Source organism: Cnephaeus nilssonii (assembly GCF_951640355.1).
Source record: "Cnephaeus nilssonii genome assembly, chromosome: 10".
NCBI lineage: Eukaryota > Metazoa > Chordata > Mammalia > Chiroptera > Vespertilionidae > Cnephaeus > Cnephaeus nilssonii.
In genome coordinates this window covers 38,337,473-38,481,651 of record NC_137081.1, presented here as the reverse complement: position 1 = coordinate 38,481,651, position 144,179 = coordinate 38,337,473, and the positions used below count along the sequence as shown (strand labels likewise).

General features: G+C 40.5%; 1 protein-coding gene and 1 pseudogene across 4 annotated transcripts; one reads left to right on the top strand and one right to left on the bottom strand.

The window, feature by feature from the left end:
- Positions 1–34,823: 34,823 nt before the first annotated feature.
- On the top strand, positions 34,824–123,920 carry UBE2E3 (ubiquitin conjugating enzyme E2 E3). 3 transcript variants are annotated; one of them, XM_079782581.1, is made up of 6 exons: positions 34,824–35,022; positions 36,536–36,751; positions 38,555–38,605; positions 117,357–117,489; positions 120,564–120,711; positions 123,284–123,920. In XM_079782581.1, the coding sequence occupies exons 2-6, from the start codon at positions 36,561–36,563 to the stop codon at positions 123,379–123,381; spliced, it is 621 nt and encodes a 206-aa protein (XP_079638707.1). In that variant the 5' UTR covers positions 34,824–35,022; positions 36,536–36,560; the 3' UTR covers positions 123,382–123,920. The 3 variants fall into 3 exon arrangements, with proteins under 3 accessions (XP_079638707.1, XP_079638705.1, XP_079638706.1); XM_079782579.1 differs by lacking the exon at positions 34,824–35,022 and adding an exon at positions 35,046–35,439; XM_079782580.1 differs by lacking the exon at positions 34,824–35,022 and adding an exon at positions 35,627–35,875.
- Positions 57,305–60,329, bottom strand: LOC307106502 (neurofilament light polypeptide-like; annotated as a pseudogene). The gene is made up of 2 exons: positions 60,227–60,329; positions 57,305–59,512 (listed from the first exon to the last, which is right to left on the bottom strand). The product of its transcript is annotated as a neurofilament light polypeptide-like (transcript).
- Positions 123,921–144,179: the final 20,259 nt, after the last annotated feature.

Below are 144,179 nucleotides of genomic sequence, written 5' to 3'. Positions count from 1 at the left end.
TCATATCATGTTTGTAAAATCTTACAAAATGTTTTTCTTTTTCTGGAACTTTCATTGCTTTATTATTTAACATTTTAATCCCTCCAAGCCATTTTTCTTTCTAGATAATTATTAAAATCCACTTTGGTGGAGGATAAACTGAGTCTATATAAGACATTTTTTTAGTTTTTTATTGATAGGAGGGAAATTAATAATAATCTGTAAACCAAGTACTCCACGTGCTTTTTGTTTAAAACAATTGTGTCACAGACTAGTTCAACTTCCCTCACTTGCTAAAGATTCATGACTGGTTTGGATCCCAAGGACAGGTTTAGTAGATTCTTCCCCCCCATTCCTGTCCTACGCTAACACATGACAAGAGGTGAAGGGAAAATGCCGTCATCCCTCCCACATAGGCTCTCTTTTCCCAGAAATGCTCTCGTAGAGTAAACACCCGCCTGAAGAGAACTTGGTTGTCTTCTGCTTAGATGGGGCTGGCAGGCAGTGTAAGTCCCTTTGATCCCTTGAAAGAGCATGGGCCTGTGGGCTGCCAGCCTCCTGAAGGATCCCGTCACTGCCTGTCAATCCGTATTAGACAGGGATGGTGTTTTGTAACAATTCATCTCCTTCAAGGTGATTTAGTTATTTTCTGCCGAGATTATGCTAGAGGATGTCATTACTTTTGTCCTGTCTGTCTCGTTATTTTTATTGCCAGAGAATGTTGTCATTTACTTTCCCTGATAATCCATCTCTCTGGGAAAAGATTCTATTAGTACTTTTATGCTGGGTAATAGCTTCATTTTTACACCGAAGAACATAGAAATGAGATTGCTGTCCCTATTCTTTGAAGATGCTGTCAGAAACAAACAATAAACAACCCTAAGAAAAAAAGGGCTTTAAAAGTAGCAAAAATGTTATGAGTAGAATATTTTAAAAGGAAAATAGCAGCTATATAAGCATTCAATTACACGCAAATTGACATCTTTGACTCATGGCGTGTTGGTGGAGAGAAAAGCTTTGGACTTAGCCATTGCTAGCTAAATAAAACTGAACGTAGCTCACTTGCCTTATCTGCAAAATAGAAATAATAACAGTACTGTGTCCTAGTATTGTTGTGATGGTTTATCGAGACAAATCCATGGAAAATATTTTAATACTACTTGGTACATACTAGGAACTCAAGAAGCATTAGCTATCTTATCATCATCATTATAAGCAATCCTGTATATTGCAGTAATAACTTTCTAAAATGATTAGATTTTAACATAACATTTAGTCCTTAATAGTATTAGCTATAATGCACAAATGCCCTTGAACTAGATATTGACAGATATTGATGGAATCAAAAGCTTCTCATTAACTCATGAACTATAGCAGTTACAGAGTGGAATACTTTTAGTAATATCTTTAGTTGAGTAAGGCCTCTACAAAAATATTTTTAATTTTTAGATAGCAATATTTTACCGTAATTGCCTCTGCAACTGAAGAGGTTTGTAATGCATGCTGTATTTAAATGAAGGCTTCTTTCCCATGCTTTCTGCCATTTTTTGGACCATTCTGAAAAATGTGGCTACATGACATCTCTTTGATTCAGACCTCGGACAGCTCCAAGCACAGCTCCTAAATTTCTCATCCAATCACTCCCTAACTCCTCTCATATTCTCTCTTGTTCAATGTCCTGCTTCAATCCTCCTCACCCCAGCGCCCCTCCCAACCATTCAATTTAGAAGGGTTTTATGTTTATCCTATCCTGTTCGTCTTTTTTTTTTTATAGTGTACATTTCGGAACAAAATCCAAGTTGCCAGGAAATAGATGCTATATGATTTATTAAAGGAGTTAAATACTATAGTAAGTTGAGCACAATATATAAGAAACAAGAGAAAACAAGTATAAAAATGAACACTTAATGAATTGTGAAACTTAATATTGACTTCTGTGTCTAATTTCATCAATAGTTAGAATTACTGGGCCTATTAATATATTGAGGATCGTCGCAAACATAGCATATCTTTATTTAACATGAAACTCTGATATCCTTGGAAACAATGGGCAAACTTTGGCTGCATAAAGATTCAGATAGATTGATTCATCGGCAATTGAATTGCACTACCCAACGTGTGCTAATTCATGGATTGATGAGAGGAGGCGCCAATGGAGAGCAGCATTAAAATGTTGTATGCTATTTTAAAATTATTGATATATGATTAAGATGTCATGAATGCACAGATTTTAAGGGTACCTTTCCGTCTTAACAAATGCAGGCACCCATGTGACCCACACCCATCTTAATATAGAGGACATTTCTCTCATCAGGAAGTTCTCTGTGTCCCTTTTCCTGGTTAGTCCCTTCCACCTAGAAAGCAACACTGTTCTTTTTTTTTTTTTTTTAATATATTTTATTGATTTTTTACAGAGAGGAAGAGAGAGGGATAGAGAGTTAGAAACATCGATGAGAGAGAAACATCGATCAGCTGCCTCTTGCACACCCCCCACTGGGGATGTGCCCGCAACCAAGGTACGTGCCCTTGACCGGAATCGAACCTGGGACCCTTGAGTCCGCAGGCCGACGCTCTATCCACTGAGCCAAACCGGTTTCGGCGCAACACTGTTCTGATTTCTATCACAAAAGGTTAATTTTGTCTGGTCTGGAACTTCACATAGGTGCATGCAATATGCATTTTTTGGACGCTGGCTTGTTTCACGTAGCATAATAGTTTTTGAGATACAGAGTGCACCACTAATGTAATCCTTTTTTTCTGAATAGTGTTCTGTTGTACGAATATACTAGTTTGTTTGCCCATTCTCCTACTGATGAACACACATCTGAGCAGTTTCCAGTTTTTACTATTATGAACAGAATTGCTTTAAGCAGTCTTCTACTAGGCTTTCTCTTGATGCATATCTTCATTTCTCTTAGATAAACATCAGGAAATACAATGCTGTGTAAATGTATGTTTATAAGAAACTGACACCCTATTTCCCAAAGTGGCTTACCATTTTTATTCCCACTAACATTATGAGAATATTCTGAAAGTTCTGTATCCTTGACAGCATTTGGTGTTGCAAATTTTTTAACCCTACTAACGGGGTATCTCATTGTGGTTTCAATTTGCTTTCCTGTGCTGAATGATGCTGAGCTATGAGTCCTTTGTCAGATATATATATGATGGAAATATTTTCTCCCAGTCTGTGATTTGACTGTTCTTTTTCTCTTTTATGATTAGTGCTTTCTGTGTCATTGCTAAGAAATTTTCATTTTACCAAAGGTTGCAAAGCTATTTTATTATGAATTTTTCTAGAAGCTTTATAAATTTAGCCTTTATGTTTAAGTCTATGAGTCCTCCTGAATTAATTTTGGCATATAATATGGAGTAGGTGTGTTCATTTTTTTTCCCCATATGGATATCCAAATGTTCCCATATCATTGTTTGGCAAAAACTTTCTTTTGCCACAGAACTATAATACAGTACGGTACCTTGATACTTTTGATACTTTTGTATCAAATATGTTTACTATATTTATATATGTCTATTGGGGACTCATTATTCTGTGCCATTGATCTATTTGTCTATATTTTGACCAACACAACACTACGTTGTATAAAGTCTTGAAATCAAGTAATATAAGCTCCAACTTTTAAAAAATAATTTTTAAAAATTTTCAGTTATAGTTGGTGTACAATATTATATTAGTTTCAGGTGTATAACTCAGTGATTAGACATTTATATAACTTAAGAAGTGATCACCCCAATAAATCTAACACTTATCTGACACCATACATTGTTATTACAACATTATTAACTATATTCCCTATGCTGTACTTTACATTCCCATGATATACTGTAACTACCAATTTGTACTTTTAATCCCTTCATCTTTTTCATCCAGCCCCACAACCCTCATCCCATCTGGCAACTGTCAAAATGAGTCTGTTTATGTTCTGCTTGGTTTACTTTGTTGGTTTATTTTGTTTTGTGCGTTCCACATATAAGTGAAATGATATGGCATTTCTCTTTCTCTGTCTGACTTATTTCACTTGACACAATACCCTCTAGGACTATCATGTTGTTGCAGATTATGTCCCCCAACTTTTAAGATTATTTTGACAATTGTAGGTTCTTTACATTTTACCTATAAGTTTTAGAATCAGCTCATCAATTTCTCAAAAAGTCTTGTAGTTATTTTATTAAAATTTCATTGAATATACAGATCAAATTAGGAAGAATTTACATCTTTCAAATATTGTCTTCCCATCCAAGAACATAGAAATCTTTTTATTTATGTAAGTCTGCGTTACTTGCTCTCAACAGCATCTTGCAGTTTTCAATGTAGGGATCCTACACGTTTTTTTGTTATACTTCTAAGTATTTTCTGTTTTTAGATGCTACTGCAAATGTGAAATTTTTAAGAAATTCTTCAATTATAGAGAGAAATAATTATTCTGTATACTTATTTTGGATTCTCAACATGTTAAGTATACTTACATTTAATAAGTATTTAGAGACTTTTAAGGATTTCCTGTACACAATCATATTATCTGAAGATAGTTTTATGTTTCCTTCATATGTTAAGCCTTTTTTCTCACTGCATTGCCTAAAGTGTCTACCTAGTTATATGTTGAACAGTAGTGGGGATAAGTTTTAATGTTTCAACACTGAACAGTAGGCTTTTCATAAGTGCATTCTACCAGATGGTTGAAATTTCCATCTATCTCTAGTTTGTTGTGAATTTTTATTATGAACTAGAGGCCCGGTGCACAGGGTCCCTCAGCCCGACTTGCACCCTCTCCAATCCAGGAGCCTTCAGGGGATGTCCTACTGACAGCTTAGGCCCGCTCCTCATGGTTCTCTGCTCTCTGTGGGGCCTGTCTGCTCCACACCGTGGCTGGACAAGCAGGCCTGCTGGGTGCTGCCTGCGGGCGGTGCTTGCCTGCTCCTGGGTCGCCGCGACAACGGCCAAGCAGGCCCTGCTGTCTGCTGTCAAGCTGCGTGGCCGGACCCGCCTAGGGGCGGGTCCAGCTGCGCTGCCCACCCTGGAGTCACCTGTCCGGCCTGGCCTGGCTCCCCGACCCCTCAGCAGCCGCGGCCGCTGTGGGTCCGGCCCTGCCTTCCTCTCCAGCCCTTGAATCAGCCTCAGTGGCTGCTGACCAGGCCCTCCCCCAGGGCAGGTGTGCGGAGGCCCCTGCCACCCTGTCCCCGACTCTGCGTGTGCAACCTCTTCCTGTCTGGTTGACCGTTACGGCATCCCGGTTAATTAGCATATTTCTCTATTTTTTTATATATAGATAAGTGCTAAATTTTGCCAAATACTGCATTTCTTGCCATGATTGTGGCTTTTTCCCCTACTTTAAACTGTTACAATGTAAACTGAATGATGGTCATTTTTAACATTAAAAGAATCTTAACTTTATGTCTCAACCCTACATGGTCATGATGTACTAGAGTTTTAATATATATTAGTTAATTTGATGTGCTAACATTTTGTTAATGGTTCCTGCATCCATGATTATGAAAAATATTAGTCTATATTTTTATCTGATTTTAGTAATAGCATCATGCTGTCCTTATAAAATGAACTGAGAATTGTCTCCTGGTCTATTTTTTGAAAGAGTTTGTGTACGTTTAATATTGTTCAAACTCTTTAACTGTATAGAGTCTATTGGCTTTTTATTTCTGTGTAAGAAATTGTCCCTAACACTTGTCAGCTTAAAAGATCTGTCTTCATAAGACATCCAAATCTGTAAAGAATGTTTATGAGATTTTATATGAGCCAAACTGATGACAATGCCTGGGAGGAATATCTCAAATGCTCCAGAGAATGACACTTTTGCAGTTTCTTTTATACCTTTGGAATTAAGGAGGGAACATAAGGAAGAAAGGTGGGAGAAAGCAAGGTGGGGATTGGATTACAAGGTAGTTAATAAGATTGTGTTCTCTTTGTGGTGGTTTACATTCTGAGGGGACTAAAAAGAAGCATTTCAAAGGCATGTTAACCTAGATCCACAAAAACAATGGACAAAGCTAACCTTTTATTAGGGAAGTTACGGGCCTGAGGCGAGACTACCTACATGCATGACCTGCCCAGGTAGGAATTTTGACCTGTAATGTCACCCTATAATGTCAGCTTTGATTAGGTTTACTACAGCGCCCCTTTCTTGTCCACAGAACAAGCATTTATTATCTCACAGTTTCTGTGGGTTGGGAATCAGGGAACACCTTATACTCTTTCTATCTCAGGCTCTCCATCGAGATTTCAGTCAAGCTGTCAGCCTAAGCTGATTATCTCAAGACTCAGCTGGAGCCCAGCCGGTGTGTCTCAGTGATTTGGCGTTGACCTATGAACCAGGAGGTCACGTTTGATTCCCAGTCAGGGCACATGCACTGGTTGTGGGCTCAATCCCTACTAGGGGGTGTTCAGAAGGCAGCCAATCAGTGATTCTCTGTCATCATTGATGTTTCTATCTCTTGCTCTCCCTCGCTCTTCCTCTCTCTGAAGTCAATAAAAAACATTATATATATATATATATATATTAGAGGCCCAGTGCATGATTGAATCATGCATGTGTAGGGTCCCCTACACGCTTTCGCTTTCGATCACGGGGGAGCTAGGTGCCTGTCCGCTGGTGCACCAGGCCTTTCAGAAGCCTCCAGCGCGGCGAAGGCTTCTGAAAGGCCTGGTGCCTGAGTGGACAGGCACCCAGCTCCCACGCTTTTGCTTTCGATCGCGGGGGAGCTGGGTGCCTGTCCGCTGGTGCACCAGACCTTTCAGAAGCCTCCGCCCTGCCTGAGGCTTCTGAAAGGCCTGGTGCCTGAGTGGACAGGCACCCAGCTCCCCCGCTTTTGATGGTCCGCGGTGGGACGTGAGCTCGCTGCCCCAGAGGCCCCTTCTGTGCCACAGCACAGCCATGGCGCAGATGCTGAGCTCGAGCCGCCACTGGCGACGCGAGCTCAGCATCCCGCCAGCCCAATCAGCCACCCCGGCCACCTCAAGTCCTGCCCCCCCGCACCTCCTGGCCAATCTCAGCCATAGCGAAGGTATGGTCAATTTGCATATTTGTCTATTATTAGGTAGGATATATATATATATATATATATATATATATATATATATACACACACATATATATATGTGTGTGTGTGTGTGTGTGTGTGTGTGTGTGTGTGTGTGTATTGAACTTACCCATTGCTTTTTATCTCCACCATGTTTTTCTTTTAGCAACCAACCCCCTCCTTGACTACACTACATAATAGCCTCCACTTGGTCTGCCAATTTTAACGCTTGCCACCAGATGATCCATTATCCACACATCAGCTAGAGTGACCTTTTTAGACCTGAAATCAAGTGATATCACCTTTCTAATTAAAACTCTTTAATGGTTTTCCATCACTTAAATAAAATCCAAACTCCTTACTATGGTCCACAGAGCATTTTTGGTTTGGGTTCTTGTATCTCTTCTACCTCCTATTATATAAATCTCTGCCTCCGTCCTTATTCTCTAACCAAACGGGTCTCCATTTTGTCCCTCAGACAAGTCAAACCCTTTCCCATAGCTGGACTTTGCACTTACTGTTCTTTTGTCTGTAATGCCACCTCACCAAGAATGTTTTTCTGACTATACTATTGAAAACTGCATGCTCCATTTACTTGTTAACTCACCACCCTAATTTTCCTTCATAGAACGTACAATAATTATTATTTTTATATTTTAATGTATTCTATATCATTATATAATATAGTATGTCCTATATATTTTTTATTATTGTAAATTTTATTATTTTTTTTACCCCCATGAAAATAGAGACTTTGCCTATAACATTTATGCTGGTTTGTACAACATGGCACATAGTAAAGGTTTAATAAATATTTGTCAAATCCTATATAATAAAAGCCTAATATGCAAATCAACCAAATGGCAGAACAACCCTGGTCTCTATGACGCGCACTGACCACCATGGTGTAGACACTCAATGCAGGAGCTGCCCCCAGCCTGCAGGCCCCAGGCCAGCCAAGGTGGGTGCCAGCGAGGGCCCCCCGATCACCCCACCAGTCGCCCCACAGAGGGAGGCAACCGGCGGCGGCAGCAGGGGGGCAGGACCAGCCGGCGAGTGGGACAGTGCCACCCCCCAATCGCCCTACCCCCCGATTGCCCCACTGGTCACCTCCCACAGAAGGAGGTCACCTGCGGTGTTGGCGGGGGGTGAGGCAGGCAAGTGGGTGGCTCCAGGCCCCACCGGTCACCCCACAGATCGGCCCTGATCACCGGCCAGGCCTAGGAACCTACCTGTGCTCAAATTTTGTGCACTGGGCCTCTAGTAAATGAATATCTAAGTCACTGGGAGCAGGGTGGAGGGGAGTCAATGGGAGAAAAAAGGGCGCAACTATAATACTTTCAACAATAAGATAAATTTTTAAAAAGTCTCTAAATATCTACATTTTAAAAATGGCTATATAAGAAGTTAGGGAAATTTATTTTAGATAAATGAAAACGGTTAGAAAGGGGGAACTATGACCATTGTCTTCAAATAAGTTAAGGATCCACATATAGAATAAGAAACACAAAAAGAACTATTTTGAATTAAGTGGTATATGTTAGAGGGAGGCATATTTGCTTCAATATAAACAACATAGTGTTTTAACAATGTGAGCTGTCTAAAGGCAAAATGGGATGCCCTGTAAAGTTATAAACCCCTTGTAACGGAAGCATCCAAACAGAGACTAGATGACAATCATCGGAGTACAGGGACCCACTCCTCCTTGAAAAGAAGGGCAGGACTAAATGACAACTGTACAGTTAACCCGAGTAGGTAACTAACTTGGAAACTCTGGACTTTTATTTCATCTTTTTATTTCCTAATATGAAAAATTAGTCCTTGCACAGCACACTTTTTAACATAATTCAAAAAATGTCTGAAACAGGATATTTGGAGAAAGTTCTACTTACAATTTTCTAGTAGCAAAAATAATTAGGTTCTGATATTTTTGTGACTCAGAAAAATCAGTAGTCAGTGCATCAAATACAAAGAAGCTACCAGTACCCACAGTTCCCTGTTGAAAAATAGAACTATTCTGAATTACACAGAAGAGAAATTTTCCTTGGATAAAATTTAAAACATTACCTACCAAGGAAAGAAAAACATTATCTTTTTATCAGCATAGAACTCCAGTGATTTTTATGAAAATGTGACTATGACAAAGTGAAAAAAAGAAAGTTGATGAATTTCTATACTGTCAGCTTTTAGCTAATGGAGTAAAACCTCAGGTCCTTGTGGAATAAATTTTACACATGAGTGTTTATTCCTTTAAACAATGAAAGTTTTGTTTTGATATAAATCTTTTCACAAATGTATAGGCACATTTGCCACTTTCCTGCCTTATTAAACAGAGACTACAAAAAATATTTTCAAATGACTAATGACCCATACAATTATCGCTGTATATTCCACTTAAACTGGTACCTTCAGAGTCTACTGAAACATTATATATAAACTAGAGGCCCAATGCATGAAAATTCGTGCAAGAGTAGGCCTTCCTTCCCCAGCTGCCGGCACCAACTTCCCTCCGGCACCCGGGACCCAGGCTTCCTTCGTCCGGCCGCCGGCAGGCACCTGGGACCCAGGCCAGCTTCCCTCGGGCCACCCACAGGCACCCGGGACCCTGGCTGGCTTCCCTCTGGTCCTGGCTTTGTCAGGAAGGATGTCCGGAATGACATCCAGAAGACATCTGGTCTAATTAGCATATTACCCTTTTATTATTATAGATATATCATCCCATTGATGTGTGTTTTGACTAGTAGTATCTCCTTTTTAAAGGTTTTCCGTTATCCTTATGATGACACTCCAGTCTATCATTCTTCAATGCTGTTAAAACCTTTTTCCTGATGTTGAATTTGCTGCTTTTTATCTGCCGCTGTTTCAAAAAACAAATAACTTAAGCAGAATAAGAGTGCATAAGAAAGATTAGATCAAAACGGTAGACTCATCTTTCTTTCCCAAATCCTTAGAAACAAAAGACATAATATGCTGTATGTGTGTACCACAAGCATGTTGGGTATTTTTATAATGAATTTATCTGAAGTGTAAAATTTTTTGGAGAGAAAAACTAGAGCATCTTGGTTCATATGTCCCCCTTCCTGTACTAGAGCTGGGATTGAGAATTTGTTATGAAGAGACACTCAAAATCATGTGGTTATGGGAGGGTAACTTCCTAAAAAAAAGGGAGGCTTGACAGACAATAAGCAAAGCATGTTCAACATGTGACACTTGCTACAGGAGGCCTTCGGCACAATCATCCTGGCCACCAGTTTAACTTGAACAGAATTCATACTTTCTTCTAGTCTTATAAGGTTGGCAAACTTTTATATATATATATATATATATATATATATATATATATATATATATATATATATATATGTGTGTGTGTGTGTGTGTGTGTGTGTGTGTGTGTGTGTGTGTGTGTGTACTTCATTTCATTATTAAACCCACAAAGTATACCTTAATAGTTTTGGAGATAGAGACTCATGACTTTCTTCAGTTCTAGAAAATTCCAAGTTATCATTGCTCCAGATATTACCTCTCCTCCAGTCCCTCTAATCTCTCCTTCTAGAACTCCTCTTAGAAGGATGTTAGAATCTGCCTGTCAAGCCTCTATCCACATTGCCTTTTCATATTTTAATCTCTTTTGTCTCTCTGTGCTATTTTAGGTGAATTCCTCAGACAGTCTTCTCATTCCCTAATTCTCTTTTTTACTGAGCCAGTGTATGAATTCTCTATTGCTGCCGAATAAATCACTTCAAAATTTAGTAGTTTGAAATAAGAACAGTTTTTTATTTCCCATAATTTTGTGGGTTGGCTATGTGGTTTTTCGCGAGTCTTGCTTGGACTTTCTTACATAATTACATTTACGATGCAGATCAGCTAAGCAAGGTCTGGGCTTCCCTGGGCTGCGATGGCTGAACCCCTCTCTCCATATGCATCTCTCACTACCCAGGAGGTAACCCAGGCTTCTTTCATGGTGGCCTCAGCTTTCCCAGCAGCAAGATTGTATAAGACCCAATACTCAAGTGTTTTCAAAGCCTCTACTTACATCATTTTTTTCTAGTGATCCATTGGCTAAAACAAAGTTACATTGCCTAACCCAGATTCAAGGGGTGGAGAAATAAACTACGTTTTGATGAAAGTAGCTACAAACAATGTATACTTGTTTGAGAATCATGATTTTATCCTTTAAAAACGTATCTTTTAATGCATACATTATAGTATAATGTATAAAAAATTTAAAAATATGTCATCTAACAGAGCATCTCCCTGAATTTAGCAATCTCTTCCTAACGCTATCCAACCATTAAATTCCCTTCTGTATGTATTTTTTCTTTTTTTTTTCAATAGCTATAATAATGTTAGTTCTAATGTAAGACAATGATGAGCCGCTCACATTGCATCTAACTAGAAAAAGTAAGATTGAGAGAGGAAAATAGAAACTGGAGATAAAATAAAGGTGAAGAAGTAAAAGGTGGCTTTTCTCCCCCTATAAAGGGATGTAAAGTTTAAAAAGGAGGAAAGTAAATGCAGACCTTAGGACTGCCTTCTTGTGACATCTGTAAAAAGAAAGGAAGGAAGCCAAGTAAATGTTCTTTGGCTTGAAGTGATTACAGAAAGAGCTGAGATCTTATAAAACTGAGCATTTGGAAAGAGAGTAAGAAATACCTGCTTTATGATGAGGAGTGTGTTAAATACAGATGACTCATGGTTTATTCTGGTTCAAATATTCAGGCTCTTCTCTGTGCCTTACTTCAGGCAGGAAGGAGGTAAGAGGAGCTGAGGATGCCTGACCAAGATGTAGGCTCCTGCAGCAAGCTTAAGATTAAATATCCTTGACCACAGAAATTCAGAAGAGTGTTGATCCCTTCAAATTGAACAAAAGACTATTATTATCCAGATTATTTGCCATAAAGGAAAATCAATTAATGGATATCTTTTTAAAACTGAGAAGGAAATTCTGAAAGTTTTCTATAAGAAAAAGAAGTAGCCTGGCCACATGGTTCAGTGGTTGAGTGTCAACCTATGAACGAGAAGGTCATGGTTCAATTCCCGGTCAGGGCACATGCCTGGATTGCAGGCTAGATCCCTGGTGTGGGGCATGCAGGAGGCAGCTGATCGATGATTCTCTCTCTCCCTCTCCCCACTCCCTTACTCTCTGAAATCAATTTAAAAAACAGATTTTGAAAAAAAGAGAAAAGTAAATGGGCAATAAACATATAGTATATTATCACCTTTTATAGTATACTAGGGGCCTGGTGCACGGATTTGTGCACCAGTGAGGTCCCTCGGCCTGGCCTGTACCCTCTTGCAATCCGGGACCCCTCAGGGGATGTTGGAGAGCCAGTTTCAGCCCGATCCCCACAGGCCAGGCTGAGGGACCCCACCAGTGCACGAATCCGTGCACCGGGCCTCTAGTATGCATAAAAGATCTTCGGTTAATCTCTTCCCGCCCTACCCCCGCCCCCTTTCCCTCTGAAATTTATCAGTCTGTTCCATGTTTCCATGCCTGTGCATTGAGCATCTGCCCCCTGGTGGTCATTGTGCATCATAGCTACTGGCCAGTCAGACAGTCGACCAGTCGCTTAGGCTTTTATATATATAGATGAACTATCATTGAAACTGTTCTTATGAATAAATGATGATTTATCTGAGATGACATTCCAAGTATTTAACAACCTTAAGACATGAAAAAGGCCTACCTGGGAGAATGCAGGGCCCAGCTACAGCAAGGTTCTGGAGGCTCCTCGCTGCACCTGACATTGATCTGGGATCCATGCTGGATTGTGGAAAGTCTAATGGGCCTCAAGCAGTGACCAAGACCACTGGGTCAAGAGTCTGGCTCTTGGAAAGCTTGGAGCAGTGGCTATTTATAAATTGTATGGAAGTATTTCACTATTTTAAATAAAGCGCTTTCTCTCTCTCCTTCCTTCTCTCCTCTCTCCTTCCTTCTCTCTCTCCCCCAACCTCTCTCTCAGCTACTCAGCTAAGCTTAACAGAAAAGAGCAAAGAATGTGTGAGAGAATTGGTTACTGTGTGAGTTAGCATTGTGCATTGCTACAAATAATAGAAAACTCTGCCATCGTGGCTTAATCAGAAGAGATTTTTCATGTTATAAAAAACCAGACTAGATATGAGCCATCTAGGGCTTGGACATAGTGAGGCATAGTGACATCATTAGGGATCCAGGCTCCTTCCATCTTTGTCTTCCATCATCCTCACCATCCTCCCTATGCTTGTTGCCTCGTGGCTGCCAGTTGTTCCTTGCACCCTCACACACCACCTCTAAGCTTCAGGAAAGAATGAGCTGGAAGAGTGAAGGAGTAGCACCTGTCGTAGGAGGGCTGAACCTCCTAATCCACGCCCAGCGGACTGCTGCGTGTCTGTGGCCAGAAGGGAATCACATTGCCTACCCTGGATGCCAGGCAGCATCAGCAGGTGAGAATTTTTTGTGGTGCTCTTTGTTGCCTTGAACAAAATGAGAATTTTTAGTAAGGATTGGTTGGGCCAAAGGAAGTGCTCATCTAAAAACTACATCAGAAATTGGACAGAATTAACTCTTCCAGTGGATTCTTAACATTTACGAAAAAGTCTTAAAATAGCAGAGTACAGTTCACTTTGCTATGGGTGGTTAAATAATATATTGGGTCACTCAGTAAATGTTGTTATATTTAAATTTCACATCTGCAAAGATGTACATAATCATAACCTCATGTTTAAGTGGAAACGGGTGTATTACGTATAAGCTATTTCCAAACATGTATAACTAATCCAATTTCTAAGCCAAATTTCTTCATCCATGCAGAAAAAATGACTCCTCACTGATGTTCACATGAAAGCTTTTAGTGAATGCATGATTAATTGTTGCAGTATTTGAGCAGAGAGAAGGGGCATAATTTAAAAATTATAAAAGTATCTTAGTTGAGGGTCAAATATAAGGAAATTTTCAACTTAAAAAACATTTTCATTTCAGAGTTCTCTGCAACTTTGAGGTAGTTACATTTTGCTCTCCCTGGTTCTGCTTCTTTTCTAAGATGATCTTCAGTTTCCTTTCTGTCTTTTCCTATTTTTGTTTGACTTTCAATTTTTAGTCTCCATTTCAGAACAGAATTTTTACAAGACCAGTAAAGACATTTTCTCCAAATTGCCCAACATTATATATCTCTGTTCTAGGAAAAGGGGTCCTCATCTGTTCCTGCAAAGAGGCTTTGCATAGCGTCTACTGCAGCAAATGCAATGGAATAAGTTATGCTCCCAGTTTAAAAGCCTCTATGATGAAACAATATGTAAGCTCATTGGAGAGTAACCCTGCACGCAACATTTGAACACTGGCTTCTTTCATCTGAATCCCAGTTTTGGAAGAAAAATGTTCTCAGACTAGGTCCTTTGGTAACTGTTATTACTGCCAAATCCTCCCCCACTACCTGCAGCAGAGAGTAGAGGGGAATCAGGTAGAGACCAACGTATAAGGTGCTGATATCTCATATACAGCAATAGTGCTTCCAGTTAAAACTGAACGGGGCCCTGGCTGGATAACTTAGTCGGTTAAAATATCATTCCAATAAACCAAGGTTGTGTGTTTAATCTCTCCCGCCTCTCCGTCAGAGCTAAACAAGAATTACTCAATGAATGCACAAATAAGTAGAACAACAAATAGACGTTTCTCTCTCCCTCCTCTTGCTCTCTCAAATCAGTAATTTTAAAAACCCTGAATTTTTCTCTGAAAAATAAAAATGAAGAGTAAGAAGTCATATCCAGGATAGCTGTAAATACTTACATGCAATTCAAACAAACCAAAATGCTTAATACATTGGTTTAAGTCAATTTATTCTAAATTTATGTCACTAGTGTCCAAAGTGTGGTCGTGACCTCCTTTTTTCCTTCCTTTCTCAAAGCCCAGACAAGTGCCTATTTGACATAATAGACCCAGTGAGTCGCCTAGAACTAATCAGAGATCGATTTAAACTTTGCCAGAATGTATTGTCAGTTTGAAATGCCATATCCTGCTAGTGAGGATATATGTTGGTTCAACTTTTAAGAAGATCATTTGGTAATAAATCAAGAGTATTAAAAATGCATAGCAATTTTACTTTGTGCTTACATCTGCTCACCTCCTTTGGATAAAGTAGATTTATGTACATAGATGTTTATACATTTTGATACAAGGAAAAATGGAAATAACCTAATTTTAGATTATTAGGACATAACCTAATATGTGATTATGACCTAAGATAGAGTGAAGAAAGTAAACCTTGAAATAGTATATATAGTATAACCTGAATTTTAAAAATTATTATTCATACAATAAGGCCCAACATAGAAAAATGACTAAAAATAAATTCAAACATTTAATGGTCCTATCCAGGTAAAGAGATTTTATACTTCTATGCAAACCTTATATACAGAACTGATTATTTCCTTTGAGTAAATTCCTAAGCTCAGAAATGATACAGTATGAGGTGTTTTATTTTTAATCATTTATGTCACATTTAGCAATGACCTTCTGAGAGTATTATACTAATTTATGTATTTTTGTTGTAAACAAGCCAACTTCTACTTGTGCACCAAACTTAACTTTATATATTTTCTTTATTGTCATAATTATCTATATGAAACATGAATATTTTAATAATTTAAAAAATACATATGAAAAATGGCTGTGAAGCTATAGCATTAGAAATGCAATCAAATAAGATGGAGCTTCCTGTCCCTCAACAATTATTGCCCATACAGCAACCTCAAATATTTGTCTATCTTCCTTTCGTTAACTAAGTGGTAGATGTTTCTACTTACGTGTCCCATCATCCATCTGACACAAAAAGTGCCCAAAACAGGACACCAAAACTGGCTGCCATGAGCCTCATTTCTAGCAGTGGTGCCGTCCGCTCACGCTTGAAATCTTTGAACTACCTTTGACCTCTCCTTTCCCTATCACATCCAGTTACCAAATCATAAACTTTTCTGAACCTATTTCTGTTCTTTATTATTCATTCCCAAGCTCAGGTTTTTTATTCCTCATTTATGCAACAACTACACATTGAGCATCTACTCTGCACAAAGCATTCGTACAATAGCCATGATATTTGGGCAGATGCTGTTCCTGCCCTCAAGGAATTCATAGTCTGGCAGTGCAGACAGACAGTAAAGGGCAAATGCTACAATTAATCCTGTAACTACAATTGTGGTAATGCTTCACAGAAGGACTAAGATTGTAAACGTAAGTAACTAGAGAGAGATCTAGTTGGAGAGCTCAAGTGAAGATTTCTTGAGAAAGTGCCACTTGCCTTGATCTCAGAAGTGGTGGCATTAACAGTGAAGCAGGGAGAGAGCAATCTAGGCATAAAGAACAATGTGTCAAAGACACTGAGGAGGAAAGGACCTGGGGCACTCAGAATACAGGAGCCCTCCCAGCCCCCGGCAAAGCCTGTTTGGTTGGAGAACAAAGAGGGGAGGAGAGTGATTTGCCCTGAGGCCCGCAAGGGAGGGTGCACAGATCATGCAGCCCCTGTAGGCGATGTACTAGATTGTAGCCCTTAAACAGTCTAAAATTAGCTCTCTTCCTCCAGGGTATAGCCCTTTAATTATTATTGCCCTCGACAACTAGGTACATCTTTTCTACTAGTAAAGATCTGCTGGAATATCTCAGGTTCCTGACACAAAGGAAAAATATCATTACTTAGTAGCTCACCCCTCCTGCCGACTCACAAAGACTCATTGGGCTTTGCTATGGGTTGAATTGTGTCTCCCCCAAAGGTCGTTTGTTGAAGTCTCTACATCTAGTATCTCAGAATGTGACCAGATTTGGAAATAGGGTCATCGCAGAGGTAATAGTTAAGATGGCATCATTCTGGGTGGGCTGCTAATACCATGTGACTGGTATCCTTAGAAAAAGGGGGAAATTTGGACACAGACATAGGCATCCAGAGAGAATGCCATATGAAGATGGAGTGATGCTGCCACAGAAGCTAGAGAGAGCCTAGAACAGAGCCTCCCCTAGGACCACACATGGGAGCATGGCTCTGCCAGCATCTTGAGTTCAGACTTCTGGACTCCATGTGGGGCAATACATTTCTGTTTAGGCCACTCAACTTGTGATGCTTTGTTACAGCAGCCCTAGCAAACTAATAAGGTCTTTTAACCTTAATTTTTCATTTTAGATAAACTGAACTGTTGTCCCTAGACACATAAGGGGACTATCACCCTTCTAGTTTTCCTTATTTCCTGACTCAAATGCTCTCCACTTCTCTCTGCTTATCTACATCAGTTCTCGTTTTAAAACTGATGCATGGTGCCCTAGCTCATGTGACTCAGCTGGTTGGAGCGTCATCCCATACACTGAAGGGTCACAGGTTCAATTCCTGGTCAGGGCACATACCTAGGTTTCAGGTTCAATACACAATCAGTTGGAGCAACCAATCAATGTTCCTCTCTTTCTCAAGTCAGTTTTTTAAAAAAATGCATGGAAGCCTCATTCTCTTTTGAAGCCTTATATAATTACTAGTAGCCCGTTTGCACGAAGATTCGTGCAATAGACCTTCATTCACCTGGCTGCCTGCACCAGTTTTCTGCCGGCACCAGGGACCCAGGCCTTGGCTGTGGCCACCGCATTCTGCCTTTTTCAGGGTCGGGGCTTGGCCCCGAGCGGTGGCCTTGGGCTCGGTGGCACCCAACATCCTTGCTAAGGATCGCAGGAGCCGACCCCCAGTGGTTTCCTGCGATCCGTGCAGGCTGCCCACTGGTGCCCAAGGCCGGGAAAGCCTCCGCCCCAGACTTTCCCGGCCTTGGGCTTGCCGCACCCAGCGTCCCTGCTACCAATCACAGGAGCCGACCCCCAGTGGTTTCCTGCGATCCGTGCAGGCTGCCCACTGGTGCCCAAGGCCGGGAAAGCCTCCGCCCCAGACTTTCCCGGCCTTGGGCTCGCCGCACCCAGCGTCCCTGCTACCAATCACAGGAGCCGACCCCCAGTGGTTTCCTGCGATCGGTGCAGGCTCCCCGCTGGTGCCCAAGGCCCGGAAAGCCTCGGCCCCTGGGACCCCCGGGAGCGGCGGGAGGGGCGGGGCCACGCCCCCCCAGGTGGCCGATCCACCCCGGGAACCCCGGGAGGGGCGACATGGGCCCAGCCACGTCCCCCGGGGTGCCGATCGCCCGAGGCACCCCCGGGAGCGGCGGCATGGGTCTGGCCACGCCCCCCCGGGGTGCCGATGGGCCCGGCCACGCCCCCCCCGGGGTGCCAATCGCCCCAGGCACCCCAGGGAGTGGCGGCATGGGCCCGGCCACGCCCCCCCGGGGTTCCCATCGCCCCAGGCACCCCCGGGAGTGGCGGCATGGGCCCAGCCACTGGGCACCGCCATCTCGATCTTCTCAACGGCGGATATGCCACCTGGAGTCCCGCCCCCAGCCTCCTGCCGGCCCAATCGTGGGCATAGCGGTGGTGCGGTCAATTTGCATGTTTCTCTATTATAAGGTAAGACTAGAGGCCTGGTGCACGAAATTCATGCACAGGAGGGGGTTACCTCAGCCGGCCTGCACCCTCGCACAATCCAGGACCTCCCAGGGGATGTCTGACTGCCAGTTTAGGCGATCCCACAGGGATCCCTACGGGATCGGGCCTAAACCAGCAGTCAGACATCCCTCTCACAATCCGGAACCACTGGCTCCTAACCGCTTGCCTGGCTGCCTGCCTGCCTGATGCCCCTAACCACTCGCCTGCTTTCCTGATCACTCCTAACCACTCTGCCTGCCTGCCTGATCGCTCCTAACCACTCTGCCTGCCTGCCTGATCACCCCTAACCACTTGCCTGCCTGCCTGATCACCCCTAACCACTTGCCTGCCTTCCTGATCACCCCTAACTGCTCTCTTGCCTGCCTGATCACCCCTAACTGCCTTTGCCTGCCTGCCACATAGCCCCTAACCGTTCGCTTGCCTGCCTGATCACCCCTAATCACTCTGCCTGCCTGCCTTATTACCCCTAACCACTCGCCTGTCTGCCTGATCGCCCCTAACTACTCTACCTGCCTGCCTAATCACCCCTAACTGCTTGCCTGCCTGCCTGATTGCCCCTAACCACCTCTGCCTCGGCCCCTGCCACTGTGGCTTTGTCGGGAAGGAAGTCCAGAATGACATCCAGAAGGTCATTTGGCTGTCCGGTCTAATTAGCATATTATGCTTTTATTATTATAGTTTGTTAATGTTTCCCTTAAATAATTTTGGAACATGGTGAAGCAAAATATATTTTTAAAAAAGATAGTGTGGTGCCTAGTTGAATTATTCTTAAACAAAAACACCCAGAACCCCCAATAAGTAAAACAGACCAAAGTGAGATTGCTCTGAGTAAACCTAGGGTGAATGAGCCCAAGCTGAATTTCTGTCTCTCCCTCTACCATGGCTGCCCGCTTTGAAGTACTTGTGAAATCCTGTAGTACGTAGAACTGAATCTGAAACCACTGATTTGGAGTCTCTCTCCCTATACCCATGTTCTTCCTTGGTGATTAGTTGGGCATTAGGTGGGTCAGAATCACTCAGATACTGTTTCCTGAACCTCAGCCGCAATAGCTGGAACAGGACTGAGATTGCCAGCTTGTTCCTGTGTAATTTTCCCTGACAGCACAACCGATCCTCCAGTTGTCTGCTAGCGATTCAGTAGAAGGGAAGAAGGGGCCCTCAGAGCTCTCTTAAATTCCATTTTATACGCCTGAGCACCAGCGGATCCCAGGAATGCACTGCTGAAACGTGGGGTGCCTGAGCATCTGTTGAGAAAGGCTGGGTACACTGCTCTGCACCAGCAGTCTGTCATTTTTGCACCAGGAGTTTCAGAGAACGTTGCAAAATCAATGTGGAATATTCACAAGTAGTTTATACTTTTCTACCTAGGAGAGGGCTTTCTGCAGAGGTTATTAAACACAAGGAATAGGCTATCAGTCAAAACTGCTAGCTTGTGTTATGACCCTCTTTTCTTTGGTAGTCATGGATTTCTAGGGTTTAGACACCCTAGACTCTGTAGCAACTTTAATAGGTGACTTAATATATTCTTACAAAAAATTTTCTCACTTAAAACAAATATAATGGCTATGCACTGTGTGCATAAACCAAGCATATGCAGTAGGTGGAATAATGGCACCCAAATGCATCCTGTTTCTAATCCTTGGAACCTGTGAATGTTGCTAATATGGCAAAAGAGACTTTGGAGATTTGATTAAATTAAGGCTCTTGCTCTGGGAAGATTATCCTGGATCTCTGGGTGGGAGCTAAAATGTAATCTTAAATATCCTTATAAGAGGTGGGGAGAGGGAAAATTGACACAAATGGAAGAAGGCCAGCTGATAACCTCAGCAGAGAGTGGAGATTTTGATGTGCAATACTGTTGGCTTTGAAGAAGGAGAAAGGGGCCATGAGCCAAGGAGGATTGCTCTAGAAGCTGGAAAAGGCAAGGAGACAGATTCTCCCCATGTCCCAGAGCCTCTGAAGGGAGCATGTTCCTGCCAACAACACCTTGTATTCAGCCAGTGAAACTGATTTCAGACTTCTGACCTCCAGAAACGTCAAAGAACAACTGTTTGTGGTTTTAAAATACCAAGTTTGTGGTAATTTGTTACCGCAGCTATGGGAACCTAATACAACCTGTTCTGGCTAGATGGCAAGAAAAGATGGGGAAGGAATCAAAAAGAAATCACAGCAAAAGTATTCATAAGATGTCTAACTCCAAACCTCTGACAATTCTGAATCAATAACTTAGGATCTAAGGATTTTTGTTGTTGTTGTTTTTATCCCAATGCCCCTCTTTTTAGAGAATTCTAAAGTCCACACGCTGAAATCAAGGCAATGCTGCTAATACAGAGGTTCCAAATGCTTGGTCATATAATAGTGCTGTATAGGATATTTTTATTGGTCCTTAGATGAGTGAGGAAAATAAAGACAATTTAATGAGTTTTTTCTAATTTAAATTCATTTAAACATTTGCTCTTATATATATTACTTTCCCTTTGTAAAACGACATTATAATATGCTGATGTTATCGTTTTAAGCAGTAACTTTACAATAAAGCGGCAAAATCAAAAGCTGGCAATTGGCCCTAACATTTTTAAAACTTGTACTGGTCTATTAAATTCAACAGTCTAGTGATGATTTACCTAATGTACACAATCAATCGTAAAAGTTTTTCTACCTTATCAACTATATTAGTTACTTATTGCTGATATAGCAAATTCCTACAAAGTTAGTGGCTTACCACAACAAAAACGTATTATCTTGCTCTTCTATAGGTTAGAAATCTGACGTAGCTCTCCCTCTCATCAAGGTGATGCGAGGGCTGCGTTCCCTGCTGGAGGGCCTAGGGGAGACATGTCTCCTTGCCTTTTCCGTTGCCTTGCTTCTTCAAGCCTCCTGCCTTCCTGGGTTTGTAGCTCTTTCTTCCCTCTGCAGGGTCATCAACAGCAGATTGAGTGCTTCTCACTCTACATCATATTACTGCAACCTCTTGCTTCCTTTTAGCTCCTTTTCTGACCCTTTTCTTTTTTTAAAATTTTTAATTGATTTCAGAGAGGCAGGGAGAGGGAGTAAGAGATAGAAACATTAATGATGAGAGAGAATCATCGATCAGCTGCCTCCTGCACACCCCACACTGGGGATTGAGCCTGCAACCCAGGCATGTGCCCTGACCGGGAATCAAACTGTGACCTCCTGGTTCATAGGTCGACACTCAACCACTGAGCCACACTTGCAGGGCTCTGACCCTTTTCTTCAGTCTTTCACTTTTTTTTTTTTTTAGATTTTTTTTTTATTAAGGTATTATATGTGTACATATCTTACCATTGCAGTCTTTCACTTTTAATGATCCTTATCACCCACCTGGATAATCCAAGATAGTCATTCTGAAATCATCTTATAAATTACCTTAATTCATCTGCAACTTTCATTTCCCTTTGCCATGTAACCTTGCATATTCATAGGTTCCAGGGATTGGGGGACATAGGCATCTATTTCTTGGTGGGGGCATTATTCTGCCTATCTACCACATTAATAAAAGTAGACTAAACAGCAATGGAGATAGAAGAATTAAGGTGGATTAATTTTGATTCTTTCTTTAGGATGAATTAGAAGCATTGAAATGGCTGGATAGATCCACATTGTAGAAGTTTTTGAAGCATCCTGTCAAGTTGCTTTGCAAAAAAATTGCAAAGTATTACATTAAGTTAAAGATTAGATTCTAAGATGCATTATAATTTTGTGTGCCATTAAGGAAGAAAAATCATTGCCAATTAAACTATGACACTATTTTTCATCACTTAGAATTTTTTATTTTACAGTTATTATTTGAGTAATTTTCTTAAACTTACTTGGCCTTGTATTTTTATCATGCATCACAGCAATACGAAAAGCTATGGCCAAGTTCATATAGTCATAGGCAATGCCAACCACCTCTGAAGTACTGCTTGGCTGAGAGTGATTTAAGATATTATCGATCGGATGGTACATTTTGATTTTAGAGATATTAAAATGTGCAAGTTAGAATCAATGAAATGCAATATATGTAGAATGGGAGACCCTCAGAATAAGATGATTTAATATTCTTTTTTTTAAAATATATTTTTATTGATTTCAGAGAGGAAGGGAGAAGGAAAGAGAGATAGAAACATCAATGATGAGAGAGAATCATTGATTGGCTGCCTCTTGCAATCTCCCCACTGGGGACCGATCCCACAGCCCAGGCATGTGCCCTTAACTGGAATTGAACCCAGGACCCTTCAGTCCACAGGCTGATGCTCTATCCACTGAGCCAAGCGGGCTAGGGCTGATTTAATATTCTTGATTCCCTCTCTTCAGGTGGTCTGTGATAGGAGGTGATTTCAGCTTTGCTGAGGCACACATTGCACGTTACCCATCTGTTCACAGAATGAGTTCCCTCAGTTCATGAATGAGCATGGCAGGTTACACACTGAACTCACATGGCCACACATGTACCTGTGCAGCCACTAACGCTCTCCTGCGGCTCTTTGCTTGCATTTAAGAATATGCAAAGATTTCCTATAACCCCCTTGAATGTTAAGTCTGTAGTAAGCAGTTATAAAAAAAACAGTATATATTACCCAGTGAGGAAAATAGGCTTTCAAAAAATAGCTTGAATGACTACCATTTATTCAGGGGTTACTATGTGCCAGGCACTATGCTGAAAGCTCTGTCAACATTTCCACATTTAGTCTCCCACAACTAACAACTTTGCACAGAAGATATAAATATGCTCCTTTTAAATATAAAAAAAGTGAGTCCTGGGCTAGTAAATATGTTCTAGGAAACATGGTGAGGAGGGGCATAACTAGGTTTTGAACCCTGGTTTGTTTGAATCTAAGCATTATATATACCATGATGCCTTCTATATTGATTATATTAATTATATCTGAGCAAATAAATCACTGCTTCCAACTTACTGAAATTATAGTAAAGTTAGGGGGAATGTTTCCGCCTCTTCTATAATTCATATTTCTTACTAGATAATGCTTATGAGATACCTCAGGAAAACATACTTTATGAAAACGAACAAACTTCAGGGAGTAAAAGCACAAAATATAGATCTATCATTTTACCCTAAACTGAGAATAGCTAAAATCCACTTCTCAAGGACATCCCTCCTACCTCCAAATGCCATTAAAAATGATTCATTCTACATCATGACTATGCAATTATATATATGTATATATAATTATATATATATATATATTATAGTTTTAGAATAAATATTTTTGCTAAGTATCTATTAGAAACCACTTCTCTGAAAAAATAACTCCACAAATTAAGAAAATAATGATTACATATTAAAGTATAGGGGTAACATATCACTGGTGTCTTTCAATATTAGTAAGTAGGTAAATACTTCTATAATCTGAAAATTTACCCTCTCATATAATAGATGGAACTGAAGTTACGATTTTTGAATAAATCAGGGAAAAAGTAGCCAAAATATGTCTTTCTACATACCATTGGTCTATAGCAATTTGAACAATTTGAACAATCACTGACATTTACTCTTTAATTTAGTAAACAGACATTTTTTTCTTATTGTTTCTCCTCGTCACTGATACTCAGCATCCTTACCACTAAGTAGCTCTTGACCTTAACTATACTCAGCATCCTTACCTAAGTAGCTCTTGACCTTAACTATATTGGACTCACCAGGGAAGATTTAAAAACTACTAATGTCTGGGTCTCATCCCCACAGCTTATGATTTAGTTAATTGGGAGTGTGACCTGTATATTTTAAAATATATTTTTATTGATTTCAGAGAGGGAAAGAGAGAGAGAAACATCAGTGATGAAATAAAATCATTGACCAGCTGCCTCCTACACACCCAACACTGGGGCTCGAGCCCACAACCTGGGCAGGTGTCCTGACTGGGACTCAAACCCTGACCTCCTTCCTGGTTCATAGGTCAATGCTCAACTGCTGAGCCATGCTGATCGGGCTGACATATATATTTTTAAGTTATCCATCACCCATGTGCAGCTCAATTTGAGAACAACTAATATGAAGGGTTAGAGAATAGAAAACACATCTGTGAGTTTGAGAAAAAAGGCTAATTATAATGGCTTAACAGTGATACTTTTGGAATAGCTACAGATTTCAATGTATATGTTATACTGTTCCTAACACCACAGATAATGGAGACTTAGTTATCTTACTAAATACTTCAGGCATTTCATGAACCAAAAAATATAACAAGATTATTGTCTCATTGTAACTCTGCTTCTAAAGTTATCTTATTTGTTTCTGGAATTCTGTAACAAATTTGCATTTGGATCATAGCACCAGAAAATTCAATAGTACTACTGTCTTAGGGGAAGGCAGTTGGAGTGTGTAGTAATAAGGTTTAAAATTTATAAGTTACCATCTTGGGCAGTGATCCTGGCCAAGTTTCTTAAAGACAATTTGACACACTAGTAAAACTTCTGCCAAAATAATCTTTTGCAGAGCCAAAGTAACCTTAGGTATGATAAACTGGTCCCAATGCATGAATTCATGAAACAAGCAATTGTAACAGGTTATCTCTACTTCTGATATTGCTGTTTTCTCTAAAAACACACATAGAAGAAAGCAAGGTTCTGTATAGCAGGTGACAGAGATGCAGCTAGGCTCCAAATAATAATAATTCCTATTCATACAAAATGTTATAATTATTTTAAAGCTTCACAATAACATTTTTTATTTGGTTTCTTTGACGCTTTAAAGCCACCTCACTTGTTGGTAATGTTCTATCTTAAATAAATGTTTTTACAACTCGAGCAGTGTAGTAAGAAGGTAATTTGAAAGGAAATTCATGATTGGTTTGTGTGAGGAGAAGCTATCATGATTCTGTCAAGAAGGATAAGGTAAGTCACTCTGATGTTTATATCTGGCATTATTGCTGTTTCTAATTAGCATATTACCTCTGGTTCAGCCTCTACATCATTATACATCAATACTCCACTTTACATAGCTCCTTCGTAAAGGAGCTTGTAAATAGACAATTGGCAACCGCAGTAGCAAACACTCTTTAAGAGGAAAATATGACCTCTTAAGAGGAAAGTGTCATCTACTGGGACTTGATGTCAGCCAATGAATATTCATTCAAATAAACATCTGTTACTTCCACAAGCCACTGTGGTAAATCAGTTTTAAGAAGCTACACAGAGATGAATATCACATCACCTTCCCTCTCCCCAGATCAATCTCTTTAAAACGGGTCCCTTTTGTTTGGGTTGTCCATCACACATACCATACTAAAACACACAGTAGCGACGAAGCTTAGGCAAAACAGAGCCCATGTGTATGCTCCTGATGTCAGTCCCTGATATGGGTTTTATTTATTCCATATTTACACACCTGAGTTATGTGGTTTATCAACTTTTGTGGTTGTAAATGCTGCAATGTTGATCCTTATTTTCAGTCTTTAACAAACAAGTGCTTGTTCTTCTAGCAAACAGATTGTGTGCGCACGCAATGTATATCTATTTGCATTGTTTTACTAATTAGACTAAGTATACCCAGATTAACTCATTAATCCAGACATTGTACCAGACTAAGCACAACTTGCCTGATGGTGCTGAGAATTTACTCCAGACAACTCCTCTTATTTTTATATACTCACATAGTTAAATGCACAAATATAACTTATCAGTGTTTTAATGTTCTTCTGAGGAACCCAGAAATTTCAGCATTCTATCAACTGTTCCTTAGCTGACATTAGGCAAAATGGATTCTTGCTGTTATTATAAAGTGAAGAGTGTAATCAATGCTAAAATGTTCTTAAATATAAATTTGGAGATATTTTTAAAATGTTAAAGAAAACGTTGAATTTTAACATGAAATGCTTTGTGTTTACGATTTGACCATCTCTTCTAATAATGAAGTGGTGGAGTACCAGGATTTATTTTCGCAATCTTTCACTTTTTAAGGCTTAGTCCACTTTTGGAGATTTTTCTTCTGTTAAGCGCCACGACCTGCTTGTACCACACTAATAAGGAACAAGTTTGAAATAACCCCAGTTATTTCCTTCTCATGGAAGTGCAGAGAGAGATTATGTATACATTTGATTTAATAAATACAATAATTTAAAATGTGGGTCAACAGGATAACAGGCTAAACGGGAAAGTGGAGGAAAGGGACAAAGGAAGAGAATGGCATAAAGAGGGAGAGAGATTGGCAGAACTAAAAATGCCCCAAAGGGCCAGAAACCATTTCTGATTCTTACAGGGGCTTCCTTACATGTTTCTTTCTCATTGGACAGTCTCTGTCAATCTCACCATCTGAAAATTGTCCAAAAGCAACTCCCTTGGGAATGGCTGAAACCTCAGCACTCCCTCATTCTTCACCGGCAGGCAACACCTCCAGGCTGCCCCCGAGGTCCCAATTCTTTCCTTTCTGACTGTGGGGCCCAAAACGCTATCAGTTCCTTCTCCTTCCCATCCCCTTGCTTGGAGTGCTGTTTATTTACAATAGCATAGCAGTGAAGAGCATGGGTTTCCTGGCCAGAGTCCATCATTTACTAGTCACGTGACCTTGGGCAAGTTGCTTTATCTTTCTGTGCCTCCGTTTTCTCATCTGTAACATCCTATATAATAAAAGGCTAATATTCAAATGGACCAAACGGCAGAACGACCAGTCACTATGACGCACACTGACCACCAGGGGGCAGACGCTCAACGCAGGAGCTGCCCCCTGGTGGTAATTACACTCCCACAGGGGGAACGCCGTTCAGCCAGAAGCCGGACTCGCTGCTGGCGAGCGCAGTGGCAGTAGTGGGAGCCTTTCCAACCTCTGCGGCAGCGCTAAGGATGTCTGACATCCCCGAGGGCTCCCAGACTGTGAGAGGGCGCAGGCCGGGCTGAGGGACCCCCTCCCCCCAAATGCATGAATTTCGTGCACTGGGCCTCTAGTTAATATATAATAACAGTACCTGCCTCATTGGGGCTATTGAGAGTATTAAATGAGTCAGTGTATACAAAAGTCAATATGTGTTACAGAAGTGTTTGCTGTTATTCAACAAATAGTTATTGAGCTCCAACACAGTGCCAGGCACTGGGAATACAGCTTTGATGGCAGGGAGTGAGTGAAAGAAACCAATATCTGAAAGACTGGAAAATTGAACTTTGAACTCTATTTTACACATAAACTCTATTTTGCTACAATGCAAAAAAATAACTGTTGCTTTTTTATACCATAGAATTATCCTAAGATAGAACTTGTTTCTCCATCTACTCAACCCGTGTCTACTTCTTGAGAGCCTGCTCCCTGTGTATTTTGAAGGGCAAGCCATCTACATTGAAAAATAAGTTTTTTCATTTGTTGAATTAGGTACTCAATGTGTGTTTGTTGAATAAGCATATAAATACCTCTTTTCATCCTCTGGCTTCTCCTTTAATGTATTTGTAGGCAGTAAAACCATAAGTCTAAGGGGCTGCTTATTCCATGAAGAACAGGTGAATGAAAATCTGCCATTGTTTTTTAGGCAGGAAAGTCCTGTTCTTGGACCTGAAGCTCTCGCTCTTAAACCATCCTGCTAGATTATAAACGCTTTAGAGCAGGTTTCATATCTCGTTTGGCACATATCTTCTAGCACTGTGCTTTGTCATTTAAAAGGTATTTTTTACAAGATTAAATAAAGTCTCAGATATGCAAATAGTTGTATTTCCTAAATTCTATTTCTGGTGTGTGTGTGTGGGGGGGGGGAGTTTGTGGGGGGCAAGAGGGAGGTGGAGGTGTGTGTGGCAAAAATGGCCATAGGTAAGTTGTAGACTTAAAAACATTTTTCTCCCTAGGGATAAGGAAAACAAATAAATTTAGAATTAATCTGCCCAGAAAGTAGAACTCTCACCTGATGCAAACAACCTTATTAAAAAAGTATACTGATTTAATACATCTGCCAGTGTGGCTCAGTGGTTGAGCATCAACCCATGAACCAAGAGGTCACCGGTTTGATTCTCGGTCAGGGCACATGCCCAGATAGGGGTTGATCTTCAGTGGGGGGCATGCAGGAGACAGCCAACTAATGTCTCTGTCTCTCTATCCCTCTCCCTTCCCTCCCTCTCTAAAAATAGTCAGTAAAAATATATTTTAAAATAGTCTGCCAATAAATCTGAGATTAATCAAGGTTGATTGATTTTAATCTTAGTTGCTAGCATTTACCTTTATCTTTTTAAAAATATATATTTTTATTGATTTTCAGAGAGGAAGGGAGAATCATTGATTGGCTGCCTCCTGCACACCCCCTACTGGGGATTGAGCCAAAACCCAGGACCGTTCAGTCCACAGGCCAACTCTCTATCCACTGAGCCAAACCAGCTAGGATGCTAGCATTTAGCTTTATAGAACACATAACTTGATTTCGTCTATGTAGACATTTTATAAAGCAGGTTAGAAAAATTTTGCTGCCCTCCTGTATTTTACAAAATAACATAAGCCAATATTCATTTTCTGACGAGGGTTCTGTAAGTAGTTGGGTGAGAAAATGAGGTCATTGTTCTTCTGATATGTATTTCAGAGGTTAGGGTCACATACCAAACACCATTAATTTATTTGTCCTTTAATCCATTATCCTTTAATTAACCTATTGTTCTTTAATTTCTCTAAATACTTTTAGACTCCTGTATATTTGGCCTGTGCTACTTTTCATGAAAATCAGATCCATAAATAATTAGGCAGTGTAAAAAATCGTGTTTCATGTTTTTGTTATTCTTTGTTTAAATATATTTTGATTCATTTCAGAGAGGAAGGGAGAGGGAGATAGAAACATCAACGATGGGAGAGAATCATTGATCAGCTGCCTCCTGCACATGCCCTACTGGGGATAGGGCCCTCAACCCGGGCATGTGCCTTTGATCGGAATCGAACCTGGAACCCTTCAGTCCACAGGATGCTCTATCCACTGAACCAAACCAGCTAGGGCTGTTTTTATTCTTTAATATTCCCTTCAATTGACTTTGAATGTGAAAATAACTTGGCCATCCACTTATTCATTCAGAAATCATTTACTAAATATTATATGCCAAGCATTGTATTAGGCACAAAAAAACCAGATATGGTCCCTGCTCTTATTCTAGTAGTGGGAGAAAATATTAAAGACATATCACACGAATATTTATGTACTTACAAACTATGATAAGTACTGCGCAATATATAGTGTATTATGAGTGATTATAACAGGATTGCCAAATTTTTATCACTGTGTCAGAGATCTTTCTCATGCTGATGAACAAGGGTGAAAAAAGAAGATTGTTACACTTATGAGAAAAGAACTTTCTGATGACATCTCTGCAGGAGCTGATGTCCTGGGAAACTGGACTATATGCCCTGGTGAATACGATAATATAGTGGAATGGGAACAGAATTTCAAAATTCTGTCTCTAGTTCTGTCAAGAGCTATCTTTAAGACTTTAGGGAAGTCAGTTCATGTCTCAGACTCAATTTCCTTGGTCAAAAGAAGTCTAGTATTTGAATATCCTTTTCTTGGAACAGAAGTACTGGTACTAAGCGGTCACTACTTTATGAATCCAAGTTGGGTGTGCTACTTACACCCACCACACACTGCATGTATATTCTTATTGAAAATTATTTCTCATTTCTTAAACCCACTTGAATCACTCTGTGATGTTACTTAATTTGAGTTATTTTGGGACATTATAATCCAGAAAAGTTAAAATCTTATGCACCAGGCATACATTTGAGATGTTTTATAAATTATGATAAACCTCTAGAATTTGGACCTGAAAAAACTGAAGTATAACTCTCAAAAACTTAGTTAATATCCCCATTTAAAAAATACTGCTTTACTTCTTTAGTTATAAAAACATTCAACTAAAATGTAACTTCTTCATTATGTCAAATTGAACTACTTCCTTTGTAATCCCTAATTAAAGCATATTATTTCTTATTGAATTCTTCCCAATTAAATAACCACTTGCGCAATACAGAAAAGGTGGCTAGATTCACAAGTAAGCAGACCCTTAAACCAAAGAGATTGCCTTTTACTTCCAAATCTCTTTTATACATTTTCTCATCATAGTATGCATATGACTTTTGCTTTCTGAAGCAGAAAGAATACACTTAATCTGATTTCACACATGAAGTACTCTAAAGTATCTCAGAAAAATTTAAGTGACATAATATTAAGTAAAAATGCCAGTAATCAAGATTATGCACAACATCTCTTGTTAGTTTTATTAACTAAGGAAAACATTAGCTGATCTCATAGGAAAGGATTTCAACCATGAGGTGAAACTGATAGTAAAAATGATAGTTATAATACACACCATTTTATATTCATGTATATTCCATTGAGTGAATGGAACATAATTTATTAAAGCCTTGATGTTACATAATTTGAGTGGTTTCCATTTTTATATAGTAAGAACTACACTGGGATAAACATTGTCAGGCATAGGGCATTTTTTAGTATTTTGGATTATTTCCTTAGGAAAGATTCCCAAAAGTAGAATTACTAGGTTAAAGGGTATGAACATTTTATGACTCTTGGAACACATTGTCAAATTGCTTTCCAGAAAAAGTTATAGCAATTTACATTGCCACCATCAATATACACAAGTGCCCTTTTCATAATGTTCTCACAGGTATTTGGCGTCATACAGTTTACATTTTTTTCACATAGTTTTAGATTTGCAAATTTTATGTACAAGAATGTAGTACCTCCTTTAAGGAGTATATAGTTTAATCATCTCAAATTTCTAACATGTCCTTTAACCGTCTCTGATGATTTGATATTTTTGTAAGTCTGCACAGAATTATATCTGTATATATAAAAGGCCAGTGACCGAAACACCAGCTCAGAGTCTGGCAGGTGGCCCGTTTTCCATACATGACACGAGTATGGAAAACACTGATGTCAAGCAGTGCATTGGACTCAGGAGGTCCAGAGACACTGCCACTAACAATGGCAAACATGGCTTCTTAGATTAAGCCTGGACCAAGAACTAACTTCCTAGTAAACGAATCCCATTTTCATGGGTAGAAAGAGAAAATTTTATCGCCAGAGAACAAAAGGACAACAAGCAACTGGGTAGCATCTGAAACAGCCTGAAAAAAGAAAAGGGTAAAACGAAGAGATATTGAGAAAAGTTACTGAGTGAGGGAAACAAACAAAAGCACTCTGAAATCAACAAATCAAATTAGTAAGTGTTTATTCTACATCTATTATGTGTGAATTATGTTGCTGGCCATGTGGTGGGTGATGGAAAAGTTCTGTAGCCTCACTGTAGCTTATATAATCACTGAATTCAGAAGCTTTTAGGTAACTCAGATGACAGGATCCTGCAGAATTCTTGGTTATACAGACATACGTATGTACATAAATATCACTGAGGCCCAATGAAGGCTCAGTGAAAGCACCTCCCAAATTAGGGAGGTCTAAAGGATTCTGGAACCTTCCTTGTCTGTCCTTAAGACAGGTGCCTGTTGGTCACCTTTGGGGGTGCGGGAGGAGAAAGGAGGTAATTGTGGCAGTATCTGTTGCAGTTGGATATAGTATCTTTCCCCTTACCTTTGACTCTCTCAGAGTTGTGAGTTAGAAGCTGGCAGGACCCATAGCACTAGGAAAAGTAGGAGACTGAGAGGGAACAATCTTCTTGTGGTCGCTGGTGTGGTACTGCTTTGTGCTAGTGTTTTGAGGAGTCATATGGGAAATTTTTTTATTACACACTTTATGGAATAATTTGCATCAGGTCAAATTTGTACACCCTCAGAAGTGCTTATAAAACATGATCCTGCTCGGCCAGAGTGGCTCAGTTGGTTGCGTGTCGTCCTCTGCACCGCAAGGTTGTGGGTTTGATTCCCGGTCAGGGCACATGCCTGGGTTGTGGGTTCGATCCCTGGTCAGGGCACATGCCTGGGTTGTGGGTTCGATCCTTGGTCAGGGCACATATGGAAGTCAGCTAATTGATGTTCCTCTCTTTCTCCCTTTCTCTAAGCATGTCCTCGGGAGATGATTAAAAAAACCAAACATGATCCCTAATTTCAAGGGTAGACATGGCAAAAAAAAAGAAAGAAAATTATTACAAAACAGGGTGTCCTGTGAGGAAGAACTTCATGTTAGAAACAATTTATAACGTATAAGTTGCTTCTGGTCAAGATGGTGATGTCAGGTTACCTTAGAGCGAGCTGTGCGCTGGATGACCCTTTTAGTCAGGTGAATAAAGATAGTTGGGCAGCTAATATTGTGGGGGGTAGGCCACTACTTTCCCTAACCTTATGGAGCCATTTATTCTCTTTATGGTGACTGTAACTATATGGTAAGTACTGTTGAACAACTATTATGTCCCAAGTACTTTGCCAAGAGCATTATCTATAGTATCACCTATTGATCCCTCTGGCCTAGTTCATTGTTAGTTTTCTTGACCCACACCCCATGGCCTTAAGCTGAATTAATAATTCCATTACTAATTATTAATTAATAATAATGCTCCACAAATTCTGTTCACTCCTTTAATAGAGCACTTCTCATTCTATAGCCTACATTTCTAGCTGTCGCCCTCCCGTTGAGCTGGGAGGGAGCTGCACCCATATCTCACTTCAATTTCCCAGCATTTGGTAGTTCCTAAGTACTCTGTTGAGTGAATGTTAAGTAGAAGTCTTCGATTTCAAGCTCATTGAAGAATCATGGAACTTTTGAGCAAGAGAGGATTTAGAACCTTTGCTACAATCTTTTTACACACGTGAAAAATTAAGTTGGAACAAGTAACTTCCTCGAGGTCACATAAACTTGATAGGATGCGATTAGAATCCAGTTTCATAGCTTTTCAGCTCAATCCAGTTTCTTCTATAGAAGATGCTATCAAAACACAGCTAAATCTCTTTATTTCCCAATCTCCTGGCCCCACCCAAATCCTGTCAGCAACTGGCCTTTGGGTCTTCAGGCTCTTTCTGTGATACAAAATTTCCTAAAAGAATCCGCTTTTACATATAGCTTTTCTTGCACAGTGCCCCATTCCAAAGTCCCAACTCAAAATTGGCTGGCTGGTACTGTAGCATCACCGTGTAAAAGTTGGGGTTGGAGGGGGGGGGGGGGACATTTCTGTCTATATTTTCACTAACAAGTTCTTTCCACAAGCTCCCTTTGATTCAGCCAAATCCAATGCTAGTTAACAGGCACACCATACTCCTTCTTCACCATTTCTTGAGATATGCTGTTCCTTCTGACTGGAGGAGCCTTTTTCCTGATCAACCTTAAGAAGTTGCCCCCTTTCCGGACTGGGGACTCCTAGCACAGAATGGAGACCTGGCTTTAGTCACACAGTGGTGGAGTGAGTGCATTTTGTGTGTCTACCTAGCAGCATAGCCCTCCACCAAGTTCACTGAATGACTGGATCTTTGGAAAATTACAGAAATGTAGCTTACTCTTCAGAATTGTAAGCAACCCTCTACCAACAATTTTGTTTGGAGGAAAAATAAGTAAGTATGTTGGCTCACTGTTTTTTTTTTTTCTTTTCTTTAACTCCAGCTCATCTGTTATGACTGCCAGTCTCACTCCCTCTGTGAACTCCACATTCTCCCAGCACCTCTGCCCCTGGACACTTGTGGGAAGAGGAATCCACAAATTCCTTTGGGGCTCCATCACTGGAGCAAGTTCTCAGTAGTTGGGGAAGTCTGGGCTGCAAACAGGAAGTTTCCGTACTTCTGACTAGTATGTGCCTGGGGGCAAAAACGGCAGTCAACCTGTGTGGACGTCCTGACCAAGTGTCCGTGGGGCTTCTCTTTCCAGAACTGGCACCTAGGGTGCATGTCAGAATAGCCCCGCAGCAAAATGTCAGGTCTGGTGCCCCTAACTCCTCTCCTTCACTTTAAACAATCTTGAACGGGGCATTTTAAAAAAAAAATTGTTTTGGAATTTTAAGTTTGCAAACCATCCGAACGACTGTCCCCTTTTTTACAGACTGTGAGGGCCAAAGAGAAGCAGAGGCAGGTCCCATCCTCTGGAACCCTTTTTTCCTCCCTCAATGCCCAAGACCTCAGCTGGCCCCTTTAGCTCGCACGAGGGGCACGAGGCAGCTTTCCTCCACCTGCACGCCCCCTCCAGGACGCCTTAGCCTCCAGCCTTCCAGGGGGGGCTGCAGACTCCCCACCAGGCGCCCGGGGCCCTCGCCCAGGAGTGGGGGGTCCTCGGGTCCACGCCGGGGATGTGGCCCATCCTGGGGAGGACTTCGGCCCGCCCGCCCGCCCCGAAGGCACCCGGGCCCCGGCTGCGGGGCGGGTAGCCCAATGGGCAGCCTCGCCTTGGAGGCGGGCTCAGGCCGGAAGCCACCCCGCGGCACAGCAGCCCCGCGAGACGGCGCCCGCGCCCCCGCCCTCCCAGGCACCGGCTCCGCGGCCGAGGGCGGCAGGGGCCACCGCGCCGGGTCCCCGCCGCGCTCTTTGTCCCGGCCGCGCGCGGGCGGACGCGTGCACCCCCCCGAGGGAAGGGAGGCGCGGAGAGCGCGCGCGGGAGCAGCTCGCGCCCGCCGAGCGCCGGCGGCGCGCGCCCCTCCGCCAGGCAAGCAGCGAGCACGCGCGCCGCGCCCGCCCCTCCCCCGCGCTCCTCGGAACTTGCTGACTGCGCGGCCGGGAGGAGCCGGAGCCGAGCCGGGCGGCGGCGGGAGGCCACAGCGCGCGGGGGTCTCCCGCGTCCTCTCCGCCTCGCCGGGAGCTCGCGCCCTCGCCCCGCCGAGCTCCCCCCCCTCCTCTTCCGAAGGCGCCGGGCGGCGCCACCCTCCGGCCGGAGCCCGGCACTGCACAGCCCCCTCCGACTTTCAATGTTCCACACTCCCCGGCCAGAGCCTCCTCGGCTTCTTTTTTTCCCTCCCCCCCCTTTCCCCCCCCCGGCTGCCTCCATTTCCTTAAGGAAGGGTTTTTTTCTCGCTCCCTCCCCCACACCGTAGCGGCGCGCGAGCGGGCCGGGCGGGCGGCCGAGGTAAGGCGGCGGGGCCGGGGGGCCGCGTGGGGGCGGCCGGGGCGGCGGCGGTGGGGGAGGGGGCGGGGGCGGGCAGCTTTGTTCGCGCCGGGCGCCCGCGCCGCCGGCTGTCCGTCCGCGAGCCGAGCCGCGGCGGGGCCGGCCGGGCGGCTCGCATCCCTGGGCGCCCGGCGCGGCGAGCGCTGCCCCGGCCCCCGCGCGGCCCTCCCCACAAAGGGCCGCGGGGCTGCGGGGCCGCCGCCGCCGGCCGCGGCTCGCCTCCGCGGGCGCGGAAATTTGTTGCACTCTTCTTGGGGAGGGGGGGCTTTGTTTGTTTGTTTGTTTTTCCTCTGATGTTTGTGTCCCCCCCCGCCCCCCCGTGATTTTGGACAAAATGTCGGTCCGTGATGTAAAAATTGAGCGAGGAACCTGGATGGCATTGGGAGCTTTGCCGAAGGTGCAGTTGGGATCCTGCTTTTCCCGGGGAGGCAGCTCGGGGTTGGCCGGGTGAACCCCCGCTGCCGGCCGCGGGGACGGCTCGGGCAGCTCGTTAGTTGTTTTTTTTTTAAAAAAAAATTCGTGAAGTGTTGTGTTTAAAGGCTTACGTGCAGCGAGGAGGAATCGCCACCTTAAATAAGCCTATGGGCGAGGAACGGGGTCTGTTTTCCTCTCGGAGAGGGAATTCGGTAGCGTTGACCCATGTCAGTGTGTAAATATTGAGACGTTATTAGTGACTTTCTAACATTTTTTTCCCCCAGCGAGATCTGTTATTTACAGCGTGTCGTATGTTAGGAATGCTCGTTGCCCAAGTTCCCTGGCCAATCTGTTTCGTGCCTTCTGAGAAAGTAGACAATTGATTAGATTGTCCGAGGGATGGGAAAGAAAAAAAAAATGTGAGTGGGTTTGCTTAACTTGAGTTCGGTAAACCCCTGAACGCTGCAGGCGCGAGGCTCACCCCCTCCCCTGTCACCTTGCAGGGCGAGGTTGGTAGTGTGAACACTTTGGAAGCGATTCCATTAAAAGACGATTTGGGGTGACGGTTAAGGGGAAGAAAAGGCTATGGGCTTATTTCTTGAGACTGAACATTTCATCCCCCCCCCCTTTTTCTTTTAAAAAGTTTTCCAAGTACTAACTTCATCAAGATGTCCAGTGATAGGCAGAGGTCCGACGATGAGAGCCCCAGCACCAGCAGTGGAAGTTCAGATGCAGACCAGCGCGACCCCGCCGCTCCAGAGCCTGAAGAGCCAGAAGAAAGAAAACCTGCCACCCAGCAGAAGAAGAACACCAAACTCTCCAGCAAAACCACCGCCAAGTTGTCCACTAGTGCTAAAAGGTAATGTGCCAAGCAGGGATTTTAGCACCTTGTCAGCTTGTCTTCCCAATGGCGCGGCGACGCTTTGCTGGGTTTTTACATCAGTAGCAAGCAGTTCCAAAATGTTTGCTCCGGTGTTATTGGTGCTAGGGTGAGTTGTCATTCTTTAGGTGGCCTACAAGCCACCTCCCTGGAATTACACTTTTAGGCAAACTTGTTCTGTGCTCTGGTAACTTCTCTAACAGCGTCCTGGAGTAGAGATTGGGCTGACATCCCGGCAGATTGTTGAAGGGGTTGGCAAGGAAAATTGGGTGAACCCGGATGAGCTGGGTACATGGAGGATGTTCCTTTCTAGGAGTCATACTCTTCTTCATTGAAATGGACACTTGTATAGATCAGCAGTGCCTGGCCATGAAACTTAGTGATCAGAAACCATCCTGTTGGCTAGAAATGGGCAAATTCAAGGCCTCAGCTCTATTTGAAAGCAGATTTAGAAACTGTGCTTCAAACCTGCTTTCAGTTTTCCAAACATGACGTTAAGTCATGCATCCCAGGTATTACTTTTTGTAGTTAATTATGGTTATGCCTCCGAATTCCTGTGAGGGCAAATAAAACTGGTAAGTGCTACTTACAGTTTTAGGTGGCACTTGGTGATTGAAAACTTTCACTGTCCTTGTGCCTTTTCCCTGTAAAACTTATGGATATGCTTGACACTTTAATACTCAACAGCAGGACAAACATATTTTGTTGGGTATAAGTGAAAGATCATTTGTCTCCTGTTGATTTTTATTACCTGTGATGGTGAAAATAATGTTCTGCCAAGTGGGACTCCATCAGTGGTAGTAGTGGAATATCCATGAATTGTAGTAATTATACATCAAATGTACCTACAGTATTAGTCGGTGTTGACATTTTGTTGATTTTTATTGATCACAACCAAAGGAACAAGAAAATATAAAAATGATCATATATTGGCGTTTTGTAATGATTCAGAAGTACTCTTATTTTTCTATGGATTTTCGTCTCTTGTATCAACAATTGTTAATAACTTGAGAATATTTTATTAAATAACAGCAGTCTTTGGAGTAATTTACAGTTATTGTCAATTTATTGTAATCTTCTTGAGGAACATTTTAAACATTTAAAGCTTTGAGAGCATTTTAAATTGGAATAATATCAATAATTGCCCCCCCCCCCCCCTTTTTCTCAAAGCAATATAGTATATCTTATCTCCTTTCCCCCAAATTTATTAAATTTAAGTGCTGTACTTAAGATCAGGGAAAACAGATAAGGTTAAATGATGCCAAAGTCCTTTGGAAGTTTTTCACTGGTAAAGACAATTGTAAATTTTAAACTTCTTTTTTTACAGATAAAATACTGTCAGAACTATTAATGTGCAAGAGCAGCAGCTTATTAATTTTTACCTTGGCAAAAGTGACTTGAAGTCATTGTCAAATATTCTAATGCTTTCCCTCCTCCCTTCTTGTCTCATTTGCATATAAGCTTGAAAAGAGAATTTCTTTGGTAAAAAGTGTTTTAAAACAGATTTTATATCCTTTACTGAGTGCTAGTGGAGGACTATTTCTCAAAACAGGTGTAAATGTCTTACTTATTTACAGTAGCAAGTGAGGAAAAAAGCTGCAAAGTTTCTGTTAAGGGATTTGGGTTATGCCTCTGAGAACAAAGAGGAAGCAGCCATGTTAGCATTACTGAAGGCAAAGCCAGCCTTGCATTTAACTGCATGGTGGTAGAGGGCAGTGTAATTCCCCGGTTATTCTGCAGACTATCTCAGATCCTTTTTGTCTCTTCTCATTTCCCTAACAGAATTCAGAAGGAGCTAGCTGAAATAACCCTTGATCCTCCTCCTAACTGCAGGTAAGAAACAAATTTTGTTGATTTAATTTCAAATTGTGGAAAAATATCAAGAGATGGATGTATCGTCCTTGGATGTGAGTGCTGCTGAAGAGGCTGCATTTGCTTCTTTCCAGCTTTGCAAGTGGATTAAACAAACCTTTTCTAGGGTGAATTAAATACATTTGGGAGGAAAAATACGTTTTAGCATGTAAAACACATTTTGGACTTGTGAACGTACTGATTTTGTGCTTTTTACTGAGATTGAGTTGGACGGTGCTGATTTTTTCCTGCTGTAGTATTTCTGTAGTGTGTTTATTCAGAAGTATATTGCAGAAACTTCTACAGTTTTTGCTGAGCTTTAAAGTTACCGCTTGTGTGCAATCTGAACTGACCTTCCAAATTTAGAAATCACCGAATGTGTTATAAAATGTAAATGCAGTAAACAAGAGTATAAGTTGTTTCTGTTTGATTTATTCATTAACTTGCCTTAAGGACAAATTTCGTGTGCTAAGCTAATGGTTTTAGTTGTTTTCGAGAGAGTATATTGTTGGAATTATTTACATTTTAATCAAATGTCCTATTTACTTGGAAGAATTCTTAGTAATTTAGGTACTTGAAATATGTGTATGAGAAGCAGTAGATGAATTGGAATTTGTGGGAAGAATTTATATCAGTGAAACTCATGTAGAATAATTTAAGATTCTTGGTTGGTATAAGGTGCATTAAGATAACTGGTTGATAATTTTTTCCTTGAAACATTTCTTTCAATTCCTCTTACTTAGTGCTTTGTTTTTCAACAGTGACTTTATGGTTTCCAAAATTCATCAAACTTAGAAAACACAGTCTTGTAGATAACTTGCATAGAGATATGTGCTCAAGAATGAGAGTGGCTGCTAGAAATAAGGCAGTGTTATGGTTTGATATGAGAATGTTTTCTTGTCTTACCTATATTTTTGCTACAAGTTGTGTTCACTTGTGATGATGAGCACTATCTCTGAAGTATGTTTGAGATATAATAGGGTACAATCCAATTGCTTCCTTATATGTGTATTAACCGGATCCTTTGATAAGGTGATCGGATCCAGATTTATCCAGTGAGTTAACAGTTTTGCTTATATTTGTAATCAGCTATTTCAGTTCCAAAAGGAAACAAGAATGCAAAATAATTTTAAACAGTTAGTGGTATGTCAGATCTGAAAGTATTACTTACGACCTATGCTGTCCAGTAATGTAGCCACTAGCTACTTGTGGCTGTTGACCACTTCAATTTAGTCCAAAATAAGATATGCTGTAAGTGTGAAACACACATCGGATTTTGCAAACTTAGTACAAAGGAAAGTATGTAGAATGATCTTGTCAATTTAAAAACATTTTTTATTACATGTTGAAATGATAATATTTTGTATATATTGGGTTATATAAAATATGATTTAAAATTAATTTCACTTATTTTTGCCATTTTAATGTGGTTATTTAGAAATTTTAATATTACATATGTGGCTTGCATTGTATTTCTATTGAACAGCACTGCTTTAGTGGATAAATAAATCAAAATATTTTTAGGCGTCTAAATGGTATGACAGTCAAATCTGTAGCCATTTAGGGCGGGGGGTCAAGTTAAATTTGCTCTTGCTCTCTGAAGAATCACTTAAATTGCAGTGTGTTTTGGTATTTCCTATTATAAAAGATGTAAAGCGCTGTCCATTCAAAACTCTTTAATGTTTTAAAATTGCACATAAGGTCAAACATTTTGAAAGGTTTCTGTTTATTTTTTGCATATGACCCAAACTAGTGTACTCGCATAAATCTAGAGAGCCCAGTAGACATGTGTTGAAAGTCTTTAGAGCAGTAGTGCAGCATTGCAGTTGCTGAAGGAATAGCGCTGTACAGTTTAACGCAGAAATGGTTCCACGTGGTCACTGAGTATTTTTTAGAGGAAGTAGAATCTTTCTAGGAGATAGAAAGTTAACTTGTTTTTATTTTTCTCTTTTATTTTTCTGTTTTCATTGCAGTTTGTGAACGCTTCACATTTAATGATCAGACTAGTGAAGTAGCAAACCTTTGGGCTTGCTTGTGAGCAATAACATGGAATACATCATCTTTGATTTCCCTTGTCATAACTTATGTTTACCATTAACTATTGCAATTGACATCTTTCAGTTCTTTAGTTCTTTAGTATATGGGTGTTGGCAAAAGTAGGTTTACAGTTGTGAGTATGTGAAATACAGTTTATTGTATTATTTAACTATTATTTATTTGTATTATAGCTGTAAAACTACTTTTGCCCACCCCTGTATGCATTTCTTTGTGACTGACTGATTAAAGCAAAAACAGACAGGACATAAGAGTCTGGGTAGGGGACTGGTAGTTTGGGGACAGTCTTCCATATGCCTGACAAAGATATCCAGATACTTTTGTGTGTTTTATTATATGTCTTAAGATTCTTTGGGTGGAATATCCAGTCGTTGTCCAGGAATTGAGTGTTTAGTGGAGACATTTTAGGATTTTTGACAGCTAAGTCCAAATTTGTATTATATTTTTACTCATGTCAGATATGTGACACATTGCTAGTGTTCTTGTAATTCACAAGGTCATCAGTAAGAATTTTAGCTTTATAATGATTATATAGTTTAAATTTCTTCATTTATGTTATTAAAAATGGGATTCTATATTTATAAATTCTAGCACATGTGAATTCATATTGATTGAAATCAATGGAACCTAATTCTTTTGACTTTCATGTGTAGTTAATCAGAATTCCATTATGGTTTTGAATATGATTTTACAAGTTTGTCAAAGTATGTGACAGATTTAATTGTTCCTCAGGGAAGAAAAAGTATATCTGTGTACATTTAGGAAAATATTGAATGAAATAAAGAAAACTCGGCAAAATCAAAATTACTCAGACTAAAATTTCTCTTAAATCATTTTCTATGTTGAATTAGTAAAAGATTCTTTAATTATTATATAGCCATGTCTATATTGTATACACTCAGGGTGATCTTAAGATAGACTTAATTGTTGAATTATGTGTGTGGCTTTAAACTTGTTTGAATATATTTTGAGAGTATTAATATTTCTTTTCCTGATAGTATAAAAGTTTGCTAAACTGTTTATTTCCAGTGATTAGATGGCATCTTGGTTTTTAGGTATTGAAGTGCCTAAGGCCAAAGCATCCTCAACAAAGGCATACTATTTTATGGCTTCAGTTTATACTCTTTACATACTGTAATCTAGATTAGGGTATAAATAGTTGATGAGAATGAAGGGAAATTGTATTTTGGGCATTTCCGTATGTTTTTAGAGAAAGTTAATGACTAGAATTGTTGAGTGAGGTGCTATTCAGACATTTAGGTTCCACCTGTTTCCCAAAGTGTGTTCTTGTCCCCTCAGTTATCACTTGCACAAGTGACAAAAATACAGAAAGATGCTGGATTTTTAAACTCAAACTCTAATTTTTCCCATGTATATGAGACAAATATACATTCTTAGAATATTCTTTAAGGTGTTCAGATTGAATTTATGTTAAAGTAGATATTCAGGGACATTTGTAAATAGTTTTTGGGTGTGGAAAAGGTTTATTGGAAGGAGGTGTTACAGTATCAAGTTAGAGTATTAATATGTTCATAGAGCAAAACCTGAAACAGGTACTATAATACTTGCACATTTTGCTAAATAACTTCCTTCTTTTTAAAAATAATTAATAAAAGGAGCAATTAAGTACTAAACCAGAAGTTAGAAATCCTTGATTTAGTCATAAGCCTCTGTCTGTGGATGAACTCTACCTCTGTTTGAGGATTATTACCACTTACCATCATTTTTTAACATAGACTAATACTTTGCTGCTCTAAGACTGATCTTCAGACAAGCAGCATCTGCATCATAGGTGAGATTGTTAGAATCTTGCCTTCCCCCACTGCAGAAGCACTGAATCCTAATCTGAATTTCAACACGATTCCCAGGTGAATTGTATGTACATTAAGGTTTGAAAAGCACTGGGCTGTCTGAGTTTATAGCCCTGCTCTGGCACTTATTCACTATGTTACCTTAGATAAGTTATCAAATAGCTCTCTCTTTCAGTTTCCTTGGCTGTAAAATGGAGAGTAAAATGACACCCCCATTTAGGTTTGTTGGAAGGAGCAGATGAGTTAATATGTTTTAGTTTTGTAACAGTTGTAAATCGGTTCCATAAAGTGGCCACAGCATGATTAAAGTGGGAGAGATGGCTTTGCAGCTTTCCCTCATACTTGCTTGCATTTTCTCCAGTATATCAGTGTCCTACCTTAGGAATAACTTCATTCAGTCAGTTCAGCACCTGTTTATTAAGGACATATCAAGAAGTTGTTTGATGTTAGTAAAAGCAGTGGCTTAGCACTTGAATAAAAAAGAAAACATAAGAAAATTGAGCAAAAATAAACAAATAGTATATCCCTTTTAAAGGAATATGCATAAGGTTAATGATACTTACAGTTCAGTAGAGAATGCTTTGACTGTCCAGGAAATTATAATGAAAAATCTTAAAATAAGGATGATGGCTGTTTTCCCTTTTAAATATTTCATTGTAAGAATTTGCAGTTTTACGGAGAATGAGATTATATCAATATTTGTAAAATTTAGATTCTGAATTGATATAGTTTAGTTATCTAAACATAGTATTCTTTCCTTATCTGTGATCTAAGGAGATATTTGGAAGGTTTTTCTAATTGGGGGATGGAGGCAAGTCATGATCAAAACAGCATGTGATATTGACATAGCTTTGTTGCTTGTTTATTCAGTACTACTGGATTGTAAACTCAGATATAGTTTTTCCTTTTTTACTTATACTTAATTGTTGTATTGTTTATATTAGAAAGTGTGAGCTATGTGAATGCACTCTATTTTATAAAACAAAATTCTATCTCATGAATTCATCTAGTCATTTTATTTTCAACTCTTCAGAAAAATATCCTGGACCTGCCTTTTTATAAAAATTAAATTGTAATTGGAAGCTTGATTTGTAAAACAGATAAATACAGAACTACTCTTAGGGAAGGTATTTTCCATTCCACCCGACTGTGGTCATATACCAATGGTGAATTTTTATTATTTTATTATTAATTAATTAACTTTGGCATCAATATAGACCTCAAAAATCATGAGGATTTTTCTTGGCACTTGGACATTACTGATAAATTTAAATATTGTATTTCTTAGTAAACTAATTGTTGCTTCAACACAGTTGCAAATTCTTAATATGCTATGTTAATGCTATATGCTATAATTATTTACTTGTTTACCTTCTGTAGGAGTTAGTCTTCTTTTGAAAAAGGACTCTCATATATTTTTATGTCTTGCTTCACACAGTGCTTTTGCATGTGAAAATTTGTTAATAAATAAATTGAAGTCTGTCAAATTAACAGAAATAGAAATTTAAGGCAAAATAATGACTTTGGAGTGAAGAAAATCTTAAATATCCCATATATTTTTTACTTTTTTCTTAATTATAATTTTAATATTATTCAGCTACCTTTTTTAATAAAAGAAAATTGAAAATCACAGTAGTATAATTATTTCCATCATATATGCCAGTGTAGCAGAAGGACTCAGTACTGCTGTGACTAAATACTTTTTCCAAAAGAATGATACGATTGGAAACTATTCTTTTCTCTCAAAAAACTTATTTTTATTAGGGATCTATTAAGTTTAATGAAGATAATGTTATTAGAAAGGGGGGGGGGAACAGTGTGTGCATTTTCAAAAGTTATATGGTTACTTTGCAGCTAGCTACATGTAATTCTCCCAGATTGTTTTGTTCCTTTCTATAGGAAGCCGATTGGTACCTCATTCCCTCCTTGAATGAGTTGCTTTAACAACAGATGGGTATGTTTACTCCTAAGAAAATCAACAAATCATTTTTGCTTGTAGAGTGCAAGAATGAGAATGGAGAACTTGATCTGCTAGTCTCATCTTCCCTACAAAATTGAGATTAAAAACATGTAATAAAATCACTTGTAGATCTAGAGAAATAGAAAATGGTTTTTTTCTCTTCCCATACTGCTTTTGACAGGGAAGTATACTTGACATTTTGTTAAAATCTGTAAGAAGAAACATCTTTAAACTTTTGATCTTTCTTTTACCTATGGATGAGTGGTTCTAGAATGGGGGCCATTTTTTGCCGCCCTACTTCCCTACTCCCAACCCATCCACAGTTGGCAATGCCTAGGTGACTTTTTTGCTTTTCACAACTGGGGATAGAAAGGGGCTGCTACTGACCTTTAGTGAGTAGAGGTCAGGGATGCTGCTAAATACCCTATAGTGCCTAGGACAACCCCTCACAACAAAGAATTCGCTGCACTAAAATGTTGGTAGTGCCGAGGTTGAGAAATCCTGTTGTAGGTATTTATTCGATTCTCTTGCCTCTTGAATTTGCATAGTTTGCTTTTTACCATTTCCTACCTTATTAGTGATGCCTGCTTAATATGTTCTCCTACACCTTCCTCAGAGCCGGTGTGCCCACCTCCCACTACTCTTGTGCTGTAGTTTATATTATATTATCTAATGTATGTATATGGTATTTTTTATGTGAACTCACAGGAATGGCTATCTTGAATACCTGCTGAATTATGGTCTATTGAGGCCAGAAATGCTTACAACAGTATTTTTATATCTTTTATGTTTTCTTCTAACTTTAGGCGGGTTGTGTTTGTGTTGTACTAGGAATATTGAAGTACCATCAAGGAGAAGTGCCATTAGAAAATCATCAAAATTCTGTTTTACATTTCATTTGGTTTTTATTTTTATCATTAAGACAGTACAGAGATTTTTTTGTTTCTATTGTTATAAATTCACTTTATCTCAAACCTTTGTGCCAGATGTGTTTCAGAATGCAGACATTTTCAGGTTTTAGAAGGAATATGCTGTGCCTTTTGTATTTTATGCAACACCCTTCCTGGGATCTGGGACAGCACTCCATAATCAAACATATTCATATTTCTACACCAAAAATGTATGAGCACTCATACTAAGTGAGATAGAAACTTCAGATAGTTTCAGGTTAGTTCATGTTTGGTGTTATTGCCAAATTATTTTGCTTCAAACTTATTTTTAAAAAACCTTTGATTTTTTTACAGAGCTTTTGGGGTTCCAGAATTGTGTATAAGCAGTACTACTTCTATTACAATGATAAATTACTACAGCTATTTTACTCATGGGGAAAGGGTGTTTTAAAGTCTTGCTCTATACTTTTCTTTCTTTTACCTGTTTCTAATAGCTGTTTTCAATTTCTCAGTTATTTTTAGATTATTGCTTTTTGTTGTTGTTGTACAATTTGTACTCTTAACTAGAAAAAAATTTAGATACTTTATTTTAGAATTTTTTTTCCCCTTAAGGTGAAACTATAAGTATCGATTTCTTTTTAAGTTATGTTCTGTGTATATTGGATAACTTTTCCACTTTGTGATCAAATATTGTCTTTTAATCATTCCATTTTTTTCTAGATATACAGAAAGGAAGATATCCTTTAATACTTAAACACAGGACTTGCCATTTTTATGTATGCATTTTGTCTTGCAGCATTTGAGGCAATTTGGCTGTAAAAGGGTACACTAAATTTTGCTAGCTGTATTGCATTTAACAAACAAACTTAGAAGGTTTATAATATAAAGCTTTATTTTTCTTGGTCATATGAAATCCACTGTAGGTCCAGGAACTCTTCAGGGTAGCTCTTGGATGTGTTGACTTGGATATATGCTGCTTGCATCTTACAACTCTGCTATTTTGAACATGTGTCCAGGCAAGAGAGCTGGAGGGTCATGTGCCAACTTTTAAGTGCTTTGGTCTGGAAGTAGGACATGAATTAATCACATGGCCTCCACTAACTGTAGGGTGGCTGGAAAATGTGGGGGAACTTATGGGAACTCAGTGAGAAATCAATTTCTCTGCCACACAGGATATATACTAGTACTTCCATGAATAGATGACTTTCACTGTCACTGCAAAGTGGAAAGAGGAAATAATTGAGCACCAGCCTGACCCTGTTCTGAATTCCATAGTATAGTACCTATTAATAAACTATCTTGTTTAATTTTCAGAACAATCCTACTAGTATGAAATAGGTGTCTTGTTTAGAATTCAAAACTGAATGTGAGAGTTGAGAAAATTGCCAGATGTCACATATGTAGTTCATACAACAGATCAGGGCAAAAATCGAGGCTTGCTTTTGACATGAAAGTAAACACTCTTGCTTTAGTACAGTGCTGCTTGAGAAATCTGGTAAGAGGATTCAAAGTTGATTATGGGTCTGGAGGTGCATGCTTAGTGTAAATAAATATATCTCATTTGTTTGCTTACAGTCTCTTGAAGGTTCCAAAATACTATTTCTTTAGGGGTTTTAGAACTTGGCAGGTATGGTAAGTTGGAGAAAAGTAAGCTTCCTTCTTGGTCTTGGGGGTGCTAGGCTCTTTTTCTTCTTTTTTAAAAAAAATTATTTAGAAGCATTATCTTTTCAGGGGAGCATTCCCCAACTCACCAGCTTTCTTGCCCTGTTCACTTTGCTTGTAAGGAAGAAGGTAAGGGATTGAATATGATCATAATGGAAAAGGCAAATCTTTGTTCTCTGCCTTGTAGTTCTTTGTGTATGGCGTTCCTGTTGGCTAAGGAATAACTTTTAATCTACCTCTACCTTTTTCTTTGGGGTATTGTGAAGCAGTTGATGTTTATGAAATTGCTTTGAAGTTGGAAAAAAATCTTTCTGCAGATAAGAATTTTTAGCTTTATGGAGAGAAGCCCCAATCACATAGGATTTTATGAGAATTTTTTTACTGATTTCTTAGCAACATGTACACTTACTATTTTTTTAATACCAGTACCAGATCTACATTTTTACAGAAATTTGGTATTATATGACATTCCTTAATTTTGTCTTGTTTTACATAGGTTCATAGTTTACGTAAGTACTGTTTTTTCTAAGCTTGTAAATATGTACAGAAATTATTCCTAGATATTAATATGGGGATTTGCTTTTTTTCTTAATTAAGTCTCTTTGGAAGTGGAGCTGAGGAAAATGTTTTTCTGGGTGACCTGCAAGGTTTATATGGTTCATTTTAGATTGATGAAAGTAATGAGTTTTACAGTTCACTCTGTGCCTTGCATCTTGTCTAAATGCAATATAAAGTTAAGTTTGAAAGCTTTGAGATTTTTCTCTCTGTTAACATTTCATGCGTTTTATAAGGGTGTTTAGGTAAATAGCATAAGCTTGTTTTCAGTGCCTGTTTTAGATGGTCAGTAGAAAGTGATTAACCTTATGAATAGTAACTATAGGGTCAGATTTCTAGGATCATTTAAATTTTTTAAAATGCCAGTTCCCTCTGTTTGGTCTCTGGTGTATATAATAATTGTTTTAATTTTATGGCTATTTGCAACAAATAAAACTCTGAAAGGAATTGCAATAGTGCTGTGTTCCTTCATTGTCCGAGGTTTAGTTTGCCTGTTTGGGAGGGATTTGGGTCATTTGTGCCATTCCAAAGTTTCTTTGCTGCTTCACTGTCCCAGAGCAAATATACTTTGTCATTCTGTTTAACTTCTTGCTTGTCTGGGGAAAAATAAAGACATCTCTAGTCTGAAATTGCTTTTGGGAGTATAGCTCCACATGTTTTGGTCTGAATGAAAGGCCTAGGGAAACATGAATTTTGTTACCTTTTTATTTTATTTTCCTTTACTTATAAATCACCATGATGATCCTCCCGTTACATCTATGGTCTCACTTTTTGTAAACACCATTCATCCCCTTTCTGAGGGTGGTTATTTGTAGTTTGCTTTGCCATTTACGATCTTATAGGTCCTTTACAAATGGATCATTTTTTCACATTAAATTTTAGTAGGTCAAGAATCCATTTATTCAGGGTCCCCTTAGAGAATTGATCATAGAAGATTGTGACTACATATTGTTTATAGCTTCCTGTGGCTTTCTGTAGTCTTCTCAATTTAAACAAGCAACAACAAAATATAGAGGGCACCATAAGGCCTTAGCTTTATGGTTTTATTTTTATTTCACACTTGTTTCTAAGGGTATTGGTAATATTTGTTGGATTTGAGATGTATATGCTTGTAGTAAATTTATTTGCTATAATAATGAGGGAAAATCTGGCATTTTGAAGGGTTCAAACACAAACTTAGATGCTTGTGATCTATGTGGAATTCAGTGGCAGTTTTAACTAGTGTACCTTTAGATTTTCTTTATTTTATTTACACCAGTGTCTGTTTAAAAATTTAAAATACGTTTCTGTTATATCCTCCCAGATGCCTAATATCTTCACATCCATTAGAGGACTGTGCCGAGTATTCATTTTGTTTTTAAACCCTAAAATAAATATGCTGCAAATGATCTCTTTTCCCTCCTGCTGAGGTTTCTTAATTTTTGAAAATTAACTTTTTATTATGGAGAACTTGAAACATACAAAAATAAACAGACTTGTATGATGAATCCCCATGGAGCCTTCACCCAGTTTGAATAGTTACTAACCCTGACCAACCTTGTTTCATTTATAAACTCCTCCCATTTCACCTTCCGTATTATAATGAGGCAAATCGCAGACATCATTTAATCTGCATTTTTAAGAACAGATATTTCAAGTGTGCATTTTCAAAAACTAAGGACTCCATTTTACTTAACCACAATGTCATTAACACATCTAAAATTTTTTGTTGTTCTTAATCCTCACCTGAGGATATTTTTTCCTTTGATTTTTAGAGAGTTGAAAAGGAGGGATGGAGGGGGGAGGGAGAGAGAGAGAGATAGAGACATTGTGAGAAAGAGACATTGATTGGTTGCCTCCTGCACTCGGCTCAACCTAGGCAGGGATGGAACTTGCAACCAAGGTACCTGCCCTTGATTTGGGATTAGAACCCTTAACCCTTCGGTGCACAGGACAATGCTCTAACCATTGGGAACACCGGCCCGGACAACACATATACAATTTTATCAAAGTTCCTTGGTCAGTCACTGTTCAGATTTACAAGTATTTCATGGATGTCCTAGAAAATCCCTACCTTCCTCCTCCTCAACTTATTTGAATCCGTTTTCAAATAAAGTAGACACATTGTGATTGGTTGATGTCTTTTATATTCTAATCTTTACATTCCCTCTTTTTTTTTCATTTTTGAAATTTATTTAATGAAGAAATGAGGCTGTTTCTCAGACTATGGATATGGCTTAGTGCATTCCTATAGTGTAGTTTAATGTCTTTCTTTGTGTTCAGTGTTTCCAGTAAATTTGGGAGTTGGGTCAAGAGGCTTGATCAAGCCCGGCCAGTGTGGCTCAGTTAGTTGAACATCATCCCATGCACCAATAAAAGAGGTCACCGATTGGACTCCCAGTCAGGGCACATGCCCACGTTGCAGGCTCGATCCCCAGGAGGGGGGTGTGCAGGAGGCAGCTGATTACTGTTTCTCATCAATGTTTTTATCTCTCCCTTTCCCTGCCTCTCTCTCTAAAACCAATAAAAACATATTAAAAGTAATAAAAAAAAAGGCTTGCTTAAATTCAGGTGTGACATTATTATTATTATTATTATTTTTTGGACAAAGCTGCTTCAACGGTAGCAATGTGCTTTTCTGTCAGGAGACACATAAGTTCTGGTGGTCTTTGGGATACTGGCAGTCATTGGAATATATCTCTAAAGAGAAACTTACCTACAAGTATTTGGTTACTCAGTTGGGTAAGTTACATAAATGAAGGCAGAATAAGTGCTTAATTTTTTGCTTGTTTACCAATTTTGTTTTTATTTTTCTTTCACAATAAGTTGTTTCCCTAGTATCCTTTTCAGAATCATTGTGAACTTATATTTACTGTGTTTCAATCCATTGCAGTATTTCAGTATAGTGCCATTATAATTTGTGCACCGATGGGGTCCCTTGGTGTGGCCTACAGGGATTGGGCCACAGCAGGCAGCCAGGGAGGAGCCTGAGGCCAGGCCAGGCACTGTGCCTCTGCTCGTGCTCGGTAGGCTCACTAGCCATGAGCCCGGCATCTGGTGCCCGTTGGTCAGCTGAGTGGCGCTCCTGCTGTGCGAGTGCAGTGACCACCAGGGTGCAGCTCCTGTGTTGAGTGTCTGCCCCCTGGTGGTCAGTGAGTGTCATAGCTACCGGTCAAACAGTCAACGACCGGCCGCTTAGGCTTTTATATATATACTAGAGGCCCAGTGCATGATTGAATCATGCACGTGTAGGCTGTCGGTCCGCTGGTCGGGACCCGGTGTGGCCGGCAGCTCCGAAGTCCCTGGGCCCCTAGGGCGAGGCGGGGCGGGGGCATGGTCCTCCTGCGGCCGGAGCCCAGGCAGGGGTCTTGCCTTCGCCTCCCGCCCAGGAAGGCTGGGCCGCTGGCGCCTGCTCTGCCTTCGTGCAAACCCGCGTCCTCTGTGGACACCGGGACACCGCCACGCGCTCCTGCGGCCCAACTGCCGCCAGACTCCTCCCCCGGGAGCCACACCGCCCGCCCACCGGCGCCGCCTCCAAACCTCCAAAACGCCGGCTCGCTGCCCCAGAGGCCCGTCTGTGCTGCAGCACAGGCATGGCGCAGACGCTGAGCTCGCGTCGCCGCTGGCAACGCGAGTTCAGTGTCCTGCCGGCCCAATCACCACCCCAGCCACCCCGAGTCCCGCCCCCTGTGTCTCCCGCTGGCCCAATCGTGGGCGTAGCGGAGTGATGGTAATTTACATACTACCTTTTTATTATGTAGGACTAGAGGCCCAGTGCATGATTGAATCATGCACGTGTAGGGTCCCCTACACGCTTTCGCTTTTCACGGTGGAGCTGGGTGCCTGTCCGCTGGTGCACCAGGCCTTTCAGAAGCCTCCGGCTTGGCGGAGGCTTCTGAAAGGCCTGGTGCCGGAGCGGACAGGCACCCAGCTCCCCCGCTTTTGATGGTCCGCGGCCGCTGAGGGGGGCTACCCTGCGCCTCTCAATGGCTGCTGAGGGGGGCTGCCGCGCCTCTCAACAGCAGGGTAGCTCCCCTCAGTGGCAGCGGATCCGTGCCTCTCAATGGCCGGATAGGCCACCCCGAGTCCCGCCCCCCAGCCTCCCGCCGCCCAATCGTGGGCGTAGCGGAGTGATGGTAATTTACCTGTTACTCTATTATTAGATAGGATAGACTAGAGCCCCGATGCATGAAATTTGTGCAAGAGTTGGCCTTCGCAGCCGCAGCTGCCTGGATCCCGTGGCTGCAGCCCCGGCTTCGTCCCAGAAGGACATCTGGTCTAATTAGCATATTATGCTTTTATTATTATAGATGTAGACTAGAGGCCTGGTGCATGAAATTCGTGCACGGGTAGGGTCCCTAGGCCTGGCCGGTGATTGGGGCCGATCGGGGCCTACCTTCTGGCTGCCGGCAGGGGCCTTCCTTCATTCTGTGCCGCCCCCTGGTGGTCAGCGCACGTCATAGTGAATGATTGAACTCCCAGTCTCCCAGTCGAACTCCTGTGGGGACACTTTGCATATTAGCCTTCTATATATATAGATAGACCTTCTTAATTTTAAGTAAGCTTCAACTTAAATTGCTTTGCCTTAGGAAACTTTGGGTATATAAAAATTGCGTGGATATATTTGGTGGTAAAATAATGCAAATAATGCATTCAACTTAACATTTGCCCTAGTTATTATTTTGAAAACGGAATACTTACTGAAGCTACTGTTTTAAAAAAATGGCATTCTCCTAGCCACCTCTTCATCATTTGTCAAGGGCCAATCAATATCTTAGCATTAAAATAACTGAAATACCTTTATTAGAACTAGAGTTCTGTTTTTAAGTTTTGAAATAAGATAGATCAAGGTAGAATGCAAAGACCTTTATTAGAGTCAACTTAATTTATCACAAGAATTGAGTTTTAAAAATTAATGTTATTGTCCTATCTAATAAAGAAGGATATGCAAATTGCTCATCACTCCCATCACAAACATGGCTGCACCCACAGCTGAGGCCAGGTTCCCATAAGGAGCCTTAACGAGCAATCAGCAGGGACCTAAGGCTACGCCCTCCCCTGCCCCCAAGGGGCTTGACAGGGGACCTCAGACTGTGTCCCCCACCCGGCAGGGCTTGACAGGGGACCTCAGGCTGTGTCCCCCTCCCGTCAGGGCTTGACAGAGGACCTCAGGCTGTGCCCCCCACCCGGCGGGGCTTGACGGGGGACCTCATGGTGCACTTCCCATCTTGGTGCTGGGCTAGGGGACCTCAGGCTGCTACCCCCACCCAGCACCAGGCCAAGGGACCTCAGGCCGCGCCCCCCATCCGGCAGGGCTTGATGGGGGACCTCAAGGCACGTTTCCCGTCCTGGTGCTGAGCTAGGGGACCTCAGGCTTGACGGAGGACCTCAAGGCACGGCCCCCCGCCCCTGTCTGGGCTAGGGGACCTGAGGCTACGCCCTCTGCCCAGCAGGGCTTGACAAGGGTGGGATTGGCCGGGTCTGGATCTAGCCCAATGGGGGCGGGGGGTGGCCGGGTCTGGGTCTCACGCGATTTTGATTTTGAGGTGCATGTGGGTGGGTGGGGACTTGACTCGGTCCCGTGGTGAGCCCCAGGCGGGTCGCTAGTCTAAATATACAAGGCAAGTAACCTTCTTTGTCTACTTACACTGTTTCTCATCAGGGCCTCCCTTGCCATTTGGACTGGATTGTGCTTTGACTTGGAAATAATTGAGTATCCCTGGACTCTGCTGACCAAATTTGAGTAGAGCCCCTCCCAGTATTGTGGCTGTCAGAAATTACCCCTTCCTCTCATTCCAAATGTCTTGGGGGATAAAGGGTTATTACTGGTCTAGATTCCAATTGTAATGAGAGCAAATCATAATGTTGTTAACAAAAATATTTTTATAGAGTGTTGCTTCAAGTAATGTATAATAATTTGTCATAGATTTCTTATGTAAAGTCTATCATGACCAAATATGTATGATTTTACTGCATATGTAATTATCTTCTATGCAAAAAATGGTATTTTCTTCCTCTAGCAGTTAACTCTTTACACCTTCCGCAAACTTTGAAGTCTTATACTAAATATGAACTTTATGCATGAGCTTAACATGTACATATACCCATGTTCTTGCAAATATGTATCTTTGTATATTCCTCTGATCTTTTCATTATTAGTGAATTTAATTTTATTAATTGGAAAACCTGTGTTATTAGCAGGAGGTTTCTGCTAAGGCCATTGGCTCAAACTGAACTTTTTCTTTTCTTTTGCCTCTAGCTCCTCCCTCTTCCCCTCCCTCCCTCCATCCCTGCCTCCTTCCTATCACCCCTTCTCAATCCTCACCTGAGGATTGAGTATTAATTTTATAGAGAGAGGAAGAGGGGGAGAAAGAGAGAGAGACAGAGAGAGAGAGAGAGACATACATACAGACAGACAGACACACAGATATAGAGGTATGGAAGTAAAGAAACATCGATTGGTTGCCTCCTGTATGACCGGGAATCAAACCTGCAACCTTTTTGGTATACAGGACACTTGAGCTAGCAGGCCGGGGCCAGCCTCTTTCTAATTGTTAACCTCTTCCTGTTTATAAAAGATTTATTATTAAAGCCCATTTAATTGTCATTTCTCTCCTTATCCCCTATCTAGCTTCCCATTTATCTTTAATTTATTGATATCTATCAATCTGTCTATCTATCTATTGATAGATAGATATAGCCTCCTCTACTTTTCTGTCTTGTATGTCTTTCATCTTTTTCATTTGTTTTTTCCTTTTCTATTTTAATAATGCCATTTGGTAATCTAGCTGGTAATATTTTCTTCATGACTTATTTTAATTTCTTTTTGTTTTAGGTTCCCACATTTTCATGTCTCTTTACTTTCAACTTACTTTTTGCCATACCTGAAATCTCTATCTCCTATTTCCTTTTCTTTAGTATTTATTATTTCCTCCTCTGTGTGATATGTATCCTTTTTTCACCCTTGTATCTTCTATCCTTTTTTTTATCTCCCCTGGGCACTCATGCTGTATTTGTCAACTCTGCTGTTTGATTCTGGAATTCCCTCCGAAATCTCAGTGGTTGTCCATCAAAATTTTCGCATCTGGCTCCTAACTTACCTTTATTTTTATTTTCCATTACTTATAAAAGCCCTATGTTCTAGCAAAAGTGGTTTGTTTCCCACCTCCCAGGGATAGCATGGGTTTTCTAGGCTCTGCATCTTTATCATCTCTCATTGTCTAGAATGGCTGTCATCCTCCAAATAGTGATGATCCTTTAAGGCCTATTTCAAAACTTGCTTCTTTCTTTTGAGAGACTCACACATTATTTCTGCTACTTATTGCCTCTTGTCATGTGATCTTTCTTTCCATCTGGACTGAGCACCAGAACTGGATATGGATCTTAACGTTTTTTGTGTTTTTTTTTAATGTTTTTAGACTTAGTATAATGCTCTTGCACTACATTTTAGAATAATTTTAATAAACTTACTAGTTGAAAGTAATCCTAAAACTAGCCAAATTCTCAGAGTGTAAGCACCACAGGAACCCTGCTTGGACCATATATCCTGGTTTATATCTATTGTCTTGGTGTAATTATTAATAGCATTTCCTTTCACTTTCAGAAATGCCCTAGGTTGTATGGTAAATTACAGGGTTACCTTACCCTGATGCTATGTATTCGGGCAGTATTGGTTGGGCTTAGTGAATCAAGAGATTCTTGTAATCAACAATTATCCAAAGCAGAGATTCTGATTCAGTTGTCCAAAGGAGGCCTGAGTGTGCATTTTAGGAAGCATGTCTCTTAGGATTCAGGTACTATCAGCCTTCCAGTCATAATTTGAAAAGGAGCACTCTGAGGGTTAAGGACTTAGTTGGGATGTGGAGAGTGGGGAAGGGGCAGGGGAGATAATGAAATACCATTTATTCTCTGTGAAGCTAGAGATCAGTTAAGACCATGTTTCTTACTTGATTGTAATGGCTCACTATTTCTTAAACACCCCCTACTTTGATTGCCTGTCATAATAAAAAAGTATGGGTAAAAGTGTGTGGAAGGAGTCTACTAAACATTAAGGCTTGTGTACACATGTCTGCATAGCTAATGAGTTAATGAAGGCATGAAATTTTGGTGCAAACAGCTGAAAATAGAAGTAAATAACTTAATAAGTTACAACTTTGGAAGTTGATGATGTGAGCTGAAAGCACCAGAGAGACCCCTAAATCTCCCTAATACAGGTTTTTAATTATAAAAATAAGAAAAAAAAATAACGAACAGCCATCTCTTCAGATAATCAACAGAGGATGATTCATTTGAAAATATAAATTAGACTTATAAAATAACTTTAAAAATTTATAATTTTGTTAAATATGTTTATAGATTTACCAGTAAGATGTTTTAAATTTCTAAGTGGTAGGTATTTCCCATGTTATTTTTTATTCTAGAGCATAGGAAAAGATGGAAAAGTACCTTAAACATATTTTGAGGCAAATATCTAAATCTCCAAGCATGATAACCATTACTACCAAAATGGCAGTTATCTAATCTCATAGATGAACTGGAGTATTAAATGTACAAACAAAGTAGAATTCATTTAGTAAAAGAGAATACTACCCCTTAACAAAGGAAGTTTGTTATAGGACTGTGAAGAATAGCATGGCAGTTCCCAATCCTTTGACTGCAATAATAGGCTAAAGAAGAAAAAGTATTTCAAGAAATACACAATATGAAATAAAAGTATTTGCGCTCTCTTTCTCTCTCTCTCTATATATATATCTATATCTATAATAATAAAAGCATAATATGCTAATTAGACCAGACGTCCTTCTGGATGAACTTCCAGACGAAGCCGGGGCTGCGAGGGAAGCCTGGGTTCCGGGTGCCTGCTGGTGGCCAGAAGGAAGCCCGGGTCCCGGGTGCTGGAGGGAAGTCGGCAGCCAGGGGAAGGAAGGTCTACTCATACACGAATTTCATGCATCGGACCTCTAGTATATATTTTGTTGTTGTTGTTGTTGTTAATCCTCACCCGAGGATATTTTTTCCATTGATTTTTTAGAGAGAGTGGAAGGGAGGCAATTGGTTGCCTCCTGCATGTGCCCCAACCACGGCCTGTGATGGAATCTGCAATCCAGCTATTTCCCCTTGACTGGAAATCAAACCCAAGACCCTTCGGTGTGCAGGCCGATGCTCTACCCACTGAACACACCAGCCAGGGCTAGTATTTGGTATATTTTTATTCATTCATTAGTTATGGGCTTTTGGGTTGTTTTTACCTATTGGCTACCATGAATAGTGCCACTATGAACTATTCATGCATATTTCATGCATGTGTTTGCATACTGCTTTTAGAATTAGGAATTGCTGTGTCATATGGTAATTCTCTGTATACGTTTTTAAGAACCCCCAAACTGTTTTTCACAAAGGCTATACTATTTTGCTTTCCCCACCAACAATGTATGAGGGTTCCAATTTCTCCACGTGCTTGCCGCACTTATTTTTTGCTCTTTTTAAAAAAAATTATCATAGCCATCCTAGTGGGTGTAAAGTGGCATCTCGTTGTGGTTTGGATTTGCATTTGCATTTCTCTAATCACTTGTGATGTTGAGCATCATTTGATATATTTAGATGGAATCCCAACTTAAACATTGAAGTAGAAGATAATTCTTTTTTAGAATAATAAAATAGGCTTTCCTTTAACAAAAAGCCAATATTGTGTTTATTAAAAATACTTGTGAACCGGGGGGGGGGGGGGGGGGGACGGGGGGGGGGGAGTCAGTTGTTACATTGTAGTTATGTAACAACTGTGATTATAATATAACTAGTGGCCCGGTGCACGAAATTCGTGCATGGGGGGAGGGGTGGTCCCTCAGCCTGGCCTGCATCCTCTCCAATCTGGGACCCCTGTGGGATCGGGCCTAAACCTGCAGTTGGATAAACCCCTCGCAATGTGGGACTACTGGCTCCTAACTACTCACCTGCCTGCCTGCTTGATCTCCCCTAACCACTCTGCCTGCTGGCCTGCTTGCCCCCAACTGTCCCCCCACCCCCCACCAGCCTGATCACCCCTAACTGCCCTCCCCTCCTGGCCTGATCACCCATAACCGCTTCTGCCTCAGCCCCGCCACCATGGCTTTGTCCAGAAGGACATCTGGAAGGTCTCATGGTCTAATTAGTATATTACCCTTTTATTAATATAGATAGGATATGACATACTGCCATAACTATAACATATCTACCAGTATTACTCTATGAGAATACATACTTCATCCAATAGAAAGGCATCTAATACATTACATTGTATATGTTGTAAGTAGTAGGAAATACTGTATTCATAGCAATAATATATACCCTGTGACTTCCCTTCCTGATCTGGGGATGGTTCCCCAGTTCTTTTGACGTTTCCTGGCCCCTAATGTATTTTTTTTGTCATTCAGTGTAACTTTATTTACTGTTTATTGCACATGATTTGAGGTCTTTAATTTCTAACCACCAAAGATTCAAAGGACTATTTTTTCCATGAAGTTTAACATTAACATTGGTGAATTCGTGTATTCATGTGTTTTTATTGTAAACATCTGAATTATTCACATTGTCATAGATCCTGAACTCATAAGCGTGGACCATGCACAGGCTGGCAGCAAGCCAGGAAGCCACTCTGCAAGCAAACAGATACTCTGCATAAAGAGAAAAGTCATAGCATAACATTTAATGTCCAACCTGAGTCACCTCAGAATGTTATATATATTGACTTCTTAATTCATATAGTATTGGGAACTCAACTGCTTGGTTGGTGGCGGGGTTGACCTGGTTTTGGGACGATTATTCCTGAAATAATTAAGGAAAGGAGGGCTCAATCTTTCTTCTTGGTTGCTTGCTCCTCCCCAGCACCTTCATCTTTCTTCTCATCCTCAGCTTCTTGGGCATCTTCTCCTTCACCTTCACCTTCACCTCCTTCTTCCTCCTTTGCGTCCTCAAATTCTTCCTTGGCACCTTCTTCCTCTTCCTCTCCTTCCTCTTCCTCAGCCTCTTTCTTCTCCTTTTCCTCCTCTTCAGCTTCTCCTTCAGAAGGGGGTTCATCCTTAGCTTCCTCGGCTTTTGCAGCTTCAATGGTCTCCTCCACCTCGACCTGCTCCTCCTGGACGTGGCTGGTGTATTAAGAAGGGAAGGAGTGAGCAGACATCAAGTAGGAGCTAGTCTGTAAACCACCGTAGGCAGATCACCAAAGACCTGGGAACTCTGGTAGTGGCCGCTGGCTATTCTTCCCACGCTGGTGAAACTGAGCCGGGTCTCCTCACCTTCCAAGAGTTTCCTGTGAGCTACAATGTCAATATCCAAAACTATCTTCACATTGAAGAGGTCCTGGTATTCTTTTAAATATCCTGCCATTTCACTCTTTGTGGTTCTCAACTCATTTTCTAATTTGTTGATTGTGTCCTGCATAGCACTAACGTCGGCGTTCTGCTTATCCTCCAGCTCTTGCAGCTGCTTTCCCAGCGCTTTTTTCATGCCTCAGCTTGCTTCCATCTCCAGGGTTTTGGCCTTGAGTAGTGGCTGGCCCGCATCACGTAGGTGCTCTTGGCAGTGCTCTCTGTCAGCATGGTGAAGCGGCTCTTGTACCATTCTTCGGCATTCTGCATGTTCTTGGCAGCCAGCTTCTCATACTGGGTGTGGATGTCCTTGAGCATAGTGGAGAGGTCGGACTTGGAGAACACGTCCATTTCCACGGAGATCTGAGCATACTGGACATGCACCTTCTTCAGAAAGGCGATTTTGTCCATCAGACTTTCGATGCACTTTTCCAGCTCAGTGCTGGCAAGAGCCGCCTCATCTGCACCTTTGCTCACCTCCATCAGCCAGCCCTCTGCATCCTCATGGTTCAGCACCTCTTCCTGGTAGCTCACCTGCAGGTTGTTCCCAGCCACTTCAGAGCCCCGGTGCCTCCTAACTGCCCACTTCCCTCTCCTCTCCAGGGACAGGGCGTGGTGGGGCAGGGCACAGTGTCCTCAGGTGGCCCAGGGGCAGACAGTGATCCCGGAGACCCTGGCCACCCCAGCCTACGGAGCCTGCAGGCAAAGTCAGGCACTGACCACGCTACCTGCCCAGTCCCGATTGCACCCTGGACCCCGCGGGTGACATCAGGTGCTATCCATGCCGTCTGCCCGGTCCTGATCGCTTCCTGGACCCCCCGGGCAGTGTCAGGCGCTGTCCATGCCATCTGCCTGGTACCGATAGCTCCCTGGATCCCACAGACAGCATCAGGCGCTGCCTGCTAGAACTGCCCAGTCCTGATCGCCACCTGCACCCCGCATGTGACGTCAGGCGCTATCCATGCCGCCTGCCAGGTCCCGATCGTCTCCTGGACCCCACAGACAGCGTCAGGCGGTGTCCATGCCGCCAGCCAGGTCCCGATTGCCGCAGGGACCCCACGGGCAGCGTCAGGCGGTATCCATGCCACCTGCCCGGTCCCGATCGCTGCCTGGACCCCGTGGGTAGTATCAGCCGCTGTCCATGCCGCCTGCCCGGTCCCGATCTCCCCCTGGACCCCGCGGGTAGCGTCAGACGCTGTCAATGCTGCCTGCCCAGTCCCGGTTGCCCCCTCGGCCCCACAGGCAGCGTCAGGCACTGTCCATGCCACTTGCCAGGTCCCGATCGCCCCCTGGACCCTCTGAGCAGCGTCAGGCGATGCCTGCTCGAACTGCCCGGTCCCGATCGCCACCTGGACTCCGCCAGATGACGTCAGGTGCTATTTGCCGGGCCAGCCCAGTCCCGATCACCCCCTGGACCCCGCGGGTAGAGTCAGGTGCTGTCCATGCCGCCATGCTTGGTCCCGATGGCTTCCTGGTCCCGCGGGTGATGTCAGGCGCTGTCCGCTGGGCCTGCCCAGTCCCGATTACCGCCTGGACCCCGCGGACAGCGTCAGGTGCTGCCTGCCAAGCCTGCCCGGTCACTATCATGGCCTGGACCTTGTGGGTGACATCAGGCGCTGCCCACCAGGCCTGCCGGGTCCATGGCGGCCTGGACCGTGTGGGCTAAGTCAGGCAGCGCCGGCTTGCCTCCCTTCTCCGCCGGCCCTGCCGGCTTGCTTCTCTGAAGCTTCGCTCCCTTCTGCAGCACTTGGCTTCTTTCTACGCTGTCTTGATATGCAAATTAACCACCATCTTGGTTGAGTTAATTTGCATATTCACACTGATTGGCTGATGGGCGTGGCTTGGGCGTAGCAAGGGTGCGGTCGATTTGCATATTACTCTTTCATTAGGTAAGAAGTTTGAAAAAGAAAAGGTATAAATATTTTGAAGGCAAAGACAGAGTAATCCTTTCCCCCACCAAAAGAATTGTTCTTTCTGTGCATCCAGGAAGGCCAGCTGACTCAGATAAAGGGCTTTGGAATTAGACAAATTCAAGTTCAAGTCCCAGCTCCACAAAGAACTGAGATTTTGAGCAAGTTATTTAACGCCTCTCTCAGAGTAATTCTTTCATCTGCTTTTAGTGGATTAGGTATTAAATACATGATATGTGTTGCACATAATGGTAAGTAGTAGTTGTTATGTGGAAGATAAATAGGCATGTTTATGAAAAGAGCATTTTGAAAAGCGACATATTAGATCCAATTCTAATACAAAGATTTAAAAAATAGTTCTAGTCCACAAATAACAACGATGAGTGGGACAGAATAAAAAATAGTATGCAGTATAGTAATTGATTATTTCCCTGATAAGACTAAGACTTTTGTTTTCAGCAACCATCTTTTGCCTTTTTCATTATCAGCATTTAGCCCAGTTTCTAGCACATAGAAGATACATACATATTTTTAAAGTTTTGTTGAATAGAAGTTCAGATTGAGACTAAGTATATTGAACAAACACCTTTAAAAAATAATCTGTTAAAGTAACTTTTCAAAGCTAGAGTTAAGATGTTTTACTAAGTGAAATTGGAATAAATGAATCATGATTTAAAAAATTGTTAATCACAATTTTTACAACATAAGCTCCAGATGAATGACAATCTTAAATATATTCTAAAGAGTCAAATCATTGGAAAACTTTGCAAAATGGACATACGTATTGTTGGTTGGTCCAGAACATCCACATTGTGCAACTCCAGGGGTGTCATTCTGCACTCTGTGTTGAGTTGAACACAGAATTCTGTGTGAATGACACCCCCTGGAGTTGTGCAGTCTGGTGGCCATGATTAGACCCTGAAGGTTAACTTTAATTTTGAATCCATAAACAAAATTATAAAGGAGATTATTGAAATTCCAATGTGTAAAGTAAGTGTTGTGAAAGGAACAAAAACTTTAAACACAGAAAAAATGTTTGTAGTGGTATTACAGAGAGTATGTATTATTCATAAAGTGTTAACTCATATTAATGATATATCAAGATTCATGATTGTGGATGAAGGATATGAATTCACACAGGCTCTTAGAGGCAGAAATTAGAAATGACATTAGAGGGGTAGCACTCCTTGGACTGTTTAAAAAACCTATTGAAAGCTTGCATCAACTCTTCAGAAAAAATACTTAGGCATAATATTTCAGGAGGTTAGGGGACTGGAAAGTTCATTCTAAGCTCTAGAGTTTTATAAATGAACTAGAGGCCCGGTGCACGAAATTTGTATTGGGGGGGTCCTCTCAGCCCCTCCTGCACCCTCACCAATCTGGGACCCCTCAGGGGATGTCCGACTGACAGTTTAGGCCCGATCCCTGTCGGACATCCCTCTCACAATCTGGGACCATTGGCTCCTAATTGCTCATCTGCCTGATCACCCCTAACTGCCTCCCCCTCCCCCCCAATGGCCTGGTCACCCCCAACTGCCCCCCCCCCCCGCCAGCCTGGTCGCCTCTAACTCCCCCACCACCGCCAGCCTAGTCGCCCTTACTGCCCCACCTGCCGGCCTGGTCGCCCCCAACTGTCCCCACGCCACCAGCCTGGTTGCCCCACACAGCCTGCTGTTTGGTCGTTTGGTCGTCCCTCACTAAATCCCCTGCTGGCCTGGTTGCCCCACGCAGCCTGCTACTCGGTCGTTTAGTCAGCCCTCATTAAACCCCCTGCCCGCCTGGTCGCCCCACACAGCCTGTTCGGTTGTCCGTTCTGTTGTTTTGGTTGCGATGGTCGCTAAGGCTTTTATATATATAGATTATTACCTTCAATGTAAATCAGTGTGAAGAAACAAGGTCAAAGATGTCACTTATTCAGGAAAGATAGGTGGGAGAGATATAACTATAGCCTCCAGAAAGTTGAAAGCTTGTATGTTAAAAGTAGAATTTAAAGGGCTTCTTAAATTACTGGGGAAAATAAAATTGTTTTGCCTGGAGTCCTGGAAGTCCCCCTTCTTGCTATGATGTGTAGGGGAGCAAGAAGTGGAAATATAACAAAACAGGTGACTTGGAGAAGTGATGGGTTAATGGAGCACCAGGTAAGTAAGTGTGCTCAAGCACAATGGAAGGAATAGACAGAAAAGAAAAAAAATTACAGATTAGGCCTGAAGTAGCATCAGACCTCTTAAAACTGGTGGTCAGGACCCTGACATCTAAGGGCAATAGGAAATCTCTGTAGGATATTGAAGGAGGAGTTTGGATTTAGAAGTAACAGGTTAGCCTATAACTTGAGTTGTGGTGGTTAGAGGCTTGGGTAACCAATTAAGAAATGGATGGTTCTGGGGAAAATGGTCTGCATGCACTTCACCTTGCTAATCTGATAATATATTACTTTCAAATATGGGTAAGGAGATTTTACAATTTATTTTTTTAATCCTCTGGTAAGATGATACTGTCTTCACTATTAAATATTTGGTCATAAAAATGTGATGTTTGTCCATGTCTTAGTGTTTTAATAATGTAAGTTTAGAAGGAAGGTGGACTTTTCTAGCTGTTGCACATGGGGATTCAAGGGCTTGAAGCCCAGTTGGCATTAGCTGGAAGTACGTGGGGCCTTCTACACTTAGCTGGCTAATGAAGTTCTAGGAATTAGGTTGACTTTAAGGTTGGCCTACTAGTCACCTCTTGGAATGGATTTTCTTAATGGTTGCTGCTTTAGTAACAATGTGTGTCAGTTGTTGGCTGTGTGATAAAAGCACTAGTAATGTCTTCTGATCTATTTTCAGTTATAATCTATATTATATATTAATGTTTATTTAGTAGCCACATTGAAAGTTAAAATAAAATATGTGAAATTAATTTTAATGTATTTTTAGTAACTCATCTAAATTTATTTTAACATGTAAACAATATAAAATTATTAATGAGCTATTGTACCTTTCTTTTGTATAATACCTTTGAAATCTGGTATGTGTTTTACAATTAACAACATATTAAGCACTAATGACTTTGTAAGTGCTTCATAGCCACAGGTACTGTTTTGGACAAGTCTGGATTTAGAATATTTGCCCCGTGTCCTCTTACCTGTCATGGATCAACTTATATTTTATTCCCTCTTGCCTCTTTCTATTGTGCATAGATTTCAAGAACTGGGGCATACTTCCGTTTGTAAAACAAAGATTAACCCTTTGCACTCGCTTGCTTTTTTCTCGATTCCTTTATTCTAATGCTAACCATGTCGAGTCACACTCAACATCCGAGTGCAAAAGGTTAATGATAAGCCTTTTTAGTGGTGATTCTCTGTGAAAGGTCTGAAAGAGAGCTTTAATACCCAAATACAGAAATGCAGGCTATTTTCCAAAGGATTTTTTTTTGAAACACATATCTTTCTGCCCATGATTTTTCATTATTGGGATCTTATGGTAGCACATGCATACTTTTTGTTTGAGAGGAAATCTCTTTTTGTTTTTGGAAAGTGGACAGTATATCATGAACTTCACTTTTGTGACGGGAAGTGTATTCAGCTTAAGTAGGATTCCTAGATGGAGTTTATTTAGTAAGGAGCTTATATTGGACTTAAATATATTTTCATTGGTTTTCTAAGCTGAAATATTATTTGTTAGGAGTTTAGTTTTTTATATTAATACCTTTCAAGCAAATGTGAACTAATATATTTGCTTTACCTTTTTATAGATAATCTTGCCATTAGCAATAGTTATGTTTCTAATGAGCAAAAATGGTGTTTTCTCTCTGGACTTTTATATAAATACTTTGTAAATAACATTCATTAAAATTATGTCTTTTGAAGAACTTAATTCCAGGAGGAATAATATTGTCTCAAGATGTAAAATTAACTTAATCTAATTATGGTTGGACTTCATTTGATGTAAACTTTCAGTAAGATATGGCTAGTTCCCTGTGTGTTTTTTTTATTGTGATTTATTTTTACTACTGTAATTCCATAAGTCAATTTTCTGTTTTTGAACACTAAATTTGATTATTAAAATGTTCCATGCCACAAAATTTATTTGTTCTCACATAGTATGTACGTGTTAGAATTAGACTATGTTTTCCAAGACTTCTAGTCTTATACATCTTGATTGCCATTTACCTTTTTTGTGTGTTAAGACAAGTGTTACTTAATTGCAGGTATGCATGCCCATTCGAAACAATAACTATTACTTAACTATGCTAGGTACTTTGTAGGTAATTTACATGTGTTACTTACTTCTCAGTTCTCTCAAGCAGATATTATTTTTTTAGAAATTAGAAGAATAAATCTTGGAGAGGTTATGTAATTAGTCTAAAGACGTACTAACCAATGATGGAAACAAGATTCAAACTCAAGTCTGTCTGATCCCAAAAGTCTTGCTGTTCATCATACTGGCTAATAGATGTTCTGGTGGCAGGAGGTGTCTGCTTGTGTGAGAGTGTGTATATGGAATGGGGGTGAAAAATAAGGATAATCAGTTTAGCACAGTAATCTATGACAAAGAATATATTTTAATTTATTTGTGTTGTATGCATATGGTTAGGGCTTATTTCTTTTTAAAGAGGCCAAGGCATTATAGTATGCTATATAGTGAAAAAAAGTAACATATATTGTAAGTGACAACCAAGGTCACCGTTGCTTTTTGGACTTTGGTCAAATGTAGTTTTGAAGGCTAGTATTTTTAAAATTTCGGTAGCCTATATTTTAGAAGGAAAATGTTTTGAAAGAATTTTAAATAAAACCCAAGAGTTTATATTTGCATATACTTGCATACTGGCTGAACCTGTCAGCCAAACTCAGCACTGTATTTGTGTGTGAGTTATTTTTTAAAATTGACTTTGAATGCCTGAATCAGGACTCATTTTGTTGAGTAGTAGAAAACTCAAACCACACTGGCTTAAGAAAAATATGAATTTGTTGGCATCCTATATAATAAAAGCCTAATATGCTAAGTGTCCTGCTGTCCGGTCAGCCGTTGAACCAATCAAAGTGTAATATGCTATTGATATGTTAAGGCCACTCAACCGCTCGCTATGATGTGCACTGACCACCAGGGGGAAGATAGTCAACCAGTCGCTATGATGTGCACTAACCACCAGGGGTCAGATTCTCCGACTGGTAGGTTAGCTTGCTGCTGGGTCCAGCTGATCAGGACTGAATGAGATGGCTGGATATGCCCTGGAGCCCTCCCGCAGTTTCTCCCCGGCTGGCCAACCTCCTGTGTCCCTCCCCGGCCCCGATCGTACACTGGTGGGTCACTCAGCCTGGCCTGCACCCTCTCGCAATCTGGGTCCCCTCGGGGGATGTCGGAGAGCTGGTTTAGGCCCAATCCTGCAGGCCAGGCTGAGGGACCCCACTGGTACACGAATTTGTGCACCAGGCCTCTAGTAACTAAATAATGGTACAACCAAATAAGTTGTTTCACATAATCAAAACGTTCGGGGTAGAGTTGGCCTCAGCCATACCATCAACACCTGACTTCTCCATTTGCTAACTCTGCTTCCTCTTGGTTGGCTCATTATTAGACAGCTTTTCTCATTGTGGTCCTAAGATAACTGCTAGTACCTCCCAGCTACATCCTTCAGGTTCCGATATAGTGTGAAATAGTGTGAAAGTCCTGGCCCCAGTATTTTCGTCAGAATTCTAATTGCATCCCATTAGCTCTAATTGGGTTCATCCTTGTGTCAGTGACAATGGGAGAGGGGAGGTGAGTGAAGTGTTATGTACTTATGCTTCATGCCTAGGTGATTGCTCTATCACTGAGACTTGGGTAGCATTAACTCACTGGAAGTATGTAGGTATGAGAAGGGCTGCAAATGTGAAATGGGTTGCCACAAGTCAAGTGAGAATGGAACTCAGTAACAAAATCAGTTAGCAGGCACTCTCCATAGTCCTGATTGTTCCTAGTATGCTGGCTTACTTAACTAATTCACATTACCTGCTTGGCATTTGAGAGCATTTGGGGTTGATTCCCCTGGTTTATAGCATCTTGTTACAGAACTATTGAATTTGTTGTGGTTATATAAATGTATATTTTTCTCTGCTCCATTTAACAGATCTATTTTTATAGCCTTAATCTTTTAGAAATTTGTGTCTTAAATATTTTTGTGAATATGAAATTACATTTATTTGAATTGTGGAATGGCAAAGTTGTTTACAGAGAGTTAGGTTAATTAGTTTTTTTGCGTGACTTTTCCAAAGCAAGTTTTGTTGTTGTATTGCCCTTCGCAGATGTGTTTTCATCAACATCAAGGTGCAAGACCCTCCAGCAGCAGAAAGATTAGAACTTGCTGAGGCTCAGATGATAGTTAGAAATTTTTAGCAATAAAGTATTTTTTAATTAAGGTATGTACATTTTTTAGACATAATGCTATTGCATACTTGAAAGACTACAGTATAGTATACACCTAACTTTTACTAGTATATGCATCGGGAAGCCAGAATATTCGTGGGACTTGCTTTATTGAGATATTCACTTTATTTCTGGTGGTCTGGAATGGAACCCACAATATCTCTAAGGTATTTCTGTACTTTTTGGTTAAACCTCAGCTAGATGTCTTGAATTGCTTATGTTAGTTTTTTTAGAGTCTATAGCCAGGATTTTGGCTTGTATGTATGGTTACATCTAAACCAAGATACTGATCTAACTACCAGAGGTTGGGCTGAGGGTTGTTAGGTGGCTGCCATAACTGGAAGGGAGAGGGTCCAATCCCAGTCCTTCTGTAGGGACAGAATCAGGAGGCATTTCTAAAGAACCCTACTCTGGGAGCAAGCCAGAACGGGATGGGTGGAGTGGCACAGTTTTGTGGTACTATTTGGGATTTGTATCAACAGTGTGGCTGGAATGCAGCACAATGTATACAGAAAAAATTCCTCCAACAAGATTCTCTTGCATTGGATTTGTATTCAGAAGCTTAAGTTTTGCTCTCTAAGGCTCACTTCACTTGTTTTAAAGGCTCACCTTCCTGTCTATTGTACACTGTCCATGTTGATTGTGATTTCAGATTTTGTCAGCTTCCATTTGTTGCCTTTTCAGATTCCATGAAGGCTAAAATTTTGAGGTATAGAGTTAGTTGCCAGATAAAATACAGGACACCTAATTAAATTGAATTTGTTTATATGCTCCAAATATATATATAGGATATACTTATGCTAAATTTCCATGTTTATCTGAAATTCAAATTTAACTGGATATCATATGTTCTTTAATTAAATTTTTATTTTAGATAATTATAATTTATATGCAGTTGTAAGAAATAATTCAGAGAGATCATCATGTATTTTTATTTGCTAAATCTGACAACCCTTGTTAGATATTTTCATTATAAGTAAATCCAACCTGAAAACATTTGTGTTTTGCAAATAATAAATATTAGTTAGAAACCCTTTGGGAGCTCTCTGATACTTCAGATAAGACTGATTTTTGAAAGAATAATCTTTGAGCTAAGGTACTACTAGTAAGTACGTCAACACTTTGAAAAGTTGAAAATAAAATAACTTTAAAAGTAATGCAAAATTTAGAATATTTAGTACTTAATCTCCTTTCTGCAAGATACTGCCCTGGAAATGTTATGAAACAATGAACTAATTTAGCTTGAGGCATCTCTGAGCTGGTAATATTTTGAGCCATGTAGTCTCAGATCTTTTTTATTCCCCAGTCCTCCAAAGTCATACCAACTCCCTTGACCCAGATTTGGCAAGAGGGTTATATAATCCTATTCTAGCAGTTTGTGGTGATTTCATAACTGTGGAATTATAATTTGCATAAATCAGAGCCTATATGTCCACCACCCCTTGGAACAGTTTGCTAATTCTGTTCCCTCATCTGGACTGTAGTTGGTATGGCATGGGGAGAAACGTGGCCAGCATGTTTCCCACACAACTGCTTAGTCAATCCCAGTTGTTGCTCTCCATTGGTAAACAAATCTTACAACACTTTTATAAACAGAATACACTAAACTGGGGGAAAGGGGAGGAAATTGAATAAAACTGTGAACTAAGTAAAAATTGATTATCTCTTTTTTCCTTTATCTTGGGCACATAGCTCTAGAACATTGTTGTTCTCTAATGAGGAGATGGAAATTGTAGCTGAAATTAATTAGGCCATTGGTCCTTCCATGGGATCTGCTTTGGTCTCCAGCTTGACCTCCTCTGGAGGAGCACAGCATCCACACGTGTTGTCTGCCACTGCTCACTGAGAGGCAAGACCATGGTGCGTGGAGGCCAGTGGAGCAGATGGTGCTACTGCAGGACTGTACTCCATTGTTGTCCAACAGGACTTCCTACAGTGGTAGCAAGGTCTGATATCTGCTACACATGGACACTCAGCTCTTCAGATGCACCTAGTATGAATGAGGAACTGAAGTTTTAATTTAATTTTGCTAGCCACATGTGGCTAATGGCTGCCATATTGAATGGAGCCTTGAACCTTTATCCAAGCTTCTATAGGAATGAGTCAGTTTGCTTTTTCACCAAGCATACACTGAAAATAAAACCAAATAAATGCAGTATTTTATATTCAGAATAGTCTTTAGTCTGCCTTTTTATAGTAGGTCTTGACAAGTGTCAAGATTTAATCAGTTTAAACTTTGGCCTTAGTGATAAATTATTCCATATGACATCATGGGTTCTCTACAGTATAAACAAATATGATGGCTATCAGTTAGGCAACTATGTTGTTAAGGGTTTTGTTTTTCTTTTTTTAAGTCTTACTTGAGGATATTTTTATTTTTTTTTTTAAATATATTTTATTGATTTTTACAGGGAGGAAGGGAAGAGGGATAGAGAGAGAAACATCGACAAGCTGCCTCCCACACACCCCCTACTGGGGATGTGCCCGCAACCAAGGTATATGCCCTTAACCGGAATCGAACCTGGGACCTTCCAGTCCACAGGCCGACGCTCTATCCACTGAGCCAAACCGGTTTCGGCGAGGATATTTTTAAATTGTTTTTAGAAAGCGAGGGTAAGGGAGAGAGAGAAAGAGAAAAAAAAATTAATGAAAGAGAAAAACATCGATGTGAGAGAGACCATCGATCAGTTGCTTCCCATCTGTGCCCTGACCAGGGATTGAACCCACAATCTAGGTATGTGCCCTGACCAGGAATCGAACTCGCAACCTTTTGGTGTACTGGATAATGCTCTAACCAACTGTGCTACCCTGACAGGGCAGGGTTTTGTTTTTCTACACAAGGTTTGGCTGGACACTGCAAATAATTCTGCTTATATTTATTGAACAACTAGAGGCCGGATGCATGAAAATTCATGCACTGGAGGGGGGGTCCCTCACCCCGGCCTGCCCCCTCTCACAGTCCGGGAGCCCTCAGAGGCGGTAGGCGACCTGGCAATCAGGGTGAAGCGATGCCCCCATCACACCTCTGCTGCTGCCACTGCTGGCAGCGCAAGCCTCGGCCGGCTCTGGTTACCTGAGCCTTGGGTGGCCCTGGGTGCCTGGGCAGCTGCCATCTGAGGCTTGCCTGCGCCTCGGGCTGGCCCTAGGGGGCTGAGGGCAGGTCTGGCCGCACCGTGTGCCTGCCGCCCCCCTGGCTGGGCTGAAAGGACTGTGGGACTCTGGCAGCAGGCGCAAGGAGTGGCCGGACTCGCCTGAGGGTGGGTCCGGCAGCCTGCCACCCCCTCCCTCTGTCAGGGCTGAAAGGACTAGGGGACTCTGGCGGAGCTGAGGGGACTGAGTGCTGCCATCTTTGTGATGGCATGATGGTCAATTTGCATATTCCCTCTTTATTAGATAGGATTACTTTTTGCCAGGCATTATTTCAAGTCTCATAACAGCTTGATGAATGTTATTCTCACTTTGAGATGAGAAAGCTGAGGCACAGAGAGATAAATTAATTGCCTAGGATTACATAGTTGGTAAAAGGTGGAACCACAATTAGAACTCAGGCAGACTGGCTCCAGACTTTATGCCCTGAACTACTATACTGCACTGGTCTTGTATGTTGTTAAAGTGGCCGTCGCATTTTGTTTGCATGCATAGAAGCTGACTGTTGGTGGAAAATCCACTTAGTTCTAGGGATATATATATATGTACACTGCAGCCCTGATGGTATAAGGAAACGTTTCTCAGTTCCAAGACATTTAGGGCAGTGCTGAGGGCAGGCAGCTCAAGGATCTAGCAGAGCAAGAGATTGGGCCTGGCTGTCACAGTGTCTGGTGGTGAGAATAGTGGAGGGTCTTTGGTTTGGGAAAAGGGTATAATTAAAGTGGGCCAGTGTTCTGAGCATGCTTAAGGCAGGCCAGCTTCTTACAAGCAGACATTAAACAGTTACTGAGAAATTGTGGTTTTATTTCTTGAGAGCTAAGTTTGAAAAATTATTTGATTTATTATGACCATTCTTCTGCCTTATAGTCTTTGAAAAAAGTCATTGAGTCTCACATCACACTTGAACAAGGGGGAGTTAGAAACATTGCTACCCTCATGCCCCCCACACACAGTTCATTGAAAATCCATGTATAACTTTGGACTCCCCCCAAATTTAATATACTACTGTTAATCAAAAGCCTTACAGATAAGTCAACACATTTTGTATGTTATATCTATTATATACTGTATTTTTACAATAAAGTAACCTGGAGAAAATAAAATGTGAAGAAAATTATAAGGAAGAGAAAACACATTTATAGTACTATATACTGTATTTACTGAGACCATAAGTTTATATTGTCTGTCAGTATATATATCAGTATTGTTTTATATGATATAAAACACTGTAAATGTTATATGTATTACTAACACTAAACATAAAAAATGAAAACGTAACATGAAAAATAAATTCATATATATTTACAGGTGTAACAATTCATGCATCAGTAACAAACAAACAGCAATATGATTGCTTTATGGTAGCCTAGTGTAATCTATACAATTGCTTCATGGTAGCCTAGCCTACAGTTAATGAGTCGTCATAAAATGTTTATGGCATGTAGTATCACAGCCATATTAATAATACAGTATTGGAAACATTGTTACATTTAAAATGATGCACAGTTTTTCCACTTGAGAGAGTGGGGGGATGTAGGGGCAGAGAGGCACATATGGTAAGATAACGTGATTCTTTGAAAGCAGAGTTATAAAACAGTAAGAAAACTAACATTGTTGATTTTATATTAAACTAGAGGCCTGGTGCACGAAATTCAGCCCAGCCTGCACCCTCTCCAATCTGGGACGCCTCGGGGGATGTCCAACTGCTGGTTGGACCGGCAGTTGGACATCCCTCTTACAATCTGGGACTGCGGGCTCCTAACTGCTCACCTGCCTGCCGGCCTGGTCACCCCCAACTGCCCCCCTTGCCGGCCTGGTCGCCCCACACAGCCTGCTGTTTGGTCATCCGTCTAGTTGTTTAGGTCGTGGTGGCCCCTGGCTTTTTATATATTAGGATATCACTCACCATACACTGTGTAAGGATAGGCCATCCACTTCCATACAAGTCTTGCACTTGAATACTTAGTAATGATGGTGCTGGTGACACAAAAACATCGCATATTTCTTGCCAGATAGTTATTAGATGTGCATGTGAAGACACACATACACAACAGATAAGTTTATTAACTGTACGGCGTGATGTTTACTTACTGCTCATTAAGTGGATGTGGATCATCATAAAGGCCTTCCTTGACGTCTTCATGTTGTGTAGCTGAGGAGGCCGAGGAGGCCTTGCTCTTCCTGTCCCAGAGGTGCAGAGGCGGAGCAGGTGGAAGGGGAGGCAGGAGAGGCAGGCACACACAGTGTAACTTCATGGAAATACATCATTTCTGTCTGACATCTTTGCTTTTTCATTTCTCTAAAAATGTTTCTGTACAGATCCTTCCTACACCATTAGCTTTAGTTTCAGTGCCTCTATCATGAAAATTCTATGTCGTAAAGTAAGTCACAAGCAGTCTTGAATAATTGGAACCTTTCTGCCAGATTAGCTAATGTCAATTTGCTTCCTGGCACTGCTTCTTCTACATCTTCTTCCTCATCACGTGGCACTGATTTGGAAGCACTCATCTCCATCAAGTCATCTTCTTTTAATTCCTCTGGCGTGGTGTCTATCAGCTCTTGAATTTCTCCAAGATTCAGACCTTGAAACTCTTTACCCCCAACCTTTTTTGCAATATCCACAATTTCATGACTTCCTAGATTGGCTCTGTCATAAATCCTGTGAAGTCATTCACCACATCTGGACACAGTTTCCTCCAGCAGGAAATAATTGTTTTGGGTTTGATAGCTTTCACAGCTTTTTCTATAACACAGTGGCACCTTCAATAGTGTAATCCTTCCAGACTTTCATGATATTCTCTATATCCAAGTTCTCTTTCATAGTGTTGACAATCCTTCCCAGAGGGTACTATGTGTAATGAGCTTTAAAGGTCCTAATGACTCCCTGGTATAGAGGCTGAATTAGAGATGTTGTTTTTGGGGGCAAGTAGACCACTTCCACACCCTCGGTGTTGAACTCATGGAGTTCTGGGTGGCCAGGGGCATTGTCCAATATCAAAAGAACTTTAAAAAGCAGTCCCTTACCAGCAAGGTACTTCCTGAATTCAGGGTCAAAGCATCAATGGAACCAATTCAGAAAAAGGGTTCTCATTGTCCAGGCCTTCTTATTGTCATTCAACCAAAACACTGGCAGCTGGTGTTTCTCTTCCTTTCAAGATTCTGGTATTAGCAGCTTTATGGATAAGGGCAGTCTAATCATACTGCATTTGCAAAAGAACAGTAGAGTTAGACTCTTCCTCTTGCCTTGAATCTTGGTGCTCGCTTCTCTTTCTTACTAATAAATATCGTCCCCCCCCCCCCCCCCACACACACACACACATACAGCCTCCCAGAATAGGGCACTTTTGCCTGCATTAAAAACCTGTTCAGGCAGATACCCTTTCTCCTCAATCATTTTCTTAATAGTGTCTGAGAACTCATCTGCTGCCTCTTGGTTGGCAGAAGCTGCTTCTGCTGTTATTTTGATTTTTTTTTAAAGCCAAACCTCTTTCTAAAATTATCATATCATCCATTGCTGGCATAAATTGTCCAGCTTTAGATCCTTCACCTTCCTTTTGCTTTAATTGGTAATACAATGACTTTGATTTTTCTTGAATCATATTAGAGTCTCCAGTTATGCCTTTCTTATAGCTATCCTGCACTCATATAAAAGCTGCATTTCAGTACAAGATAAAAAGCTATTGTGCGAAAAGCTGCAGCAATGTCTTCAGGAATTTCCTTTTCTTCCCCCCTCTTCCCCCCACCCCACTCCCACCGCAGTGGTTCTTAGGCTGGATTCATTTATTTTGAAATGGCGGGCACCCACAGAAGCAGACCTCAATCTACCTACATATCAAGCAATCCAACTTTTTCTTGTAATGTCGTGACTTTCTTCTGCTTCTTGGGAGTACTTCCAGCATCACTAGTGGCAATTTGTATGGATCCCAGGGTGTTATTCAAGGTTTATGGTATTGCATTTAAACATGATGAAAACTGTGCAAGAGCCACAAGAGATCCCTTTTTACTAAGATGTGTAATTCACTGGGGATATGAATTGCTCACTGGGAGATGATTAGCATCACACGGCATTTTAAGCAGATACTCAAACACTTGAGCTCGCCACAATAGCAACAGGAGGTGGAAGCAAAATTATTACAGTAGTACAGTATATAGTACAGTTAATTTTATGCAGTTATGATTTAATACTGCATCTTTACGTTTGTTTACATTTCTCTCCTCTGCAAATGGCACCATGCATGATCTGTAAGTATGTGTGTAAATTTGGATAAAATTTAACCTTTTGTAATAGATTTGTATATATTTTATGGTAGTGAATGATAAAATGGACTAGTATCCAGTATATTTTATACATTCATAATATACCTTTCTCTTAACCTTTTCAATATTCCTAGGCTACAAAGTTAGTATATGAGTTTTTTTTCATATTGTTGTGAATCTTTAAGAAAGAATGATCTATCTAATCCTTTATGTTCCTCAGTAATAGTTAATTTAATGGTAGTGTGATGATTTTCCTAGGCATATATTATTTTTGGTGTTGAGAGATTGGGCACATTATGAAACAAGTAGCTGAAAAGTAAATGATTTTTTTCACCACCTATAAAGTCCCTTATGAATTATTAAATTGTCATGTTGCTTTTGCTTATTGTAGTGTGTTCACTTGCTTCAATCAGTGAAAAATTGTAATTTTCTTTTTTTCCCTGTATTTATTTTTTTAATCCTTAACCAAGGACATGCTAATTTTTTTTTTTTTTTTGAGAGACAGTGGCAGGGAGGGGTTGAGGAGAAAAGAGAGAGAGAGAGAGAGAGAGATCCATTGCCTCCCACACTCTCCTGTCTGGGGCAGGGAATTGAACCTGCAACACCAGTATGTGCCTTTGATTGGGAATAAAACCCTTGGGTGCATGGACCAATGCTCCAACCATTGACCCCATCAGCCAGGGGTATTTTTCTTTTATTAAAGAAATTTTCTTCTGACTCCTGTATATGCTGACACTAATTCCACTGGAAAATGTAAGAAGCATTTTAAGGATTTATTGATATTAGGAATTGTAGTGCCTGGCTGATGGTGCTCAGTGGTTGAGCACTGACCCATGAACCAGGAGATCAAGGTCAATTCCTGGACAGGGCACATGCCCAGGTTGCTGGCTCAATTCCTAGTAGGAGGCATGCAAGAGGCAGCTGATCGATGATTCTCTCTTATCATTGATGTTTCTACCTCTCTCTCTCTCTCTTCCTTTGTCTCTCTGAAAACCAATAAAAACATTTAAAAAAAAGAATTGTAAGGTTGTATTAATAAAGCATATTGGTGCTTAGCTATTATATAAATGCTTTTTTATCATAAAAGTACAATCTATTATTTTTCTTGGTAAACTTTTCCACACTTTTCCCCTTCATTAATTGTTCTCTAATGTATTCATAGCTTGATTTTGTAAACACTATTTCTATTTCTAGCCAGAAACATCCTATCTAATAAAGAAGGAATATGCTAATTGACCCTCACGCCGTTGCAAAGATGGCAACGCCCACAGCCAATAAGGAGGGAATATGCTAATTGACTGTCACACCCTCAAAGATGGCGGTACCCACAGCCAATAAGGAGGGAATATGCTAATTGACTGCTCTGCCCTCAAAGATGGTGGCACCCATAGCCACAAGATGACGGCGCCCAGTCCCCTCAGCCCAGCCGGGACGGCAGGCCTTGCCGTGCGCCTGCCTCAGGAGTCCCCCAGGCCCCTCAGCCCCCCAACCGCCCAGGGCCAGCCCGAGGCACAGGCAAGCCTCAGATGGCAGCTGCTCATCTGATGCCTGAGGCGCAGGCAAGCCTCCAATGTTGGCTGCCCAGCCGCCCAGGGCCACCCGAGGCTCAGGTAACCAGGGCCGGCCGAGGCTTGCGCTGCCGGCAGTGGCAGCAGCAGAGATGTGATGGAGGCGTCGCCTTCCCCTGATTGCTAGGTCTCTCCCGCCCCTGAGGGCTCCTGCACTGTGAGAGGGGGCAGGCCGGGCTGAGGGACCCCCCCCCCCTCCCCAGTGCATGAATTTTCATGCACCAGGCTTCTAGTGGTTATAATAAGAATTCAGCAATATCCACGTTTTTACCCTTTTTGGATCATCGTAATATTTAACCAACTAGAAACAGTAAGATTAAAGTTTACCAAAGTATTCTCGTATATATAATACTAGTATAATAATTAGAAAATATATATTTGTCGTGTCCCTCCTTATTGGCTATGGGTGCCGCCATCTTTTGTATTTTAGCTAGAGGCCCAGTGCACGAATTTGTGCACCAGTGGGATCCCTTGGCCTGGCCTGAGGGATCAGGCCGAAACTGGCTCTTCGACATCCCTCGAGGGGTCCCGGATTGCGAGAGGGCGCAGGCCGGTATGAGGGATCACACTGGTGCATGATCAGGTCTGGGGAGGGACACGGGAGGTTGGCCAGCCAGGGAGGGACCGTGACATGGCTCCAGGGTGTGTCTGGCTCGTCTCGCTCAGTATTGATCAGCCGGACCCAGCAGCAAGCTAACTTACCAGTCGGAGCATCTGCCCCCTGCTGGTCAGTGCACGTCATAGTGACTGGTCGACCAGTTGACTGTCTGCCCCCGGGTGGTCAGTGCATGTCATAGTGAGCGGTTGAGTGGCCTTAGCATATCATTAGCATATTACACGTTGGTTGAATGGACAGCAGGAACTTAGCATATTAGGCTTTTATTATATAGGATTGTGTTTCTCTATGTAGATCTCATTTTCATTCAGTGAAATCAGTAGTAGGCTCAATTTCACGTGTGTTAGAACTGGCTATTAACATGTCATTGTCCTATTTCTTGGTTGTACTATCGTTCCTATATAATAAAAGGCTAATATGCAAATCGACCCAATGGCTGAACAACCAGTCGCTATGATGCTCACTGACCACCAGGGGGCAGATGCTCATCTCAGGATCTGCCCCCTGATGGTCAGTGCACTCTCCCAGGGGTAGCGCTGCTCAGCCAGAAGCCCTGAGCCAGGCTTCTGGCTGGTGAGCGCAGCGGCGGGAGCCTCTCCGGCCTCCGCAGCAACACTAAGGATGTCCTACTGCCAGAGCGGGCCTAAGCTGTCAGTCGGACATTTCCTGAGGGCTCCCAGACTGCGAGAGGGCACAGACTGGGCTGAGGGACACCCCTCCCCCCCCCAAGTGCATGAATTTCATGCACCGGGCCTCTAGTTCTTTACAGTATTGAAGCATTATTTTGGAGATGGTTGCTTTTATTTGATTTATTTTCTAAATAAGAGTAGTGTTTGATATTTTTAACCTTAGAAGAAATCAAAGGGGTATTTGTGTTTCTAGGTTTGCCTAACTGCCCTAATGTTTGTGTGCTATAAGGGAAATTATCTACAGAAGCAATGTAGGTTTTTAATACTGTCAGGTTAAAAATTCTCCTATGTAGGAGTAAATATTCTGGCAGGATTGGCACTGTTTTAGTTAGTAATTGTTTTATAGCTGCCAAAAAGGATTGAGTACTTATGTGAACTTTGTTTTATAGTTGGATAGAAGTGTTCTCAGTATCATATTATACTTTCTCTTTTTTTCACTGTTTGGATAAACAGTGTTTTTGGTGGGATTTTAGAGTAACTAAAACAGCCTTTGCCTGAAAAAAACAATTTAGGGGAAAATGCTTTTTGATAAAAAGAAGTATATTGTTTTGGAATATTGAAGATATATACCTATTGCTGGTAGTTTTTGTTATATTCTCTTTATTTTTATTTTTTGCATTTTACTCTTACATGGATGTGCTTATAAGCAGTATTCAAATTTTTCTCAGACTTTTATTTGTGCTTACTTTTCCAAAAATGAACATACTGATATCTTTCTTAGTGAATGCCCTGAGTTAAAAACTTTCTACTGAAGACTTAATCAGCTCCAATCGCACATCATACAACAGGCAGGACCCTTGTGGACTTATCTATTATCAGCCCCTCACTTTTTTAGTAAAATCAAGGATGGGTCGACCTTAGGGTCTTGACTCATTTTGTACCAAACCAAAGCAAAAGTCTGTCTTCAGGCTCCAGTTCAGTGTTCTTTTCAGCCAGAAGCTCAAACAAAATTTTCTTCTTGAAAGATAACCCAGTTGCTACAAAGGAACCATGATATAGAAATGAAAATTTCTAACTATATTATTGCCAGGTAATGTTCTTCAGCTTTCACACAGCATTCTGTGAGCTATAACAGTTTAATCACTGAGATCCTCTGGCAACTAGTGTTATAAAATTTGATCATACCATTATTTATTATTTTCATTTTAGGTGTCTTTTTGTTTTGCTTTTTTTTTAGTAACGCAAAACTTATTTAGAAAGTCATAGAGGTAGAAAAGGTGAGCCAGCAGGGCTGTATGGGCTCAGGAAACAAGTTACAGATATTAAAAAAAGGGCCCGTGTGGTTCACTTGGTTGAGCGTTGTTCTGTGCACCAAAAGGTTGCTGGTTTGATTCCTGGTCAGGGCACATGCCCGGGTTGCTGGCTCAATCCCCAGTAGTGGGGCATGCAGGAGGCACCTGATTGATATTTCTCTCCCTTCCCTTTCTCTTTCTCCTTCTCCAAACTAAAATAAAATCATTATGTATTTATTTATTTACTAGTGGCGCAGTGCACAAAATTCGTGCACGGGGAGGGGGGAGGGGCGTTGTCCCTCAGCCCAGCCTGCATTGTCTCCAATTTGGGACTCTTCAGGGGATGTCCAACTGCCGATAACTGGCAGTTGGACATCCCTCTCGCAATCTGGGACCGCTGGCCCCTAACCGCTCATCTGCCTGCCTGCCTGATCGCCCCTAACCACTCTGTCTGCCGGCCTGCTCGCCCTCAACTGCCCCCACTGCCGGCCTGCTTGCCCTCAACTGCTCCCCCCACTGGCCTGCTCGCCCCCCCAACTGCCCCTCCCCGCTGGCCCACAACTGCCACCCCTGCTGGCCTGCTTGCCCAACTGGCCCACCCCCCCCACAGGCCTGCTCACCCCAACTGCCCCCGCCCCTGCCGGCCTGCTCGCCCCCAACTGCACCCTCCCCTCCTGGCCTGATCGCCTCTAACCACCTCTGCCTTGGCCCCGTCACCATGGCTTTGTCCGGAAGGACATCTGAAAGGTCTCTCGGAAGGTCTCCCGGTCTAATTAGCATATTACCCTTTTATTAGTATAGATTTCAAAAAGGCCCTTGGAGCTTAGGAGAGAGAAAGACAAAGGTAATGCCTGCGGGAAAGATGGGAAGCTGGGGAGGGGCGGGGGAGGGACAGACTCAGACATGGCTCCAGAGGAGGAGCACTCCCATTTTAACTTTTGAAATGAGTGAGCCATATGTTCTCTTTTTAACTGCTTTTAGTAAGAAGAAATGATAAAGATGGACTATAATGACCTTCCTCAATTATTTAATTTTACATTATAGACAATTATTTTATTTACTAGAAGCTTGGTGCATGAAAATTGTGCACGGGTAGGGTCCCTAGACCTGGCCAGCGATCAGGGCTGATTGGGGCCTTCCTTCCGGCTGCTGGCCAGGTCCTCCCTTTCCTGGCTGCCAGCTGCCAGCTGGGGCCTTCCTTTGTTCCACGCCGTCCCTGGTGGTCAGCACACATCATAGCGAGTGATCAAACTCCCTGTTGAACTCCTGAGGGGATAATTTGCATATTTGGCTTTTACATATATACTAGAGGCCCGGTGCACAAAATTCGTGCACTGGAGGGGGGTGCCCCTCAGCCCAGCCTGCACCCTCTCCAATCTGGGACCCCTCGGACATTCCTCTCACAATCTGGGACTGCTGGCTCCCAACCGCTCGCCAGCCTGTGAGCCTGATCATCCCCTAACCACTCCCCTGCCAGCCTGATTGACACCTAACTGCTCCCCTGCCGGCCCAATTGCCCCCAACTGCCCTCCCCTGCAGGCCCGATCGCCCCCAACTGCCCTCCCCTGCCGGCCTGGTCGCCCCCAATCGCCCTCCCCTGTTGGCTTGGTTGCCCCCAACTACCCTCCCCTGCCGGCCCGGTTGCCCGCAACTGCCCTCCTCTGCTGGCCCAGTTGCCCCCAACTGCCCTCGCCTGCAGGCCTGGTCCCCCCCAACTGCCCTCCCCTGCCGGCCTGGTCACCCCTAACTGCCCTCCCCTGCCAGCCTGGTCGCCCCAAACTTCCCTCCCCTGCCGGCCCGGTCAGCCCGGTCACCCCTAACTGCCCTCCCCTGCAGGCCTGGTTGCCCCCAACTGCCCTCCACTGCCGGCCTAGTCGCCCCCAACTGCTCTCCCCTGCCAGCCTGGTCGCCCCCAACTGCCCTCTGCTGCTGGCCCGGTCACCCCTAACTGCCCTCCCCTGTAAGCCTGGTCACCCCCACTGCCCTCCCCTGTAAGCCTGGTCACCCCCACTGCCCTCCCCTGCCGGCTTGGTCGCCCCCAACTGCCCTCCCCTGCTGGCCTGATTGCCCACAACTACCCTCCCTTCAGGCGTGGTCACCCCAACTGCCCTCCCCTGCCGGCCATCTTGTGGCGGCCATCTTTGACCACGTGGGGGCGGTCATCTTTGACCACATGTGCGTGGCAATCTTGTGGGAGGGTCAATTTGATTATTACCTCTTTATTATATAGGATATAGATTTGCTTTAAACTTCTCTGACTGAGGTTTATTGGGCAAAGTGAACTCCATAGAATGCATCATTTTTTCCTGTCACTTTAGTGTTTTCTTAACTAAACTGTCATTTTATGTGGTAGTGTTGTGCTATTTTCTCTACTGCAAGTTGGAGGACTCGGTTACTGGATGGGAGGGGGAAGTTAATTACTATCTTCTTTTGAGAGAAATCAATGTGATTGATCACTAGCTTCTAATTTGTTTTGCCCCTTGCTAACAATGACATTTTGGAATAGTATTATCTATTCCTTTCTAGTGTAGCAATACTACACTGATTAGATTAGTCTTAACAGATCCATTACATAAATATTGTAAATAGTAAATTTTCAAACATAATTCAGGCAAATATTTTATTTTTTCTTATTCAGTTGATGGAGGATCAAAGTGTTTGCCAGTGAAATTGTCCTTTGAATCAGAATTGTCTTAGGATTTATATTATTTCCTTGGTAATTTGCTGTATATTTTAGGTACTTTACCAGCTTTTCAAAAACAAACATAGTCAAAGGATGTATCTGAGTGTCTACATACAGACTGGTGCACATGTACATGCGCTCTCATGAATTCATATTTGCGTGTTTATGATTGATTTTCAGTCATTTATCTGAATGACTGATAAGCACATAGAGGCTTAACATTTAATGGCACAAAGTAATCTCTTTGTTATGGCTGAAGCCAGTTTGGAAGATCTGACTAGTAAAATAAGTACGATATACTTTGCTGTATACTAATGGTTTAATACACACACACACACACACACACACACACACACACATACGAATACATATTTGTAATTAATATTTACTTTCTGAATTAAGATGGTAAGCCATTTGATGGCATCATACTTTAGACTAAAGTTTTATTGTTGTAGCACATATGTAGTCATGAATTTAGGGATATTGATAAATATTAACATTTGTCATACTGCATATTTCTGAAGTCCCTTCTACGTGTTAGACATTTTTTGGTGTCGATAATGTAATAGTGAATAAATCAGGCTTATTTTCTGCATATATACTCATTCCTTTTTAGTCAGGAGAACATATACATTAATTTTTGAAAATTGCAAATATGTTAAGTTTTAAAAAGGAAAGATACTAAGTGTTATGTTGTGCCATAGAGATTGTGTTAATTATCTATTGGTATGTAATAAACTACCCCACAGGTTAGTGGCTAAAATAGCAAACATTATTATTTCATATTTTCTATGAATCAAAATTTGAGAGAGCATTAGCTGAGTGTTTCTGGTTCAAGATGGTCCATGAAGTTGCAGTGAAGGTATCAGCGGCTGTAGTGATCTGCAGACTTGATTAGATTGGAGAATCCATTTTCAAAATGGCTCAGTCACATAGCTCTTGGCAGGAGATCTCAGTTCCTCACTGGCTGTTGGCAGGAGGCCTTAGTTCCTTACAGTATAAGGCCTCTCAATAGGCTGTTAAATGTTCTTATAACATGGCAGCTAACTGCCTCCAGAATAAGCAGTGAGAAAGAGAGAAGGGGGAGGGGGAACATGGCTTCTCCATCTGGCCTGAGGTTAGAGCATCAGTAGGCACACTGAAGGCTTGCAGGTTCAATTTCTGGTCAAGGGCATGTGTCTGGGGTGCAGATTTGATCCCCCACCCTGGTTGGGGCTCCTGCAGGAGGCAATGGGTCAATGTGTCTCTCTCACATTGCTGTTTCTCTCTCCCCCCACTCCCCTCCCTTCCACTCTCTCTAAAAATCAATGGGGAAAATATCCTCAGGTGAGCATTAATAAACAAAAAACAACAAACATGATAGCTGGGCTTCAAGGGCAGAACATTCTGAGAGAGAGAGAGAGAGAGAGAGAGAGAGAGAGAGAGAGAGAAACAAGAAGGAGAAGGAAGGGGAGGGGAGGGGAAGGGAATGGGGAGGGGAAGGAGGGAACCAGGTGGAAGCTGCATTGCCTTTTCTGACATAGCCATAGAAGTCATACAGCATCACTTCTGCTACATTCTGCTCATGAAGGTAGTCTTAGAGTCCCACCCAAATTCAAGAAAGGAGAAAGAGACCATGCCTCTTAATGGGGAATGGCAAGGTTCTAGAAAAGCATTTGGACCACAAGTATTGATGTGGTCATTTTTGGAAAATACAATTCATTGCAGAAGGGAAAACGGGAGGGGATGCTGGCAGATCAGCATGCTTCTAGTAGTCCAGGAAGGAGGTGACGTGGCTGGGGGATGGAAAGAAATGGATGCATGTAAGAGATATGCCAGAAGATGGACAGAATGTAGTGAGTGGAAAGATGTGGATGTGAAGGAGATGGGATGTTAGGAATGGCCCCTGTCTATGAAATGAGCAATCAAGTGGATGTGGTGCCATATTCTGGGATAGGAAATCCTGGATAAAGACCAAAGTAGGGGTGGAGGTTTTGTTTTCATTTTTGTTTTCACTGGTTGTGGTTGTGGTGGGGTGAGTTAGGGGAAAGAGTCGGACTTCATTTCTGAATGAATTGAGTTTGAGTTATATGAGGGATAATTAGTGTAAACAGAATGTTGCTAGTTTAGCTCACAGAAGTAGGCTGGGCTGCAAACAAATATTTGAGAATTTTAGATGCATAGATAACAGTAGGTATGGTTAAAGTTTGTGTAGATGAATGTAGACTCAGAATGTAAAAAGAGAAATAAAAGCTCTAAAAATGTCATCTTTTAATGGTTGATTCGAGGAGGCCATGTCAGTAAATAAGATGGAAGTACTGGGTGAGAGGTAGGAAGAAAACAAGAAGGATCTATGTCAAGAAAACCTAAGGAAGGTAGTGTTTCATGGGTTCAACAAAGTCATGCAAGTTGAGGATTGAATAATGGTTAGTGGAGTTGGTCTCTTGGAGGTGACTAACAAAATTGTTTTTGAAGAGGAGTGGAGGTGAAAACAAGTAGGAGTTCTGAGGGGAAAAGTGAGTGGGGAGGGAAGAAATGGAGATGTCCCATGAAGCCACTTAGTTTGGTCAAGTTGAGCAGGAGAGGGACTATAGCTGCAGAGGAAAATGAAGTAAACAGATTTTTTTAGATTAAAAATTTCCCCCCTTTTTTAAATGGAAGGGGCTTGACACTTCTAAATATTTATTTTAGTATCAAGAGAGAGAAATAAGGACAGACTTCTGTATATTGTCAATTTAGTTTAAAAGTCAGGCCATGCAAAAGGATATTTGAAAATTAAAATAAGGTGTTTATGGCCCAATATATTAACCCACTCCTGTATACACTGAGTGGCCAGATTATTATGATCTCTGAATGCATAATAATCTGGCCACTCAGTGTATATCCTATATAATAAAAGGCTAATATGCAAATTGTCCCCTTGGCCAGGAGTTTGACCAGCAGGCAGGCCGGTCAACCGCCCATGTCCCCTCCCCCTGGCCAGGCTGGCCGGACCCCACCCATGCATGAATTCATGCACCGGGCCTCTAATACACACACACACACACACACACACACACACACTGAGTGGCCAGATTATTATGCATTCAGAAATCATAATAATCTGGCCACTTAGTGTATAGGCACAATAGGCCATTTTAAAAATGCAGATTTTTACTCAGTTTTACTTTCTTATGTAGTTTAAATGTGTTCTTCCGAAACTAAATTGGTCACTCCCAGTTTTTTTGGTTTTAATAATCTAGAACATTTATCAATAACTGCAGTATTTATTAAGACAAAGCAGGGATAGATAGTACTTGATGGATATTTACAACAAAAGTGAGCAAAAAAAAGGATTTCTGTTTTTAAAAAATCAGGTGGTGAAATAAATGATAAAGTAATACTCTTGAGGAAAAAACTAATGTCAGTGTTAAAAAGACAGTGTCAGCATTCTTGGTAAAATGAATAATTTCCATTAAATGATAAAGGCAAGACTATTTTTTACTTTGAACTTATCATTTCAACAGATAAGAATAGGTTTAAAAAACAAGCTAATAGGCTTAGGGAGTCCCCCCAAAATAATAGACATTTTAAAAAATAGATGCAACAAATTCCATCAAACTGAATGGTAACAAAAAGTTGGGATGCAAAGATGTCCGGAATAACTGTAGTAAGTAAAGGATCACTTGGTCTTTGTCCCATAGTGGAGATGAGACTCAAAAAGATTAAGTTACTAGCTCAGTAATTCATAACTGACTACTGGAAGAGCCCAAAGTAGAAATTGGGTCCTCTTCTCATCCTGCTGAGAATGCTGTATAGTACATGGAGCGTGTTAGAGCTATAAAAATGAGACAGGAGTAATTACCACTGAAGATTTTTTTAAAAGTCTTTGAAATAAATGGTAGTGAGTAATGTAATGAGTTCAGTGTTAGGGGAATAAAGTTTTAATCCTAAATCTGTTGCCAATTTAGCAGCACAAACCCGGACAAGACATATAACCTTTCCCATCTTTATACTCTTGTCTTTATCAATAAAGTGGTGGAGTTGGAGTCAGAGCTATAAAAAAAAACAACACCTCACATTAATTGAGCACCAACTATGTTACAGGCATAGTCATTTTCTTAATACTTTCTCTTTAAATTCTTATAACACCCCTTTAGCCTGCTCATGTTAGCCCCATTTTACAGTAGAGGCTAGGTAACTTGACAAGATTACCTGCCTAGTCAGGGAAGGTGGAGTTCCAACTCAAGTCTTTTGATTCCAAAACGGATGCTTTTTACATAGCATCAGTAGACCACAAACTTCATTCATTTAGTACATTTTTGTACTATTTTAACAACTGTTCCCCTATCAGTGTGTCACTACTACTGTTACTTACTTGATTATATTCACATTTTATCTAAATTTGAGAGAGAAATACTTGATAAATTAAAAACACACACCCTAAAACTGGTATGAAAGACTGAAACACACACACACACACACACACACACACACACACACACACAGAACCCTATCTTTCTCCCCCCAAAAAAACAAAAAGAATGTATGAAAGGTAGGAAGAACCAAGAGTCCAGAGAGAAAGAAATCTCTGGGTTATAGGCTGGAGCCTGGAATTGCTGGAACAGTTCAGAGAAGTGGGTTTGGGACTGGCAGTTTGGATCCCATCTGAGAACTGTATCCCAGACAAGAACATGGGGATAGAGTAAGGAGTTCCTAGATCTGATTTAAAAGAGAGAGAGCTGGGGGTGGGATACACAGCTGGGCCAGGAATGGAACCTGGATTATCGGAGGGTCTGGAACTGAGGGTGGAACTCTTCCCTCAGAGAAGGGAGAAGGGTAGAGCCTGAAGGAGGGACAGAGGGCTTGGGAAATCTGAAAGAAGCAGAGGGCTGGAAGCTCAGATTAAAGCAGGACAGTGGCCAGGACCCTCCAGGGGTTGAAGTAGTGTGCAGGTAAAGGCTTCGGCCCGAGAGGCCTCTGGCACAAGTAAGAGCGGGGGCAGTGAGAGGGGCTCAGAAATGAAACCTTGGAGGTGGGTACATCCGAGGTTGCGACTCCAGAGACTGAGTTGGGGACATAGGAGGGGAACTAAGTATAAATCTCTCCTGTTTTATGCCAGTTTTTCTCCTCAGACTGGACCATGAGTGCAACAGTTCTGTTCACTTTTCTCCAAGGAAGACAGTTTTTAAAAATTTATCTTTATTGTTGGAAGTATTACAGATGTTCTCTTCCCCTACTCCCCCCACTGACCCTTTCTAGCCCATCCTCACCCCCACCGTGGCCTACCCCAGGCCTTCACCACACTATTGTCTGTGCCCATGGGTTATGCATATGTGCATGTAGTTCTTTGGTTAATCTCTTCCCACCCACCTCCACTTTCCCTCTGAGATTCGACAGTCTGTTCCATGTTTCTGTCTCTGGATCTATTTTATTCATCAGTTTATTTTGTTCTTTAGATCATGTGATACTTCGCTTAGCATAACACTCTCCAGGTCCCTCCATGCTGTCTCAGAGTTTTTGTTCACAGTCTAAAATCTCTTGTACATGCGGTAGTATGCACACCACCCTTTTCAGTAAATGTGGCTGCTTCTAGGTTTGATTCATCTGTCCCTTCTAGGTCTGGGTTCTCCCTTCATCTAGTTTTGTATTGAAGGTCTTAGTCTCTTGTGTCATATGTTGCTTATTTAAAAACAATGGTAAATAAGAGGTTTTAAATCTTTTTACGTAAATAATGCTTAGAGTACGCCTTTAGCTTGCTTTGTCTTTCAGTTGCCAAGTAAACAAGGGGCTTTGATAGCCAGGAGATGGAGCAGTTGACCTGAGGGATGAGGCCTGCCTCTAGACGTTTTCTGGGTAACAGACTCCCGTCCTTCATGCTGTCAACCATCATCTTTCAAATCCACCTGAGCTTGGTTTACTTTTTCCTCCATTTTCTTTCAACAGCATCTTTACTTCCTGCTTTTCTCTTTCTTCCCAGAAGATCAACCTAGTTAATTTCGTTGTTTTAATTTTTACCAAGCTCCACATAATGAGAGTGCCATGGTGACTGTGCTTTGTCTTCATTCATGCCTGTTAGACTTTAATTGCTTTACTCTTAGTACTTTATTGGCCATCTCTTCTAAAATGAATATTATTGAAAAAGATTATATTAGCACTTAATGCCAGTAAAATCTAAAGAACACTATTTATATTTAAAGATTTAATCCCTCTTGGAGGAATGTATTGTAGTGATGTACATACATGCATAAATACACACACACACACACACACACACACACAAGCACCTGTATTTATACATGTGGTTAATATTTTCATCTACATGAATATGTGTATTTGACTATAGGAAGACATAATCTGTGTACTATATATCTATAGGTGTGGTGTGTGTACATACATATATAAATGATTAGTTTCTTTAGGTTGCATAACAAACTACCACAAACTGTGTGGCTTTGAATATAAATTGATCATCTCACAGTCCTGGGGGCTACAAGTTCTCAAAAGCAGGGTGTGGGCAGGGCCATGCTCCTGAAACCCGTAGGGGAGAATCTTTCCTTGCCTCTTCAGGTTTCCGATATTTGCAGGCAGTCTTCGGCATTCCTTGGCTTATAGATGCATCATTCCAGTCTCTGCCTCTATTGTCACTTGGCCCTCATCTTCTCCCTGAGTGTCCCTGTGTCTCTTCTCTTCTTATAAAGATAGGAGCCATGTTGGATTAAGTATGACTCATCGCAATGAATTACTTCTCAGCAACTGTTTCTAAATGTAGTCACATTTTGAGGTATTATAGATTAGGGCTTCAACATATACCTTGGGTTGGACAAAATTCAACATATAACAGCTGATAAGAATATTTTGATCATAGATAATAATGTAGTAAAATCAGATTATTGTCCTCTTAATCCCTATCTTACAGTTCTTTCAATGCTGCCTCTACCACCTCTCCATATGCTGAGCAAATGTTAGTAAACTACTAAACTCTTCTTTGTTTCTGGTACCTAAGATCAAATATAGAGTCAGAGGAAATGTTCAAACTGCTTTTCATATAAAGCTAAGAGAAAGAAAGTGAATAATTAAAAGTGGGTTTCATATGTAATGCATAAGAAAGAATAATTTGGTGGTCATAAGAAGTAGAATACTTTAAATTAATCCTAATATATCTAGGAATTCCTTGATGTGAGTGTAAAAAAATCTAGATTTTAATTTATTTTATTGTTTTACAAAATATATTGTAACTGACTGGGTAGATTAAGGTTTTCACTAAATTTTTAGATTTAGCCCTGGCCGGTGTTGCTAAGTGGTTAGATTCTCGGTCAAGGGCACGAACCTGGGTTGCAGGTTCTATTCCCAGACCCTGTCAGGACTCGTAACCAATCGATGTGTCTCGCTCACATCAATGTTTCTCTATCTCTCTCTTTCTCTCCCTCTTCCTCCATCCCTTCAACTCACTCTAAAAAGAAAAAAAAAATCAATGGAAAAAAATATCCTTGGATGAGGATTAGTAAATTTTTTTTTCTTTTTTAGATTTAGACAATGAAGATGGAAAAGAAAGGGAATTTTATTCGTTTCATAATATTTTATTTGGAAATGTTTTAATATTTTAATGTGTATGCATTTGAAACTAATGAAAGGGTTATTGCATACTTTTTTAATAATTATTTTAGGAAAAGTGGTTTAACTAATACAGAAATATGGAGTAGATAATTGCTACAGCAATATACCTGTTTATATGGACATGCATATATATATATACACATATATATGTGTGTATATATATATATGTATATATATGTATATATATGTATATATATGTATATATATGTATATACACACACACACACACACACACACACACACTCTTATATAAAAACATAGTTGCAACTAAAAAAATGAGTTAAAAATCTTGGTGTTTTTATTGGTGCAAACAAAAAATTAATCCAAATGGAGTGTTGTTTTTTCTCTTGAAGTTATGTATTCATTTGAATTACATTTTTCTGTACAACTGAAACTAATTCAAAATGATATTGAGTGTAAACTGTTACTTAAAAGATTTTTTTAAAAAAATATTTTTTCCTGTCCTTATCCAACGCTTTAAAAATCAATTATTTAAATAATTGTAAATCCCTTCCCCCTTGCAGTTAACAATTTTTCTTTTAGATGAGCTGAACCTGTGGTTATGAAAGCAAGATAATCTAATAGTATTTGAACCAATGGATTGCTTAATATTTTTGTAGACTAATGATCTATTTCTATTAGTTTATATTTCATCTTTTTCAAAGACCATAGTAGGTTAGGAAATGCTTTTGGGTTTTGTTGTCATAACTTAAATGATTTCTACTGCTAATGCACCTGCAGGTTTGGAGTAACAGTCTTGAGAATCCATGACCTTATTCTTTCTTATATATGAAACCACTAATTTTCTTTTTTTGATCAGTTGTTTTGTTAAGAGTAAAACCTGCCCTGCCTCACTCACAGCTTGTGTGAATATATAAAATAGTAATTTGTGTGTTATTTTGGAAATTGTAAAATGCAGTTCAGCTGTAATAAGAGGTTATTAACAATAATATTTGAACTTAAATGAGAATGCATATTGATGTCCTCTGGTTAATGTTTGTTATGGCCAATATAATATAATAAGTCTAGGATTCTTAGACCACCTTGTTGTTTATTTTAAATCCTTACCTGAGGATATGTTTATTGATATTTTTTTCAGGGGAGGAGGGAGAAAGAAACAAATAAACATCGATTGGTGGCTTCCCATATGCTCCCCGACCATGGAGAGAACCCATAACCTAGGTATGTGCCCTGACTTGAAATCGAACCCGCAACCTTTTGGTGTACGGGACGACGCTCCAACCAACTGAGCCACCAGGCCAGGGCTGGACCACCTCTTTTTTTTTTTTAAATATATTTTTATTGATTTCAGAAAGAGGGAGGGGAGAGAGGGAGAGAGGGAGAGAGACATCAATGATGAGAGAGAATCCTTGATCGGCTGCATTTTGCATGCTCCGCACTGGGTTGGAGCCTGCAGCTCCGGGCATGTGTCCTTGGCTGAAATTGAACCTAGGACCCTTCAGTCCACAGGCTGACGCTCTATCCACTGAGCCAAACTGGCTGGGGCTGGCCCACCTTCTTTGTGTGTGAATGTTTAAGTATCTGATAGGATATTTAACCTTTTCAGTGAGACTCTGGAAAATAAGATGAATTTTGCTAACTACCCATTTCAGGAAGATTTATCAAGATGATTGGAAAAAGAAATTCAGTCAGTTCTCATTATTTGCCGTGTTTATGTTCTGAAATGCTGCCATAGACACTGAATTAGTGATTGCTGACACATTGCTCCTAAGGGAAATACAAAATACAGGCTTATGTTCCTGTGAGCCTTTGGTTATATTTTCTCAACAGATTAGTTCATAATCTTGTTTATATTTCTGTTTAAAAGACACCTTTAATATACATTGTTAATTCATTAACATGGAACCTGTGGCCAGCGGCACTATAGATCATGCCTCAACAAAGTTTATCTAACATTTTCTCATAAGGAAGGCACATCAGAGCCTTTTTGCACTTAGGGACACTAGAAGCACTTCAACACTATGCCTGGGGGCCATTTCAAACACTAAACCAACAGAAAATACACAGATGCTAAAAACGTGGACTAAATCGACCTTGAAAAGCTTACTTGTTTACAGAATGAGAGCTGAAACTAGAAGGCATAGTTGTCTTGTTCTACCTCAGCTGGGACTCAATTTTTTGCCACTTTGCATTTTCCTCGAATGACTACAAAAGGGTTGTTAGTATTGATTTGAAGTTTACAAATATATTTTAGGGAATAGGTGAATTCACAAATACAAAATCCATGAATAAATAAGAATCACCTATATACTGAACAGGGAAAGAATGAGTTGTGTTAAGTTATTAAGTTGTTAAAGTTGGATTAGATACAGATACTTTTATCTTAATGCTAATAGTAAATTGTATGTCCTCTGTCTTTGTCTTCTGATTTCTCAAACAAGATAGCCACAAAATCTCCATTTTCAATGATATTTGTAACAAATAAATTAACTTAAGGCCTTACTCTTTTATTTGGTGGTAAGGAATCTGCTACTTAAAGGAATCATGAATTGCTGTGTAGCATCAGAAAGAAGACAAAGGACTTTGGCCAGTGTCAGTGTGTGGTACCTCTTTCATTACGTGACTCAGCCATAGTTATGTTCTTTAAGTAACTCTACTCTGACCTATCTGGTTATTTTGGGGCATAAAAATCAGGGACATCTAATCTATCTTGGTATTGTTTACTAGATGTGATTTTAGTTCTATTAAGTTCTTTACGCCTCAGTTTCTTTTATACAGTTAGGGTGGTAGTAGTATCTACTTTATGATTTTAGTGTGAGAATTAAGTGAACGGATACGTAGAACAAACTTAAAATAGTGCCCACCACTTAATGCTCAGTAAATGTTAGCTGTCATTATTACTATTGTTGTTATCATCCTTAATTTCAGTAGATCCTTTTTTCCTTCCCTACCCTTTACTGTCAGCATTGATAGAGCAATTGAAAAACTTGTGTTTTATGATATTTCTTGTATTTGTAACCCCTCTGTGTACTCATGGTTATCATAGATCTGATTAGTCACGCCCTATCCCATCTCTCCTTCTAACATTGTAAGCAGTCATGAAGGGGGAGGAAATAAACATATATGTTCAGTCCTCCAGTGTGAGCCAAAAGTTGATGTGGGGACTTGACTAATGAAGTGGTCAAAGACTTATTTTTTAAAATATTCACTAATATCTTCATTTGTCTTCTAAGATTATTAGTCTTTTGACTGATTTGTTTTCAGAAAATGGTTGTCAGTGTATATAGGATTAGACTCTTAAAGTGAATTATGGATTATGTTAAAACTTGATTAAGAAAAATTGAGACTCCATCCTTACATTCAACCATCCTGTCATTTACTCACCATGTACAAAATAAAATTCAGAGAAGCTTTCAAAAAGGATTTAATAAAGTATTTTGGAAACAGTTTTAATCATCATGCAATGAGTAAGCAATAACCAGGTTATATAAATTTTACAATAAAATAGAATTGTAGAACTATAAATTATACTTTGAACTTTTCCCAATTTCTTTTCAAACTTTACATTTTATATAACTAGAGGCCCGATGTACGAAACTCGTGCCAGGGCCTCGGCCCTTGCAGCCCCACCTGCCTTGTCCGGCCCTCGCAGCCCTGGCTTCATCCGGAAGGTCGTCCGGGCAGTTCTGCTGTTCGTTCTAATTAGCATATTAGCTCTTTATTATATAGGATGATATTGTAAAGACGTAATTGTGATGTGCTGCTATATATATGAGCCAGTGTTATAGTAATCTATTTTTCTCTCAACATTTTATTATGAAAATGTTTAAACCTATAGCAAAGCTAAAAATTTTACAGTGACTTCCTGTATGCCTACCAACTAGATTCTATTATTGAGTAATTTATTTTTATAAAGGCAATTTGATGTAGCAGTTTTATAAAGGAAAAGCTGTACATGATAAAAAAAGAAATGGGATCCCCATAGTCTTTAATAAAAATGTAATAAGGGATTCTACTTTTTTTTGTTTACTTAGGTGATTTGCTTGAATAGTAAGTAATTAAAATGTAATTTCAGAAGTAGATTTTTCTGATTATGTCATTATACTGTTTTTTCATTATTATAGTCTTCATTAATAAACATAAAATAGCAAAATCTAGCAAAATCTCTCGATCCATTGATAGGACAGTCATTTAAGAAATTATTAAAGATTTTTTTAGAATCCAGCATAACCATTTCTTGTGGTTTTGTCAGTCACATGTTGGTGGGTTCTGGAACTAAAATTGGAAATATTATCAGTTAAAAATATCAAATAAACGTATAGAGTAGGCTTTAAGATGGTTCTAGGCATTTGCCCAGAAACCAGACCACTTTGTCCAGTATAATTGAATTCCTAAACATATTCACTAGCCTAGATATGCTTCCTAAATAGACCAGAAACCCTGCATTAATAACATATAAGACAGTGAAGTAAGTTTGCTTTCTGTAAATGTTTTTATTACCAGTATTTGATTTACAAATAAATATAACTTTCACAGTGTAATAATGTTAAAAATTTTTAAAAATATATTTTACTGATTTTTAGAGAGGAAGGGAGAGGGAGAGATAGAAACATCAATGATGAGAGAGAATCATTGATTGGCTGCCTCCTGCACGCCCCCTACTGGGGATTGAGCCTGTAACCCAGGCATGTGCCCTTGGCTAGAATCGAACCTGGGACCCTTCAGTCCTCAGGCTGACCCGACACTCTATCCACCGAGCCAAACCAGCCAAGGCATAATTTTGTCATTGAAGTTGTTACCTGTTTTTTTCCCCTGATAGTTGATGTGAAAATATATTTGGACTTGTTTATAACTTTGATATTTTCCTTTTTAGTGTTTATTATGAAAACAGATATACCTGTCTGAAATGGGTATTTAAGGGTATTCTTTTAGAATAGTAACCTAAGAGGCACCATTAATCATAGTTGTTAAGTACCATATGTCATTTTTCTGGATTTAAGTAACTACAAGTATTACTGAACTTGTCTCAGAAATTACAGAAATACGGGTCATTATATTAAATTAATTCTGGATTTGGATCATATTATTGGCTATTAATAATCTACAGTCACATCTACATATATTAGCAGTAAAGAATCATTTTATTGACAATCTGTTACACTTAATAAGAGAAAAATTTGAGTTCACACCTTGTCTGCTATAAGAACAAGTGTAATGTCAATGTGTAATTCTCTTTTGTTTTTAAAACTAAGACAGTTCATCTTTATATAGAAACAGTTTTCAAAAGAGCAGGAAATGGATTTATAGATAAATTTCTATAAATTTTATCTAAAATGTGTAAAATTATTTTTAATGTTAAAAAATATGTTAAAATTTGAATAATACCAAGGAGCAATTTTATTTCATTTAGAAGGGTCAACAGAGTAGTTAATAAAATGACACTAAAACTAAAGACTTTGCTATGGTATCAAGTATGTTGGAATAACGATTATTTGAAAAGTTTTAATTAAAATAGTATGGAAAACTAAAAAACCAAACTCAAACCCTTAGAAAAATTTAGTAAAAAGTTATTTGAGGTCAATACTTTAGATACAGAAAAACAGGTTTTTGAGTAGAGCAGGTGTATATTGCATATTCTATAGATTGTTTTGGTATTTTCTTGTAATCTGATTTTTTTTTTTAATTTAAGAAGACACAGAATAAACCCTAGGTAATACCTTTAGTTAAATTCCTTGAAAAGATAACTGCAGTTTCTCATTTTGATATCTGCTGGTTTCTTATATCTTGTTGGTGTGAAGTTAGGGAAAAGGTCACCTCTTTGTATATTTTCTGTCAGATACTTACTAGATCTTTGACATATTTTTTGATAATTCTGAGGAGATGCCTTGCAAAGTTTTAGAGAAAAAAAAGGGGGTGGCTGCATATAATGGGGATAAGGTGGGATTAATTAGTGTTCTTCAAGTTGCAATATTGCTATTAACTTAAATGTTTGACTCAAATTACCTTGGCTAGACTAGACTGCCTATATTCATCTTTTGTGTCAATCAATATGGTTATGTTTAATTAAACCTGTGTCAATGGCAATATTAAATCTATTTGTACATATGTTGCCACTAAACTTATATTATTTTGATATTGATTGAAATTCTTGTCCAACTTTAGTCTATTGACCGTATGTTATTTGTATAATTTCTGTGGTTATTGTAAATATAAGGCTGATGACCAGTTACCCAGGCAATTTATATTTTAAGAATTTTGATTTGGATTTTACTAATAAACCAGAAATATCTCTCCGCATGAAGCTATTTGTTTGTTAGTAAAAAGATTTGTGAACAAGAACTGCATAGAATACTCAAACTTTTAATTTTATCTATTCTTTCTAATTTATACTACATTTAGGAATAAGCTAATATATTTATTAAAAATTCAGAATTTTAACGTTATCTGCAACTTTAAAAATTAAAGATCATATATTTTATAACAATGTGAATTTCAAATTCGTATCAAGTACATATATATATATATATATATCCTATATAATAAAAGCCTAATATGCAAATTGTTCCCTCGGGTGGTCATTCAACCGTGAGTTCAACCGGTAGACCTCGCTATGACTTGCGCTGACCACCAGGGGGTGGCGCAGAACATGGTGGGGCATCAGTGATGCAGCGCTGGCAGCGGGCAGCAGTGGAGGTGCTGCTGGCCCGTGGTGGGATGGTGGAGCAGGTGAGCGGGCGGTGCCAGGCCAAGGCAGGTGCGAGCGGGGGCCCGATTGCCCCACAGACGGTGACCCGCAGCATGGGGTGGGGCCACTGCCTGGCTCCCAAGAGCTGAGGGAGCCAGGCGGGGGGCCCGGCCCCGATTGATCGCTCCACAGGTAAGATGGTGGAGCAGGTGAGGGGGCGTTGCCAGGCCAATGCAGGGTGCCAGGCAGGGCTGTTGGGCTGCGAGGCTGGGGGTGTGAGCTGGGACCTGATCTCCGCAGGCCACCCCGAGGGACCCCACCTGTGCACGAATTCATGCACCAGGCCTTTAGTATATATATAAATTATGTGTGTGCATATGTCTATAAATTAACCTTAGAAAAAAAAGAAGGATTTTAACCGAAAGTGTAGGCAAGTTTTATAGTTACAATAGCTGGCTTTTTGCTTTTCTGGATGATATTTAACTGCATCATAGCTGCCAAACCTCTTGTTTAAAATGAGGGACATGGTTAACCATAATTAAAAATGCCAAATAAATTTGAAAGTAGAATAATTTGGCCCATTAAATGAAAAGATCTTATCAGGAATTTGTACATGGAAAGCCATTTAATTCTGAGATTTCATTTTTTAATAAATACAAGAATTCGTTTATATATAGGTAGACAATTATAAAATGTTTTGTCATTTGGTCATTATAGAGGCTATTTCTGTCCAGTCCTTTATTCCTCCCCAGATGAGATTTTAAAAAATTATTCTTACTACTTTAAAAATATAGGTTCTATTAATGAGTTTTTAGGTTGTCTATATATATCATGTTATCTGCAAATACAGTTTTGCTTCTTTTTTTATTTGGATGCCTTTTATTTCTTTATCTTGCCTAATTGCTTTTCCTAGGACTTCCAATACTATATTAACTAATAGTGCGAGAGTGGTCATCTTGTTCCTGGTCTTAGAGGAAAAGCTCTGAACTTTTCTGCACTGAGTATGTTAGCGCTGGTCTTTTCATTTACACTATTTCTATTTTCTTATAGTTCCTTTGACATTTTACCATGCCTACTTAAAGATAGATATCCTTAGTTAATATCATAACATCCTGTTATATAACACAAAGATGCCCATCGGCTCCTTTCACGATTTAAATTGGTGCAGACTAATGACTTTAAATGTGATTGTTTCTGTCTACCTCAATTTTTACCAGTCTCACAAATGCCAGTGTTGAAATAACATGAAACCTGTTCTTATCATCCAACAGTTATTCTCTGTAATGGGAAAATTGTATCAGGGAGGTATTCTATTAACAAAACCTGAAAACCCAAACTTCTGAGGTTTTATCCTCTGAAGAGGCAGAAGCTTCTAGTGCTACTTGGAGCAGATTCTGTGCCCAGCTTTCCTTGGGAGATGTCTCTGACAAAATGAACTTTCATGTTGAAGTAATATCTTATGAAAGCTAAAGTGAACATTATTTCAAAGAAAAAGAAAAATAGAACATGGTCTTATTCATCTGGTAGCAGTTGTATGAAATACCACATATTCAACATTAATTTTTAATTGGTGACATTTATCTGGAGAGTCAGCTTCTGCTATCTGATAAAAATGTGTATCATTTAATATATAGGGACTGCAAAAATCATTTGGCTAACTTATTAAAATGGTCCCTATCAAAGGGAACCTTCATAGTGTAGATAGTGTGGAGAAAATGAAGAGTGAATCATTTAGTGTTTTTCAATATGTTCTTTGTATTTTGGCACTTTCTAATTTGTACGGATTTCTTTATTGTTAATGCTCTAAATCTCTTTAACCTAGTATTTTTTATCTTTATAAATAAGAAAAATCTACAGTCTTTGAAAAAAATAAAAGCAAGTTTTTAAGTGTATCACCATAGCTTCACATGCAAAGAAAATGAGATTGAAAAAAAAATACTTTAAAATGTGCTTTCCCAACTATGATTCAGAATTAGTAAAATTTGTGGGCAAGTGTTTGATGCAATGTTAGAATTATCAAACACTATCTGAAAAATCCTGGAGCTAGAATGTGACAGTATTTTATGCCCTACTCAAATTTCAGTATGTTCATTGCATTATATTTCATTCTATTTTTATTGAAGTCTCAAAAGAGGTGTTGAGAAGGGCACGATGTGGCTTTCAACAGGTGAAAAGGCTTCTGTTATAGAAAAAGTGAGAATTGGAACTGAAACACAACATCATTGTCCTGGAAATATTCTAAAGTTATTGTATTTAAAGGATATGTAATAACATCTTCAGGGAAGAATTGGTTTGAGACTTGAAATTTGTCAAAGATAGAGAAAGGGGAAAGGTAATAGACTAATATTTTAGATAATTCTAGGTAGGTAAATTCTATTTAGATAAACAGCAAAATCCCCTTTGGAAAATCTACATAATATATATAATATACAAGTAATTATAAATTATTCAAATCACAAGTATTTTGGGGTTAGCATTCATACTTTTTAATTTATGTATATTATAGCAAAAGGACAGTTTTGTTTCAGTAATTGTAATCTTTCTCTTCAAGGATAATACCAGTTTCAAAAGTGAAATGTGAAACCTACAAGTGAAAAATTTCTTAGGTACCAGTTGTCTTCTGATTTATATGATGCAAGGATATATATTGAGATATATGTGTGAAGATAGGGAGATATAGCCACATAAGAGTATATAAGGATGGATATATAATAATACTAGTGGCCCTACACACGAATCCGTGCACGAGTAGCTCACTGCCGCTTGCCTCAGCTGGCTGCCCTGCCCACCACCGCTCGTAGCTCTCCGCCGCATGTAACTCACTGCCTCGCCCTCCCGTAGCTCTCCACGCTTGTAGCCTGCTGCCCCACCTCCTGTAGCTCTCAGCTGCTTGTAGCTCGCTGCCCCACCCTGCTGCTGATTGGTCGTTATGTGTCACGGTGTAATGACCGTTTGCATATTCCCTCTTTATTAGATAGGATATATCAAATTCTTGTATATAGTATATTTGTATGTATATCCTATCTAATAAAGAGGGAATATTCAAATTGACTGTCACAATGTCACAAAGTTGGTGGTCCCCATAGCCATAAGATGGTGGCGCCCAGTCCCCTCAGCCCCGCCGGAGTCCCCAAGTCCTTTCAGCCCCCCAGCAGCCCAGGGCTGACCCGAGGCTTGGGCAAGCCTTGGATGGCAGCTGCCCAGCCGCCCAGGGCTGCCCGAGGCTCAGGTAACCAGGGCCAGCCGAGGCTTGTGCTGTTGGCAGTGGCAGCAGCAGAGGTGTGATAGGAGCATTGCCTTCCCCTGATCGCCGGGTCGCCTCCCGCCCCTGAGGGCTCCCGGACTGTGAGAGGGAGCAGGCCGGGCTGAAGGACCCCCCCTCCAGTGCATGAATTTTCATGCACCAGGACTCTAGTATTATATCCCTTTACGGAGGTATTCTTTTGGTCACTGCAATAGGTCTTCCCACTACTAATTTTTTTTATATACAAGAATTAAAAAGGTGTTCCTAAATAATTCTTAAATAATTTCTATTACTAATACAAGTCTTACTCTATATGTTCTCAGGATTCTTATAGTGGGGAGTGGGGGCAGGAGGAGGGTCACATAATATTAGGCAATATGAACTTCATAATGAGGGTTTTTTTATCTCAGTAGTCAGCTCAGCTGTCCTAGAGTTCAGTGTTTTTTCTATGTGCTTTGAACTGTATAGGTCTATATTAAAGTAAGCTTCCAATATGGTAGGTGATATCAATACAGTCAGTACATTCTTTAAACAGCACAGACATCATCCTCACTTTCTTGAATGGTATATTTGAAATACCAAACTTTTAATTGAAATGGACAGGATGGAGGGATTGAATCATAGCTAGCACCATCTTGAACGTTTGAATTTTTGAAAACGAAGAACAAAGTTGGAGGGTTTGCACTACCTGATTCCACAATATACTGTGTGAAGCCTCAGTAACCGAGGTAATGTCGTATTGGCATAAGGATAGACATATAGATCAGTGGGACAGAATAGAGAGCCCCAAAATAGATCCACATATAAATGGTCAGTTGATTTTTGGCAGATGTGCCAAGGTAATTCAGTAGGAAAATGATTTCAACAGATGGTACTAGAATAATTGAATATCCACATGCAAATTAACTAGCCTGGCTGGGGTGGTTCAGTGGTTGAGCATCGACCCAGGAACCAAGAGGTCGCTGGTTCGATTCCCTGTCAGGGCACATTGCCCGGGTTTCAGGCTCAATCCCCAGTAGGGGTGTGTAGGAATCAGCTGATCGATGATATTTCTCTCATGGATGTGTCTATACCTCTTCCTTCCTCTCTCTAAAAATCAATAAAAGCATATTTTAAAAAAAAATTTAAAAATGGGTCATAGAAATAAATGTGGAAGCTAAACAATAAAATTCCAAGAATAAAACATATGAGAAAGTTTTCATGACCTTGGATTAAGTAACGATTTTTTTAAGGGCATGAAATAAACGGGAAAAAAAGGTAAATTGGACTTCATCAAAATAGAGTATTAGAAAATGAAGTCAAGCTACAGACAAGGAGAAAATATTTGCAAAACCTTTATCTGATAAAAGACTTGTCTCCTGAACATACAAAGAACTCTTTACTCTTAATTGAGAGAAAATAAAGCAGTCCAAAATGGGCATAAGATTTAAGACATGTCACCTACAAAGCTATAAATTCTAATGATGCTTAATGTAATTAGTCATGAAGGAAATGCAAATTAAAACCACAGTACGATGCAACCATACATGGAACAAAATGGTTAAAATTAAAAAACAAAACCAGATAATACTAAGCAACTATTGGGGAGGATATGGAGTAGTTGGGCTGTCATATATTGCTGTCGAGAAGGCAAAATATATCCACTGTGAATAGTAATTTAGCAGTTTGTTATTGTAAACATACACTTACCATATGACCCAGTGTTGTGGGTTGAGTTGTGTCCCTCCAAAAGGTCTGTTTATGTCCTAACCCTCTAGTACCTCTGAATGTGACCTTATTTGGAAATGGGATAAGATAAGGTTATAATGGAGTAGGGAGTTCTTAATCCAATATGACTTGTGTTCTTACAAGAAGAGGAGACACAGGGGACAGAGAGTGGAGGTTGCCACTTGAAGACAGACAAAGGGAGAATACCATGTGGTGATGGAAACAGATTGGGGTTAGGCAGCTGTAAGACAAGGACCGCTAAGGATTGCTGGCAGTATGAGAAGCTAAGAAGGGGACATGGAACAGATTTTTTCCTGGAGACTTCAAGAGTGCATGGCCCTGTTGACACCTTGATTTCATATTTCTGGCCTTCAGAACTATAAGAAAATAATTTTTTGTTGTTGTTTTAAGCCACCCAGTTTGTGATACTTCGTTATGGCAGCCTTAGGAAACTGTTGCACCCAGCAATATCACTTACAGTCATTTACTTACGAGAAATGAAAACATATTTTCACAAAAATATATTTAAATATTTATAGCAGTTGTCCTAATAGCCAAAAGCTGAAGACCAATGCCTAACTGGGTGAATAGACAAACAAATTGTGATATAGCTATATAATAAAATGAACTACTGTTATAACATGGATGAGTCTGAAGGATTATGCTACATAAGCAAAACCCAGTCACAAAATTCTATACACTGTACGCTTCTACTGATGTGATATTCTAGAAATTATTATTATAGGAAAGGCGAAATTATAGTGACAGAAAGAATATCAGTAGGGGTGGAGAAAAGAGGTTAGCTGCAAAGGAACACAAGAGAACCCTTGAGATAACACAAGAGATAGTAGAAATGTCCTATATCATGATTGTGGTGATGTAACAGGACTATACGTTTGTCAAAATTTATCCAATTGTTCACTTCAAAATGGTGAATTTTATTTTAAATAAATTATACCCCAACAGAGCTGATTAGAACATTTTAAAAGGAATATAATAAATAACATTGACCAGATAATGAATAGCTTTCAGTTTGAATGAAAATATTTGTCTTAAAAATGCATGGATAGCCCTAACCGGTTTGGCTCAGTGGATAGAGCGTCAGCCTGCGGACTCAAGGATCCCAGGTTCGATTCCGGTCAAGGGCATGTACCTTGGTTGCGGGCACATCCCCAATGGGGAATGTGCAGGATGCAGCTGATCGATGTTTCTCTCTCATCGATGTTTCTAACTCTCTATCCCTCTCCCTTCCTCTCTGTAAAAAATCAATAAAATATATATTTTAAAATAAAATAAAAAATGCATGGATAGTACTTTTGGCTAGGATAAAATTTCTGATAATTTTCAATTGCTTAATCAGAAAGTGCTGCATCTGAGTAACTTAAAGTAAAGGAAATGTACTGTACAAAAGGATTCTAGTAGTGATAAAGACTGCTGAAAAGGAGTTGAATAAAATTTTAATGAAACATAAGAGTGGATAGAGGCATTATTTGCAAGTTAGTTTATTATTTTATTGGGTGATTTTAAATATTTATAGCTAAACTAGTAAATGATTGTGTGTGTGTTACATGCTGTTGAGTGGGCTCCAGCTCCTGGCGACCCCATGAATGAGTGATGTCCATAATGTCCTGGTTTCAACAGCCTGCCTCAGCTCCTGTGGACTCATGCCTATGGCTTCTTTTTAGAGTCACTCCATCTCATATTTGGTCTTTCTCCTTCCTGCTGCTCTCTATTTTTCCCAGCATTATTGTCTTTTCCAAAGAACCCTGTCTTCTCACGATGTGCCTGAAGTAGGACAGCTTCAGTTTTGTCATACTTGCCTCCAGTGATGTTTCAGGCTTAATTTACTCTAGAGCCCACTTGCCTGTCTTTGTGGTGGTCCAGGGTATCTGTAGAGCTCTCCTCCAACACCATATTTCATTCCTTTCCTATCAGCCTTCACTGTCTAACTTTCACATGAGTACAAAGTAACTGAGTATATGAGGGTATGAATGATCTTGGTCTCTAATGACACATCTATTGCCTTTCAGAGTCTCAGTCTTCTCTTGATTTTTTTCTTTGCTTCAAGTCTCCATTTGAATTGATACTGAACCAAGATAAGCAAAATCTTTAACAATTTCGATATCGTCATTGTCTATTTTAAAATTGTATATTTCTTTTGCAGTCATGCTTTTTATCTTCTTGATGTTCAAATGTAGTCCTGCTTTGGCACTTTTTTCTTTTGCTGTCATTAGAATTCAAATCATTGCTACTTGCTGCCAGTAAGATGGTGTCAACTGCATATCTTAAGTTATTGATATTTCTTTCACCAATTTTTACTCCTCCTTCCTCTGAGTCCAGCCCAGTTTTTTGTGTTTGTTCTGTGTACAGATTGACCAAATGGGGAGATAAAGTGTGTCTGACACCTTTGCCCATAGGAAATCGTCCTGTCCTGACTGGCTTCCCGGCCACAATGCCGGTTATGCATTAGGACAGTCACGGGCTGAGGCACACCCATTTCTTTCAGAACAACCCAGAGCTTATCGTGACCCGCACACTAAGAGGCTTTACTGTCATAAAATATAGACTAGCCCTCATCTGCTTCTTTGGCATTCCTAAAAATAGATTGGCTTGGGGCCCTAGCTGGTGTGGCTCAGTGGATATTGCATCTTCCTGAAGACTAAAGGGCCTGGGTCTGATTACGGTCAAGGGCACGTACCTCGAACCTGGAACCTCCGTTGCAAACTCCATCCCCAGCCCTGGTCAGGTGCGTGTGGGAGGCAACCAATCTGTGTGTCTCTTTCACATTGATATTTCTCTCTTTGTCTCTCCCTCTCCCTTCCACTCTCTCTAAAAAATATCAATGGAAAAATATCCTTGGGTGAGGATTAACAACAACAAAATTGCCTTGGGAAAAATGTTTTCTCTCTTTACTGGGGAAATGGAGGATTGGCTTATATTCAGGCATGCAGAGAGCTTTCTGTTATACCCAGTTAAGCAGAACTATCTCTAGTTCTGCACACATTGCACTGTATTGCATTTAACCAGTTTCATATTTGTAAATTCCGTTAGGTGGCATCTTATTTATCCTGACTTTTATCCTTATCACAGTCTATAGTCCCTGACTTCTGATGTACATAAAATAAAATGGTGGATAGATAAGAAATTTTTTTTAATACAGAATCAATCTTTTGTCATGATGTCTTTTATCATGTTGAACATTTATTCAGCAAACATGTATTAAGTGTTATGTGGAAAGCATTATACTAGCTGTTTTGGGACATGTAAAACTGCTGTAACATCTAAATAAGATTAGAATAAAATGTAATCTATGCAATGCAAGGTGTAATAAAAAGGAGTCAGATGGGTAATCACTAGAGCTTTCAGTTGGATCATAGGTTAAAAATACCAGAAAAATAGTTTAGTCTTGATGACAAAGGAAATATCTTTTAGCAGCTATAATATTAAAGATAATCATAGTTTAAAAGACATTTAACAAAACAGGTTCTGGGATTTTTATAAAATTATTCTCCTTACTGTCATATTGTTAGATTGACCAAAGGAGTTAGATTGTGCAGTAAATGAAAAACATTTTATCTTAGAATAGCGGAAGACTTGAATTTTCATTAGGCGTCTCTTAGAGGTTCCTTCTGAGGCTTAAGCACATTTCCTTTTCTCTAAGAAGTACAATGAAGAATTATGCCTCAAAGAGTCACTGGCCTTTTTTTTCTTCTTAAAGTAGATTTCAGTCCTCATATAGAGTATCAAATAGCACTTGGGATGGAGTAAATAGAAGCTTACTGTGAAATATATTTTATATAGAAGATCATTATAACTCAGTACTAATTGTTAAAATGGGTCTCAGGGTTTTCTGTGAGTGCTATGAAACAATGATTCTTAACTATAAATCGTGATAAGGTTTTGTCAAATAGAATTATATTCATGGCTTATGCTTTCACTTGGTGACTGCAATGACACCCAAGCCTTGGACATGAGGCATTGTGGTCTGGAAGAGCATTGGAGGGTGAGGCATGAGACCTCATCTGCACCATCACACAATGGCAGGTGATCTGGGTAGATCTTAGTACAATAGTGGTCCCTATCCTTTAGGCCATGGAGGGTGGTCATAAATGAGAGAATATTTGTGGAGCCTTCTGCTACATTTGCCAAAACTAAGAAATTAATGTTGGTAAGTTACTATTAACTAAGCACTAGGCTTTATTCAGATTAATCATTTTTTCACTAGTATCTTTTTCCCCCAAAACATATTTTAAGTTTTCCAGATATTTGAAAAGTAATGTTTGCCTGTCTTAAGAAACAGAGTGTATTCTGAACATCACTCATTCTTTTCTTCTTAACTCAAGACCATTATTGTGAAAGACATTAACATTCTGTGCCTTCAGGGGTTGTTTACCTATTTTATGTTTTCTGTCTTGACCTCACGCTGCTGTACTCTGCTTCTAGTTGGCCCTCATCAGTGTGACCTCACCAGAAAGCCAAACAGCAGCGAGTACTAGATATGTTACTTTTAGCTTCCGGGAGGGCCATCTGTTTATTAATGAATTCAGATAAAGAACATTCGAAGAGGCAGGAGTGATCAGGGAGGTAGGAAAAATGACAGGAGCAAAGATCTGAGGAATTTCCTTGGCTTTCCAACAGTTTGCTACTTCATTCTTGTGTTATAAGAAAGATTGCTTTAAATAACTTGCTGAATGACTGGATAGGGGGCCTAGTGAGGAAAGAGACTTAAAACATAAGTTTTATGCCTGCAACACTGGAACAGTAAATGACAGTACCATTTTAAAAAATAGTATTTATTTTCTGACTAGAGGCCCAGTGCACGAATTCATGCACGGCTGGGGTCCGGCCAGCCTGCCCCAATTGGGACCGATTGGGGCCAGGCTGGCCAAGGGGAGGGGCCGCAGGCAGTTGGCCAGCTGGCCCCGTCCCTGATCGAGGTGGGGGGGCTGATCGGGGCCGCAGTGCACATCAAAGCAACCAGTCATTCTGGCGTTCCGGTCACTTGGCTTTTGTTTATATAGATTATAAAAGTATAATTACTGTAGAGTATTTGGTAAGACACAAAAGCAAAAACTACATAATAAAAATCAACTATGGTTTTGTTGTAGATATAACCATTCACCTTTAAAATATGATACATAAACATATTTTTACACACTTTGAATAATGTATACAGTTTTATGATCTGTTTACCTTACTCTGTCATCAGCATTTCCCCATGTCATTAAATAATCTTCAGAACCTTGATTTTCAGTGGCTACCTCATAGTTCATTGAAAGTCAGAGGTGACTTAACTTTCCATTTTGTTGGATTTTGAGTCTCATTATTGTTACTTTGCTTTGAGCCTCCTTATAAAAAAAATCTTTATCCACATCTCTATATATTCTCTTAGGACAGCTTTTTGGAAGTGAGTTTACTTAATCAAAATGGCTTTTTAAAAAAAATATATATATTTTATTGATTTTTTACAGAGAGGAAGGGAGAGGGATAGAGAGCTAGAAACATCTATGAGAGAGAAACATCGACCAGCTGCCTTCTGCACACCCCCTACCGGGGATGTGCCCGCAACCAATGTACATGCCCTTGACCGGAATTGAACCTGGGACCTTTCAGTCCGCAGACCGACGCTCTATCCATTGAGCCAAACTGGTTTCAGCCAAAATAGCTTTTAATACATGTGTTTAAGGAGCCTGTAAAAAGTCATAACTCTTTTCTCTTCCCACTGGTAGTGTATGGGCATGACTTTTCCCTCTTATACTTTTGCAGTCAGGTACTAGAATTTGGGGTCTTTAGAAAGACTAGGCTTATTTTGAAGGTTATTTTGACTTTTTGAATTTGAGGTGACAATTGGATAGACAAGTATAATGTTCAGTAAGTAGTACTTGATGAAGCAGAGTGAAATGGAGAGATGCAATTTTACAACTAAAGATTTAGAAACTAGTTTATATGAAACAGAGTATCTCTAAGCCATACATTCTATATCTATACTAGAGGCCTGGTGCATGAAAATTTTGCAAAGGTCCAGAAGTCTGATCCATATATGGGGGACAAAGAAACCAAAGGGTATAAGAGAAAGCTTCCTCCATATTGGTTTGCTCAGGATTTGGAAACAGGCTCCCCTGAGTCACGGTACTAGTATATCTGGAAATAAATGGTTTTTTCCTGTGTCTCTGAGTACTCCTGTGTGTCGCCTGGTAAATTCTGTAACACAGATATACAATATATTTGGGAAAATGGCTTAAGTTTGCAATGGGGAAGGGAAGTTACTTAAGAAAGCATAAGTAGTTCTAGCCAAGATAATCTAAAAGCTCTTATTAAATCTTTATTATTTCAGAATTCTGTAGAATTCTCCAGTTTTAGAATTGAGGATAACAATTTGAATATCATACAAATTCACACTGCCTATTTAAAATCCTTTATGGTTTAGATTTTCTCCTGTGGTCTTAGTGCTTCAGCCATATAAAACTCACTTTTTTTTTTCTCTCCCCTTATGATTTTTAAATTAAAAAAACCACACCCACGTACACCTTTTTTTGCGCATAGTAAACAGTTGGGAAGAGAAAAGAGTACACAGTAAAAGCAGTTTTCTTTTACTCTAGAGCATCAGATCCTTCTTAGAGGAAATCACTGTTAGCATTTTTGTGTGTATCTTTCCAGTCAGTTCACATTGCCAGCGCACACATGCAGATAGATTTTGTAGTTTATATCTATAATAGGAGCACTCCTGTCCATTGCTCTGTATCTTCCTCCCCCCTTTAATATATAGCTTGTAGATCTTTCCAAATTACTTTTTATTTTTCTCAAATCCTTACCAGATGAAGTCTTTATTTTTTTAACATCCTTTTCAAGCCCAGCTTCTCATATCTCTTCATGTAATTAATCTCTCCCCTGTATTGCTCTCACTTTTTTTTGCCCCTCTGTTATACACCAGTCACAGGTCTGTCAGGTGTCATCATGACTTTCATGTGGTTCTCTCTTCCCAGGTGTCATTTCTTTGTCTCTGCACTCCTTTTGTAATCTGGCCCTTCCCACCTTCAGGACTCTAATTACATTTGTGTACCAAAGTCTCACAGATTTATACCTACAGCCCAGGCCCGAACTCTGAGTTGACCTATCTATTTCTTGGACACCTTAAAGACATCTTATTTCAGTATATCCAAAACCAGCTTCTTTTTCATTGTCCCTGTCTTAGTAAATGGCATTTATATTTATCTCAGTTAAGAAAACTATGAGTTGTTCTTGAAATCCCCATCTCCCTCACCTCACGTATTCCCCATCTCCCTCACCTCCCGTATTCCAAAAGCATAAATTTGGTTGATTTTTACCTCATCATAAATCTGTCTCAAATCCATCATCTTTGTCTCTGATACCAGTTAGTGCAGCCTGCCATCACCTGCATCTGGATTACTCCAGTAGTTCCCCCACAGCCCTCTGGTCCTCTTCCCGCAGGAAGCTTTCCAAACATAAATATTACTGTGACCTCTCCCCTGCTCCAATATTTGGATGGCTTCCTGTTACATTTAGAATAAAGACAAATACTTCTAAGATAGCCTTCCATGGTCCTGCGTGGACAGGTGTTAATACTTGTCAGTTCATCTCTATTGCACTTCCCCTTCTCTGGGCTCCTGCCACCGGGGCCTTAGTGCTAGGTCCTGCCGCTCCCTCTGCTCCTTTTGCCTCAGGGCCTTTGAGCTCTTCAGCCTTCCCTAGCTCTTCCCTTTACCTTCTCCTGGTTAACACCCACTGACATTCCAAATCTTATCTCAGGCATTGCTTCCTCCATGAACCTTCCCTGATCTCCTAACTAGGTTACATTCCCCTGGCACTCAGCAAGGTGTACCTCTCCTTTGTAGCACATTTCCATGTTTCTTGTACATTTATTTTGTGTGTGTGTGTGTGTGTGTGTGTGTACATATATATATCCTGCTAGGTGGTAATCTCCTTGAGGGCAGAGGCCACTTTAGTTTCCAGCATAGGTGCCCAGCACAAAAAGTAGACAGTCAGATCTTTAATGAATGAATGAATTCATTTCTATTTTCTCAGTTCACTCTACTGTGGAAATATACAAAGTACTATACTTGGCATATTGTAAAAGCTCAAATACATCTTTTCAGATTCAAAGTGAATTTTTTTTTTAATTTTCTTTATTGATTAAGGTGTCACATATTTGTCCTCATCCCCCCATTCCCATCCTACACCCCTCCCCACGGATGCCCCAACCCCCTGTTGAACTTAACCATTGGTTAGGCTCATATGCATGCACACAAGTCCTTTGGTTGATCTCTCCCCCTTCCCCCCACCCTCCCCTATCCTCCCTCTGAGGCCCGACAGTCCGATCCGTGCCTCCTTGTTTCTGGTTCTGTTCTTGTTCATCAGTCTATGTTCTTCATCATTTCCCCTAGATGAGCGAGATCATGTGTCACTAGAGATATACTTATATGAACTGAATGTGAGACGAGCAATAATAGTTATGCTGACAGGCAAATGAATCAGTCTGTAGTGAGTTTCTTTCTGGACCAACAGTTCTTTTGAGACCCAATATCAATGTCCACCAGTTCCTTATGAGTACATGTCGGCAGTGACCCCTCAGCTCTGGATGGTGGACAAATGGTGGTAATGCAGGTCCGACTCCCTCTGGTTTGGTCTCGGCCGGACCCAGGGGCACGGCTTCACCCGGATCCAGGGGCCCACGGCCTCACCCGGACCCGGGACCCAGCCTCACCTGGATCCAGGGGTACACGGCCTCACCTGGACCCGGGATCCAGCTTCACCCGGACCCAGGGGCGCATGGCCTCACCCGGACCCAGGGACGCGTGGCCTCACCCGGACCCAGGGGCGCGTGGCCTCACCTGGACCCAGGGGTGCGTGGCCTCACCCGGATCCAGGGGCAAATGGCCTCACCTGGACCCGGGATCTAGCTTCACCCAGACCCAGGGGCGCGTGGCCTCACCCGGACCCAGGGGCGCGTGGCCTCTCCCAGACCCAGGGTCACGTGGACTCACCCGGATCCAGGGGCCCACGGCCTCACCCGGACCCGGGATCCAGCTCCACCCGGACCCAGGGTCGCGTGGCCTCACCCGGATCCAGGGGCCCACGGCCTCACCTGGACCCGGGACCCAGCCTCACCCAGATCCAGGGGCACACGGCCTCGCCCAGACTCAGGATTCAGCTTCACCCGGACCCAGGGGCGCATGGCCTCACCCGGACCCAGGGGCGCGTGGCCTCTCCCGGGCCCAGGACCCAGCCTCACCCGGATCCAGGGGCACACGGCCTCGCCCGGACCCAGGGGCGTGTGGCCTCACCCGGACCCAGGGTCGCGTGGCCCTACCCGGGTCCAGGGGCGCACGGCCCCACCCCGACCCAGGTACCAGCCTCACCCGGACCTAGGGGAGCATAGCATCACCCGGACCCAGGGGGGCGGCCCCACCCGGACCCGGGACCCAGCCTCACCCTGACCCAGTTCCCAGCCTCACCCGGACCCAGGGGCGCGCGGCTTCACCCGGATCCGGGACCCAGCGGGGTTTCGTCTTCTTGATCCCAATTCCTGTTGGTCAGTTCCATCTCAGCAATTCCTTCGGCCATTTTCTCAGAGCTCCAGGGCAGCCGCCGCAGAACTCGTTGGGCGGCGGGCTCGGTGAAGCTCCGGTGCGCCCGGTGCGCGGCGGCGGGCTGGTCCGGGTTGGCTGCGTCGGCCCTTGGGTCTGCAGCAGTGGCTGGTCGCCGAGTGTGCGCACCTGGCCACTTCCGGGGCGTTGAGATTCTTGAAGGACTCGGAGGTCAGCAAGCGCGGAGTCTCCCACCCCATGTCTCCCAGGGGCTCGTCTGTCCGTGCTCGGCAGCGAGTGGAGCCGTCCCCTCAGCCGGAGACCGCCGGGGGAACTGCGCCGAGCACGTTCCAGGCCGCCATTGTGTCGCCTGAGCCGTATTTCTTAAAGTGTGATCTTTGGGTCACCGGCATCAGCATCATCCCGCGTACCCCTCTCTTTTATTCTAGTTGTAGAGCATCTGCTCAGCCAGCCCTCCGGTGGTTCTGGATGGTGTCTGCTCTGCTCTCCCATCGTAGACTCAAAATTGTTGTGCTAGGCAACAATCAGGCTTTCGCCCTATGCCTCCATCTTGGTCCTCCTTTGTATAGTTAAGTCTTGATTGTTGTTGGTGTCGCTGGGAGGAATTGTCCTCCAGGCCAATTGGCCGTGCGGACCCTCTGTGTCTATAAAGGAAGAGTTGCTGTGCAGGAGACACGTTTATGGGCCGGGTCTTGGTGCAGCAAGACTTTGGCGCTCACTGAGTCTGCCTCTTCAATGTGTCCCTTATATGAGTGGTTGAAATCTGGTGTCATCTCACACCGACCACTAGATGCCCTCGTTTCTGGGTCTCCAATGGAGTGTAGGTCAGCTACTGCCTGAGGCCCCTCATCAGGAATTACAGCAAAAACTACAGTTTCCTCCTCCTGTCTGAGCGGCCCTGGAGCAGTCCGACTAGAACCACAGTTTATCTGATCAAGCTGCCATATGGCAGGCCACCCACATGCAAAAGCCGTTGTTTGGAGCCCAGTTGGGCCTGCAAAACGTGCGGGGCGGGTCCCAGGGCGGGGCGGGTCTCAGGGCGGGGCGGGGCCTCAGGGCGCCACCAGGCCAGGGCGTGGTGAACCGCAATGGCTACAAGTCTGCTTTTTCTGCTTTCCACGTTTCTAAGCCCCCTCGTTCCGCACTCCAGCGCAGCAAACACTGATTGCTGGGCGCACATCCGCAAGGAAGTTACTCCCACTCTCAGACACGAAGGCCGAGAGTCCAGCCTCTCCCCGCAGGCGTCTGGGTCTCCCGCGCGTCCCCAGAAGCTGGATTTCAGGGTGATGGGGAGCTAATCTCCCCTAGGGTTGGAACAAAAGCCGCACGTCCCTTCCCCCGCCACCAGCCCGACCCACGCGCCTCCGCACCTTATCCCCTCCGAGTTCGCTCTTTCCTCTTCCCTCTTAGCTGTAAATCCACCATTCAGCCAGCTCTCCTGTGGTTCTGGGTGGCAGACGCTCTGTCCTCCAGTGTATTTTTGAAATTGCTGTGCGCGGCGAAGTTCCTTTGTTTAACTTTGCTGCCTTCTTGGTTTTCCTCTCTCAAAATGGCTAAAGGACTTGAATGTAAGACGGGAAGTCCTAAAAATCCTCTAAGTCGGTGTTGGCGGTCTCCGGGGCCCCGAGGATCTCACTGGGTAGCTCGGCCAGGTCGGTGACGCGGATGGGCCCGTCCTGCAGAAAGATGGTCTCTTCCTTCACGGAAAGCCATTGCGCCGAGTCCGCGGCCGCTGCCACAGCAGCTGCCACGGCCGCCCACGAGCTCATGGCCCCGGCTGAGGTGCTGACTGAGAGGAGCAGCCGCCCGGCCTGGGGAGACGCGAGCAGGAGTCGCCGTGCTCACCAGTCCATCTTTTAGTTGTATTTCCGAAACTGCCATGCGAGGCAACAGATCAGCCGTTCACCTCCGCCGCCATCTTCTCAAAGTGAATTTATATGCTCAAAATGACATAGTATGGATTAGTAAGCATTACCATTTCTTACCAGACTTTACAGTTCTTAAATTTACCAGAAAGAGGTCAGTCTGGGGAAGGGGAATAGGAAGATACGATAATTGTGAACTGCTAGATCTGTCTTTTAATAGAATTATTTTTCTGTATTGTTTCCTAGGCCATCTATGCTCCCCCATTGTCTTATATCTCTCCCTAATAAATTGTGAACTCCTAATTACTTTCAACCTAGAGAAATAATGACTTTTTTCCTAAGCACTCAGAAATACTACCTGTTCACTTGTAAAACAGTTGTTTGAAGTTCGCAAAGAAATACAGAGATATGCTCAGATTGTATTCTGTCTAGGTAGACATTCACTGTCTGCCTGTGTGTTAACCATGAGACTTTAAGGGAAGCTACTTAACTGCTGTGAGGCTTGGTTGTCTCATCTGTAAAGCTGAGATAGTTATATTATCTATCTCATAGTATTACTGTGAGGATTAAATGAGATAGATAATATGGCATTAACATAATGACTTCTGGCAACATACAAGTGCTTAATCAATGCAAGTGGTGGTTGTTCCCACAGCTGTTATTCTTGTTGGGATACATTTTCTCAATACAAAGGTTGCTTAGGTTTTCAGTCTAGTTCACACATGTCCATTTAGCTGTGATGTGCTTAGTGTAATGAAATGTGTTCTGTATGCCAGGAATATTCCAAAGCCCGACCACCATTGACAACCCGTTAAAGTGAACAACTGATTGATAACTAAGATTACCTTTCCCCCAGTCCTGAGTTCCAAGAAAGGTAAAACTCACTAGACTTCAGCTAAGAGAGTGCAGTGGGGACCAGGAGGAGAAAGGGTGATGGGTGTTTGAATTAGCAATTTGACGTGAAGGACAGGTATTCTTGATGTTTCCATTAGTAAGAAAGAAGTCAGGAATTGGCAAATACACGGTAGCTCATTTAAAGTTATGGGGGAAATGTTTAAATGGACTTTCTGTGAGCCAGCATTGAAACCACCATTTATATTACTGTGTTTAAAGTGTGTTCCAAGTTCCAGAGTACCTTATTTTTAAAACAAATTTTTGCACACATCCCTTTATAAGTTGGAATCTGTTTTTATTAACCAATGCTCAAGAAACATTTATTACTTTTTGCTTTTATATAGAAACATTTACTTCTTCTAAACGTTATTTGTATTTTTTCTAATTAGTACACTTTATCTTTTAGAGTAGTTTTAGGTTCACAGCAAAATTGAGCAGAAAGTATAAAGAGTTCCCATGAACCTGCTGACCCTGCATGCACCACCTCCCCAATACCAATATCCCACAGCAGTGGTCCATTTGCTACAATCGATGAACCTACATTTGACACATTATTGTCACTCAGTCTCTGGTCTACATTAGGGTTGACTCTTGCTGTTGTACATTCTATGGGTTTTGACAAATGTATAATGACCTTCATTCACTACTGTAGTGTCATACAGACTAGTTACATTGTCCTAAAGATCCTCTGTGTTCTGCCTATGTATCCCTCCTCCCACTACACCCTAGAAACCATTGATTTTTTTATTTTTCTGATTCCATAGTTTTGTCTTTTTCACCATGTGATGTAGTTGGGATCAGACAAAATGTATAGACTTTTTAGATTGGCTTCTTCCACTTACTAATATGCACTAAGTTTCCTTTTTTTCGTGGTTTGATAGCTCATTTGTTTGGAATAGTGTTCTATCATCTATATGTACCACCAAATTGATACCCTATTTTGTATGTCTTTAGTTACAGTGAAAATTCACTCAGGGAGTATACTGATTCTCAAATGATGACAGAACGAGCTAATACTGTAATTAGTTCCACTTGCTGTGATACTTAAAACTTACGAAGTAGGATTATTTTTAAAAGTATATTTTTCCTTAAAGATAGATTTTTGAAGCATCCTGTAAATATATTTTGACTATACCATCAAGTTTTCTATACTTTTTCTGTATGAACTATTTTTCAGAGCACATATTTGATTATTGATAGCATTACTTTCCTGATGTTCACAGTTCATAGTTTATGTTTTACAGAATTAATAAGATATACTAGTTAAATCATTTTTAATTATACTGAATAGTGTATTTTAATTAATGTGGTTGGGTTATCAGTGCTGGTTTGCACTTATTTTAAATAAAACATGCAGGTCATTTCTAAACTGATGGCCACTTTAAAAGAAAAAAGCTTTATATAATTTAGAAAATCAAGGTAATTTATGATGTGAAGGTTAGAGAAAATGGAAGCTGTAAGATAAAATTGAAAAGAGTTTTGAGAACTATTGGATGGGCCTACTGACAAATAATTGTGAATTTAGATTTTGTTTGAATTACCTCTCGCATTTGTATTTTATAAATGAAACTGAGCACAGTACAGTGTACCTGGACTTTAGTAGTGTCTAGCACTCAAACCTTGGTTTCTAAAACCTTCCCACTAAAAGGAACCAGGAGGGATCCTTGAAGAAATGGCTGATTGCAAGGTTGGGAGCCTAGAACATCTTGGTATGCCAGAAAGTAAGGAAGTGCTCAGTGAAACTGATGGTGGCCTATCACCAGGAGATGGGGGCCATTTGAAGAGGCTCCCACTGGCCAAATCTGGGATAATTTGAGCATCAAAATAATTGAAGGCTATAATGAACTACTACATATCATTAGGAAAAAAATAGGAATTCACATAGCCTCACCAGTAATATACCAGTTGTACCTGTTAATAATGCGGATTTTTTTCCAATAGATGGAGTTACACATATGTTGGGTACATAATGCGATTTGATCTGTATGCTATTTTGTATTGACAGCAAGCTTCAAAACTTCGTATGTCAAATATTCTGAAGGTATTAACATCATAGATATTTTTATGCTTAAAAATGTTGAATTTCATGCCAAAAAAAGAGCATTTGTGGGAAGTTTTAATTCATTACTTTATTTTGAAGAAAAGTGCTGCTGAAAGTTATCTTATACTTCGGGAAGCTTATGGCGAACATGCTCCATCTCAAGATACTTGTGAACGCTGGTTTAAACTCTTTAAAAGTGATGATTTCGATGTGAAAGACAAAGAACGTCCAGGTCAACTGAAAAAGTTTGTAGACCAACAATTAACAAGCATTATTGGATGAAGATGCATGTCAAACTCAAAAACAACTCATGGAAAGATTAAACGTTGCTCAGCAAACAATTTCTGATCGTTTACAAGCAATGGGAAAGATTTTAAAGGAAGGAAAATGGGTGCCACATCAACTGAACAAAAGACAAATGGAAAACCGAAAAGTCATCAGTAAAATGTTGCTTCAACAGCACAATAGAAAGTCTTTTTTGCATCGAATTGTGACTGGTGATGAAAAGTGGATTTATTTTGAGAATCCCAAATGCACAAAATCATGGGTTGAACCAGGTTAACCATCAACATCGACTGCAAAGCCAAATCGCTTCGGAAAGAAGACAATGCTCTGCGTTTGGTGGAATCAGGAAGGTGTGGTGTATTACGAGCTTTTAAAACCAGGTGAAACCTTTAATACTGATCGCTACCGACAACAAATAATCAATTTGAACACGCTTTGATCGTAAAATGACCAGAATGTGCCAGAAGACATGGCAAAGTAATGTTGCTTCATGATGACGCATCATCACACACTTCAAAACCAGTTAAAGACACGTTAAAAGATCTTGCCTGGGAAGTATTAACCCACCCACCGTATTCACCAGACCTTGCTCCTTCAGATTACCACTTGTTCCGATCCAGGGCACACGCACTTTCTGAGCAGCACTTCAAAAACGTATGAAGTGGAAAATGGGGTCTCTGAAGAGTTTGCCTCAAAACAAGCTAAGTTCTATTGGGAGGGTATCCACAAATTACCTGAAAGATGGGAATTATGTGTAGCTAGCAATGGACATTACTTTGAATAAAGCACTTTTGATGTTTCTGTTGAAATTACCGTGTTTTCTTTGATTACAAAATCCGCATTATTAACCAGAACACCTGGTAGACAGTCATACAAATGGGAGAATTAAGGGCTCAAGAGCCAGCTGATAAATATGGAGGAAATGCTGGATTTGGAAAGTCACAATTTTATCACCATCATAGTAATTCAGTTTAGCCAAGACTCAAAAATGGATCCTTTTTTAAAGATTTTTTTAAATTGATTTTTAGAGACAGTGGAAGGAAGAGGGAGAGAGAGAGAAACATTGATGCAAGAGTGAAACATCAATAGATTGTCTCCTGCTACTCTACCCCCTCCCCCCCACCTCCAACTGGGGATGGAGCCCTCAATCCCAGGCGTGTACCCTGACCAGGAATGTAACCAGCTTCCCTCCACTGGACAACGCCCAAGCAACTGAGCCACACACGGGCCAGGGCTCACAAGTGGATCTTAAAGCTAGGGGAGAAATGCTGATGAACAGCAGGATATTTACATGGTTTTAAAGTGTCCAAAGGTTGCCTCTTGGTTACAGGGAAAAGGTATTAAGTAAACAGTAGGAAAATTGGACAGCACTTGATCTGGGTAATGAAAATTAGCATCACCAGTTAGGGACAGAAGACCATATGCCTCTGGATGTGATATCACCTGTGTGCTATCCTGGCCAGGAATGCACCACCAGCATCTAATCCTGAGGAAACATCAGAAAAGTTCAAAACGATGCACATTCTATTAAAAAAAGAACTGTAGTTTTCAGAAATGTTAATGTTATGAAAGGCAGAAAGGCTCTATATTAAAGAAGAGTAAAGGTGCAGGACATACGTAGATGATCCCAAGACTGGATCCCATATCTGGAGAAAAATTAGAAGTTTGTTTTTTGTTTTAAAGGCATTGTTGGGTTAGTTGACAACATTATTTTGCAGATTGTAGGTTGAAGTAGTGTGTTGATACTATATTTACTGAATTATAGCTGTGTTGTGATTGTATACTGGAGATTATTTTAGAAAATTCATGTCGAAGTATTTATGGGGAAATGGCTCATAAAAAAAGCACTTTGTGTATATGTGGGTGTATGTATACATATATATGTACATATACATAGAAAGAGAAGAAGGGTGTGATGAAGCATATGAGGTAGAATGCTAACAGAAAGAGATCTGGGTAAAGTAATATGATGTTCTTTGTTGCAATTTTTCCGTAGATTTGAAGTATTTCCAAATAAGTTTATACACATGCTTGTACTCATTGTAACTTACCTCTTATTACTCTAAGTTACTAATTTACCTTTAATACTTAATTGATATAAAAATTGGTAACAGCTTTTAACATTCATTGCTTACAGATATACACACTGATTTTTAATTTCTTTTAAATAGTGCTGGGCCTAAAGGAGATAATATTTATGAATGGAGATCGACTATACTTGGTCCACCAGGTTCTGTATATGAAGGTGGTGTGTTTTTTCTGGATATCACATTTTCATCCGATTATCCATTTAAGCCACCAAAGGTAAGAACCTAGAGGTACATTCTTTAATATTTATCCTTTTCCTCTAAAATCAGTTTATTCCAGAGGTTAAATGTGTATTAATGTAATCATTTTAACTTCATTTTTTTTATGGAGTGATATGGAAACTTTCATGTACTAAGATATAACTGTGAAAGTAATTGATTTCTGCCTTTTACAAATAACTGTAATCAGCAGAAAGAGGGTATGTTAACTATAAATAAAAGTATACCATGTGCACATCAGAAAAGCAGATGGATTTTTGATATGAGGGAAAATATCCTATGAACTTCCTTAGAAACATACTGGGATTCAAAAGTAAAGCTGTTTAACAGCTTGTAGAAATAAGGGTTAACTAACTTGAATTTTGTGCTAAATACCTTATCTTTATAGATAAGCAAAATCTAGACCATGGCAAAGAAGAGGGAAACTAATACTATTTAGTAAACGTATGTTGTGCCCTCTGTTGGTAGCATGTAGTAATGGGAATGAGGGTGGCTGGGTGACTTAATGCCTCCTTGTTGTCTCTGAATATGAATTAGATGATAACAGAGAAGGGTTGAATTGTGCCTTGTAACGATTGGCAGTTATTTGTCAGTTCTTAAACATAACCGTTATTTAAATAGATTTCTCCTCTGACTTCTCATTATAAAATAAAATCGTCAGGCTAGTGGGTAAAAACCACCAATATGAAGCCTGAGCGTAATTATTTGTTTCAGATATTTCTGACATGCTAGGGAAACCTGTGCTATCAAGCCCTTAACTGTGATAAAACATTTTCCTTTTCAACATAGTTCATTTTGTTCCCAAAGCTGTGTAAAATATATGTAGCAACTTAATGCCTGGAAAAGAAAAAGAAAATGGTAAAACCCAGATAGTATATTATCAAACAAGGTAAGAATATTTCCACCTAGTGCTATTTACCTTAAGTTGCAGATACCAAGGCTTCCTAGCCCTTAGAGGTATTAGCTCTCAAATATGGCTATCAGTTTTTTGAGTACTTTCTTCTTTGGTCCCATCAGAATTTAAGATCTTTAAATGATTGCCTTAATGCTCTCAGTTATATAGAGTATGTCGTGCTAGATCAATCAAATAAAGGCATAAGACCCTCATGTTAATAATAACAAACTTGATTCATATTCACATGACATGTTAAATGGCAGGCTTGTCACCAACTGTTCAATTGCATTCAGTATTATAGAAAAAAAATAAAACTTTAGCAAAATAGCTCATGACTATATAGTGATATTTATTTTTACATGCCTCATTTTGCATATTGGAAAAGTGGTTTTAACATGATAGAAAATTAGCAGAAAAAATTTGCAAGATTTATATTTTTCAAAATAATCTTTGTACGTGAGTGAAAATCTGTTGAAGAAAAAGACTTCTTAGTATCTTTAATGGAAAATAGAAATTGACTGAAATAAAGGTTTCAAACTGTGGTTTCCTATATGTGATTTATTATAATTGTTTTGGTTAATATATTTTTTTAAAATTAATTTAGCATGTAAATATTTTTGCTGGTCTCATTTTAATTTTCTAACCCTTTAATGTTGATTAATTCCTTTTGCCTAAGGTATCATATACAGTATTATGAAGCATTCAGATCTCTAGGTGGACAAGTGAAAAAGAAATAAGACTTCTGCTGTTATCTTAGTGTTAGGTACAATTATTTCTCTACATAATGATTCTTTTTGAAGTTCAGAGAAGGTGTTGAGCTTCTTAAAGAATAATAAAAATTTAATTATTTTGTTCACTCATTGTTAATAGCTAAACAGATTCAAAATATTAATTGTATTGTGTTTGTAAACCATAATCTGAACATGTGTTATTCCTGTATTAAATAGCAGAACTGTCTAATATAAATATAATGCAAGCTACACATGTAATTTTAAATTTTCTAGTAGCTACATTAAAAGAATAGAAACAGTAAATTAATTTTAATAATATATTTTATGTAACCCAGTATATCCAAAATATTGTCATTTCAAGTATGTAACCAGTATAAGAGGGAATTTTACATTCTCTTTTTGGTATTGAGTCTTTGAAATATGGTGTGTAATTTACACTTTTATCCCTTTTCAATTCAACTAGCCACATTTTAAGAGCTCTGTGTAACTAAATTAGAGCAATTCTAGAGGTTCATGGTCCCCTCCCTTCACCCCTGCAAGGCCAGTAGTTTCTTCCCCATTACCTTTAATTTTTTTGTCTTTAATTTTGTATCCTTATCAGAAATACATGTTTGAGGACTTTAATATTTTCTTCCCACAATCCACTTGGGATATTATACTAGTTCTAAGGGATCAAAAACTGTCTTTTTCCCCCCTCTAACTCCAAATTAAGATTAACTACTCAGTGTTTGTGATTGTTTTGAAACTTGACAGTATTTGTTCCTATGATTTATCCTCTTTTTTTTACACATCTGGAGATACTCTTTCTTTATTCAGTAGCTTAAGACCTTGCTTGTTTTATTTTACGTAATTATCTAACAAGACAATGAGCCAGTTGTGGAAATAAAAGGATAGGAAATAGGTTGGTGATTTAACCAATCTTCCTCTAAATTCTTCAGTATTTTCTGACACATGGCAAGAAATTAGCTGAGTTGATACTGATATTTTCTACTAACAAACTAATATAACTTTTCACTTTATGCTTAAAAAATTCTTTACCAGTTCCTCTTACCTTTGGCATCAACACATTTTTGTTTTTCCCTTACTTCTGTCTTTAAACAGGTATTGTGTGAACTCATGCTTGTGTGTATGGTGTGCACACACATACATACATAGAATTGCTGTGCCATTCATTTTGATTAAACTAATCAAATCAGTTGCTCACGTTGGTTGAAAATCAATATAGTTCTTCTATACTGGGTAATTTACAGAACATTTTTTTAACCAAATTAAAATGAAACCATTGGATTTTGTTAGCACTTAAACCCAGTATTCTATTAGCTCTTCAGTTAAATTACTTGCTATTTAGTATCATGTGATATGTTACTCTTCAATTTTGCTGGTGAGAGTCTTAGTTGGTAAGAAAGCATTTCATTTTCTTCCTGTTTGTAATGTGACTGCCCTTAGGTTACTTTCCGCACCAGGATCTATCACTGCAACATCAACAGTCAGGGAGTCATCTGTCTGGACATCCTTAAAGACAACTGGAGTCCCGCTTTGACTATTTCAAAGGTTTTGCTGTCGATTTGTTCTCTTTTGACAGACTGCAACCCTGGTAAGCACATCTTTATTACCACATACAATGAGGTTGTAGACACCAGTGCATTTTCTTGGTAGCTTAAATGTAGATTTGGAAAGTTAGTACTGTTGGTGGAAAGATCAACGTAAAACATTTTGCAAGGAAATTGTCAATGCCATTTCTATTAGAATAGACCAAAAGTCTCACAATAACTTTCTGTGGTTTGTTAATGGACTACTAGCCTATACTTATTTTCTCCTTCTCATTGATGGACTCTGTTTTCTGAGGTGCGTACCTGTACAGACCATTTTGACAGCAGTAAAGTGATGTCTCATACTCCAGTGCCTCCTTTTCTTCTTCTATGCCTCCATGTGCATTAAAGCAACCACTTAGTAATGAAGAACTTCTTGTTTTCTATTCCTTTTTGGATTATAGTTTGTTGTATTAGATGTAGTAATAATGAAGAATATTAAAAAACTATAGCTGATGAGATTGTGATTATATAAACTTCGAGGTTAAAGTCATTAGGACATAATTTATAACATTTAAAAGAAATGCATAACTGCCACATGTGATCTTTAACTGAGGAACTGAATTGAAAAAAATGGGATTTTGTATGTTATCTTACTGAGGGGTCAGTTTTTAAAAGAAGTTGACTTACTTTTTCTGAACATTTGATTAATCACCAAAGTATATTACTATTATCTTTTGCCCAGCAGTTATACATATGCGATCGATCGATAGATAGATAGATAATTATAACATCATTTATTACAGCAAAAGATTGGAAACCACCTGAATGTCCATTAATAGAGGATCTACCTATTAAAAAGAATAAGACAGCTCTTTATGAGCTGATAGGGAAAGCTTTCTAAGATATATTAAGAAAAAAAGTAAGATACTGAAAAAAACACATATGCATAACAATATATTCTACATGCTTGTACACATGTATATCTCTGGGTAGAAATGCTGTAAACAGGTAACAATCACTTGCCATGGAAAAAAACTCCTGAGTAATGGAGGTTTATATCTCAGATTCAATTTCCAGTTCAGAATTCTATTTAAAACAGAATGGTAAGTTTTCATTTGGAGATAAGAATATTTGAGTCATATTATTACACTGGAGGCCCGGTGCATGAAATTCGTGCACGGGGGTGGTGTGTGTGTGTGTGTGTGTGTGTGTGTGTGTGTGTCCGTGTCCCTGTCCTGCACCCTCTCCAATCTGGGAACCCTTGAAGGATGTCCGACCACCCATTTGGACATCCCTCTCACAATACAGGACTGCTGGCTCCCAACTGCTTGCCTGCCTCTGCCTGATTGACAGCCTGATCACCCCCTAACCACTCCCCTGCCAGCCTGATTGACACCTAACTGTTCCCGGGCCGGCCTGATTGCCCCTAACTGCCCTCCCCTGCTGGCCTGATCACCCCTAACTGCCCTCCTCTGCCGGCCTGGTTGTCCCTAACTGCCCTCCCCTTGTTGGCCTGGTCACCCCTAACTGCCCTCCCTTGCCAGCCTTTGTCACCCCTAACTGTCCTCCCCTGCCGGCCTGGTTCCCCCCAACTGCCCTCCCCTGCAGGCCTACCCCCCCCCCCAACTGCCCTCCCCTGAAGGCCTGGGTCCCCCCAAACTGTCCTCCCCTGCAGACCTGGTCACCCCTAACTGCCCTCCCTACTGGCCTGATCACCCACAACTGCCTTCCCCTGCAGGCCTGGTCTCCCCCAACTGCCCTCCTCTGCCGGCCTGGTCACCCTTAACTGCTCTCCCTGCTTGCCTGATCACCCACAACTGTCCTTCCCTGCAGGCCTGGTCCCTGCAACAGCTCTCCCCTTCAGGCCTGGTCTCCCCAAACTGCCCTCCCCTGCAGGCCTGGGTCCCCCCCCCAACTGCCCTCCTCTGCCGGCCTGGTCACCCCCAACTGCCCACAACTGCCCTCCCCTGCAGGCCATCTTGTGTCCACATGGGGGCAGCCATCTTTGATCACATGGGGGGGGCAACCATCTTGTGTCTTGGAGTGATGGTCAATTTGCATATTACTCTTTTATTAGATAGGATAGAATGAAGGAAACATTTTATTCTGAATAGCATTGCATTATTAATCCTCACCTGAGGATATTTTCTTCCATTGATTTTTAGAGAGAACAGAGAGAAGGGGAGAGAGAGAGAGAGAGAGAGAGAGAGAGAGAGAGAGAGAGAGAGAGACAGACACATCCATGTGAGAGAGACACTTTGATTGATTGCCTCCCACATGCACCCTGACCAGGGCTGAGGATGAACCTGCAACCCAGGTATGTGCCTTTGACTGGGAATCCAGGCCTGGGACCCTTCCCTATGCAGGCTGACACCAACCACTGAACACACCGGCCAGAGCAGCACACTGATTATTGAATAAAATGCCAAGAGTAAAAAACAGTTTTTGTATATTAAAAGTATACCCCTTTTATAAAAATCATATTTATTAACACTCATTTTTTAGTTACAGGGCCTTTAGCTTAATTGAATATTAATATTAAGATGCTAAAAATCAGCATTTCAGTTTAATAGAATGTTAAAACTGTGCCTTTTAGATATCTAATATTTTTTATTTTTCTTCTCACTTTTCCAGCGGATCCTCTGGTTGGAAGCATAGCCACTCAGTATTTGACCAACAGAGCAGAACATGACAGGATAGCCAGACAGTGGACCAAGAGATACGCAACATAATTCACATAATTTGTATGCAGTGTGAAGGCGCAGAAGGCATCTTCTCACTGTGCTGCAAATCTTTATAGCCTTTACAATACGGACTTCTGTGTATATGTTATACTGATTCTACTCTCTGCTTTTATCCTTTGGAGACTGGGAGACTCCCCAAAAAGGTAAATGCTATCAAGGGTAGAACTTTGTAGCTGTAGATTAGTTATGTTTAAAATGCCTACTTGCAAGTCTTGCTTCTTTGGGATATCAAAATGTATTTTGTGATGTACTAAGGATACTGGTCCTGAAGTCTACCAAATATTATAGTGCATTTTAGCCTAATTCATTATCTGTATGAAGTTATAAAAGTAGCTGTAGATGACTAGGAATTATGTCATTTGTATTAAACCCAGATCTATTTCTGAGTATGTGGTTAATGCTGTTGTGAAAAATGTTTTACCTTTTACCTTTGTCAGTTTGTAATGAGAGGATTTCCTTTTACCCTTTGTAGCTCAGAGAGCACCTGATGTATCATCTCAAACACAATAAACATGCTCCTGAAGGCATAGTTTCCTGTCGTACTATTTTAAGCCAGTCTTGTTAGAAGGTGTGTCTGAGATGATTGTTGATGAAATAAAGTTGCAGATATGAAGATGACTACTAAAGACCAGTACAAATAAAGAAATTATTAAATAGAAAACATGTGGAATCTTATTAAATGTGTATAGTTTTTTTTTTTTCCTTTAAGTCCTACTGAGAGAATATAATGAACTTAAACATGGAAAACTGGTTTTTATTTTTTGTTTGTTTTTTATTTCTCACCCAAGGATATTTTCCCCATTGATTTTTTAAAGAGACTGGGAGGGAGTAGTTGAGGGGTTGGGAGGGTGGGGGAGGGGGAGAGAGAGAGAAACATGCAAAGTAAGAGAGACATGTATTGATTGCCTCCGTAGGTGCCCCCAACTGGGGCTGGGGATAGAACCTGGAACTGAGGTATGTGCCCTTGACTGGGAATTGAACCCGAGATGCTTTAACCATTGAGCTAAACCGACTGGGGTGGAAAATTGGGTTTTAAAGCTTTTGGTCTCAAAAATATATAAAGTTCTATTTTGATAATATGATATTTGAGGTAAAAAATAAAATGAAATTGGGGCTCACTCAGGAATCTGATATTGTCTTATGGAACATTTCATTTCCAAATTGGTGATATCTGTTCACCATTGGAAAATATTGTCAAATGACACAATCTGGTTGCTGTTGTATGTCTTGGTGCACTTTTTTTCGTTTGCTTCTGAACTTGGTCTTGAATATCTATGGTGTATTGTGTGCATTACCGTTCTTACTGTGGCACTTGGCCAGCAGTTGTAGCCAGAGGCAGATTTGAACACAGAAACCTTTTTCTGCCTGAAGGTAGATGAGAACTCTGGATTGAGGTGCAGATGTGGCTTTATTTCTCAATTGCAAACACACCAAATTTTAATGGTTTCCCAGGTTATATAAATTCCTTCTTTCTAGTTACAACTGTTAAATATTAGATTTCTTAAAGGAGTTAGAATTACTCTGCAGTATTTAGATATGGTAAACAGTATAAATGTGCTACACGTTCCCTATGACTGGGATAATTTCTGAGGTAATTCTCTGGTCATAGAACCAAAGTTGTGGAATATGAGGCAAATGTCTTTTCCAGTCCTAAATATGGAAATAGAATACCATCTCAAAATTTATAGAGTGGAATTATTAGCATAAAATGTATAGCTTCAAAATAATAAAGTAAGACATTTATAGTTTCCTATCCCCTAACTAAGAATAGTGGTCTCCTATTGACTTGAGTGTCAATAGAAGTATTAAATTGGGGTAAAAGTAAAATTATTTGTATGTCTACTTTTCACTTAAACTCTTCCCTTAAAAAAATCTCCCCATATTACAAAGGAACGCCAAACAAAAAGGTAGTGTTTTGAAGAATTCAGGCCTACGCCTATGAAAACCTCTGAGCTTTGATGTATTAAGTGGTGACCAATAATCTGTGATGGAGTCCAAGTCAATGTGATGAAAGTGGGGCCTTTCCTGTAAGCTCAGGCTTTCTGTGTGGTTCAGCCGTAGGAAGTAGTTTTCCCCACTCCCAGTATTGTCCGTTCTCCACCCTGAAGTATTGCATTTCTCTCTTCGGGCTAGAAAAGCCTTTGTCGCACTGAACGTTAGGATGTCTGGGGATGCCGTCATTGGACTCCCTTCTTGCTATCACCCTACGGACTGTCACCACCCAAGTGGGCTGTGTCCTCTACTCACCTGGGGCGGTGGGGGGGGGGGGGGGGAATTGGTTCCTTGGAAGAGTTTGTGGCTCTTGCACAAACCACCTTGGGAGCCTTGAAATAAGATACTTAAACTTCTTTGAGTTTCAGTTTATTCACATGAAACAAAAGCGTTGAATTTGAATATTTCTGTAGCCTCTGTTAACCCTCAATGTCCTCAGGAAATTCTAACCTTATAAAATTTGTTATGCTTGTTCTGCTCTCTCTTTCAGGGAACAGGCTACAGCTTTAAATGGACTAAAATAAAAACCAACCGTTTGGTTTACTATGAGGTTCCCTTAAAATTATGAAATGTTTTAAATCTCTCTACTTTTGAAAAACTATAGCTCCACTTCCCAGTTACATAGGTATTCATCCGTGTACACCTAACTAAGGGCTTTTTTTTCCTTGAAACTTTGCTCTAGATATAAATTGTAATATTTCAAAATCCAGACTTTTTCTTTCCCATTAAGAGCAAATTTAACAAGTTAAAGTCCAAATGTAATTTTGTAAGTATTCAAGGATGGTCATGGCACCATGCATCCCATTGAGCCTGGAGTGTTCTAATTATGATCATACTAGAGGCCCAGTGCACAAATTCGTGCACATTGAAAGGAAATCAATTAGAAGAAATATTTTAGAGGCTGGGGAGGGACCACAGGAGATGGGCCAGCAGGGGAGGGACCGCGGGAGGGCTCCAGGGTGTGTCCGGCCCGTCTCGCCCAATCCCTATTGGGGCTATCTCGCCCAGTCCCAATTGGCCAGACTCCAGCAGCAAGCTAACCTACCGGTCGGAGCGTCTGCCCCCTGGTGGTCTGCGTGTCGTAGCGACCGGTCAAATGAATGGTTGGACACTTAGCATATTGTGCTTTTATTATATAGTAGGATGCCGTCAGGTACAGCTATGCCAGGTACCACTTAGTTAGGGAAGGGCTCTAGCTCATTTAATGTCCCCTAAAGAGCTTTAGGAGAGGAGACACTGGTGGTCCTCAGTTGACAGCGAAACTGATGCACAAATGGGCTAAATAACTTGTACCGGATTATACAGCCAATATAATGTGCAGGTATAGCCCCTATTTACAACTAGGCTAAGAGTTTTTGTTCTAATATCATAGTTAATATTATTGATAACTTACGAAAATTATTCAGTAAGATAAGGTAACAGTTTTCTATTTTAGTAAACCCTCATTTTAATAGTCTATTTTAAAAGTCTCAAATGGGAACTTGCGAAATAAGACTTTATTGCTAGTTTCCAATGAATATGAGGTATGTTTATTTAGCTTCTGCCTTAGACATTGGTCATAGAAATACTTTTAACATCACTGATTTCCTTATTTTTAATTTGAAAAAAGAAAAAATGTTATTTTAAATATATTTAACCATACATCACATGACATCAGGAAATCTACCTTTTCACAATAACAAGATGTATTATCTAAACATTGTTTTCTTATTTTTTTTTGGCTAGGAAATCTTAAGTAATCATGGTTAAAATTGTGAGTTGACTAATGTATATGCTACTCTTTCTAATAACGTTGAGGTGTTGTGTACTTGAACTGAGTCCACTAACTTGCCTAATTGTATTCTTATGTATATAAATAAAAGCCGAAGTGACCATCCAACCGTCCGACCAGTAGCTATGATGTGCAATGACCACCAGGGGGCAGACGCTCAATGCAGGAGCGGCTGAGCTGCGGTGACTTGGCAGCTGCGGTTCTCAGGTATCGCACCTGGAACCAGAGAGAAGGGAGCCTGATTCTGGGGTGCATCACCGAGAACCTCCCTCTTGCAATCCAGGACCTTTTCAGGTGCATGAATCCGTGCACCAGGCCTCTAGTAACATCATAAGAATGACTGTATTGTAAAATTAAGTCAGTTTCAGTCACATAGACTTCAAATGTTAACCTGCATTAGAATCATGTTAATGTAGTACATGAACACAGTTTCAGTTGACCTTTATATTGTGGTATTTGGAAAGAATTACGGCATGATATGAAACTATTTTTATAAAACCATTGAAAATTGTCTTAAAAGACTGGGCTGATTCTACAATAATTACATTATCCACATATATTTTCATTAGTGTTTCTTATTTTAGATAAATAGAATATATAAATCATTTGTTTCATGTCTAAATAAAGTTTTTTCAAGTAATACCCAAATAAAAAATAATTCATAATTACATTTTAGTAGATAGGCACTATTTGAAACATCATTTTTTGTAACCAGTTTGTCAACTTTTGGGGGGTAGAGTTCTTCAATGATTTAAATGTGTACTAGAATGATTGATAGAATGTTTCTACAGTGGACTGATAGTTCATTCAAAATGGTTATAAAGTGGATTTCTGGAACTGGTTTATAAACTGCATTGCCAACAGTGTTAGGTGGTGTTAAAGCCTCGTCAGATAGAATCGGTCTTGTTAATTAGCAATGAGGAGTGATCCTCTACGGCGGGTGCATAGGGTCACACCTGGGCTTGCTTTCCTCCCTTTCCCCCTGTCTGTGAAACTCAAGCCCTTCTCTGAAGGGAGTATCCTGGTTTCTAGCAGTGTCTCTCTTGTTTTACTTTGCCCACCTCCCGTGTTCTCAATGTCTTGGGGTTTCAGTAGCTCATGTGACTAGAAGCCCAAGGTGATATTTAAATGATAATACTCTTTTCGTAAGACCAAACATAAGAAGCTAAGTTTGAAATAAAATAAAAAGGTAACATTAGCCAGAATCAGGCACAGGGACATGTGAACAGTGCTTAGTAGTATTGTCATTAATTTAGTTAGACGAGAACCAGTGATTTGACTGCTTAGGCAGCACAGCCCTGGGTGTGTTTAAATCTTCACTATCTGTAGGTTACCTTGCTGAAATTCAGTGAGGCTCAAGTCCCGTTTATGCAGGTCTACCCACCAAAGAACATTAAAAGCATTTTTTTTTTTTCCAAATCCTTCCATCTCTAAAGTTTATCTCAAGTCCTACTCCTTGGATGAAACCATTCCATTTTGCTATCGGGTGACATTTGTCTGTCAGTGTGTTTCTCTGAGAGTCTGTTTGTTTCTCTGAGACACTTGTCTGCACAAACATCAGAAATAATAAATTCAAGCATGTTCATGTTAAAACAGTAAACTACAAGCCAGGTTTCCTCCTTTGTAGAAATTATTTTTTTCTTTCTTTTTTCCTTCTGAGGGCGTGTGTGGGGGGTGACTATGCTATTTGACCCCTTAACTGACTTCCGTTGTAAGTTTATTGTACAAATTTTAAGTGTTTGCTGATTGAAGGCCCTTTCAGGCACTATGGTGTCCACAGGGAATAATACATTATCACATCCTTAATTAATTATTTCTTGTGCAGATAGATTTTTCCCTCTTCTCAGCACAGAAGAACACATCTTCGCTAATGTGTATCCATTTTCTGTTGAATGAGAAATTTAACAGATGTCCTCGCTGATTTAACTATGAAAACATTAGTTTAATGATTTCCTAAGTTTTACCCAATGTATTAAACATACTTAATACTATTTGATGCTTTTAAAATACTAGTAATTACTCTCTGTCCTTCAAACTACTCTTAGTATCTGTCTTCAAACTATGCTTAGTAGTTTGTCATTATATTTAGTTTGACACCGTAAACATATTTCTGGGCAGTGAGCTTTTGGAGATAATCCCTATACTCCTTATCTCTCTCTCAGCCTAGCATCTAACAGGGTACATGTTCGCTGAATGAATGAGTGTTATATCATGGATGTGAGCCTTCTGCAGAATGGTATTCAGAGACCATGTGCAGCATATCACATAAATTGTGCAGCATATCAATTAAAGATGTCTTCTTTAATTCCCCATCCTAATTCAGTGCTGGGTGCTGTATATATTCCTGTTAACTTTAAATAGAAGTAGCAATGGGTTAGTTCCATGTTTAATGTTTACTTGTTTAAAATGAAGAATTATTTAATTTGGTAATTTTAAAAGTCCTTAAATATACCAACATGCCTTTTGTCTTACAAAATTAACATAATTTCATATTATTGTTACTATCTTCCTAATTGATCTATTTCTCCAAATTCCCTTTTCTGTTAAAAATAGAAAAGGATATAAAGGAATATATGTATCTGCTTACCATATTCTTTTAGGGAAATCTAACAGGAACAATGAAAAGTGATGGCCCTTGAAAAGATTTAAGAGAAGTATTTTAGGGAAAAGGAATGCGTATACTATACAGTAAGGGGCAGTCTTTGAGTGCTGAACGTTGGTTATTGAGATAATGTCCAAGTCTCTTCATTTTTCTTCCTTCCCCACTTCTAGCTTTTATGGGAACGGGAAATAGAATAGGATAAAGAACCAAGCGGGCCACTTTTTCTTTATTGCCACATGTTTTCTTGCACCAATGGTAGAATTCAAAGGTGACTGCGTAAAGACTCCAGAAGTGTAATTCCAGCAACTTCTCACTCATTGTCACAAGGGTATTTCCTAAGGCAGCTGAGGTATGTTGATGTGAGAGGGGAAATGATGTAGGACAGAGAGGCACTGTCCTGGGGAAAATCATCTGCTGCACCATTTGCCGAGGGTGTTTCCAAAGGTCTCTGCACTTTCTTTGGGCATTTGTCTCTCTTTCTGGCTAGGCTAGGAACTCTGGGAGTCCCAGCATCCCGATTCCTGAATTCTGTGTACGCTCAGGATCTCATCCCATCCATAGGTGCAGAAGAACAGGCAGAGGACGGGGGGTTAGGTCCAGGATGGTGGGTAGAGGCCGTCACAGGAAGCTCTTGTTGCTTCTACTTCTAGAAAAGGAAGTGGTTATTGGCTGGAAGTGAGGGTGTGGGCACCAGAGCTCACTTGTCTGGTTGACTCCTCTGTGCCCAGTGGAGTGGTCATTTGTGGTTGAGAGGATAAATGAAGGATTACGTGAATTGTCTATCTAGATGGGCCTTTAATTTCAGTTGCATGTTAATGAGGAACAAGTAGCTAAAATTCCCATGGCATCTGGAATGTCTTTTTTCATCAGGTGTGGTTAGCCATTGTTAGTTGGTTTGAATCTTAAGCACCTTAATATTTTCTTTGAGTGATTGGTTTTCCTTTTGTCATTGAAGAATCTACCTTGACACCAAATTTAGAGGAATTAAAATATTTATGAAAAGTTATTTTTTTCTTTAAATGCTGGAAAGAGAAGAAACTGATGTTTCCCAAATTGCTCATCGTAGTCTAGTCAGGAAAAGAGGCCTCAGGTGAGTACAGAGGACTTGGGGAACACCGCAGTAGGTGGCATGGCAGGTGACTTCTCTCTGTTGGATAGGGGAGAACGGCTTCTCAGAATCCATTCTTGACCGTTCAGATGATTCTAGAAAATTGAGCATTCTTTACCCCAGGCCTGCTTTGTGGATATGGTGGTCAGAGGACAGTGACTCCAACTCCTGTTACCCACTGACTTCTTCCCCTCGTCAGATAGTAAGACCCTCCCGATCCCAGGCCTTCTGTTCTCTGGGGCCGCACCTTTCTCAAGAAGTAGGGAATCTGAAGAGCAGGTTTCGATCCCAGAGAGCCCATGGGGCAGTGAGCTCATGACCAGGGCTCATGCCTTCTGTTGTGTTTCCATTTCCCTGCTTCTGCCTTGACTTCCTGCTTCCCCAGGTTCATACATAAGAAATGGGGCATGTCTTAGCTTACCTTCTCTGAAAATGGAGTCAGAGACAGATGCAGAATCATAGCTGGCTCAACCACGTAAGTTTGCTTAGAGAGTCAAGAATTAACAAATACTTAGAAGTTAACTTTTTCCCTCCTGATTGAGTCTTACTGTACAATCCCTTTGCTGTGATTGTTGTACATTTATTATCTGAACATAAAAAATAGGGTAGGGCTCTTTTTATAGAAATTAATCATAGTATTCTCTAGAATGTCTCACATGTACACAGCCTGGTTGTTGCTGACTTTTTCCCTTATTCCTGAAGCGCATCACATTTTGATTCTGTTCTCTCCTTTCCAGGCCTAGTCTTATTCAGCCCCCTGCTAATCCCTGATCCACAGGAGCCTTTGAAGTTAACCTCTTGGTACAGAGGACGCCCATCTAGTCTTCACATCCCTGTCACACGAGGCCTCCCAGAGGGAGCTCCTTATCAGGACGCTCCCTGCTCAGAAGACTGCATGGTTGCCTATTGTTCACAGAGTGAAGTCCAGCTTTTCAGGACATCAGTGTTCCCAGGATGCAGTTTACCCCCTTTATGCATTTGTTTTGTAGTGAAAGGCCAGTCTGCCCTACCAATGGCCACAGTTCCACCTTTCACTCAAATTGTTTTCCCAGAGAAATGGCAGTGGTGACTCCCCGAGAACACTTCCCCAGTCCTCTGACTCTTCTTCAAGGCTTTCGGCTCGTAGGACTGCAACTCTTTCATGCTCTGACATTTTTATCTTTTTTTTTCTTTTTTTACCACTAGCAGTTCAAAGTATTGATGCATGTAACCCTGTGGCTGGCCCTGTTAAGTGTCAAACATCAGAAAATGGATTGCTTAAGATACATTGCTGGGCACACCAGTGTTTTACATCTGAATTGATGTGCTTGGTGCTTCAAGACAGGTAGTGCGTTGCTTCTGTGCCGAGAGCCTTTGGCCGTGCTGAAATCGAGCCTTCTGTGCCGTCCGGAATAAGTCAGTGACGAGTGGGCAACTGTGTGTGGTTCTTTTTTTTTTTTTTTTTTTGGCTGGATTTGAATATTTGGAAGTGTTGTAGCATATATATATATATATATATATATATATATATATATATATATATATGCCTTCATAAAATGATATGACAGGCAAGTGCGTAATCAGTGGGTAATCAGTGTATCATTTTGGCATATGGTGCCACTTCTTTTTATTTTCTTTATAGTAGTATGTTTCTAGTAAGATTAACAAGTATTTGACCATATTTAAACACAGGCACAAAACTTTGCAGTTACCTGTTAGCTAGGTTAAGGTGAGTTAAGATCGAATGGGAGGCTTTTCACATGTTTCTGAAATGAGTTTAAAGAAGCAGAGGTTTTAAGTCTCATGTCAGTCTTCTCCTCTCAGTTTCTTTTTATTCCTCTGGTTAACACCTCTTCTCAGGCACCTTCCTAAGACAGCATTTCCTTGTTTAAGGCCTGGCTGGAAGGTTGCAACGAAGAACATCTCTAAAGCCCTGTGTTTTGTCACATAAATTTAGAAATTATTTTGTATTCCTTTTTGCCTTGCAGCTTTTTAGAGCCTTCTTAGAGGATACCTAGGCATGCATTTTTTTCTCTTCAGGTATTTTCAAAGTAGTATTTACGTAACTGTGATGATCATTTGGGGAACACTGGGTGTGAAATATAGAATGCTAAATCCCACAAGTAGAACACTCGAGGGGGTCCTCTGAAAAGAAACAGCAAAAGCACCCCCTATTCTGTACTTGTTGTGGGTTCTATTGATGGAGGATGATTGTAGATTTGGGGGAGAATACTATACCGTGGAGAAAACGCCCAGCCCATTTAAGCATTAGGAAAAGGTTTACCCCTTTGAGCTTGGGTTAAAAATATTGTATTTCCTGTTCTCATAATGCTGAATGGATAAAGAGATTAATAAAAAGTTTCCTTGGATTCTGTATGTCAGACTGTCTCTCTTTTCTCTACATTTCCAAAAGCCATGATCACAGAGGCTGGTGGCTTCTGGTGTCGGGGCTATTAGTATTGATTATAATGTTACCGTACATTCTGTTTCTGACATGTATGCTATTGTGCGCAGGTACTCGGGCCACATCTAGATTCATTTCATGTAACATACCCATGGACTGATCTCTTAATAGTTGCTTCTTTAGCATCTACAACTGGAGCGTGTCTGGAAGACTGTTCCTGTGGACTGCGTAGTGGCATACCCTGGGAGAACGGCATTGGAAGAGTGATTTAAGAAGACACACACACCAAAGAGAAAGCTTCTCTGAAAATCACTGCAGTCTGTTTATCTTAACACAGCAGAGACAGTAACCTTAGCCTCAAAGTCAGGGTCCTGCCTAGGAATCTACAATTACCACTTAAAAAAATAAAATATATATTACACATATATGAAAATTAATTGCTAAGGGTTATATCCTGACATTTTGACATTTTACTAAATGAAAGAAATGAATATGGAGATCACATTTAGATTTTAGTTGTATTTTCACTTAGAGGTCATTGATTAATCACAATAGTTTGTGAGTAAAACACTAGTAATTATTTCATTTCTGACTTCTGAGGCCAACACAATTTAATCACCAGCCCGTAATAAAGTAAGGTTTCAAAGTTCTCATTTACGGTCTTGCTTTATAAGTAGGAATATATGTATTCCTACTTATAAAGCAAGACCGTAAATTATATATATATATATATATATATATATATATATATATATATTCCTACTTATAAAGCAAGACTGTAAATACACACACACACACACACACACACACACACACACACACACACACACACACATACACACACATACTAGAGGCCTGGTACATGGATTCATGCACTGGTGGGGTCCCTCGGCCTGGCCTGCAGGGATTGGGCCGAAACCGCCTCTCTGGTATCTCCCGAGGGGTCCTGGATTGTGAGAGGGCGGTTCTCGGGTGACGCACCCCAGAATCGGGCTCCCTCCTCTCTGGTTCCGGGTGTATCACCCGAGAACCGCCACTGCCAAGTGACCGCAGCTCAGCAGCTCCTGCGTTGAACGTCTGCCCCCTGGTAGTCAGTGCATGTCACAGCTACTGGCCGGTCGGCCAGGGGCCGGTCGCTTAGGCTTTTATGTATATGTTTTTTTTTTCCTCTGGGCCTAATTTTCTCAATTATGTAAGTGAACAAAAAACAATGAACAACACTGCGGAAATGTAGTGATAGGAAAAAAACTTAGTGGTAAAACACTGGGCAGTATAAAGTATCTGGAAAGACTCTAAAGCAGCAAAACAATAGAGTTGCAAATTGTATGGATAATTCTGTTTGCGTGTCGCATGAAACTTCACTATTAGAATTTAGTTTTGCCTTGTGCTAATAGGCTGTGTCGCATCTTTTTTTGTTGTTTTTGTTTGTTTTTTGTCTCGGCTCTGAAGATTGAAGTTTACTATTAACTGCCAAGAAGGATGTGAGTATATTTCTTTTTTAAAATTACATTACCAATAGTGAATACATACTTAAGGGTGTTTGATCATAATCAAGCAATGTACCTGCCATAGATTCTTTTAGGATTTTATACTTGAGAGCTGGTCTGACCTGGCCTAATAATTTCTAGATGATTTTTCTGATTCCCAGAAGTAAATGAAATGGTAAAGGAGTTGAAAAATTTAGAAGCATTCTGGGTGTGGTGGGAACCAAGTCATGCACATTCTTCTCAAGAGAAAAATACATTTCTTAATCCTTGAGGTTTCCTTTAGTCTTTTCTGTTTTCTGTAGTAAGATGTTTTTCACTTTTCTTTCTTTCTCTTCTTTTTCTTTTTTCCAGAAAAGGAATGGTGGAAAGGTCTGCCAGAAACTGAGGCTAAGCATACAGCAGTATGAAAAAATTCTTTATTCCAGCTCCCAAAATTCCTCCTCTTCAACCTTTACTGTTCATTGGAATAATGAGGCCATTACACAGTGGTGTAAAGAAATCCCATCCCGTGGTTGAACCCTGGTAGACAACAAGGGAGGAGGCTGGTTAGATCAAGTAGAGCAGTGGCCAGCAAACTCATTAGTCAACAGAGCCAAATATCAACAGTACAACGATTGAAATTTCTTTTGAGAGCCAAACTTAAACTTCTTCTAATGCCACTTCTTTAAAATAGACTCGCCCAGGCCATGGTATGTTGTGGAAGAGCCACACTCAAGGGGCCAAAGAGCCGCATGTGGCTCGCGAGCCGCGGTTTGCCGACCTCTGAAGTAGAGCATTTACACTCAGCCCTTTTCACTTCACTGAAAGGGATGTGGGGCGGGGGGGGGGGGGGAGGGCATTTAATTTAATTTATGCTATAGCAGATAAAATGTGATTGTGACAATATTCCAATGAATAGTTGTTCATTTAAATAATCACATGTTAAACTATGACTTCCTCCCAAGGCTGCTCAACATTTATTTCTTGTAGCTTTTGGAAAAGTTGGAGAAGAGACAGAGCCACACTTGACTGATGATGCCAGGCATTTGTGAAAGCCCCAGGTCATAGAAGCCTTTGATGTTATATTTCTACTCCAGAGTGAATGCAGTGTATTCACTGAGCAAGGTTAGAGAAATGCTTAGTGATGTGCCAAAGAACTGACGTATACATTTGCTTAAAGGAACTTCCCTCTGGATTTAATAAAATTCTTAACCACAAAGAGGTACAGAACCTAATTCAAGGGTATGTAATGAAAAACCTAGAAAACTTACTTCCTCCACATTTCCCTTCCCTTATCTCCCCTCCCCTCACTTTCCTCCACCCTTGCCGACATTCACTGTAGAAAGGAAAGAGCAGATGAACACATACTTACTTGTTCCTTTAAACCCTGAATCAGAGGGAGGTTTTATGGGACCTCCCACTACTACACTAAACAGCTCTTCACCACCGCGTGCATCAACTCCTAACTTTTGATTTAATGTCTTGAGAATTAATTGGCCAGTGTTTTTAATTGAACAAGCAAAAATATATACAAGAAACACGCAGTTTTAAAAACATTGTTTATATGTTTTCTTGATGTTTTGCATAAAGACCAAAAGGTGCTTTTGCTTCATTCACTCTGCTCCACTAAAACGAATTATTTTGGGGTGTGGTGTCCCACAGCGCACCATAAATCTCCACTAGATGTCAGTGTGTCACTAAGTGAAACCAGTTCCCCATGCTCTCCAGACCTGTTCTTGAAACATACTGTATTGGAAAGGTGGACACATAATTTTAACCAGAATGATGCAGAGAAGTTTTAGTACATATGTAGGTTAGTAACAAGTTATATTTGTCCTAATGAATATTAATAAAAATTAAATATATATTTTTAAACTCATACCTTTCATTTGAGAATTTCAAAATGCTTTACTTATATTCTGGTTCTTATCATAATATTCCCAAAGAGATAGAATACACACATTCATTTTACATTTTACAATAGAGTAACCTGAAGTGCAAGGGGACAAACTGATTGGCCCAAGATCACACAGTCGACATCTGATAGACCCAGGCTGGTATTTCACAATCGCAGAGCCTACTCTGCCTACGTATGGGGTGTCTCCAAAACATGTATACACACTTTAATAGTGATAGCTCAGTTGATGTTTCTTTTTAGATGTAACCCATTGGAATTAATAATTATTCAAAGCGTGTGTACATTTTGGGGGGACACCCTATAGTTCTGTTTCTCCTGTGTGTGGGTAGTACATTTAGATGCAGATTCCCTCCCTCTGCCATTTGTATCGACTACCTTGCGTAAAAAAACGAACTCCAAAAGAGAGGACTAATAAAAAAGAATGGTTGAGATGATCAGCTTAGGGAGTGGGGTGATGTTTTAAGATGGAATTTTAAGATTTTATAAAGGTTGCACAAAGACAATGTGCTGAACAACCAAGACAGAGCAACTGTATTTTACATGAGGTGGTGAGCTCAGACCAATGTGAACCTCATCCTAGTTCATGTACTCAAGTGGAGAAGGAAAGAAAGGCCGGTTGTAATTTTGTCTGGATGGTGGAAGCTCTTGGGTATTTGGGGATTATGGGACATGTTGTATAGTGTAGGTTTTTACACTGTATAATTTTATTAAAGAGGAGACTGCATATAATCCTGTATATTAGGATTTAAATAGCGATTTCCTCCAAATTGAGTAAATACACAGGTTACAACTATAAAATTATGATTGTGGATAAAGATGAAAAGTATACCCAGAAAAGATGTTAGGGTGGTGGGATTATGGGTAAATATTATTTATATAATAAATAAAAAGAAAAAGTGGTTTCTCCTTTATGGTCCATCTTGTAAAAATTTGCCACAATCTCAGCTTTAGAAAGGCTTGTTTCATACCAATGTAAACATTGTAAACTATTGAAATTCAAGATTTGGTTTGGTTTGTTTACTTCAAGGTTTAAATCAAGGTTAAAGTGGCAGAAGTAGAGAGTCATATTTTCAAATTTTACTGTGACTTTTTAGTAAAAATAAATGATTGCCCAAATCTCAACGGTGATTGTTGGTGTTAAATATTGATGACGTGTTTAGTAAATGTGTATATTGATGAAGTGTTTAGTAAATGTGGCTCTCTTTAATTTGTGTTTTCATTTTCAATGGTGCAAGATTAAGAGAATTACCAGTTAAGTTCTAGAGATTCTTAAAATTAAACGTTTGTATAGCTATTTATTTTGCATGCTTGAACCTATGTTTTGATTCAAAACTGTACATATCAAATCATGCATGGATTAAATTGAGGTAGAAAGTAGCATTTCGTATGAGATAAAACTTGTTCTTTTATGATACGTCTCATTTCAAGAAATAACAGTGTAGCCACCAATGAATTATATATAAAACTTAATGGACAATAATAAAACTTACACAACTGATCAGTGGTTATCAGTTGGAGAAGTTGGGCATGTATATCAATATTGCCTAGAAAACTTTTTGAAAACCATATGTGTTTCCTTGCCACCATCCGCAGCCTATCCTTGTGATATTTGGAAACCTGGATTCCAGATTTAGCAGTGGGGTAGATGGATGGAGGAGGCAAGAGTGTGCAATTTCAGGACTTTGCAGGGTGCAGTAAAGTCCTGGTGCATATTAAACCTTCAAAGTCACCCTCACCCCCCAGGTGTATACTCAGTGTAAGTTAATTCTTGGATTCCTGGAGCCACAAAATGCTACCAGCCTAAAACATCTTGAGTAGTGGGCTTATGGAGGCCTAGAATCATTAGACTTGAAGCAAATCTAGGTGGTAGGTCAGTGTTGGTGACTAGACTCCTATTTGGAGGTGAACTTGTTCAGTTAATTCTTGTTGAATATAAAGGAAGGAAAAGAATCCAGGGGGAAGACCAAGGTCAGCTCGGCCTGCCTGGTGTCTGGTTCGTAGCATATCAAAAACTACAGCTCCCACAAGACCTTTGTGTTCGCTACCAGTTTTCTCACTGGGTAGAATCCCACCAGTAGGGATTCATTCTTTGCCTTAAAATGTGTGCATCTCCAGAAATCTTTTCTTTTTCATGGTAATATTACAGGGATCCGTAACACACTGATTTTATTCAGTGATCATGCACTAAAGCTCATTAGCTCTGAAAAATCACTCCCCGCCACCCGCCCCGTCCCGTCCCGTCCCCCCACACCTGGCTGAAGCAAGTTGTTGGGTAAGTGAGGACATTCACAGAGGAGAGTGGAAAGAAGCCCAGAGGGCTCTAGCCACTGCTTGAGAGGAAGGGCAGGATGGACAGGGGTGGATTGCCCAGGGCAGTACCTCCAGGAGAAGAGAGAAGATCAATTTCCAACTAAAACTCGGATTCTGAAAAACTCGGATTCTGACTCTGTGGGGCTGGGGGAGGGGATTCTGCATTTCCAGCTAGTCCTTGTCCCTGGCGTGGAGAAACTTAATCTCCTTCACCCGTCTGTCTGCACAAGTTCTGTAACACACGGCGGGCCACGAGGCCAGGGCTCCTTGCCCTTGAGTGAGACGAAGGATCACCTGGAGAGCTCGTTAAAACAGATTTCTGGAACCTGTCTCAGAGATTCTGCTTCAGTAGGTGGGGCCGCTAGTGTACACAGCATCTGCCGGCCGTGTCTGCCACCCTGGGCCTGCCGTCCCACACAGGCTGAAGTTCCAAGTGGCGGGCACTTCCTGACATGCTGCCAAGGTGAGCCCCTCATCCGCACATTCTGCCCAAAGAAGATCAGAGAGCCCGTCTCGCCATTCAGGCTCTCTTGATCTCGTGTTTCTTGTCTTTGTCAACTACAGGAAGATGAAGATTTTGTATTGACGGTCTGCATACTCAGGAGGATAGAGAGTAGACATTCTGTAGGCCTGGGACCTAAAAATTATTTAGATCTTAGTTTTCTGGTCATGGTGGGTTGAATTACTTGAAATCCACAACCTAGGGATAATCTGTAGGTGTTAAGAATGATACTGTTTTTAAATGTTGCAGGCTTTTCTTGGTGGCAAAGCTCTTTAAAACTTCGATAGAAATATTTTAAGAACTTGGAAGTACTTACTTTGTTTTAAATTTAAGAATTCAACACATTGAAAATATTCCATAGGCAACTGGAAGAAACTTCTTAAAGTTCTTACCTTCTTGGAATAATGCTTATTCTTTTGGAAAGTTAAAGGGGTAAAGATGGGACTAAATAGAAAAGTATTTTAACTTAAAATAAGTTAACTTGAAAGAAATTTCAGTTTTAATTATTATTGCCACAGCTTAAAATATACAACTGTTACTCAAGTGCTTGTTTTCAACTAGCTGTTCCCTTTCCATTTTAATGAATTCTTCAGTACCTGCATGTATTATCATTATTGTTATGAGAAAATAGGGTTCTAGCTCCTTGACCCTCACATAGCAGTGTTTGATAATAATTGCTTCAGTTTAAGGGTTATCAAAATATAACTTGTCTCAAAAATTAAATATGCTAAATATTATGTTTAAAAATATATTTTAAACATGTTGGGTATGGAGATTATATTTTTTTCTTCTTTTAATCAGTTTTACTCCTCTCATTAATATACACGGTGTGGCAAAAGTAGCTTTACAGTTATAAACAGTTTTTTCTTATATTATTTTCCATGTGAACCTACTTTTACCCCACCCTGTATAGCTATTCTGTTGGAGCTCTAGTGTGCTGTGATTTGTAAAATTTCTCTCAGCAGGCATGCATTTAAGAATGGTGGTGTCCCTTGGGGATTTGTGAGAGAACTGATAAATAATAAAGTCCCTCATGCCACAGCTGGGTAACACTACAGGAAATAGCTAAGAAACCTTGTTTTATAAGGACATAGCAACAGGAAACTACAATAATAAGCATTGCTTGGTAGAGGCTGGCCTACTTAGCAGGGCTAATCTGAACAATTCTATCCAAAGCACCCTGCTTCTCTTCCCATACTTACAGAAACCTCTGTGTCATCTGCTGTGCTGGACAGATTGCTTAGGTAACTTTCAAGATTAGGAATTCATGTACGTTATTCTATCACTATAAACGATTTACAAGTGGGAAACCTGCATCCCACCAGCCCATGTCATAGGTGCTCTCATATAACCTGGCTCCGTCCGTAGTAGAAACCACTGCAGTCTGTAATCAGGGTATCTGCTCAGGTGTGGCTATTTGACTATCTACCTTCCCCACCTGGGCTTGGGGAGCACATAAACACAAGGACCATCGTCTTACTCTTCATCGGCCTGCCCAGAGCCCAGCTTAGTGCTGGTAGCTCAAAAATCCTCATCATTAATTATTGCTATTAAAGATTCCTCTGTACTCATAGGTAACAGGTTTTATTGCCCTAGGTCAGTGGTCGGCAAACCGCAGTTTACCGCTTGTTGACTAATGAGTTTGCCGACCACTGACCCAGACTCTCGATTCCAATAATTACAGGCTGTTGTTGTTCTTTGTGATTAAGCCCCTATCCAGTGGTCGGCAAACTCATTAGTCAACAGAGCCAAATATCAACAGTACAACGATTGAAATTTCTTTTGAGAGCCAAATTTTTAAAACTTTTTTAAACTACTTCTAATGCCACTTCTTCAAAATAGACTCGCCCAGGCCGTGGTATTTTGTGGAAGAGCCACACTCAAGGGGCCAAAGAGCTGCATGTGGCTCGAGAGCCGCAGTTTGCCAACCAAGGCCCTAGGTCATCGGCCTTGGGGGCCATTTGGAGTGTGTATTATTAGTTATTTTGTGCTTTCATCCCTCAAATATCTCTCTAGTTCCAATTAAAATTGTCAGATGGTCCAAGATAGTATGAATGCAACACCTAGGTAATATCTTTTTATTTTAAACTTACAAAAATCTTAAAACCTTTTATATCTCCAACTCTTAAGTAATCCTAAATGTAGAACTAAATTGGATGCAAACATTTGCTTCTATATATTTCCCTAATGTCACGTTTTCGTAATCAAAAATCCCCTTCCCCTCACCCACAAGAGATGATGCCAGGGGGTGGGAGCCATGTGGCTGGCCGCGCAAGAAGGGATTGCTTGGAAGCCTATCAGCTGCCATCTTCCTTCCTCGAAACTGTGGCTACTTTGACTTCCTCTGGCTGACTTCCCAGCACAGGCCCGAGACCCACTGGCCGTGGCCGCTGCCCCCCTGCGCACCCTCGGGCGGTCCCTTCGTTTCATAAAATGATACCTTTCAGCCCCCACTCCCAGGGGACTCAGCAGCCCCCCTGGAGCCAGAGACCGTTGTCAATCTTGCTTGTCCCATTCTAGACTATACGTAGGCTCCTTGGAACTAGAATTGTCATTTTCTATTCAGTATCTAACCTGCTGGCAGACACGTTTTTGTGCCCTTAACACATTCTTGTGGAGCCGAGCGTTTGAGGGGTTCTTTTCTACTTCTGTGGTGTCCTTTCGTTTGGTGAGATTGAACTGCCTGGAGCACATTAGCAAAGGGGCTAGCTGACGAGGCACACTGTTTCTAATGCTTCTGAAGTTGTTTTATGAGTCGTTTCATGCCATTCTCAACCCAACCCAGCCTGAGCATTCTCTCCCTCCTCTTCCGGGGAGGTGCGTGCTCATCCACCCGGCTGCGTCCTACTAGCCGTTCCAGGTCCTCTGCCCGGCCAGCCACGTGGCTCCCGCCCCCTGGCATCATCCTTGTGGGTGAGGGGAAGGGGATTTCTGATTATGAAAACGTGACATTAGGGAAATATATAGAAGCAAATGTTTGCATCCAATTTAGTTCTACATTTAGGATTACTTTAAGAGTTGGAGATATAAAAGGTTTTAAGATTTTTTATAAGTTTAAAATAAAAAGGTATTACCTAGGTGTTGCATTCATACTATCTTGGACCATCTGACAATTTTAATTTCTTTTCATTTAAATAGACAACTTTGATTTAGACCTTAATGAAGAACGTTATTGGCTTTTCCGTACCCCAAGTTTCATGGAGATAGCACCTCCCCTTCCTCTAATTTCTCTGTTATGGTATATTTTTTTTACAGTTTAATCCATTTATCTGGATTATTTACATCTTTAATTTTATGCTCACTAGGAAGAATGATTTGATAGCTCCTTGAAGGTTTTAACAAAGTTTTGTTTTTTTCAACTTAGGAAGAAAAAAATTGATTAGTTAAAACTATCAACATTACGTAGTAAAACGGCATATAGCGTGGCAGTTAACAGCTTTCTACTCCATGTTAGCTGTTTAACCTTGTGCAAATTACTTAACCTCTCTGGTTTAAATTTTTCATCTGCAAATGTGTGAAAGTAGTGCTTCATAGGGTTGCTGTAAGGATCGAATAAGCTAGGGCTGTGAAGAGGGTAGCATAACTGGGCAATAGCCTGGCACATACGTTTTTGGGTGTACACAGTATCAAACGGCTCCATGTGGTCTTTACTTTCCTAAAGGGGACCCTATTTTCTAAACAATCTGACTAGCCTGGTTCTTTTCCTAGCTCTAATCTCATGATTAACTGGACCTGCTCCATTCCTCATAGGGGTCTTATTCATTTCTCTGGCATATGAAAGACCGATGTGAGAGAGACACATTGATTGCATATGCCCCGACCCGGCTCGGGATCGAACCCGCAACCCTTCTGTGCTGGGGCCAATGCTCTAACCACTGAGAAACATGGCCAAGGCTGAAACCTGTATAGTTTTGTTAACCAGTGTCACCCCCAATGAATTCAATAAAAAGGAGGAGGAAAAGAAAGAAAATATTACTAAGGAAGGGAATACAAGAGTATGAGTTTGGGAACTCACTACTGCTGTGCCTTGTCATTTCTATATGGGATTTCTTTGATTCCTTAAGAAAACCTCAAAGGAGGAGAATTTATTGAGACTAAGTAATTTGCCCAGGGTTGCAAAGCTAAACTGGCAGAATCAGGATTCAAACTCAGGACCCTGCCCGGAAAAGCCAGTGGCCTTCGGTTACACCACAGTGATAGGACCGTAAGCCATCCTATCTTAGTGAGGCTGCTTCTTATGCTTAGCACTGTGCCACAATTCTAAAAATGACCCCAAGTACTGAAATGCTGAAACAACGAGTCATTATTGTAAGCACCCAGTGTCTGCAGCAGCCTGCCCACTCAGACTTGCTCAGTTCGCATCAAATGCTGTCTATTTAATTAAAGAGAAACTTATCCACACAATTGAGTCACCAAAAATATAGCACGGAAGTGTTTTGCTGTTTGATAATTATAAATTTGCACAGGCTTTGAAACTGAATATCAAATGTTCTTGTACTGAACCGATGGTCAGTCATGTGACCTTGTTATATGAACCTTCCATAGTGGAAAGTTTCATATTAGAAATCCTTCCTTACCTAGTGCAACATGCTGTTTCAGGCATGATTCACTGCCTCAAAGCCCAGGTTGGCTCAGATCCTAAACAGTACTGGGGGGGAGACTCATCAACCTTACTTCCATTTCTCAGTATAGAGCGCGTAGGGCCTGTACTGTCCAAGTTCCAAAGCAGGGTTT

Coding starts and splice junctions, on each gene's coding strand:
- UBE2E3 (XM_079782581.1), top strand. CDS start 36,561: ATGTCCAGTGATAGGCAGAGGTCCGACGATGAGAGCCCCAGCACCAGC. Junction 36,752..38,554: donor TTGTCCACTAGTGCTAAAAG/GTAATGTGCCAA, acceptor TTTCCCTAACAG/AATTCAGAAGGAGCTAGCTG. Junction 120,712..123,283: donor TTTGACAGACTGCAACCCTG/GTAAGCACATCT, acceptor TCACTTTTCCAG/CGGATCCTCTGGTTGGAAGC.